The 124371-nt window shown below is 41.7% G+C and overlaps 2 protein-coding genes and 1 pseudogene across 4 annotated transcripts; all 3 read right to left on the bottom strand.

Annotated features, from left to right (window-relative positions):
• Positions 1-8575: 8575 nt before the first annotated feature.
• Positions 8576-11824, bottom strand: ZCCHC12 (zinc finger CCHC-type containing 12). Of its 2 annotated transcripts, XM_050776113.1 has the most exons (4): positions 11559-11824; positions 11159-11210; positions 10838-10961; positions 8576-10425 (listed from the first exon to the last, which is right to left on the bottom strand). In XM_050776113.1, exon 4 carries the CDS (start codon positions 10312-10314, stop codon positions 9106-9108), a length of 1209 nt encoding a protein of 402 aa, XP_050632070.1. In that variant the 5' UTR covers positions 10315-10425; positions 10838-10961; positions 11159-11210; positions 11559-11824; the 3' UTR covers positions 8576-9105. The 2 variants fall into 2 exon arrangements, with proteins under 2 accessions (XP_050632070.1, XP_050632071.1); XM_050776114.1 differs by lacking the exons at positions 11159-11210; positions 11559-11824 and having other exon boundaries at positions 10838-11094.
• A 27867-nt stretch (positions 11825-39691) lies between these two features.
• Positions 39692-106286, bottom strand: IL13RA1 (interleukin 13 receptor subunit alpha 1). Its single transcript, XM_050776106.1, has 11 exons — positions 105868-106286; positions 92741-92880; positions 86731-86869; positions 84488-84608; positions 75635-75822; positions 72597-72748; positions 67222-67269; positions 66823-66955; positions 59455-59551; positions 56870-56954; positions 39692-42469 (listed from the first exon to the last, which is right to left on the bottom strand). The coding sequence occupies exons 1-11, from the start codon at positions 105947-105949 to the stop codon at positions 42377-42379; spliced, it is 1278 nt and encodes a 425-aa protein (XP_050632063.1). The 5' UTR covers positions 105950-106286; the 3' UTR covers positions 39692-42376.
• On the bottom strand, positions 62445-66814 carry LOC126946109 (cell cycle control protein 50B-like; annotated as a pseudogene). The gene has a single exon (XR_007722585.1). The product of XR_007722585.1 is annotated as a cell cycle control protein 50B-like (transcript).
• Positions 106287-124371: the final 18085 nt, after the last annotated feature.

Below are 124371 nucleotides of genomic sequence, written 5' to 3'. Positions count from 1 at the left end.
CTTTGGAAGAGAATAGTAAACTGCAGGGAAATTGCAATAGGTGGTGAAAATGTTCATGAAAAGGAGTTGAAGTTAGGCACATTCAAGGAGACTTCACCAAATTCTACTCCCTCGGTTAAGCATAGTCTCTTGGAGATGTCTTATGTTAAAATTTATAGAGGAAGTTGGGACTACTAGCTATGATTTTCCTTAGCTTCCCTTCTTAACCTCTTCATACTTTCCCAAAACCCCAGTCAAATGATAAAATGGGCCGGTTGCAGTGGCTCACACTTGTAATCCTAGCACTTTGGGAGGCCGAGGTGGACAGATCACTTGAGTCCAGGAGTTTGAGACCAGCCAAGGCAACATGGTAAAACCGTGTCTCTACCCCAAAAATACAAAAATTAGTTGGGTGTGGTGGCACATGCCTGTGGTCCCAGCTACTCTGGAGGCAAAGGTGGGAGAATCACCTGAGCCCGGGAAGTCAAGGCTGCAGTGAGCCATGATTGCGCCACTGCACTCCATCCTGGGCTCCAGAGTGAGACACTGTCTCCAGAAAAAAAAAAAAAAATGCCCTCCTGGTCAGTTACCATCCCCAAACCTGGGTACCTTCATATTTTTAAGGAATTTAGCCATTTCCTTGTCTTTCTCTCTTTAGTGGTTTTCCTTACTTAAAGCATGTGAACATATTCTAAAAATAAAGCACTAACAAAGAAATCCTTTTATAAAGACAAATAAGACATAGCCCCAGCACTCAAGGAGCCTGGATTCTAGGATAGAGAAAAGACATGCAAAAATGAATGTTGTGGATATTATACACATGAGTAAATAACAAAACAAACATGTTTTTGTGACAGGTTTTTTTGTTTTGTTTTGTTTTGTTTTGAGATGGAGTTTCACTCTTGTTGCCCAGACTGAAATGCAATGGCGCGATCTCAGCTCACGGCAACCTCCACCTCCCGGGTTCAAGCGATTCTCCTTCCTCAGCCTCCCGAGTAGCTGGGATTACAGGCACCCACTACCATGCCCAGCTGATATTTTGTATTTTTAGTAGAGACGGGGTTTCACCATGTTGGCCAGGCTGGTCTTGAACTCCTGACCTCAGGTGATCCACCCACCTCGGCCTCCCAAAGTGCTGGGATTACAGGCATGAGCCACTGCGCCCAGCCTTTGTGACAGTTTTATATGTATTATGGTGAAAGTCTACATAGGAGCAGAAAAGGAAGGACTGGGCAACTTTCCAGGAAATGGGGATTAATAAAGGAAGTATCATGCTTGAATTGACCCCGCGGTTGTCTTTAGCTATATTAACCTGTCTCTGATCTCCCCATATTTCATGAGTTGGGTAAAGAAAAACATAAATTTAATGTCTCCACTTCCCTCTTTTTCATTCCTCAAACTCGTGCCTATAGGCATTCATATTTATTAAATGATAATGGCTTATGGTAGTTAACATTTATAGAGCTTTTGCCTGTTTCCAGGCATTGTAATATGTGTTTCACATATAGTAACTTGTTTATTTCTTACAACTACTCTCTAAGATAGGTACTGTTATTGTCCCCATTTTAGAGACAGGCAACTGAAGTACAGAGAGGGTAAACACCTTGACTGGGATCACAACTAGTAAATGCTGGGACTGGGCTTCAGATCTGGGCAGTTTAGCTTCAGAACCTATGAGTTATTATCAGGCTTATATCCCCTGTGCTAGCACAATGTTGTTGGGGCATCTTGCAAATGCCCATGGGATTACAAAACAAATTCACATGGGATGACTGGGGATTTGAAACTTTTTTTTTTTTTTTTTTTTTTTTTTTTTTTGAGACGGAGTCGTACTCTGTCCAGGCTGGAGTACAGTGGTGCAATTTCATCTCACTGCAAGCTCCGCCTCCCGGGTTCACGCCATTCTCCTTCCTCAGCCTCCCGAGTAGCTGGGACTACAGGTGCCCGCCACACGCCTGACTAATTTTTTGTATGTTTAGTAGAGACGGGGTTTTATCGTGTTAGCCAGGATGGTCTCGATCTCCTGACCTCGTGATCCGCCCGCGTTGGCCTCCCGAAGTGCTGGGATTGCAGGCGTGAGTCACCAGGCCCGGCCTGGGGATTTGAAACTCTTAAACCCAAAGTTTGATGATGTGACATAGATGAAGCTACAAAGAAACCCATTCCCCACTTTCTGCCATGCTAGGAGTGAATGGTCCAACTAATAAGTGATACCCTGGGGGAAGTGAGAACCAAGTAATGGATATAGAATGTCTTCCAGGTTTCTGATTTCATCGGCTAGGTGGGTGGTGGCTCAGCAATGTGCACTATTCTCTCATTGACTATCTCCTCTCTGGCAGCACTTGTTCCAGGTAGGAGGCAGTAACAAAGGCTGGCATTCACTGAGTGCCTACTGTGTGCCAGGCACTTTGTTCATTCCACCCACAAATATTTATTGAGAATACGCTCTGTTCCAGGGAGTGTTCCAGGAGCTGGTGATGCTGCAGTTATCTAGAATGTCTGCTGTCGTTGAGTCTGGTGGGGAGAGACACCAATGTACAATATAAGTCAGTAAATTATGCAGTATACTAGAAGAAAGGCACGTGATGGAAAAATAGAGCAGGCAAGAGAGAATTTGGAGTGCTGATGATCAGATGTGCTGTTTTAAACAGGATGTTCAGGGTCAGCTTCAATAAGAAGATGGCATTTGAGCAAGTACGGGAACATGGGGAATGATTAAGGCACAGGGCTATTTGGAGGAACAATGAGAACAACCAGTGCAAACCGGTGAGGTGGGAGCGTGCCTGAAGTCTGTGTCAAGATGCCCCAACAACGTTGTACTAAGCTTAGGAGGATAAAAGCCTAGTGGAGAAGACAGCTAGTTATACAAGCAATTACAATAAAATGATAAATGCTACCTAAGATTCGGGGAATGAGTTTTAGCAGGGTCAGGGCAAGCTGGCCCAAGGGAGTGCCAGATAAGAGGATACTTGAAGTTTGACAAGGGTTTTGCCAGGTGAAAAGAGTTCCAGACGGATGGAGCAGCACACTGGGGGTCAGAGAGAACACAGATGGCCTGGTGTTTTAAGCCCATTCTTAGAGTGACCACATTTAATTTTTTCCCATTAGACTCAATGATCTGAAGGCACACTGAGAGCTGTAAATGCAGAGCATTGTCTTGCAAGTATGAAGCCTAATTTATTCACCCAAGTGTTACTTATGGTCTTTTAACTTGTTTCCTGTTTTCCACTATTACACAAAATAAACTAGGGTAAACATCTTTGTTCAAAAAAAGTTTTTACACTTGTTCAGCTATGTTCTCAGCATCAATTTCAGCAGATCATACTGTTGGATCCAGAGATTTTTATATTTCAGCCTTCGATGCATTTCCTGGTCAGCCTTCCAGCAAGAATGCCTCAATCCTCAGTCCTACCAGCAGTGTGGGAGAGAGACTGCTTGTCCACATCCTCATCAACAGTTTGTTATTTTTACTATCTTATCCCAGAAATTGTATATAAAAATAAATATGAAGAGAAGATGGTTACAGGCTCTAAGAAGGAGCTTTCCTAAACTGATCATTTTTTTTTTTCTGTCTTGTTTAATAAAAGAAATGAGACCGAGGCTATGCTACTGTGCAGGCTTTTGGTTGTGAGTATGGCAATTAGAAATTGGTTGCCAGGATGCAATCGATAGAATGATCAGATATATTGTACCCATTAGGAAGGACTTTATAGTATAACTGTAAAGACTTCTGGCTCTGGAGAGAGGCAGATCTGAAGTTCAATTCCAGCCCCAACCCTGACTATCCGTGTAATCTTAGGCAAGTGACAATAACTGTGTGTGCCTCAATGTCCTTGTCTGTAAAATGGAGATGGTGAACATGTTACATATCTGGAAGGAGAATTTGTGTGAGGCCAACCTAAGTTGTCATCTCTGGTCTGCAATGAGCTGCTGCAGCTAAGGATCCATACATATTTCCTGCTAGGATGATAACTCAAGACCCAGAGACAGTCTTGCTGCCTCCTTTTATCCTGCCCCTGAGAACCCTGGCAGTGGCAGGATTTCAGGGTTACCTGAATTGTAAAGGAATCCTCAGACCTGAGGCATGCCTCCTTCCTACCATGCATGGGGGAACCTCTGTGTCACTCTGAGATCAGCACCACTCATCCCTCGCTCCCATCTGTTGCTAAGGGGAATGGTTTTGGTGGAGGAAGACGTTGCTAGTCTTAAGCTATCTGAAAAGATAGCGGTGCCTCTGACTTGTGGGGGAAAGAGAAATTCCCTGGGAACATACAAACCATGTGTAGGGGATAGGGGTGAGCTACTGTCATTCCTGTCCAAGGAATCTACTTCAACATTCACTAAGTACTCCCTTATCGTCCTATTGCCATCATTATTAAACTCTTAGGCATTTCTGAATCCACTCTTGTGCCTGTCAGGGGCCAAGTTCAGTGTAGCTCCTGAAACCAGACTGTCACATCCTTAGATTAACACTGAATAAGCACTGTATGCATGGCATGGACAGCATTTAACTTTTCCTGCCCTTAGTTCAGTAGCAGAGTAATGCATTTCAGCAGAGGCCCAGTAGCTGCCATTTCTTGAATGGAAGTCTACAATGGACCAACCCTGTGTTAATCACTCATATAAAGGGCACACCTGGAAAGGCAGGCCTTATTATCCCGAATTTACAAACCTCAATTTTGTTACATGTCACATGCAGATAATAACACCTACATGATAGGGTGCTGTGAACATGAGAGACATGTAAGATGTACAGGCTTTGGGCCCGGTGCGTTGGCTCACGCCTGTAATCCCAGCGCTTTGGGAGGCTGAGGCAGGTGAATCATGAGATCAGGAGATCGAGACCATCCTGGCTAACATGGTGAAAACCCGTCTCTACTAAAAATACAAAAAAAAAAAAAATTAGCCGGGCATGGTGGCAGGCGCCTGTAGTCCCACCTGCTCAGGAGGCTGAGGCAGGAGAATGATGTAAACCTGGGAGTCGGAGCCTGCAGTGAGCCGAGATCGCCCCACTGTACTCCAGCCTGGGTGACAGAGCGAGACTCCATCTCAAAGAAAGAGAGAGAGAGAGAGAGAGAGAGAGAGAAAGAGAAAGAGAGAGAGAGAGAAAGAAAGAAAAAGAAAGAAAGAAAGAAAGAAAGAGGAAAAGAAAGAAAGAAAGAAAAAGAAAGAAAGAAAGAAAAAAAGAAAAGAAAGAAAGAAAGAAAGAAAGAAAGAAAGAAAGAAAGAAAGAAAGAAAGAAAGAAAGAAAGAAAGAAAGAAAGAAAGAAAGAGAAAAGAGAATTATAGGTTTTGGGGCCAGTCCCCAGGAATGTGACCTCTGGCTCTACCAAGAACTAGCTGCCTGACCCTAGGTGAGCTGCTTAATGTTCCAGCTTATTTCCTCATCTAAAATATGTAAAAATGGCAATACCAATATGAGGTTAAGATGAGGATTGAAGGAACCAACGCCTTCAAAGGGCCTGATACAGGATGTTTGGCACACAATAAGCTCTTAAAAATAGCAATTTTCCAGCTTGGAAAACATGGCAAAACCCTGTCTCTACTGAAAATTTAAAAATTAATCGGGCATGGTAGCATGCACCTGTGGTCCCAGCTATTCGGGAGATGGGAGAATTGCTTGAGCCGGGAAGGTCAAGGCTGCAGTGAGCCGTGATTACACCACTGCACTCCAGCTTGGGCAACAGAGCGAGACCCTGTCTCAAAAAAGTAAAAATGTTAATTATGTTTATTGTATCACTATTATGGAAGGATCAGGAAGAAGAAGAAGATTCAGCAAAGGAGACCGAGAAGTGGGCATCAAAAGGTCAGGAAACAGAAACTGTGAGAGAGGGATGTCATGGAAACGGAGGGACAAGATGCCAGGAAGCGGGGAGATTGTGTAAAAGGGCACTCAGAGACTGGTTTCTTCTGACAAGATGAAATAACAATTTCTCATCTCATAGCGACCAATGAGAATGAAGGCAGAAAGGAAGAAAATAAGCCCATATCTTTAAATGAAGGCTATCTGACACAAAATTATCTAACAGCCTTTTAGGGAACTCTATTCATCTGATCTGAATGCCCAGGTATCCAATTAGGAAGAATGCATATTTCTTGAATAAACTAAAAGCCAGTGTCACACAAAGTTAAAAAAAAAAAAAAAAAGGCGGGGGGAGGGTGAAACAGGATGAGTCACAAAACAGGTTTTCAAAGCAGTGAAAGCAGTGGTCTGTACTAAACATCCAAGCTCACTCCAGTGAAAGGGAAGGTAGTGGTATGGATAGGATTTATTCATTTTTCTTTTCATTTTTCTACTCCCCCTGGTAATAGAAAGAAATAGCAGCATAATCTGTGCCTTTGGACAAATCACTCAACAAGTGTTTATAGAGTAAAACCAAAAAATGTGAGCAGGAAATGGAACAATATTTGAATCTGGACTAGATGAGAAGGATAGATATCACCCAGGAGTAGATTTAGGGAGGAATTAAGGGTTAAACTCTATGCAAGCTGGAGAGTGTTGGGGGCTTCTTTGGCTTTGGGGGCCTAGGTGGAGCTGCCTCCTATCTGGGGGTGCACAAAGAGTCCCTCTTGGCTCTGGAGAGACTGAGATTGCTGCCAGGGGCCCAGAGATGCCCCAGAAGGATGCAAGGAGTGGCCCTCTTGATCTTTGCTCCTGACTCAGTTTTTGTTAAGCTAAAGGGTCAGAAGCTGAGGCCTGGCACGGTGGCTCACACCTGTAATCCCAGCACTTTGGGAGGCTGAGGCGGGCAGATCACCTGAAGTTAGGAGTTCAAGACCAGCCTGGCCAACATGGCGAAACCCCATCTCTACTAAAACTACAAAAATTAGCCAGGCACAATGGCGTTCGCCTATAATACCAGCTACTTGGAGGCTGAGGCAAAAGAATCGCTTGAACCCGGGAGGCGGAGGTTGTGATGAGCCCAGATCATGCCACTGCACTCCAGCCTGGGCTACAGAGTGAGACTCCGTCTCAAATAAAAAGGGTCAGAGGCAGAAGGGCCCTCCCAGTCTCCTTTTGGCCATGAGGGTAAAGGAGGCTGAGGCTTAAGGTAAACATTGAATGCTGTGGGGAGAAGGGAAGGGAGACTGGGCAGACCACAAGAGACTGAGCCTCCACATCCTCCCCCAGCAGCTGTATGTGGCTCCAGGAGGGCAGTGGGGGGGGGGTGGTTGTAAGGTCAAATGGTGGGGTCATGAGTGGAGCAGGGGCCATAAGCCAGGGAGTAGCTGAGAGCCTGTTACTGGAAAGAGAAGCACTTCACGCCAGGTTCTTGGCATGGCAGCCCAGGGAAGACTTCTTGTAGTGCCTGGCTACCACTCCTTCCTCGGGGCCTCAGCCTGAACCCCCTTTGTCCCCACTGAGTGGGCCATCAACTGCCAACATAATCAGAACCCCAACACCCCTCCATGGGACCTTCAACCTGAGCCAGTTCTGGTACAACACGGCCCAGAGACCGGTTTGAAACCCTAGGGTCTATGATATCTCCCAGGCTCCCTGTCCCAGTCAATGTAGTTGTGAATTGACTGGGCACAGCACTCTCTCCTCTCCCCTGCCTATCCAGCCCTGTGCTTCTCCCCGACACACCAGCACTCACTGCTGCATACTCTATCCTCTCAGCTCCGTGGAGCCCCTATTTCCGGCAGACCCTACTCCCTGAGGGTCCCAAATCTGCATATTCGTTTCACACTCGACCCCTGCCTTAAGTGCAACAATCTCCACCCCACTCCCCAGCCTCGTCCTGCTCGCAAAAATGGGGACCTAGGCACCTACAAGAAACATAGGGACCTTTGGGGCCTGAGGTCACACACAAGTCCTCTTTTATCACCCTCCAGGATGAGACAAGGAGGTGGTCCCTCTTTTCTCTCCCTCTCCCATGAATGCCCTTAGCTCTGCTCACATAGAGTGCGGAGATTCCTGGCTTTCCAATTCCCATGTTCCTTCACATGCCCCAGCAAATATATTGCTTTTCGTGCCTCCCAAGCTAACTTGCAGTCCGTGGGGTGCTGGTGTCCTCTAGCACATAGCTTCAGAGTTTACAGGGGGAGGTTCTGCACCCTCAGGAGCTGAGCCTGCTAATGCTGAGCTCCCGTGAGTGGCTGCTCTCTTTTCCTTAATTGGGGAGGGGGCAGAAGGTGGTGTCAGCCCACAGGAGAGATTCCTTCTTGTGACCAGGACGTTGTCCAGAGGCAGCAACAGCAACAATGATCTAAGGAATCTGCCCAGATGAAGAACTGTCCATCCCCAAAGTGAACAGAAATGAAGCCCCTGGAATCCCCATATTGGGCTATTACCCCAGCACCAGACTCCCCCGTCCCCCGTCAGACACCTGAGTATATCAGAGAAGAAAGCACTGGTGTTTTGTCAACAAGTGGGTGTCACAATTTGACTCTCTGAGCGAAGGGACAGGTTAGTTGTGGTAAGGGGACTCTGTCCTTTTACCTTTGGGAAATATTCTCAGCCCATTTCTTATTTTTTTTTTCATCTGCAAAATGCGGTTGATTAAAAACTCCACCTCAGAGTACAACTCCCTTTAGTTTACTATATATTTTTTTACTTCTTCCTAAAATAACAGCACAGACACAATAAGGTAGATGCTGATATATATATTTATTGACATAGAAAGCAGCTCACAACATATATTGTTTGGTGAAAAAATACAGAGTATAGAACAGCACTTATATTTCATCACTTTTATCTATACATATATCTATCTGGGTACATAGGTATAGGGAAATATCTAGAAGGGCACTCATCAAAGGGTTGACCATGATTACATAAGGGTGGAAAGATTTGGGTAATTTGTACTTCACTTTTTGTACTTTTTTATTGTTCAAAGATTTAACAATAAATTATACCACTTTCACAAAAAATAAAGCTGTCAAGGAAGTGAGCACACACAGAAAACAGACCCGTAGGCTGCAGGGAGAAGGAGCAAGGACAGAGGTCAGGCTATCTCCCTCCAATGTGCTGGTATCCAAGACCCTTTCTCCTCCACCCCAAAAGATAGCCACTTTGTGGATTAATTCATGCAGTTAGAAGCCCCGCCCCCACCCCAACCCAGTTTTCCCACTACTGGATGCTGAATATAGGTAAGGGTTCACTGAAATCTGGGAGCTGGTTCCTTAGAGTGGCTCAGAGAAGTCAATGTATTCGCCAAGGGCCCCTCTTGACCTCTCCATCTCGGTATGGGTCAGCTCCTGCAGGGTGATGATCAAATTCTCAAAAACCTGGACCTTGTCACTCTCGTTGTCACAGGCTTCTTTTGAGTGACCCTCGTCACCACAATAGGAACAGCGGACTGCGTGTTTTCGCTTCCTGGCTCTACGCATCTCCCCGGGACCATTATTCTTATAGCCAGAACCACCACTGGTGGAAGGAAACTGAGCCCTAGAATTGTGGGGGGAATCAATGACCAGCACTTCATCCTGAAGTCTGGCCCTGTCTCTGAGGGGAGGGGCACCCCAGGATGGAAGTGGAGGGTCCTGAGACTCCACCAGGATCACATCCTCATCGGAGTCGTCGAGGGTATCATCTATCTCTATTACATTGCAGTCAGCACTGCCGATCACTATCGGTGGGGAGCCCTGAAACGCCACAGGGCTGACTGCCCTCTCCACCATTGACTCAGACCTTTTTGGCCGCTTCCGTTTAATAAAAGCATCATCCCAATCCTCTTCCTCCCTTACCATTCTGATTAACTCCAGAAAATCGGGAAGCCGCTCCTGCTCATTTGCATACATCCTGAGAAAATCCTTAAGTCTGAGTCGGAGGTCCCTACTCAGCTCACCGCCTAAAAGGAGCTGCTGCAAGCGAGTCCGGTTTGCATCTTTCTCAGCTATGATGCCTGCCTGAATAGCGTTCTGGAGCTGCACCTCTAAACGGATCACGTAAAGGGAGGTTTTCTCCCCTTGAGCTTGTAAGGTGTTAAAAAATTTACCATGGGCAGTCACACTGCTTTCAGACTCCCCAAACACCAATTTCATGGCTCGCAAGAAATCTGCCACACTTAGGTTAGGGTTGGTCGCCTGAAGCACACGCATGACCTCGCGGGCAGGGCCCCTAAGGGTTTTCATCAAGCGCTTGAGCTTTTCCTCCTCAGACATACTCCAATCTGGCAGGACCCCATTGACTTGGGTCAGCCAGTTTTCAAAGGTTTCTTCCCCCTGGGCTGGCACCACCCTCCCCGAGAACAACTTCATGTTTCTGTCTGCCATGCTGGCCATTATAGGACCGAGACTTCTCCCCAGGGACCTCAGCATGGAATGGGCCCAAGGCGGCAAGGGTGCGTTCTGCCGCCGGCTGTTACTGACACGTGCAATGATGCTAGCCATGACTGACGACGATAGGGTATCTGAATATAAGATGCCTAGACTTTTTAGAGAAGCTTAATCTGCAGGCGGGAGAGGAGAGGGGGTGGCTCTGCGTTCCTATCTCAGCAGGGGCTGTAAAAAAGAAAGGGGAGCTGGTTAATAAGGGAGCAGGCTGCAGCTGCATTCTCTCCCTACCTGAATATCCTGCAGTACATTTTATATTTGCCCACTACCCTAAAAATAATCCTGTAGGAGACTGGCACTTACAACCTCCCAGAGCTACCCGATGGCTGCGTGCTAGCAAGGTGCTTTTTGCAGCCACATCCATCCCTCCCACCAGTCCTCCAACAGGGAGGGCAACTGTTGCTTCAAATTCTAGGTGTAGCAGTGTCTGGAGCTGATATTGGGCTCTCCAAATAGAGTACAATGATCGCAGATTTGTGGAAATAAAATCTCATTAACCTCATGGTCTCTGGTCTCAACCACACCCCCTTCTCAAAGTGCCCCCCACCCCCGTCTCCCTCTTTATTTCTCAGATTCTTACACGAACTCTGAAACAAGAGCGCGCCTTTATTTCATTTCCAGCCTCCGCAACCAGTGCCCTCCGTGGGAAAGCTCCTCTCCGGGTACGGTCAACCTCTGTCCACAGGGGGTCGCAGATCCGGGTCCTCGAGGTTTCAAGATTGCGCCACAGCGGAGAAGGCCAGAGAAGGGAAGGGTTAGTAGCAGCTTCACCCATCCTCCTGCTACCCACAACCTCCGCTGTTGCCAGGCGAAAAATTCTCTCTGCCCCCTCCTGACTATAAGCCAGAGACCAGCCCCCCACCCCCAGCATTACATCTCCCCCAGGAAGCCGTCGGCCTACCAGCTCTGCAATCAGCTGCACAGAATTGAAGTTCAGATGCGGCTTTGATGGCCTGCCACGGAGAAAGGGAATAGGAGTTGGACACACCCACCCACATATTCCTCCCAGAAAGAGATGAGTAGATGCAAAGGAGGTTCGAAGCAAACAGCTTGAGATTCCTACCCACCCCCCCGCCCCACCGCTACCCCTCGCCTCTGCCCCCCACCCCCAAATCCAGGCAAATCTTACCCAGTCCGCAGTATCCAGGTGAACCCCACCTCCTCCCTCAGCGCAGCCGGGCCAAGAGAGTACTCCTACCCCTGCCTCGCAGTCACCGATTCTCCAAGCGGGGCACCGCCCAGTACTGGTGGGTCTTCCCCCACCCCTCTCCCCGCCGGGCAATCGCACCCCCCTTCTTTACCTGTGCTCCGCTGGTCGGCAGCTGATGCTCCCGCGTCGCCAGCTGTAGATTCCGCCTTCTGGTCTCCTCCGCCCTGCAGGGGGCAAAGAATTGAAGCCTCCTTGGCCGCTAAGCGACCAGGGGCTGCCCGAAGGAGCTGCTTCGCACGGCCGCCCAACCAGGGGTAGCCGAGACGAGACAGCGCGGTTCCCAAGGCAGCCGCGGCGGCTTTTATCCTGGGCCAGCTGAGACAAAAGAGCGTGACGAGCGGGCCAGTGCGGCCAATCAGCGAAGTGCGGGGGCGGACGCCCGGCACAGCCTTGGGCAGAGGCGAGTTTTCGCCCGAGGGGGCGGGGGCGCAGCAGGCCCGCGGAGCGTCAAGTGCAGCTTGATTAGACCTATGGAGCCAATCTGCCTGTTACCCGGGAATTTGCGACTCTTTCTTCCTCCCCCAACCCTTCCCTTCTCCCTGGGCTCAACGCTACATCTTAGGCCAGGTGCATTAAACACGAACTGGGTCCAAAATCAAGTGAATAATAAAAGCTCTTCACCTTGGTATAGGAGAAAGAGGGGGAAGAGGGGCAGGGGCGGGAAGAGCATTAGCACGTGCATTGCGGAAACAGGCTTTCACAGACATCTCCTCTTTTATTGTGAAGGAAGTATCAGTATGTCCATTTAACAGAGCGGAGAGCTGGAGAACAAGGCTCTCAACCAATACCCATTCAAGTATGGGTGCAAGACATCAGAGTCATTTGGGGGAGCTTGTTAGAAATGCGTCTTCTGGCCCGGCGTGGTGGCTCACACCTGTAATCCCAGCACTTTGGGAGGCCGAGGCGGACGGATCACGAGGTCAAGAGATAGAGACCATCCTGGCCAACATGGTGAAACCCCGTCTCTACTAAAAATACAAAATATATATATATATATCAGCTGGGCATGTGGTGCGTGCCTGTAATCCCAGCTACTCGGGAGGCTGAGGCTAGAGAATCGCTCCAACCTGGGAGGCTGAAGTTGCAGTGAACCAAGATCGCACCTCTGCACTCCAGCCTGGCGACGGAGCAAGACTCCGTCTCAAAAAAAAAAAAAAAAAAGAAAAAGAAAAGAAAAGAAAAAAGAAAGAAAAAAAAGAAATATAGGCTCTGGGCCCCAATTCTGGTGAATTCAGATTTACTAGGACTAGGGGTTGGGGTGTGGTTTTATATTTAGTATTTTATTATTATTATTATTATTATACTTTAAGTTCTAAGGTACATGTGCACAACGTGCAGGTTTGTTACATATGTATACATGTACCATGTTGGTGTGCTGCACCCATGAACTCGTCATTTACATTAGGTATATCTCCTAATGCTATCCCTCCCCCCCCCAACAATAGGACCCGGTGTGTGATGATCCCCTTCCTGTGTCCAAGTGATCTCATTGTTCAATTCCCACCTGTGAGTGAGAACATGCGGTATTTGGTTTTCTGTTCTTGCCATAGCTTGCTGAGAATGATGGTTCCCAGCTGCATCCATGTCCTTACAAAGGACATGAACTCATTCTTTTTCATGGCTGCATAGTATTCCATGGTGTATATGTGCCACATTTTCTTAATCCAGTCTGTCACTGATGGACATTTGGGTTGATTTAGTATTTTTAACCAGCCCTACGGTTGGTTCTGAGGTGTAGCGAGGTTTGTGAACAAGTAAATGAGCCTGTCTCCAATATCTGTTGAAAGGTATCTGTGGTGAAATGCAACTCCAGAGCAGATGTGCCTACCTGGAATCCATGATCTTCCTGAAATTGTATGCAAAGATTTTGGACTCTGTGTGAAGCTAAATAATGGCCACCCAAATGTATCAAGTCCTAATCCCTGAAACCTGTCAATGTTACCTTATAAAGTAAAACGGTCTTTGCAGGTGTGATTAAGTTAAGGCTTTTCGACTTAATTTTCCGGGCAGACTGAAATCTAAATCGCAAGTGCCCTTATAAGAGAGGGAGAGTCGGTGCACCAAGAAGAGAAGGCAATGACCAGAGATTAGTAATGTGGCCATAAGCAAAGGAATACTAGCAGCCACCAGAAACTGGAAGAGGCAAGGAATAAAGCACAGTCCTACTGACACCTTGAATTCAGCCCAGATAAACAGATGTTAAGCTTCTGGCTTCTAGAACTGTGAGAAATTAAACTTCTCTTGTTTTAAGCCAAGTTTGTGATAATTTGTTACAGTGCTGTCTTAGTCTGTTTGGGGTGCTATAGCAAAATACCATAGACTGGGTGGTTTATAAACAACAGAAATGTATTGCTTATAGTTCTGAAGGTTGGGAAGTCCAACTTCAAGGTGCCAGCAAGGTTGGTTTCTCCTGAGGCTTCTCTCCTTGGCTTGCACATGGCTGCTCTCTTGCCGAATCTTTTCATGGCCATCCTCTCTTTGCATATGTGCCCCTGGGGTCTCTCAGTGTGTCCAAATTTCCTCTTCTGATAAGGACACAAGTCAGACTGGGGCCCACCCTAAGGGCCTCATTTTTACCTTAATTACCTCCTTAAAGGCCCTGTCTTTAAATACAGTCACACTCTAAGGTACTGAGGGTTAGGACTACAGTGAATTTGGGGAGAACATAATTCAGCCTGCAGCACTCCATTTTCCCTTACTTCTGGTTCTGGGGAAGCAAGCCTTCCTTCTCTCATGTAAAGTGTGGTTAAAAGACTCCTGTGGGAACTTTGCGGGGTCAAGGCCACGTGCACTTGGACTGCCCAAGTGCAAAGGAGTTGCTTGTTCTTGACTCCTGGTGTTTGGAAGTGAGTGAACAGTCTGATGCCTTTCAGCTGCTGTTAGGTTCAGCTTCAGCCTGCCAAGGTACTTTACCTGCTTCTTTCTGCCTTCTTATTTCCAACTCCAATACCTAGAACTCCTTGGAGTAAACAATCTACATTTTAAGACAAAGCACCTTCATCTCAGGGGCATGACCTTTCTCTTGTGGATGGAACACTGGAATGGCGGTGGTGGTGGGTGGAGAATTTTGGAGGTGCAGAGAAGGCAGGTTGCTTACTTCACACAGTCGGGGGTGATGCTGGTAATAGCTTAGGGGTTTTCTTCAGACTCTTGCTTCTGCTCCCCAATACTATGACATCTGACCCTGGCCTCTAAGCAGAATCTTGTTCTGCATTTAAATTGGCTTTATCGCCAAATCAGGTGTTCTTCAGTTGGACCTGGTGGCATCAGAAAGGACGAAGACTGTATCTCAGAGCTGTGCAAAAAATTTTGATTTTGTAAAGGTGCCTGGGTTGGGTCATCAGAACCAAGCAGAAGTCTCTTCATATAGGGCTTGGAGGACCATTTGCTAAACTGGCTCCAGTTGGATACAGAGCATACCTTATCTCTGGCCTCGTATAATAGGAGAGGGGTTGGGGGTAAGGGGGCTTCCAATTACAAGAATTCTAGCTCTGGTGGTTCTAAGGAGACCACATTTCATTTTCCAATTGCCAAAAAAAAAAAAACCACCAAAAAAAACCCCCTTCAAATCCTGAAGGTTCAGAGCCAATGCCTTCAGTTGAAAGAATAATAACTCCCTTTTGTTGCCTTCAACCTCTGTGCCAGGAATTTTCCATCCTTATCTCATATAAGTGCTTCATCAAACCTATTCAGATAGGCATTGTTATTCCACCAAGGTTTCTGAGAGCATATGGTCACTTCAAACTCGGGCTTTGGCTCACGGATATCAAAGACTGGATGGGGGTGCTTGTGGGAGATGCTGCACATATTAACCTGGCATTCTAAAGGCAGCATCACTCACAAAAGTTTTCAAAAAGAGGATAAAATAGTTATTTTTAGACAAACAAAACAGAGATTTTGTAACCAGCAAACCAAGCTAATGGAAATTCTTAAGTATGTTCTTCAGGAGGAACATGACCTTAAAAGAAATAAATACAGGGAGGAATGAAGAGCAAATAAAGTGGTAGTACGTGGGCAATGTAAGAGAACATTGGTAGAAGAAGAAATCAGAAAAACATCTATTCTCCTTTTTAAAAAATAAACTTAATGTATCATACAATCAGAAAAAAATGTCAGGAGGGGCTTAAATGGATTTCAACTTTTCTAAGGGGCTGGTATCATATTGGAAGTTATTTAGGTATTTATTAAATTTACATTCTGATAAGGTAATTATATATCTAGTAATTAATAGTATGTGGCTATTAAAATAATAGCAACAGGATGTAAATTTCCAAGCTATTGATAGTAGGGAGCGGAAAAAGTTGAATAATCAACACAAAATTTTCAATTTTTTTAAAATCAAAAAAGAAATATAAATGGGATGAATAAAAGCACAAAATAAAATTATAGCTTTAAACCCAAATATATGAATAATTTTATTAAATGTTTATGATCCACAACATCAAAAAACCCAAGTAATCCCATTTAAAAGTGAGCAAAGGATCTGAACAGACATTTCTCAAGCAAAGACATACAAATGGCCAAGAAATATATGAAAAAATGCTCAACTAATCATTAGGGAAATGCAAATCTAAACCACTGTGACCCCAGTTAGCATGGCTATTATCAAAAGACAAAAATTAAAAATTGTGGCAAGGATGCAGAGAAAAGAAAACTCTTATACACTGTTGCTGAGAATGTAAATTAGTACAGCCACTATGGAGAGCAGCTGGGAGGTTCCTCAGGAAACGAAAGATAGAGCTATCATACCATCCAGAAATCATATGATATATAGCCAAAGGAAATGAAATCAGCGTATTGAATGAATACCTGCACCCCCAGGTTTATTACAGCACTATTCACAATAGCCAAGATATGAAATCAACCTAAATATCCATCAGTGGATGAATGGATAAAGAAAATGGAGTGTATATACACAATGGAATACTATTCAGCCATAAAAAAGGAATAAAGTCCTATCATATGCAGCAACATGTATGGAACCGGAAGTCATTATGTTAACTGAAATAAGCCAGGCACAGAAAGATAAAAATTGCATGTTCTCATTCATCTGTGGGAGCTAAAAAAGTATATCTCACAGAGGTAGAGAGTAGAATGATTGTTACCAGAGGCTGGGAAGAGTGTGTGTGGTGGGGAGGGTTGAAGAGAGATCAGTTAATGGCTTAGATTAAAATAATATGTTATAGTGTTCAATAGCACAATAGGGTTACCATAGTTAAAAACAATATGTTATATATTTCAAAATAGCTAGAAGAGAAGATTTGAAATGTTCCCAACACAAAGAAATGACAAATGTTCAAGGTGATAGGTATCTTAATTATCCTGGATCATTAAATATTGTATTCATGTATGAAAAGATCACATGTATCCCATAAATACGTATAAATAGTATGTATCAATAAAAGGATTTTTTAAGTTACAAAACATAAAAGATTTTAAGAGCTAAATGCTCAAATTTAAAAATATTATCAAATGGGATTAATAAACACAACTAAATGCTGTTGAAAAGAGACAAATCCCGAATATAAGGGTACAGGTAGGTTGATAGTAAAAACATGGAGACAGATAAATCATGCAAATAATATATAACAGATAGAAAACTTGTATAGCTATATTCATAGCAGACACAATATACTTAAAAGCAAAAAGCATTATGAGAGATATAGAAGGTTATTTTATTATGATAAAAGTTTCAACTCACCAGGAAGTTTAGAAAATTTGAATGATTATGCACTGATAACAAAGCCTTGAAGTATATAAAGGAAAAATTAATTTGCCAAAGGAGAAATAAGCAAATATAACATTAGAATGGAAAGTGTTACCACACCTCTCTCAGTAGTTGATCAAGGAGACAAAAAAAGTCTCTAAGGATATAGAATTTTTGAACAATGTTATTAATAACGAACTAATAGTCAATGTATAGAATACTGCAGCCAACAACTACAGAATACACATACAATACACTTATAAAATTTGACCATATGTTAGGCCAGAAAGCAGTCCTCAACAAATTTCTAAGAATTAAAATCTGATTGCAATGCAAGTAAGTTACAAACCAATAATAAAAAGATAACTGGAAAATGTCAGTATGTTTGGAAACCAAGATACATACTCTAAAATAACTGATGAGTCAAAGAACAATGATAGTGAAATTAAAAATATTTTTTGCTGAACAATAATGGAAATACTTATATCAAAAATTGTGGGAGCTGGGTACAGTGCTGCATGCCTGTAGTCCCAGCTACTCAAGAGGCTGAGACAGGAAGATTGCACGAACCTGGGCAACATAGCCGGACCCTGTGTCTAAAACAAAACAGAACAAAAAAACCCACCCTTGTATCTGTAAACAATGATGAAAATCCATGAGTTAATGAGTTAATGAATTAATTGTCCATCTCAAGATGTAAGAAAGCAGAGAAAATAAGCCCAATAAAATTTAAAAATGATATGATAAATAGAAATTAGTTAAATAGAAAGCAATGTTATAACACGTCAAGAATGTCCTCTCTTGCCACTTCCATTCAACACTGTACTAGGGGTTCTAGCCTGGGAAATTAGATAAGATAAAAATGAAATAAATGACATCCAGATTGGAAAGGAAGAAATAAAAGCATCTGTATTCATAGATGACATCATTTTGTACATGGAAAATTCTAAGGACACCATTGAAAAACTATGAGAACTAACAGATGAGTTCAACAAGATTGTAAAATACAAGATTGTTATACAAAATTTAATTGTATTTCTATACACTAGCAATGAACAATCTAAAATGAAATTAAGGAAACAATTCCACAATAACATCAAAAATACTTATGAATAAATTTAACAAATAAAGTGTAAAGCTTACACTAAAAATCGCAAAACATTGTGGAGGGAAATTAAAGATATAAATAAATGAAAGATATTTGATCATCCTGGTTTGGAGGGCCAAATATTGATAAAATGGCAATCTACAGATTGATCTGTAGATTCAATGTTGCATCTAGCATAATTTCAGCTGGCTTCTTTGTAGAAACTGAGAAGCTGATCCTAAAATTCATACAGAAATGCAGGGAGCCCGGTGTGGTGACTCACACCTCTAATCCCAGCACTTTGGGAGGCCGAAGTGGGCGAATCACTTGAGCCCAGGAGTTTGAGACCAGCCTGGGTAACATGGTGAAACCCTGTCTCTATTAAAAATACAAAAACTAGCCAGGCATGGTGGTGCAAGCCTGAGCCTGTAGTCCCAGCTACACAGGAGGCTGAGATGGGAGGGTGGCTTGAACCCGAGAGGTGAAGGTTGTAGTGAGCAAAGATCACACCACTGCACTCCAGCCTGGGTGACAGAGTGAGACCTTATCTCAAAAAAAAGAAAGAAAGAGAGAGAGAGAGCGAGAAAGAAAGAGAGAGAGAGAGAAAAAGAAAGAAAGAAAGAAAGAAAGAAAGAAAGAAAGAAAGAAAGAGAGAGAGAGAGAGAAAGACAAGAAAGGAAGAAAGAAAAAGAAATGCAGGAGACCCAGAATAGTCAAAACAATCTTGAAAAGGAAGAACAGAGTTGGAGAACTGACACTTCCCAATTTTAAAATCTACTACAAAGCTGCAGCAATCAAAACTGTGTGGTCCTGGAATAAGGATAGATATATAGATCAGTGGAATAGAATTGAGAGTCCAGAAATAAACTCATACATTTATGGTCAGCTAATTTTTGACAAGGATGACAAGACCATTCAATGGGGAAACAAAAGTCCATTCAACAAATGGTGCAGGGACAAATGGATATCACATGGAAAGAATGAATTTGGATTACCACCTCACACCATGTATAAAAATTAACTCAAAATGGATCATAGACCTAAGAATAAAAGTTAAAATTATAAAAATTCTTAGAAGTCATAGAAGTAAATCTTTGTGTCTTTGAGTTAGGTAAAGCATTCTTAAATATGACACCAAAGCATAAGCAACAACAACAACAACAACAACAACAAAAACAGATAAACTGGACTTCATCAAAATTTAATTTTTTTTTTTTTTTTTGAGACAGAATCTCGCTCTGTCACCCAGGTTGGAGTGCAGTGGCACGATCTCAGCTCACAAAATTTAAAATTTTTGTGCATCAAAAGACACTGTCAGGGCCGGGCATGGTGACTCACACTTGTAATCCCAGCAATTTGGGAGGCCAAGGCTGGGGATTGCTTGAGCTCACGAGTTCAAGACCAGCCTGGCCAACATGGTGAAAGCCGTCTCTACAAAAAATACAAAAATTAGCCAGCATGGTGGCATGTGCTTGTAATCCCAGCTACTCAGGAGGCTGAGGTGGGAGGATGACTTGAACCTGAAAGGCAGAGGTTGCAGTGAGCCGAGATCACGCCACTGCACTCCAGCTTGGGAGACAAAGCCAGACCTTGTCTCCAAAAAAAAAAAAAAAAAAAAAAAAAAAAGACACTGTCAGGAAGGGGAAAAGGCAATCCACAGAAAACATATGGAAATTATATATCTGATGAAGGATCTTTATCTAGAATATATAAAGTAGTTTTACAACTCAACAATAAAAAGACAATTTTAAAATGGACAAAGGATCTGAGTAAACATTTCTCCAGGGAATACGTATGATATACAAACGGCCAATGAAAAGATTCTCAACATTATTTGGTCATCAGTGAAATGCAAATGAAAACCACAATTGGATACCATTTTATACTCACTAGGATGGCTATAATGAGAAAGACAGATAATAATAAGTGTTGGCAAAGATATGGAGAAATTGGAATCCTGAAATATTGCTCACAGGAATGTGAAATGGTGCAGTCACTTTGGAAAATAGTTTGGAAATTTCCTCAAAAGGTTAAATATAGAATTACCATATGACCCAGCAATTCTATTCCCAGGTGAATATCCAAAAGAAATCAAAAACCTATATCCATACAAAAACTTGTATACTAATATGCATAGTGTCATTATTAATAACCAAAAAGGGGAAGCCACTCAAACATCCATCAATTAATGAATGGATAAAAGGAAAGAAGTGCTGTTACACGCTACAACATGGGTGAATCTTGGAAATACTATGCTAAACGAAAGATGCTCACACAAAAGGCCACATATTGTATGATTCTATTTATATGAAATGTTCAGAAGAGACAAATCCACAGATATAGAAAGTAGATTAGAGGTTGCCAGGGGTTGGGGAGAGAAAGGAAAAGGGAGTGACTGCTAATAGGTACAGGGTTTCTTTCTGTGGTGATGATAATGTTCTAAAATTGATTGTGATGATGGTCATATAACTGAATATATTTAAAAACCATTGAATTGTACACTTTCAAAGGATGAATTTTAAAGATGCGCACTATATCACAATAAAGATTTTTTTTTTTTTAAATTTACGGGCCGGTCGCGGTGGCTCATGCCTGTAATCCCAGCACTTTGGGAGGCCGAGGTGGGCGGATCACGAGGTCAGGAGATCGAGACCATCCTGGCTAACACAGTGAAACCTCGTCTTTACTAAAACTACAAAAAATTAGCCGGGCATGGTGGCGGGTGCCTGTAGTCCCAGCTACTCGGGAGGCTGAGGCAGAAGAATGGCGTGAACCCAGGAGGCGGAGCTTGCAGTGAGCTGAGATTGCGCCACTGCACTCCAGCCTGGGCCACAAAGTGAGACTCTGTCTCAAAAAAAAAAAAAAAAAAAAAAAATTACTGTGTGGATCAATTTATATAAAGTTCAAACAAAGGTGAGACTAAACTATATTGCTTAAATATGCATACAGAGATTATCGAAAACTAAAAGAAAGTATAGTACTATTCCTATAAAAGTCAGACTAGTGGTTCCGCCTGGGGATGAGAGAAGAGCTTTGATTAAAAAGAGAACCACAGAGGGCTTCTGTGGCATCCTAGTGTTTTATTTCTGATTTTTCTTGGTGGTTACATGGGTATTTCTTTTCTAACGATTTGTTAAAATCTACATACATGTTTTATGCACATTTCTGTATATCTGTTTTATTTTCAATAAACTGTTAAAATTAAACTCATTCACCTGAGTGTATGTGGACTACACTGAATTGTTAAAATATTGGACTGAGCCAGGCTATCAATTCCAGATATTTCAACAAAAGGGTTCCTAAATTAAGTGTCCCTAAGATTAAAAGAGAGAATAGGAGTGGAGAGAGTGTTGGGTAGAGGAGAAGGAAGATTTGACTTTCCTAAAAGACGTACTTCTTTGGTTCCTGTGCAAAGCACTAAAGATAGGGAATTAGTGATAAAGCATGCAGGCTCTACAGCCAAACCAAAGAGGTTCTGCATCTACCACTTAATTTTTAGTTTCATAATCCTTCTGGGCCTCAGTTTCCATATCTGTAAGTGGAGATTATAATAGCATCTAGCTAAAATGTTACTGTGCATATTAAAGAAGATTATCCTTGTAATACCTTGTGAATTTTTTTTTTAGATAAGGGACCTCACTGTTGCCCAGGCTGAAGTGTAGTGGCCATTCACTGTACTCATCACAGCGCACTGTGGCCTCCAACTCCTGGCCTCAAGCGATCCTCTCACCTTAGCTTCCCGAGTAGCTGGAACTATAGGTGCCTACCACCACACCCAGCTGAGTATGTTTTTTGACATGTAAGTGCTCTATAACTGGCATCTGTTATTATTTCTTCCTAAAGCGCGTTATGAGATGCATTAATTCTGAGTCCCTGTTGTATGTCTGTTATTGTCCTATTTTCCATTTATTGTAGATACAGTACATGAAAATATTACAATTGCATTTTTTTTTTGAGACAGGGTCTCACTCTGTTGCCCAGACTGGAGTGCAGTGGCATGATCTCAGCTCACTGCAACCTCCGTCTCCCAGGCTCAAGCAATTCTCCTGCCTCAGTCTCCGGACTAGCTGGGATTACAGGCATGCACCACTACCACCTGGCTAATTTTTGTATTTTTAGTAGAGATGGGGTTTCACCATGTTGGCCAGGCTGGTCTTAAACTCCTGACCTCAAATGATCCACCCCCCTTGGCCTCCTAAAGTGCTAGGATTACAGGCATGGTATGTGTAATAGAAACACACTCAGAGAGGTTAAGTAAGAAGCCTAGAGTCACACAGCTTTAAGAGGTGGAATAATGTTTTGAAAACAGATCCATCTAATTCCAAAGCCTTTGCACTTTCCATGTTTTCTTGGAGTTGAATGTAACCATCGTTCAGTGGGGAAATCAAAGAGTTTTTAACCAAATACTGTTTTATTAAGCTATTTATATGACTTAATAGGAGAAAACATGTCCAAAAGCCTGAGTGCTTTGTGTACTGGGAAAGTTTATATAGTGCCAATGTACCATTTCAGAGCAGACCTAAATCTCTCGCATTCCCTAAATAACACCTGGTAAAGAGATGTTCCTAGAAGTTGCTTAAGTTGCAATGATCTGGCAGGTTTTAAAGTCTGGCCAAACCTAAGGAATATAGCAGTAGGATTTCCAGGTCACAGGAAGTGTATTACCAACAGGAGAGCACATGCCACCAAATCTGAGGGAGTGCAGAGTCAAACTCCTAATGGGGAACCTGGCATCCAAAACTGTTTTTTGTCAATTCCTCTAATTCTGCACCAGGTATCTGAACACAGGAGAGCGTCCTCCCAGAGCACCACCATAGAGGGGCTCAGCAAACAGTCCAACCAATTCTGCATAGCTGCAACACCTCAGAAAATGTAGTCCAGCCTGCTGGTCTGGATTGACTGAGATGACTGAGACCCAAGTAGCCCTTTGGGAAATCATGGTAAAATCATGGTGCTGGATGTTTCAGAAATCCTTGGTGACTGATCAACTGGACTGCTGTGGCAGAGACAAGATCTAGAGAAAGTGGGGGAGGAGGGTGGGGTCCAGAGGCAGAAGTCAGGCTGGAAAGCCCTGGGGGCCCACTGGCAAGAGGGAGACTGGCAAGAAGTAGATCAGGATGGTGGCCATTCTGAATGTGTGTGTGGTGAAGGGAGCACTAAACTACAGCCTGGGGGCCTGGGCTCTGTCACTCTTGAGCTAATTAATTAACCTCTGGATATATCCATTCCCCCACCCATAAAATGGAAATAATAATAGTACCTATCTCATTGGATTATCGTGAGGAACAGATGAAATCATTGACATGAAAGCACTGTGAAAACTCTCATGGTATATAGAAATATGAAGCTAAGTGTTTACTTGTTTTGTTTACTTGTGTAGCCCCAGCACCTGGGACAGTGTCTGTCATATAGCAAGCACTCAATAAACATTCATTGAATGAATAATATTGCACTAGAGTTCGAGTACTGACTGTTTAGCATACTAGATGATCATGACAAGCAAAACTATGAGATGGGCGAAAGTGAGTTCTTGGCCGGCTGCAGTGGCTCATGCCTGTAATCCCAACACTTTGGGAGGCCAAGGTGCCAGGGTTGTTTGAGTCCGGGAGATCAAGGCCAGCCTGAGAAACATAGGGAGATCCAATTTCTATAAATAATAAAAAATTAGCCAGGCATGGTGATGTAGACCTGTGGTCCCAGCTACTCGAGAGGCTGAGGTGGGAGGATCATTTGAGCCCAGGAAGTGGAGGCTGCAGTGAGCCGAGATCATATCACTGCTCTCCAGCCTGGACAACAGAGCAAGATCCCATCTCAAAAAAAAAAAAAAAGAAAAAAAAGAAAGTTCTTTCATTCTTCCATTTGGAGCCCTGTCCCCTGTCCCTTGACAGTGCCCTGGAGATATTAAATATCCAGCATCCTCAGCCGCCTCATTCTTCTTCACCCAGCCCACCTTGGTATCACTGATGAAAAGAATGATAGCTGCCATTTGTTGGAGGCATATTATGTTCTAAGTGTTAGGCTTCACATGCACATTCTCAGCTTGATCTTCAAATCCACCCCCACATTTAATGGCTATTTTTCTTGGGGAAAAAATACATGCTGATGACTCTAAAGAATTGGTTTTCTCATCTAGGTTGCAAGGCAAATCCTGTTACAGAAACTGGCATGATTCCTGTTGGAGTTTTTGTTCCCAGGACTCATCTGGGCTCAGCTGAGGCCCAGGCTTGAAATTGTGTGGCAACGGACCCAACTGCCATAGCCATGCCATCAGGCATAGCTGTGATCGATGGGGGACAAGGGTCTCAATCTGCATGAAGGCACCAAGGCTCTGCTATCCTCTTTCACAACTACATGGCTAGGAAACAGCAGCTGTCATTCAAGCCCAGGCAATCTCTCTTCAATACTTTGTGACATTTAAGGAAGCAGATGGAACGACTTGACAAATGGAACGGCTTGTCCAAAGCTGCTCACCTGGGCTTAGAAATCCTTCCCCTCCGCCAAGAGATTTTTCTTAAAGGAATGCTAATCTCTTTGGCACACTGCCCTTTGCACCCCTACAACCTTAAATGCTGGGGCCACTTAGTAGGTTTAGAACATTGTGGCAGGCTCTCTTATACCACCCCACCCTCCCTGATTCTTACTTCATAGCCCTATCAGAGTTAGAAATAATGCAATTACTTGTAGAATAATTTGATTACCTTTGGACTCCACCAAGTGCCCCTGAATTCCATGAGAGCCAGGTAGAATTGACTTTCTTCTCCACCACTTCCATAGTGCCCAGCTCTGGGCATAGTACAAAGCAAGTGCTCAATCAATATTTATCAAAGCATAAATGAATGAGTGAAGAGCAAACAAATGAGTGAGATAGAAAAGTAGAATAGAATAAATGTAATTGCTCTCAAACCTTTGAAGAGCTGTTCTATGAAAGAGAGAGGATTTTTATTATCTTTTCTCTCTCTTTTTTTTTTTTTTTTTTTTTTTGAGAAAGAGTCTCACTCTGTCGCTCAGGCTGGAGTGCAGTGGCACCATCTTGGCTCACTGAAACCTCTGCCTCCAGGGTTCAAGCGATTCTCCTGCCTCAGCCTCCCGAGTAGCTGGGACTACGGGTGTGCACCACCACACCTGGCTAATTTTTATATTTTTAGTAGAGATGGGGTTTAGCTGTGTTGGCCAGGCTGGTCTCAAACTCCTGGCCTCAAGTGATCCACCCGCCCCAGCCTCCCAAAGTACTGGGATTACAGGCGTGAGCCACCATGCCCAGCCCAAGATTTTTATTAACTTTTTATTTAGAAATAATTTAAAAATGGCCGGGCGCGGTGGCTCAAGGCTGTAATCCCAGCACTTTGGGAGGCCAAGACGGGCGGATCACGAGGTCAGGAGATCGAGACCATCCTGGCGAACACAGTGAAACCCCGTCTCTACTAAAAAATACAAAAAACTAGCCGGGCGAGGTGGCGGGCGCCTGTAGTCCCAGCTACTCGGGAGGCTGAGGGAGGAGAATGGCGTGAACCTGGGAGGCGGAGCTTGCAGTGAGCTGAGATCCGGCCACTGCACTCCAGCCTGGGTGGCAGAGCGAGACTCCGTCTCAAAAAAAAAAAAAAAAAAAAAAAAAACTAGCCGGGCGAGGTGGCGGGCGCCTGTAGTCCCAGCTACTCGGGAGGCTGAGGCAGGAGAATGGTGTAAACCCGGGAGGCGGAGCTTGCAGTGAGCTGAGATCCGGCCACTGCACTCCAGCCTGGGCGACAGAGCCAGACTCCGTCTCAAAAAAAAAAAAAAAAAAAAAAAAAAAAAAAAAAGAAATAATTTAAAAATTACAGAAGAGTTGTAAAAGCAGAACAAATAATTCCCATATACCATCTATGCAGATCCCACCAATTTTAAACATTTTGGCATTTGTTTTTATTAGTCTCTCTCATTACTTACATATTAATGTTCTTTTTTTGAGGAACTATTTGCAGGCAGGTCACAAGCATCATGCCACTTTACTCCCTAATGCTTCAATGCATATTTCCCAGGGACACGGACATTCTTATAGAAGACCATTACCAAAATTAGGACACTTAATAGTGATGCAATATTGTAATCTATGTCCTTACTCAATTTTGCCAATTTTGAGTGAGGATTTTGTTGTTGTTGTTGTTCTGTTTGGTTCTCCAGGGCAGAAGGAAGATTAATGGGAAGATACATGACAAAAATGATTTTTTACTCTGGAAGTTGAAGATAGATCCAGAAAATTAGAACTATCAATAAATAAAATGGCCTTTCTCCAAAAATAGGCACTCCCTGTTGCTGCAAGGATTTAGGCAGAGACTAGATGATTACCTGTTAGGAATGAGGGAGGGGAGATCTCTTCTGAATATGAACTACAGAATAAGCTTTTGTGTGTACTTCTGCAAGCCAGGTGAATTATATGCTATGTACTGGGCTTGATTCTCTTTTTTTTCACTTATCATTTCTCATGTCAGGGCCGGTCCTTGGGTAGCTGAAGTAACCAACCATGGCATGAGGTTGAAGCAACCTCAACGTTCCATCAGCCTGGAAATATTTTCCCCTGACATCTTCCACAAACAGGTCAGCCCTGGAATAATAATATTAACATGTATTATGCACTTACAATGGGCTGGGCAATGGTGTAAGTGCTTTGTAAGTGTCAACTCATTAAGTCTCCAAAAGCCATAAGATATAGCTATTACTATACTACAATACCTATTTTACCGATGAGGCGTCTGAAGCTCAGGTGGCTTTTTGGTACCTTGATTTGGTTCAGGTCTGATGTGTTAAAAGATTTAAGAAATTATGATCAAGTTGTTCAAATAAGTGTATATGGAGATTTTTACAAAGCAGTTAGGCTGGGCACAGCAGCTCACGCCTGTAATCCTAGCAATTTGGGAGCCTGAGGCAGGCAGATCACTTGACCCCAGGAGTTCAAGACCAGTCTGGACAACATGTTGAAATCCTGTATCTACTAAAAATACACACAAAAAAATTTAGTGGGTGTGGTGGTGAACACCTGTAGTCCCAGCTCCTCAGGAGGTTGAGGTGTGAGGATTGCTTCAGCCCAGGAATTGAAGGCTGCAGTGAGCTGTGATCGTGTCACTGCACCCTAGCCTGAGCAGCAGAGCAATATCGTGTCTCAAAAAATAAAAAATCGGTTCAATTATTTAAATGAAAAATAAAAAGGAAAGAAATAAACCAAATGATAGTATTTCAAGACTTCAAGAACATTAGTATTTCTTTGTTTATACCTATTCCTATTTTCATTAGGGCAGTCTAATTTGGAGGCGTTTTAGGGGGGTTTCTTTATTTCTACATTTCCTGATTTTCTAGTTGTTGTTGTCATTGATATTTTTAGACATGTTTTCACTGTAGTTGACATGCTAACTCAGAATGAAAGATTTTCCCAGAGACTGTCTTATGTAAAGCAATTGAATCTCCCTGCTGTATTGTCATTGTAGAAGACAGAGGAACAAGGAGGATGGCCCCTTTCCCAGCCTTATGGGTTTCATAGTTTTCAGAACAGTTAATTTCTGGCTAATTCCTACCAATCCTTAAAATTTCAGCTTAAATGTCACATCCTCAGAAAAGTTTTTGCTACCCTGCAAGGCTAGGTCAGAATCCCCTGTTACCTGTTCTCACAGCCTCATCAACCTTTTCTTCATCTCACCTCACTACATCTCACTGCATCATTGACCTTTCCTTCATAGCAATTATCACATTTAAAATGATTGTTTTCTGTCTTTACAGTTAGACTGTAATACAGGTTTCTGAGGGGCCCCATCTATTTTTGCTCCCTAATGTATCCTAGTACCTGACACACCATGGCCACTCAATAAATGTTTGCTGAATGAAAAATGAGTAAATGAAGATCCAGTTCCACTTAGGAAAAAGATGTTAGCAAAAGACAACATGGAAGAGTAAATTGTGCCCCTGGAGGCAAAAATGCAGTATTCTAGTATCAAAGATCAGAACCAGGCAGTGACGAAGTCAAAATGAGGGGATTTGGGAGATCCGGCAGAGGGTGGTTCAGGCAAGAACTTTGGTCAGTTGCTAGAGTACGGTAGCAGCAGCAGCATGGAGGATCTCAATTCAGTGCTAGGATGCTGTAGCTGACTGAAAGTAGTCTGCTTTCAGGGGTTCAGCCCTTCTGGAAATATGCTACAGAACATGTGCACCCATTGTTTCCTTCACTGGGGACAGAGAAGTAGAACTAGGCTGAAAAGAATTTAAGGAAGAACTATAAAAGGCTTTTGAGAGGAAGGGTCTTGGTGGTTCCAAAATAATGTCCTCTCTCACTAAGTGGCTTTCACAAGCTGCCATTACAATTTCTACACGCAGCCCCCAGATGGCAGCAGTGTGTTACTCTTGGGCTGCCAAGTTCCTGATGAAGGCTCCGCTTTGACATCTAACCCACCATCCCATGACTGCCCCCAGAGCTAGCTTAGATTTGGGTTGTCCTCACACTGTGCTGAGAGGGCTTGCAATGTGTCTTATTTTGGGAATGACCTCATTGGTCTTTCCCTGGCAGCTGGCTCCCATAACCCTGACTCTTGAAGCTGCGCTCCTCTCATTGCCATCCATGAGTGTCCCCAACCCTGTAGGAAATCATAACCTAATGGTTCCTTCTAGCATACTACAGTGAACATGTCCAAAATGAAATTCGTATTTCTCATCTACTCCCCATTCCCCACCCAAACTTCTGCTTCTCTATAACATTTTGAGCATCTCCCTCCCATTCATGGAGTCCTGGTGAGTCCACCTCTAAACTACTTCAAATCTGTGCCCTCCTCTCCTGTTTGCCAGGCACGGAGCAGATCCTCTCCACCTCTTGCCTAATCCCTAGGTCATCTGCTTATCTCTGTCATCTTTCTATCACAATCCATCCTTCCACTCTGCTCAAAGTCCTTCTGAGGACAGGGATGCCCCCTTTTGTTAATCTCTTCAGATCCTACTCTTGCTTTACTGTACAGACCAACTAGCACTGCCCTCAAAAAACTTTTCTGGGTATCCTCCCAACCCTGACACCCCCATCATTTTTTCCACTGCCTATATACAGCACTTTAGTTGGACCTCCTTTCATAATTCTAATTGCTAATATTCTGCCTTGTTAATAATCCATTATTTATATACATGAATATGTCACTCTAGCCCTTAGCCAAGGTGGCAACCATGTGGCACAAGTACATCAACACCCCCCCCCCAACCAGTACCCAACAAGAGACATCACTAATAGATCTTAGCCATCTTCCCACTGAGCCCAAACCCAATCTCAAAATCCTTCTGGAAACAGTATTCCAGAAGAACCGATCCACAAAATGAAACAAATTTGCCATGCCTGTGCTGGACTATCAGCAATAATAGGACAGAAAGTATGCACTGCACCTGTAGTCCCAGCTACTTGGCAGGCAAGAGGATCACTTGAGCCTAGGAGTTTGAGACTAGCCTGGGCAAAATAGTGAGACACCATCTCAATTTTTTAAAAAAGAAAAGAAAGCATGCCCTATTCTTCTTTGAATCTACTACAGCATCTTGTACAGGATCTACACTAATCAAAAGCCTTCTTGAATGAATTAATAAAAGCACAAAGTGGAATAGAGTCGACATTGATAATAGGAATGCTGCTCCCAGACTCCATGTTTCAATACTGCTGATATGAATATGGGTGTGTAAATATCCCAAGACCCTGCTTTTAATGCTTTTGCATAAATACCCAGAAGTGGGATTGCTGAGTCATATGGTAGATCTATTTCTTTTTCTTTTTCTTTTTTTTTTCTTTTTTTTGAGACGGAGTTTCATTCTTGTTGCCCAGGCTGGAGTGCAATGGCGCAATCTCAGCTCACCACAACCTCCACCTCCCAGGTTCAAGCGATTCTCCTGCCTCAGCCTCTCGAGTAGCTGGGATTACAGGCACCCGCCACCACGCCTGGCTAATTTTTGTATTTTTAGTAGAGACAGGGTTTCTCCATGTTGGTCAGGCTGGTCTAGAACTCCTGACTTCAGTTGATCCGCCCACCTTGGCCTCCCAAAGTGCTGGCACTACAGGCATGAGCCACTGCACATGGCCCAGGTAGATCTTTTTGAGGAACTACCATTCTGTTTTCCATGGCTGTTGCACCATTTCACAATCCCACAAATAGCACACAAGGATTCTCATTTCCCCACATCCCCACCAACACTTTTTATTTTATGGGTTTTTTTAATAGTGGCCATCCTAATGAGTGTGAGGTGATGTTCATTCACTTTTGTTGCTAAGTAGTATTCCACGATGTGACTATACCAAAAATTGTTCACTCATTCACCTACTCATTGATGGATATCTGAGTTTTTCTAGTTTTTGTAAATTATGAATAAAACCATTATAAACATTTCTGTAAAGGTTGTTGTGTGAACATACGTTTTTATTTTTCTGGGATAGATGCCCAAAAGTACAATTGCTGGGCCATGTGATAGCTGCATGCTTTGTTTTTAAACAAACTGCCACTCTTTCTCAGAGTAGCAGTTTAAGAAATATATGAGTGATACAATTTCTTTGCATCCTTACTATTATTGAGGTGTTGTCATTATTTTTATTTTAGACATTCTGAGAGGTCTGTAGTAATGTTACCAAAACATCAGGAGTTCCATCTAGGTCCTGTTTCTCACTGTGCAGAAAGGCAAACACTGAGACAATGAGTATTGCCAAGGAAGAAGGCTTTAATCAGGTGCAGCAGCCAAGGAGATGAGAGATCAGTCTCAAATCCATCTCCCCGACCAACTAAAATTAGGTGTTTGTATAGCAGGGAAGATGTGAAACCATGTGTGGGAAAACAGGAATTAGGGAGGGATAAGGAAGAAGAGTTGGTCAACAGGAAGCAGTTGGTTCATCAGCCAATCAAGATGGGTCAGGGATCTGGCTTCTCACTGTCCAGATGTGGTGATTTGGTGATTTTCAGATCCTTGATACTATCTGGGAGGCCTGATGGCGTATTTCCTGAGAAAGGAACTCAGATAAGACAAATGTAACATTCTCAAGTTTTAAGACTGGAAGGATCAATTTCTATGTTTATTCAAAGAGATCAGAAACATCAGCTCTGTGGGACAATTGGGTTGGTTTCATAGTCACATGGTTTGTATATTTCCCAGTGGTATTCAAGGCAGCAACTTATGGAAAACTGCATGATCAAGTGTAAACTCAGCAGATTTACAAAGCACACACTTGACCACAGCTAATTTTTCTCAACCTAACATTCAGACCCATAAGCCTATTTTTCCACCCTGCTTTAAAATTTTGAGTGCATTTTAAAATATCAAAAAAGGATTGCCCCATATTGGCCTTAATTAATCCATGCTGAAGTAATCTCTTTTAGTATCACATTTCCAATTTGTTTATATTGGTCCTTATCACGTGGGAAAAAATTATACAACACAGATATGCTCTGTACTACCATTTGCAAAAACATTCCATAGACATATTAGAAGTTGGCATTTGTGTGTGTGTGTGTGTATGCATAGCTGGTTTGTTTTTTTTTTTTTTTTTTCTATTTTAAGGAAGACTATGTCTTGGTTGTGTGAGAACTTCTAAGCTTCAAGGCCAAACTTGAGTTTTCACTTCTTTCACAGATGTCTGACTACACTTAATAAAGAATTTCCAGAATTCGCTGGACACCGTGGTTGACGCCTGTAGTCCCAGCATTTTGGGAGGCTGATGTGGGTAGATCACTTGAGGTCAGGAGTTCGAGACCAGCCTGGCTAACGTGGTGAAACCCCATCTCTACTAAAAATACAAAAATTAGCCAGGCATGGTGGTGGGCGCCTGTAATCCCAGCTACTTGAGAGGCTGAGGCAGGAGAATTGCTTGAACCCGGGAGGCAGAGGTTGCAGTGAGCTGAGATCACACTATTGCATTCCAGCCTGGGCAACAAGAGCAAAACTCCAAAAAAAAAAAAAGAAAGAAAAAAGAAAAGAAAAGAGAGAGGAAGGAAGGAAGGAAGGAAGGAAGGAAGGAAGGAAGGAAGGAAGGAAGGAAGGAAGGAAGGAAAAGAGAAAACAAGAAGAATTTCCAGAATCCAATGGGATGCTAAACAAATTTTTAGTCAAAGCAATCTGGAAGGGAAAAAGAGCTACTTTGTGGCAGCAGGGCTGTATTCATTCCTAAATGTCAATGTAGTATGATTTTAAAGGCCAAACAATCATTTGTTCCCAAATTCTCACCCCTGTGTATCACAAAGCATCATTATTTAAAAAACTACCACGAGCCTTATTGGATCCTGATTCAAGCAAATTGTAGGAAAAAAAAAAAGACTTATGAGACAATTGGGGAAATGTAAACACTGACTAGATAATTGAGAATATTAAGCAATTCTCATTTATTTTTAAAGTGTGATAATGGTATTGTAGTTTTTTAAAATAAAGAGGGTCCTTAGTTTGTAGAGATATATACTAAAGTATTTACCAATGAAATGATATGATGTCTGGGACTTGCTTAAAAATAATTCATTGTGTAGGAAGTAGGGAATGGGTGGTGGTATAGATGAAATAAGATTGACCATTTTGATAATTGTCGAAGCTAGTTGACGGGTATATGATCATTCACTGTAACAGATTCCTTACTTCTACATGTTTGAACTTTCCCATAATAAAATATTTTTTTAAATCCACCATAAAAATGGTAGCATGGTTTGGGGATATTGTAATATCCCCTTGTAATATTAATTTTATCCAGAAATAGTAACCCACAAACTTCTTAGCCCTCCTTGGCTACATTAGCAAAGATGAATTGATCAAACATCTTAGGAGGAGGCAGAGGCCACAAGGAACAGGAAATGAGGCAGGACAAGTCTGAAAAGAGTTAAGAAAAGCTTGGAACATGGACTCTTGCCAGAGTGGACAAGCTGTTGCCAACCACTGAACGAAAGGGTTTGGAAGTGTAGCAGCTGGAGAGAGGATGCTAAAAGAAAGTAGTAGATTTATTAGGGGGAAGGTGTCTTGTATATGCATGTTGGTGGGGGATAGTAGGGTGGAGCTTGAATGCTCAAGGCTGTAAAACAAACTCACCCCTTGATTAGAGCTATCTTTGCCTCCCTTTGGAAACATCATGAAAATAAGACATGTAGAACTGATTCTTAATCCAATTCTCAAGTCAAACAATAACTCAGAATAATTTTCTGATTTTTCCCCCATTTTCAAATCTGCAAGTCTTAGGTCAGCTGCTTTTCTATACCTGTTTCCATTATTTTCCCAAAACAATCAAAAGTTACCATTTTATTGATTGCGAATGTTAGACCTAAAGGAGCCCCTGTAGATCACTTACTCTTTTTTTTCCACAGGTGAGCAAACTGAAGCTCAGAGAAAGAAACTCGTCCTGCATCATACAGTATGTAGGTAGCACAGTGCTGGCACATGGTAGACACTCAATAAATATCTGTTGAATCCAGGGTTGATACATACCTACCAAGTAATTATAGCCAGCATCTGACCTGATTGGTTGGTGCCCATATCGCATAGCTTTAATATCGCCCCCAATTATACAGCTGAATGAACAAAAATAAAGTAGTAAAGCCAGATTGTTCTTGACTTGCAGACATTCTTTTTCTGTAATTCTAGTTCTAGTCTTCATGGGGCCCTAAGTGGGCAGGCAGGGCCACCTTTGGCTGCGAAGCTTAGAGCGAATTCAGGCCTCCTCTGGACTTGATGTTTGTTAATTATCCATTAGCCTCCTCAGTGCCCCCAGATACTAGCCAGCCTTATTTGGGGCCGCATGGCAGGCAGAGTGTATGGCAACCCTCACATGTTAAAGGTTTGATCTGCATTCTCATCCTGAGAAAGTAATTTGGGCTCCAAACTACCTATTTTACTGTCAGGGAGTGGATATCCAGCATTATTTTTCCATTTCTCATCTACCCCAGGGATGAGGGGAGAGTGGAAAGAAAGAAAAGAAAAAAGAAAAAAATACTTTTAAGTATTTGTAGAAGTATAAATAAGAGTTAATGTTGCTAACTGGATTTATACCATATAATTTTTTTCTAAAAGCAGTGTAATTGGAAAATGCCACGCCATTACAAATTCACTACAATGAAGGCAAATAGTATAGTATAATATGATATTGTAAACCAGGATTGTCACTTTCACATGAGAAGGGAGAAAAAATTGGTTCCAGAACAACAGTACGTGCAATCACAATTACCATTTATTAAAGTTCACTGTGCTAAGCATTTTATGTTTTATTTCATGGACACCTCACAACAACCCTATGTGGTAGGTCCTTTTATCAACATTTTACAGATGAGGACTGAGCCTCAGGTAGATCAAGTTAAGAAAATCTCCCAAAAAGCAGAACCAAAAGACAAATAGAGGGAACATGGGAGAAAAAAGATACGAAAATTACAGAATCAGTCCAGGATGTCCAATATACAACTAATAGGAATCCTAGAGATAAAGAAAATAGAAGAGAAGCTATTATGTGAGAAATAATAGAAAGCAATGTCTCAAAAATGAAGCATGAGATTTTATATTGAAAGGGCTCACAAAGTCCAGCCCAGTAAATGGAAGAAGATCCACAATATGGCATATTATTAAAATTTAAAACACCAAGAGAAAGAGGCCAAGAGAAAACCTTGCAGATAAAAGTTACATGTAGAAAATTAGAAATCAATCAGACATTTCTAAAGCAACACTAGAAGCAAGAACACATCGGAATAATGCTTTCAACATTCTCAGAGGAAATTGTTTCCAATTAGTAATTCTTCACCTAGTAAAAATTTTAAGCATATGTGAAGATTATATCTAGACAAAAAATGATTTTACTAAAATCACCTTGGCTGGGAGCAGTGGCTCATGCCTGTAATCCCAGCACTTTGGGAAGCCATAGTGGGAGGATCATTTGAGCCCAGGAGTTCAAGATCAGCTTGGGCAACATAGGGAGATCCCCATCTCTACAAAAAAATAAAAATTATAGCTGGGCATGGTGGCAAGTGCCTGTAGTCCCAGCTACTCGGAAGGCTGAGGTAGGAGAATCACTTGAACCTGGGAGGCGGAGGTTGCAGTGAGCCGAGATCACACTACTGCACTCCAGCCTGCGTGATAAAGCGAGACCCTGTCTCAAAAAAATAATAATATAAAATGAATAAAACTTAGCCGGGCATAGTGGTATGTGCCCAGAGTCCGAGCTAATTGGGAGGCTGAGGTGAGAGGATCACTTGAGCCCGGAAGGTCGAGGCTGCAGTGAGCCATGATCATGCCACTGCACTCTAGCCTGGGCAACAGAATGAGACCCTGTCTAAAAAAAATAAAATAAAATCACCTCCCGTGCAGCCTTTCTAAGGAATTTAGTAAACGGTGTGGTCCAGCAAAACCAGGGCATAATCCAAGAAGGGGGACAACTGGGAATGCAGGAAACAGAAGCTGGAAGCGGAGGGAATTCCCAGGATGGCAGCTGGGTGCTTGGCCTAGAGAACAACCATTTCAGGATGGATCAGGAGGGCAGCAAACTCTAAAGAGGGCTGTCTCCCCGCAAAAATACATGAAACTCATGGATTACCTAATATGTTTGATCATACTGAGTGAAGTGTTATGGTTCTTCAGAAAAGTTTGGGATTGAACTCATGACAGGTACATAAAAAAACAAATCAAAGAAAGGGAGACAATATGGAAAAAAAAACAAAGAAAATATAATTAATGGTACAGTGCATAAGTTAACCACAAGCAGTATTTACATAAATATAATGCAAATATTGACTATTTTAACCAAAATATTTATATTTTTGGAAGAGAAGTGTGAGTATGTGTGCACGTGTGTGTTAAGAGGCATAAGAGCAAGCTAATTCCTCATCTTCCACAGAAGGAAGTTAGATCATTTCTAAACCTAAATAAAGATAAGAAATTGCAATATTAGGGTATTATTGAAAAGTAAAGGGTTATACACCAAAAGAAACAGGTAAAACATGTTAAATGTAGTTTAAAATAACACAAATGTATTATATCACACTTCTGTAGGTCAGCAGTCCAGCACAGTGTGGCTGCTCTCTCTGCTGAGGGTCTCACAAAGCCCAAATTATGGTGTCTGCCAGCTTGTGCTCCTATATGGAGGCTCTGGGAGAAAATCTGCATCCAGGCCCATTCAAGTTACTGGTAGTCTCCAGTTCCTTCCCACACTTCCTACATGGCCCCTTACATCCTCAAGCCAGCAACAGCACTTTGAGCCCTTTTTGTGCTTTGACTCATTCTCCCTCTTCTGCTTTCAGCTAAAGCAGCCAATTTCTCTGCTTTTAAGGGCTTGATATTGGGCTCACCCAGACAATCCAGGAAAATCTATCTTAAGGCCTGAACCACAATTACATCTGCAAAGTTCCTTTTTCCATGCAAAGTTACATAGTCACAGGTCCCAGAATTAGGGTGTTGACATCTTTTCTAGGAGCAGGAATCAGGGGTAAGGAGGAGTGGGACAGGAGACTGCTTTTTTTAAGTGATAAGCCCTATAATACTCTTTGACTTTTAAAGTATCATACATGCATATTAATACATATTTGTTAGACACAATCATGGCTGGGCCCTTGTGAAAATCCTGATTTGGGTGGACCACAGGTTTCATCCAATGTATTAATTCCTTTGTTCTTCCCACTGCATTAAAGGGCCTGCTCCTCTGGTTATTTTTGGCAGTTTCGCTCCATCCTGTAGTGAAAGTAAGAGGCATTTTCTTGATTTGTAAAACAAAAATCATCTTAGCCTTTATTGGATGTCAAAATTAATAGAGCTAATCTAGTCCAACCTCCTCATTTTACAGATGAGAACACTGATGCCTAGAGATGCCCAGAGCCAGTGTTGATAGCAAAAATTCTCACTTTCAAATGAACTACACAACCTATGGTCACTGTTAGGAGTCATGGATGGGATTATACATCACTGTCTAACACCTTCATTTTACAGATAGGGAAACTGACCCAGACAGAGAAAGTTATCTGCCCACATTAATTTGGAACTCCTAAATGCTAATCCAGGTTTCTTTCCCCTATACAAAGTAGCCTTCCCTTAACTAACTACCTCATACTAAGCCAAATCTTATTCACTTCTAAATTACTATTACATAGCACATTGCCTAGCTCATAGATAAATGAATGCACAAATGAATCTCTTAAAAGACACTATAGGCCAGGCACAGTGGCTCACGCCTGTAATCCCAGCACTTTGGGAGGCCGAGGTGGGCGGATCACCTGAGGCTGGGAGTTCGAGACCAGCCTGACCAACATGGAGAAACCCCATCTCTACTAAAAATGCAAACATTAGCCGGGCGTGGTGGTGGTCACCTGTAGTCTCAGCTACTTGGGAGGCTGAGGCAGGAGAATCGCTTGAACCCGGGAGGCAGAGGTTGCGGTGAGCCGAGATCACACCACTGCACTCCAGCCTAGGCAACAAGAGCAAAACTCCATCTCAAAAAAAAAAAAAAAAAAAAAGACACTATAAAATGCTCACTTTGCAATTAATGATTTAAAATCAGAAATCTTCCAGTTGATAAGCAATTTGGCAAAAATGTGAAATAAGATTTTTTTTTCTTTAGGTAACTGCCTTTTGGGAACAAGTAAATATCCCACTGACTATATTATACAGGCTTTAAAGTCAGACTGACTTGTTTCCCAATTTTGTCTTAGTCTCTTACTAGATATGTGATCTTGCATACACAGCTAATCGTTCTATGTCTCAAGTTTCTTCCTCTGTAAAATGACGTTAACAACACAACCTATCTCATGTGACCAGCATAGAGATTATGTGAAATCACACATGTATCTTGGCGCATAGCAGCCACTCAGAAACTATTAATTTTCTCTTTTTGTATAATGGTCTACCCAATAAATGCTGAAAACCAGCAGTTAAATATTTTCCTGTTGCTAATGGTAAACTAAAAATGTGACCATTAGGAAAGATAGTGAAAGCCAAAGAACCTTCAGGAAGAAATCATCTTGGGGATTGATGTCAAAAATATCTAGCACATCCAAATGTCAGTAAAACTCCTCCCCTGCTTAAAGTAAAAGCATGCTAAGATTTAGCTACGGAATTTACAAGAAAAACTTTGCTTGACCCAACCATTAGGGTTTAAAACAGAGTCTCTGAAATAAATGTTCTTGTCCTCTGGCTTTTTTAAAAACTACTAATAAGCTAGTAGCATAATGTGCTTTTCATGTGAGCATAAGTTACACCTTTAAAAGAGCAAAAGTTCATGGAAACAAGGAAATGATAAATTACTCTGGAAAGCAAATGTGCTTAGATCATTCTGGCTCCTCTACCCCTGAGACAAAGTGATCATGTTTGTGGCTACAGGAATTTGTTTTCCATAGATATCATACAAATTTACGACCTCAAGGGGGTTCTCAATTTTAAATGTTTTCCATTATAACACTCAGTGATGATGTGTTAAAAATCAGAAAGAGGTTTCTTATTTTAAAACAACAAGAACAACAACAAAACAGCTATACTTACCTGGAAACAGATTTTCAGAATCTTCCTGGATAATTCTAGATAGTTAAAGAAGTAACTTGACCAAGATCAGCACCCTCACTCTTACCCTAGGGTTTGGATTCTATAAAGATACAGGGTAATTAGCAAATGTGATCTGATTGAAAACATATTCCTTGAGCTTAACACAAATGAGGGGAAGAAAACCTCCATGACATTAAAACCATTTTGCAGTAGTTATAGAAAATATGAAACAGTATCACCAGCATTTAAAAGGACAGCTATTGAAAACTGATTTTCTTTCTTTTTTTTTTTTTTTTTTTTGAGACGGAGTCTCGCTCTGTCGCCCAGGCTGGAGTGCAGTGGCGCCATCTTGGCTCACTGCAAGCTCCACCTCCTGGGTTCACGCCATTCTCCTGCCTCAGCCTCCCGAGTAACTGGGACTACAGTCACCCGCCACTACACCCAGCTAATTTTTTTGTATTTTTAGTAGAGATGGGGTTTCACTGTGTTAGCCAGGATGGTCTGGATCTCCTGACCTCGTGATCAGCCCGCCTCGGCCTTCCAAAGTGCTGGGATTACAGGCGTGAGCCACTGCGCCCGGCCAAAAACTGGTTTTCTTAGTCTCTAATCTAACCTGCTAATCTATTACCTTGTGACTAGAGGTCCACATCATGTATATGATTAATCATATTGCACTCCACTTTAGCTTAATATTAGAAAGGACCAACCCTCCATTTCCATTAATTATCATAACTATAATTTATTGAATACTTAAGTCCCTTTAGGTGCTGCTTACAAAGGCTAAATTAATATTAAACTAAGTGTATTCATGGCCTTATCAGAAAACACAGGCACACCAGAACAGCCAGAACATCAAAGAAGCTCATGATGAATGATTATAAGATAAAATAGCTGGCTTGGAATTTTTTCATAATGTTTCTTCTTTTAACTCCCATTTTCTCTACCTCTCAGCATTTCCCCAAAATAAGACCAAAGGAAAACATTTGGGTGACATACAAAAAGACAATATTTATTTTACTCAAGCTTTCCTATAAGACGTTAAACAGAAACAATCCCTGGTTGAAGACTACCAAAAATGTTAACATTGTTTCACATATCCCTTCAGTGCCCAGATGAAGGAAAAAACTTAACTGAATGAAAGAATAAGAATTACCATCCTGACAGTGGGTTTGCTTAGGTATGTTAGGAAAAAATCCACATAGGTTAGATCTAAAATAGTAAATGAGCCTACTAGTTTCCCACGGGGGATGGGAAATCCACTGATACAGAGGCCTCCAAGAGCTCCCAAGGCCTAGGGATCACTTTTTAGTGACTGTAAAACCACCACAAGTATTCCCATAACTTCCTTTTCCCTCCCTTTTCCCTCAGCTATTTTACTGCTAAAAGAGGAGGATAGGAACAAAAGATCACTTCCCCACTCCCAGACTGCATGACTGTCAGCATCAATGTTCGTTGGGAATTTCACAGCATCCTCTTCATGGCCATCTAAATAGGATAACAGTAAAAATGGCTAGGGGGAGGCATGGGTTTTGCTTCCCAGAATTACAAAATACCTGGAAAGGAATTAATCTCATTCCTATACAGGAAAACCAAATATTCTTTCTAGAGAACAGCAGAACAAAGTAGAGCATCTACAATGGCTGTCTCCCAGCCTCAACCTGACTTCACAAGGAGGAAACAACTTTACATCTGCCATTGTCATGAAGCCCAGCTTCCTCAGAGAAGCCAGGGCGCCATGCTTCTCCACGGCCATGGAAGCAGGCTGCCACTTGTACCCAAACCTGTAGAGAGTGAGGGTTTCTTATCTCCCCTCCCCTAGAAGCAGGAATTGCAAGTAGCATCATTGTATTAATATGATTGGTAAATGTTTGAACAGCTTGTGAAATAAAGTTCTCAAGTTCCTACCAGTAATATAAGTCTGTGTGTGAGGAGAGAAATAGAGTGGGGGAAATGCCTCTCATTTCCCATACTTCTTTAAATTTGGGGGAAGTAAGAGTAGAGGGGATATATACGGATATGTTGTGGGGATAAGTGAGAATGGAACCCAACATATGCCCCCAGAAAGCATAAACAGAGCCTTGGCTGGCTGGCTACCAATGTAAGACACAAAAGCTATTTAATTAATCATTTATGGCAGAGAAAAGAGGAATCCTGGACCCATCTTGTAAAGAAAGAGAAATAGGTTCAACTATTCTTTTTTTCTCAAGCGAATAGCAATGTTCTAAGTGAAGATACTACCTCATCTCTGTTTAGAAAATGCACAAATATCAATGCTGAAAACCCTCACATGGAAGTTACAAAATATGCAAGAATTAGTCACTGTTTCTCGGACTACTCATATTTAACCTGAGATGCTAATTATCCTCTGCTCCTCTGGGTCTCCTGAGCAGATTTACCTCCTAATTTCCAATGAAAATCAAAAGACTACAAGAAGGGAAGGGGGGAGAATGCAAAAGGGGAAATCAGTGTGGGAGTTGTGGAGTTAAAAGGTCTGAAAAATGACTGGTGGAGATTAACAAAAAAAGTGGCAAGAACTGAGGAGTCCCAAATAGACTGTAAACCCCTGAAAGGGGTCTGTGCTTCACACCTGGGGGCCTAGCACAAGCCAAAGACACAGTAAATGCTACTTGAGTAGCAGAGGTGAAGAAAATACATTGTTAGAGACTTCATGGTTGAAACTCTAATACCCAAGGAGTCATTCTACCTCCACTGCCTTTGAAAGGCTTTGAAAGGTCTCATCAAAGAAGCTGCCTCTGGTTTTTCTGTAGTTGTCATCATCATGGTCAACACTGATTTCTGGGGCTTTCAAAGCAGAGGAAAATGCTGTCGAAGGGAATGATGACTCCAGACTATTAAGAGTTTTTTTTGGTTTTGTTTGTTTGCTTTTGAGACAGAGTCTTGCTCTGTCACCCAGGCTGGAGTACAGTGGTGTGATCTCCGCTCACTGCAACCTCCACCTCCCAGGTTCAAGCAGTTCACCTGCCTCAGCCTCCTGAGTAGCTGGGATTAAAGGCGCATGCCACCCGGTTAAAATTTGTACTTTTAGTAGAGACGAGGTTTCACCATTTTGGTCAGACTGGTCTCAGACTCCTGATCTCAAGTGATCCACTCGCCTCGGCCTCCCAAAATGCTGGGATTACAGGCGTGAGCCACCGCACCCAGCCCAGACTGTTAAAAGAGTTTTAGTAGCCACAAACATGGTTCAATGGGATCCAAAATAATAGATATCAGATTTTATCAATTTTGTTTGCTACATGTTCTTTGTGACTCAAGTTTGACTTTAGCATTTGCACCCCAAATGAGTTCCCCTACAAATAAAATTTGTTCATGTTGACACAAAGAACACAAAGCAAGTATAGATCCCTTAGGAAGTTGTCACGACTCTTGATAAGATTAACTCTACTGCTATTATCACTTTTTGCTTTGTCCCCTAGTTTGAAGTCTGCTGACTTTTATAATTCAATGAGAATGACTCCACACTCTTCTCCAAAGCACCCATTATTTTTAGTTTTCCGGTGCGCGACTCAACATAAAGACCTGTGGCTCTTATGAGCTGCCTGTTTTTAAATGCTGCAGTAGTTTCAGTTTCCATTTAATAAGTCCCCAGATAACAAATGGAGAATGGGAAGAATCTTCACAAGGTCACATTGAAGGTAAAAATAAATTATCTCCATCACTGAGAGGCTTTCTTCAGGTTTTCTATCAGCACTACAGAGTCGGTTTCCTCCTTGGTTTGCTTCTCATAGATGTCATACTTCTTCCAGTGCTAGAAGGGAGGAAAAAACACACACAAAATGACATTTCTAAACAGTGTTCTTTCCCTGAGTACTTAGTGCCAATGCTTATTTTTAGGTTGGTGTGCATGGAACCATAAGTGTATGATTTCCTGTTTTTTTCTTTTTTGACCTAAGAATCTTTATCTATCTGAATGATTAATGAAACAGAACAATCAGGAATTAACATTAAATGGAGGTGGGAATCATGGGATAGTTACATGATGTACAATGACTATCTCCAGAAATAAACAAATTTGGACATTTCCAACATTGGAAATAAAATCCATTAAGAAGAATAAAACGATGTCATGCCCTTCTTACTCCAATTGTTTCGCTGAGAACTTTATTACCTTTACTTTCTTAATGTCATTGCTCCAGAGACATAACAGGTTCAAAAAGTCAAGTAGCATTGAGATGAATGGCAAAACATAAGATGTTCCAAAAGTCTTACTGCAACTGAAATTGTTGAAAGACCCTATATTAAGAGCTTCATCTAACATTATTTGCTAGAACAGGAAATTACACATAAAGCACACTTATCTTGAACCCAATTCAAGCATGTCTTTTATGGTAAAAGCCAATATCCTGGTCCTTGTCTTTTTTTTTACTTTTACTTGTAAATCAGAGGAAAGGGTGAAACATGAGCTCGGTCCTCTCATCTGTAAAATAAAGTTGTTAGACTAAACCAGGGGTTAGCCAACTATGATCCACAGGCCAAATCTGGCTGAATGCTTGTATTTGTTTCTATATTGCCTTTGCTTGCATTCATGTTGTAATGGTAGAGTTGTGACACAGACTGAATGGCCTGCAAAAACAAAATCATTTACTATCTGGCCCTTTACAGAAAAAAGTCTGCCAAACCCTGCATTAGATTATGTCTAAGCTCGTTTTCTGCACAGATGTTCTTAGGAAAAGAAATAGAAAGAAGGAAAACAGAAACAAGAACTGCCTCAGGTTGTGCAATTGAAGATGGACTGCGCAAGTTAAGAGATGAGGGGATAAGTTGGGAAACGCTGCTGAAAATATGCAAATTATTCTAAATAAATTACATAACCCTGACACACCTACTGGAATGGCTAAAATTAAAAATACCGACAATTCCAAGTGCTCATAAGAACGCAAAGAAACTGGATCTCTATGTATTGTTGGTGAAAATAAGACAGTGCAGTCATTATGGAAAACAGTCCGACACTTGGTTATAAAATAACACATACACTTACCACATGACCCAGAAATCCCACTCCCAGGTTATTTACCCAAGAGAAATGAAAACATGTCACACAAAGACTTCTACATGAATGTTTATAGCATTTTCACTAGTAATAGATAAAAACTAGATACAACTCTGATGTCCTTGAACAAGTGAATGGTTAAACTGTGTTACAACCATATTATAGAATACTGCTCAGCAATAAAAGGAAATGAACTACTGACACACACCACAATGTGGATGTCTCTTAAACGCATTATGCTGAGTAAAAGAAGCCAAACTCAAAAAGCTATGTACTGTGTGATTTCATTTATAGGTCATCTTGCAAGACTTTAGGGACAGAAAACTGATCAGTGTTTGCAAGGGTCTATGATTAACAGAGGGGGTTGACTGCAAAGGACCACAAGAGAACTTTTAGGAGATGATGGAAATATTCTATATTTTTATTGGAGCAGTGATTACAAAATTGCATATATTTGCTAACATTCTTCTAACTGAACACTCAAAAAAGAGTAACTTTTACTGTAAATTACACGTCAAACTTGATTTTAAAACGTGAAATATACAGATTTCTAATAAAAACAATCTGAAAAAAATTACATAACCTTGAAAAAATGGCTTATTTAATAAATGACACTAAGACAACTGGGTAATATAAGCATTTGAAAACAATGCTAAACCCTACCTCATAGCCTACATGAATAAATCCCTGATGGATTAAAGATCTCAATATAAAAAAACAAAATCAAATAAGTACTAGAAAAATATGTAGAGGAACAACTATATAAATCTAAGGTGGAAAGGGCTCTTTACACCTAAAACTACAGGAAGATTTGACTGCATAAAAAAAGAAAACCCTTTTGTACATCATTAATTACCCTAAATACAACACAAAGGAAAACATGGATAAGAAGCCAAAGGGTTAATATCTAATATGTAAAGAACTTTACAAACCACCAAAAGATGAATACAACAAGGAAAAATGGACATGGAACAAGAATTTCACAAAAGAATTAATTCAAGCCAATGAACCTAGGAAAAAGTACAAAACCTGACTATAAAATTAAGACGCTCTTTTCTCATTTATTAACTTGGCAAGAATTTTAAAATTAGATAACATCATATTGGCAAAAGTATGGTCAAACAACCAGTCGAACATACTGCTGGTAGGTACATGAACTGGCACAACTTAGTTGTAATCTATGCTTCTTATGAAAAAATTTAAGTTTGTGCATTTTAATGTCCCAGTTTCCTTAACACAAAGGAATCATACTCTCCATATGTAACCTGGGTGTTTCACCTAACAGTGTATGTTATATATTTTTATACATCAGTAAAATTATCTACCTCATTTTAACCTCTACGTAATATTTCATTGCATGAATGCACCGTAACTTATTTAGCCAGTTTCCTTAATGGGAATTTAATCTGTACAATCTTTCTGGAGGACAATTTGTCAATACAGGTAGAGCATCCCTTATCCAAAATGCTTGGGACCAGAAGTATTTCAGTTTTTGGAATATTTGCACTATATACTTACTGGCTGAACATCACTAATGCAAAAATCTGAAATTCAAAATGTTGCAATGAACATTTCCTTTGAATGTCACATTAGAAAGTTTCAGATTTGGAAGCATTTCGGATTTTAGATTTTCAGATTAGGAATACTCAGTCTGTATCAAAGAGTTTAAAATATATATGCCCTCTCCCTTGATCACACAATTTGGCTTGTAACAATGTATCCTAAGACAGTAATAAAATATTAATACATATGGTTATACTTAGCTGTGAAATGATGCCTATACAATGAAATTTAGGATTCATCCAAATGCCAATTGGAATTTTTTTAAGTACATTATAATACGTGCACACAATGGAATATTATTTAGCCACTAAAAACTATATTATAGGGGACCAGGGTTGACTAACGTTTCCTGAAAATGGCTAGATAAAAAGTATTTTTGGCTTCGGGGGCCATATAGTCTCTGTGCCTATAACGTGACTCTGCTGTTGAAGCATGAAAGCAGCCACAGACAATATATAAATGAATGGGCCTGGCCAACGAAACTGTATGACATTGAAATCTTAATTTCATGTGCCATGAAACAGTATTCTTAGATTTTTTTCCCAACTATTTAATAGCACAAAAACCATTCTTAGGTTAAAGACTGTACAAAAACAAGTGGCAAGCAGGATTTGCCCCTTGGTCTATAGTTTGCAGAAAAATTCTGCGAAGAAGATGGTGGTAGCGGCATAATTTTTGAATCTTCCCAAATATCACCATAAAAAAACACAAGTGGGAAATATAAATAGGAAAGTAAATCCAAAATCTACCAACACAAGATGAAATCTACAACAAAACAAGATGAAAATGATTCCCCCATGAACCTCAAAGTAAGAGTGAGCGTGGATAAATCAGAGAGAGCTACAGGACCAAAATGGTATCAGCTGTGGAAGAGTATATAAACGGACTCAACATGGTATCCTATAGATCTGAGAACTGTAAAACAACTCAACTCAAACTTCAGCAAGCAAATTTATGAGCAACTAATAAAGGGAAGGGTTGGCATCTTTTCAAACAGTGATTGAGTGCAAGGAGTTCATTGTCTAGACTGAAAGCAGCCTGGACCTCCAGAAACTCTCAAAACTAATCCTTGATCCCTTCCAGGGCAAAGCTGCACTCTGAGGAGAAACTGGTGGGACTGGATTACAAATTGGCCAGGACAGGGACAAGAGAGACATAAAAGAAAGCCTAGATTAAAGCAGAAAAGGTAGACAGAAAGGGCCAGGAGATTTCAGAATGTAATTCACTAGAGGATGGAGCTCTATAGCCATAAAATTAGGGGAAAAAAAAAACAACAACTTGTCTCAATGAAGCCTCCTTCTAAAAGTTCAGGAAACTGATTTCATACAAAAATGAACAACAGAAACCAGGCGTGGTTGTTCATGCCTATAATCCCAGCACTTTGGGAGGCCAAGGCAGGAGGATTGCTTGAGCCCAGGAGTTTGAGACCAGCCTGGGCAATACACATGTGAAACCCCACCTCTACAAAAAAAAAAAAATACAATTTTTTTTTTTGTTGTTGTTGTTGTTGTTTTTTTGAGACGGAGTCTCACACTGTTGCTCGGGCTGGAGTGCAGTGGCATGATCTTGGCTCACTGCAACCTCTGACTCCAGGTTCAAGCGATTCTCTTTGCCTCAGCCTCCCAAGTAGCTGGGATTACAGGCGCCTGCCACCAAGCCTGGCTAATCTTTTTGTATTTTTGGTACAGATGGGATTTTGCTACGTTGGCCAAGCTGGTCTTGAACTCCTGACCTTGTGATCCATCTGCCTCAACCTCCCAAAGTGACAATTTTTTAAAAAATAAAAAATGTTTAAAATTAAAGAATAAAATAAAAATGAGTCACAGAATAATATTTTTACAGAATTAAAACATAACAGAATGTATATCCACAAAACAGATGAAAACTATAATCTAATATTTCAAAACTAGCTGAGGTATATTAAAAAAGTTACATGATATGAAAAAAAGTAAACAATGTAGAAGAATATATTAAAAGTCAATATAAACAACTCAGAAATGGGATGACAAAACTCACAGGAGAATTAAAAGTAAAAGAAGGCCAGGCGCAGTGGCTCATGCTTGTAATCCCAGCACTTTGGGAGATCAAGGTGGATCACTTGAGGTCAGGAGTTCGAGACCAGCCTGGCCAACATAGTGAAATCCCATCTCTAATAAAAATACAAAATTAGCCAGGCGTGGTGGCACGTGTCTGTAATCCCAGCTACTTGGGAGGCTGAGGCAGAAGAATCACTTGAATCTGAGAGGTGGAGTTAGGAATGAGTCAAGATCGCACCACTGCACTCCAGCCTGGGCAATGGAGTGAGACTCCATCTCAAAAAATAAAATAAAATAAAAGTAAAAGAAAATAATCATTTCAAAATTGAAGACTAAGCTAGAAGAAACACAGGGCAAATAAACACAACATATCATCAGATAAGACCTTAAAGAAACAGATAAAAAGTAGGATTTTTTAACAAAAACGAAATGAAGGTGGATGAAAATTATTCAAGAGGATGTGAAAGGACTGAATGGGCTGGGTGCAGTGGCTCACACCTATAATCCCTCAACTCTGGAAGGCCCAGGTGGGGGAATAACTTGAATCCAGTAGTTCAAGACCAGATTGGGCAATATAGCAAGATCGCGTCTCTAAAAAAAATTTTAAAATTAGCCAGGCATGATGGCACACGCCTGTCCCAGCTATTCAGGAGGCTGAGTTGGGAGGATTACTTGAGCCCAGAAGTTGGAGACTGCAATGAGCTATTATGGTGCCACCATACTCCAGCCCAGGCAACAGAGCAACACCCTGTGCCAAAACAAAAAAGAAGATGTGAAAGGTCAAAGAAAACACGGGAACAGAATAACTAAAATCTATAAGTGAAGAAACTTTTACTAAAATTTTAAAAACCAGATCTAAAATTACATACTGAGAAAGCACACTATATACTGCAGAAAATCACAACACCAACACGTATTCTGGTAAAATTATTGGACTTTGAAGAAAAAAATCCTTTGACAACCAGACAAAAAGACCAAGTGTTTTAATACAGGAGGAAAATTATATTGTCTGCTGACTCTGACAAAAACATACTATGCCAGAAGAAAATGGATGACACATTTAAGATACGCAAGGCAGGACGTATGAGCCATGGATTTTATATCTTGCCAAAATGACTTTCAATGATAAAGGTAGCCAATTCCATCAATTGGTAAATAATTCAGGAAATGCTGGTCCCATGAATCCTTCCTGAGAAAACTTTCGAGCTTCAAACAACCCAAATGACTGGAGCAATGTTGACATAAAAAATGGTAGTGAGCATCAAGTGTATCTCCACACATTGAAGTAAGACTCAATGAGGGATCTATATGAGGACACCCACAATGGAGATGCTCAACAACTTCAAAAATGGAGAGCAAATGGGGAGAGTATATGGAAAAATAGCTTTTCAAACATCATTTAAAATTATTTTATAATATATCAAAAGTTCAGAAATTCTTTTAATTCTCATTTGTTATATTCAAATACAATTCAAGATGACAGTGTTGGCCGGGCGCGGTGGCTCAAGCCTGTAATCCCAGCACTTTGGGAGGCCGAGGCGGGCGGATCACGAGGTCAGGAGATCGAGACCATCCTGGCTAACACGGTGAAACCCCGTCTCTACTAAAAAATACAAAAAACTAGCCAGGCGAGGTGGCGGGCGCCTGTAGTCCCAGCTACTGGGGAGGCTGAGGCAGGAGAATTGCGTGAACCCGGGAGGCGGAGCCTGCAGTGAGCTGAGATCCGGCCACTGCACTCCAGCCTGGGCGGCAGAGCGAGACTCCGTCTCAAAAAAAAAAAAAAAAAAAAAAAAAAAAAAAAAAAAGATGACAGTGTTATTAAGACATATAGTAAAGGTTCCGTAAGTATGACCTATTGTTATTGTGGTTGCTATTACTCCATTTATTACTAAAGATATTTCAGTTTCCCTATGTTGTTCACATATCATTAAAGATAGTTTTATCTGGATGACAGGATTAAGAGTGATTTTGTTTTTCTCTCTTGATTATCTCTAGTTCTAATTTGTCTATACTAAATGTATATTGCTATATATATATATATATATATATATATTTTTTTTTTTTTTTTTTTTTTTTTTGAGATGGAGTCTCATTCTTGTTGCCCAGGCTGGAGTGCAGTGGCTCAATCTCGGTTCATTGCAACCTCTGCCTCCCGGGCTCAAGCAATTCTCCTGCCTCAGCCTCCCAAGTAGCTGGGACTACAGGCACGCATCACCGTGCCCGGCTAATTTTGTATTTTTAGTAGACGAGGTTTCGCCATGTTGGCCAGGTTGGTCTCGAACTCCTGACCTCAGGTGATTCGCTTGCCTCAGCCTCCCAAGTGATCAGGAAAAAAAAAAAAAAGTTAAAAAATGCATGAAAGTATAGTGGTGAAGTATATATATATATATGTGTGTGTGTGTGTGACATGGATTTTTCATAAATTAAAACTGTATAACTATTAAAAATGCACCCTGAAAATTACACTTTTGCTTCTGGGCATTAGACCCAACACTTGGCTGTGCTGAACAAGAAAAAAGCAATTTGTTTTAATGAGGTGAACACTACAACAGAAGGGGCTTTTCAGAATACATTAATCTTTCTGATTGCCTTTTTTCATCCCCAAAATTGGAATTACTCTCATTTCCACCCTTTATCAACACAGTGGCCTTTTCCTGAGTACTGCTTCTATGAATATGTCCATGTGAGGTAAAAGAAATAAATGCAATGGCTCTTTCCTGCTATTCAATTATGTGAATTATACACCTGTCTAATTTTAAAACCCTTTGAACCACTTGTAGGAAAAAATAAATCCACACAATTACCAGTCCAAAATTCAATCCTTACTGCCAATTTTAAAAACAAAGTAATCAACAACAGAGTAATGGCCAAAGATGAAAAACATCATAGATGAAGAAAATCAGTGATTAGGGGGCTTACACAACTGGTTTTCAGTTGGTAATTATCTGAGCCCAGAAAAACAGCATGTTATATAGGCTTTTACATTTTAAAGGCATAAATTTGGTAGTACAACGAAACATCAAGTCTCAATTTAAGATTACTTTCAAGATTTGGAAAAGATGTTTTCCAGAGTGGATTGCCTATAGAAGTGAAGACAGCTTCATGTACCTTAGCCCCATGCAAAAACACTGGCCTTGGTATACAAGTCTACCTATTTCATGCCCCAGTCTTTAGATTACCATTCAAAACAGAAAATTATACAAAATGAATTGTAGATCTCCACACCTTAAAATCATTGCAACTTGAAAAAGAACAAGTTGAGGCTCGGCATGGTAGCTCATGCCTGTAATCCCAGAACTTTGGGAGGCCAAGGCAGGCAGATCTTTTGAGCCCAGGAGTTTCAGACTAGCCTGGGAGACATGGCAAAACCCCATCTCTACAAAAAACAAACAAACAAACAAACAAAAAATAGCTGGCCGTGGTGGTGCACGCCTGTAGTCCCAGCTACTTGGGAGGCTGAGGTGAGAAGATCACTTCAGCCCAGGAGGTTGAGGCTGTAGTGAACCATGATCGCACCACTGCACTCCAGCCTGGGCAACACAGTGAGATCCTGTCTCAAAAAAAAAAAACAATAAAACAAGTTGAATGTGGTGGTATGGAGAGGAACAACTTGGTACTATCTGAGGTGTCTATTAATCTAACTCCTCACCTTAAAAATTGACAAAGGGAAATAATTAAATATGCATCTTGTCTTTTTAGTAGGAACTAAATTTCAGAACAACTAAAGAGCTCAGTTGATGACTGAAAGCAGCACTTTATAGATAAGTGCCAGCTGATAAGTGTAGAAATGGGCCAGGCATGGTGACTCATGCCTGTAGTCCCAGCACTTTGGGAGGCTGAGGAGGATCGCTTGAGCCTAGAAATTGGAGATCAGCTTGGGCAACATAGTGAGACCTCATCTCTACAAAAGAAATTTAAAAATTAGCTGAGTGTGGTGGCACATGACTATAGTCCCAGCTATTCAGGAGGCTGAGGCAGGAAAATTGCTTGAGCTCAGGAGGTTGAGGCTACAGTGAGCAGAGGTTGCATCACTGCCCTCCAGCCCCAGTGACAGAGCAAGATCCTGTCTCAAAACAAACAAACAAACAAAAGTAAATGTAGAAATGACAGAAAGAGAAAAATTGTAATATTCAACCCAACCCCTAAGGAAATTACTGATTCAAGCAATGATATCAACTGATGTAAAAAGCATTAGCCGAAGACTTGACAAGGTGCTAGCATAACACTACACAGATTATCTGTGTTGAAGCAACAGGGGAAATAAGTGCAGATGGCAGGAGGGGACATGCTATTATCACCTTAAATATAGTGGTCAATCTCAACCACTGTGTTAGTGGTCAGTGGTGAGACGACTGGATAATATCTGTCTCCTGACAATTTGGGCAGTTGGAAATACTTGAATATGGACTGAGTATTAGATGAAATTAAGGAATTAATAATTTTTAAAGTACAGTGATGCTATTTTGACTATGTAGGAAAGCATTCTTAGTTTTTAAAGATAAACACTGAGGCTGGGCATGGTGGCTCACGCCTGTAATCCCAGCACTTTGGGAGGCCAAGGCAGGCGGATCACCTGAGGTCAGGAGTTTGAGACTAGCCTGGCTAACATGGCAAAACCCCATTTCTACTAAAAATACAAAAATTAGCCAGGCATGGTGGCACCACCTGTAGTCCCAGCTACTCGGGAGGCTGAGGCAGGAGAATCACTTGAACCTGGGAGGCGAAGTCTGCAGTGAGCCGAGATCCTGCCACTGCACTCCAGCCTGGGTGACAGAATGAGACTCCATCTCCAAAAAGAAAAAAAGATACACACTGAAGTAAAAAAATAATAATCAGCAGTATTTGGATGTTATCCCCATGTTTTAAAAAGCTCCTTTCTGATCAGGAATATAAAAATGGCACAATGCTGAAAATAAGAATTGGTTTCCAAGAAGCAGGGGGAGAATAGTTTTTTTTTTATGGATAAAAGAAATGCAGATAGAGAGGAGAAGCAATTCCCTCTGCAACTCCCCTTACCTCCCCTCAATATGGCCAACAGCCCAATTAGTCATAAGGAAAAGGCAAATAGCAAAGCAACAGAAAGAAATGCTGTTGGCCAAAACGTTACTACAGTAATGAACAAAACATCATCAAAACACGAGTAACTTTAAGGAAAACTATACTGAAGATTTAATTTATTTATGGCCATAACTAAAAAGTTGTCCTATAAGAACAACTACTAATGGTGCAGTGTGGAAGAAAAGAGTGTTTAAAAAAGAACAAAGATTATTTATTTGGATTGGAAGTTGGTAACTTTGGGCTATATGGGTTCTAGTCCAGGTTTTGCAGTTGCCTCTCTATGTGACTGATAGAGTTTGGATATATGTCCCTGTCAAATTTCATACTGAATTGTAATCCCCACCGTTGGAAGTGTGGCCTGGTGGGAAGTGTTTGGGTGATAGGGATGGATCCCTCATGGCTTAGTGCTGTCATCACAGCAGTGAGTTCTCATGAGAGCTGTTTGTTTAAAAGTGTATGGCACCTCCCACCCCCTCTTGTTCCCACTCTCACCACGTGAGATGCCTGCTCCCCTTTCACTTTCCACCATGACTGTAAGCTTCCTGAGGTACTCACCAGAAGCAGATGCTGGCACCACAGTTCCTTTGAAGCCTGCAGAACCATGAGCTAATTAAACCTCTTTCATTTATAAATTACCCAGTTTCAGGTATGTCTTTATAGCAATACAAGATTGGCTTAAAACAGTGACAGTCCTTAAGAAACTTCTCTGTGGCTCCTAATGTCCCCATCTCGGGAGATGAGTGAGAATCTCGAGTTTTGAACATTTATAATTAAAGGGAAATAGTTAAACATGTCAACATCCACCTCATTAGATGACCTCTAGGGCTATGTTCATTCAATAATTCAATGATGCTAGAAGTAAAAGAATATGCAGCATATGCCATTTGGTTAAAAGCAGACATAAAAATTTGTTCTCTTACCCTTCCCCATCTCTGGAATTTTTATTATACTTTTAGTTTTAAAGAACTGATTTTGTTTAATGGTCTGCAATGGACAAAACAAAAATACCTTGTGCTTTTAATGGCCCATATTGTCAGTATACCTGCGTCACCAAATTACAGAATTATCTGACTCATCGGGACAGAAACAACATATTATCCTCTAGACAGCAAATTGAAAAAAGCAATTTTCCCATCTCTGAGAAAGATAATTGATCTGATTTTGCTGTCAGTGTTACCATCATTCACTCTATTACTCAGACTTGAAAACTTGAAATTATTTTTTACTCTCCCTACCTCTCATCACCCACACAGACTCACCAAATCATAATGAGTTGATTTCCTTTAATAATGTCTCTTACGTCAATCTCCTCTGCTACCTCCTAAGTTCAAGTCCCTATTATCTCTCAGACCTGGATGACTACAGTATTTTCTTTTTCCCTTAATGACTTGTACAGGGTTTCTTTTATTATAAAAGTAGTACATGCTCACTATAGGCAATCTGGAAATTTTAGAAAGGTAGAGAGAGAATAATATCAGTTACCCACAATCCCTTTGCCTAGAAATGATCATTCATTCAGACCCATTTCCTTCCCCTCATTCTATGTATATATTAAAGCATTTTTAATAAAAATTATGATTGTAATACACATGTTTATAGTCTGTTTCTTACTCCTGTATCTTGAGTATTTTGTTATAACATTAAATGCCTTGAAAACCTAATTTTAATTTTTTTAAACTAATTCTCAATTGTTATGTTTCACTGGCTTCTAATTTTTCATGTTAAAAGCAAATGCTGCATTGACCACTCTTGTGCCACTGTTGGATTATTTCCTCAAAATTGGTCCCAAAAGTATAATCATAGGCTCAAAGATTCCTGTTACATTTTACCAGTTTGCCCTCCAGAAAGGATATCTATCATTTTACAGGCCCACCAGCAGCAGTGCATGAAAAGTGCCATTAATACACACAAGACATGCCAATATCTTCCCATTTAAAGCTATTCATAATATAACCCCAAATCTTTTTCTCAGAAATCCCCTATCCCAACCCTCTACTTCTGTCATACAGACGTCTTAGAAGATGGTGAGGTTCTTCAGGACAGGCATTCTATCTTACAAGAGGCAATGCAGCCTAGTAGAAAGACCAAGAGAAGTCTAGCATAAGACAGCCCTGGGTCAAATTCTACCTTACCACCAACTAGCTGTGTGACTGCAACTAAATTGTTTAACCTCATTGGGGCTCCATTTCCTCATCTGTAAAATAATACCAACAGCATCTTCTCCACAGGGTGGTTATGAAGATTCAATAAGGTAATATAGGCAAAGCACTTAATACATAATAGTCTGACACATAGCAGACTTTCGATAGCTGGTTAAAGTTGTTAGAGTACAATTCCCAACCTCCAGCATCTATCACAGCTGGTGAAATGACGTAAGAGACAGGGGTAAATATCTTTATCAGTGATTTTCAAAGTGTGGTCTACAGACTCTCTTAGCGGGACATGGATCATCTGCGGGCTCCTGTTAAATATGCAGAGTCCTAGAACTCGTCCCTGACCTGCCAAATCAGGTCAGGTCAGGGGATTGGAAGTAGGGTCCAGAAATCTGTATTTCTTATAAGCACTCCAGTTGATTGTGACTCAACTAAAGTTGGAGAACCATAGTTATCATACTCGCTCCAGATACGGCATACAATGTCCTTATCAGGTACCTAACTTCTGGATCTACATGCCCTGACTCCCAGGGTCTGGCAGAGTTATCTACTGTCTGTGAAGATGACCTGGTGAAAAAGTGATCCAAATGAATCCTCCTCTGATAGCATATATGCCTCTCTGCCTTCCTTCCCTAACCAAATATCATCACTACCATTGAGAATTGCCCATTATTACAATAATTATTTGGGAATTAAAGATAAAAATAAATTATCATCAATAGTAATACTAATCACTAACACTTATTAAGCACTTACTATGTACCAGGTAGGCTAAGCAGTTTCCATTTAATCACCTGTTGGGTATTAAATTAATTTAATCCACATAACAACACTATGAGGCAGGTGCTATTGTTACCTCCGTTTTACTAATGAAAAAATTGAGTCACAGAGAAGCTAAGAAAATTATCCAAGGTCAAAAAGATGGTAAATGACACAGCAGGGATATGAATCCAGACAATCTGACTCCAGAAACCAGGCTATTATCTACTATGCAGTACTACTTCCCTAAATTAACTGCCCTATGCTTGTTATTATTCCTTTAAGATATACATAATGATAATAATATTTATTTCACTTAGTGTTTTTATTATTTCAGTAGGGTGGATGATAAAGTTGAAATCTAACTTTAGTTGGATTTATCACAGAAGCCTCAAACCCTTTTGTTCCCATAATGTCTTAAGTTTTCTAGCCACAAATTCTAGCATGAGAGTCTGCAGGAAACCAACTATAACAGTTGGGGTAGGGCTGCTCCATTTCTATGTCTCTGGAGTCTAGCCTTCCAAGAAACAACATGAACACAATGCATTTCAATTGCTTACCCTATGTTTATATATCCCCACATCAAGTTTTTTAAATTATCCAAGAGTCAGAAGGCCTGCTCATTAGGCTAGCTTTATAAAGGAGGCCCTCCCTCCTGCATGTTTTGATAAAATATGTCCCCTAACCAGAGAGAGAATGGAGTCCAGTCATATAAGATGAGCAAAGTATTCTGAAGACTTCTTCACTGGTATGCATGGCCTCAGATACTATATTTTAAATCAGCTCTTCTTCAAATTTCTAAAAATAAATTGTACTTTAGAAGAACCAATTTCAAAATGAAATTCTGATACATGCTACAACATGAATGAACCTTAAAAACATTATGGTAAATGAAATAAGCCAGACACAAAAGGACAAATATAGGAGGTATCTAGAATATTCAATTCATAGAGACAAAAAGTAGAATAGAGGCTACCAGGGGTGGGAGGAATGAGGGGATGGGGAATTATTGTTTAACAGGCACAGTTTCTATTTGGGATGACGAAAAAGTTCTGGAAAGAGATAGTGGTGATGGTTGCACAACTTACAAATGCATTTAATGACACTAAACTGTATACTCTTTTTTTTTTTTTTTTTTTTTTAAGAGAGTCTCGCTCTGTCACTCAGGCTGGAATGCAGTGGCATGATCATGGCTCACTGCAATCTTGAACTCCTGGGCTCAAGGGATCCTCCCACCTCAATCTCCTAAGTAGCTGGGACTACAGATGCATGCTGCTGCACCCGGCTAATTTTTATATATTTTGTAGAAACAGGATCTTGCAAAAAAATACAGAAATTAGCTGGGTGCAGTGGCATGCTGTCCAGGCTGGTCTCAAACTGCTGGCCTCAAGTGATCCTCCTGCCTCAGCCTCCCAAAGTGTTGGGATTACAGGCGTGAGCCACCATACCCAGCCTGTATACTTAAAAATGCTTAAAATAATAAATTTTATGTTATGGATACTTTACCACATTTTTTTAAAATCCCATAGCTTCCAAAACAAAACAAAACAAAACAAAACAATTTTAAGCCCCATGAAATCTGTTCTTACCAGAGTATCATCATTCTGGTCTCCAAACATTTCTTTAAAAATCTTGCCAGGATCAGGAATTGGAGGGAATATAATGATCTTGAGCCTTTAAGAAAACAGAGACATTTTGATTCAAACCTTCCAGTCCATAGCAGTGTCCCACATAAATACCACCATATTAAAAGAAGGCACAGACAAAAGACATGGTACACAAGTCATCTTTATTGACAAGGCAGTTGTGAAGAAATTTCTAAAATAGGGTACACAAAAATCAATGTTCTAAGGTCATTAAGTTCCACTCTTGCCCATAGGTGGAGCACAGGGGCCATCAGAATAAGTGAATTACTTATACCCTATCATCTAAATAATAATGCTGCTCTACTTTTAATAGACCAGATGGGCACTTGCTGTGTATAATTTTGAAAAAAAAAAATAATCTTCTGAGAACAGGATACATTCCTGTTTCTTTTTTCTTCCAACTTTTCTCCATTTTCCAATCTTATAGCACCCTTTAATGGGCTTGCCTCCATCTCCCAGTGAGTGTCCATGGATGTGCCCCCAGGATTCAGTCTTTTGTCTTCTTGTCTATCTCATTCACTTTATGAGCACTCCCTTCAGTCTTTGGGCTTTAAATCCATTCACATGCCGAGGATTCCCAAAATTAGATTTCCAGCCCAGGCCTCTCCCTTCAACTCCAGATTCATGCACACAATCGCTTATTTAACATCTTTATTTGGATATCTAATAAGCATCTCAAACTTAACATGTGCAAAACTGAAGTCCTTATCTTTCCTCAAACCCAGCTTTCCTCACAGTCTTCTCTGTCTCAGTAAATGGCACCAGCATTCACTCAGTTGCTCAAGCCAAAAATCTAAGAGGTATCTCTGAATCCTCAATTACCCTCATACCTCCACAGACAGGCAGCTATCAGCAAGTCTTATCAATTCTACTCTCAAAATATATACTATTTCTGACCACTTCTTGCTATCTCCATTGCTAACCCCATAGTATAGGTTATCCTCATCTTTCTGCCAAAACACTGCAATTCCTCTGAACTACTCCATCTGCCTCCACTTTTGCCCAAGTCAGTTCTTCACTCAGCAACTACAATGATCTTTATGACAGTAATTCAGATCATGTGCCAACTCTGCTCAAAACTCTCCAATGCTCCTCATCATGCTTAGAATAAAATCGCAGTTCCTTGCCATGGCCTGTGTGATCTGGTTGGCCAACCTCTGTCCTCACTCGCTGCTACTCTCCACCTTGCACTCTCCACTCCAGCCAAACAAACCAAGTGCATTTCAGCCTTGGGGACTTGGCATTTGCTGTTCCCATGGCCTGGAGTGCTCCTTCCTTGAATATCTGAATGACTCACTCCTTTACATTATTGGGAGTCTCTCCTCAAATGTCACTTCCTCAGAGAGGAGTCTTCTGGCCATCCTACGTAAAATGCACCTCCCTAGCCGTACCCCGGTACTGTCACTTATACTTCTATGTGAAATCATAGTATTTGTTATTTATTTTGTGTGTCTGTGTGTATGTGCGTGTGTGTATCTTTCCCTCTAGAATGCAAATGGGGACTTTGTCCTGTTTACTGCTGTAACTTTAGCACTTAGAACACTGCCTGGTTCACAATTAGGCACTCAAAAAATATATATATATGTTGAATCAATGTTGAAATAATGATAAAATATTGGTTCTGGATCTAGCTTAATAACCTTATTCCAACCTTAGTTATTTACTGCAAGAGCAAATAACAGTCCTATAATGAGATAGAGAAAATAATACCTTCTCAAGGAATGGATACCATACATTCATGACAACTTGATGAAGTTCTCTTTCCCACAATATTAAGTAGTAGCCTGCTTTGTATTAATACTAGACAGTCATTTTATTAGTAATGGTCTCCATTTCTAAAACTTCATTCCAAGAACTACTGACTAACTTGATAGATTAGGTATTTGAAAGAATATTAAGTGAACATAGGACCTATTCAACAATCCTAAACACATGCAAAGGGAGCCATGCTTGAGCAGGGAGCCCTGGAAAACTAATCCAACGCATTTTTCATTAGAAAGTGGGCATAGTGGCCAGGTGTAGTGGCTCATGCCTGTAATACCAGCACTTTGGGAGGCTGAGGAGGGTGGATCACTTGAGGTCAGAAATTTGAGACCAGTCTGGCCAACATGGTGAAACCCTGTCTACTAAAAACACAAAAAATTAGCCGGGCATGATGGTGGGCACCTCTAATCCCAGCTACTCGGGAGGCTGAGGCAGCAGAATTGCTTGAACCCAGGAGGCGGAGGCTGCAGTGAGCCAAGATCACACCACCGCACTGCACTCCAGCCTGGGCAACAGAGACTCCATCTCAGGAAAAAAAAAAAAAAAAAAAAAAAAGAAAAGAAAGAAGAGAAAAGAAAAGAAAAAAGAAAAGGAAAAGAAAGTGGGCACAGTAATACTTCCTTGTCATGTCATGCTCCCAAAAGCTACTTACAGGCAACATGCTTCTTATATACTGGGCAGACATAAAACACAAGCACTAAGAGTAATAACCATAGCAAACAGGCTATCAGAAACTGCAAAACCTGCCTGGGCAGCTACCTTACCTTTTTAGGTAAAGCAGAAGTACTATGATTGCACCTGCAACGATGACTGGAACAATGAGTAACATGGTTATGTAGAGTGTGGAATTGCGCTTCTTACCTGGAGAATGAAAAGCAAACAGAAGAAAGACTTGAGAAATAAAACTCTTTTAGTAATAAACCAAGCAGCAATTCCATTAGCTAGTAAGATCACAAATATTTCTGCTCCCTCCCCCAACCTATTTTCCCAAACTCTTCAATTATCTTATCTTCTGTTAAATTAATAGTTTAAAAAAAAAAAAAAAAAAGTCCTCCTCTGGTGCCTGAACTTCCCTGGGTGAACAAATACCTAAAAGATTACCTGAAATCAGGATATTTTTAAAAAGACAAATATAAGCTTTATTCTCTTTCAAAAACTCAGAGACTAGGGCCTGGAACCATATTGATTAATTTAATCTGAATCAGAATCCCTTAAAATTGATGGTCTCATTTAAACTTTTGTTTGTTTGTTTTGGTTTTTTTGAGACAGAGTCTCTCACTCTGTCACCCAGGCTGGAGTGCAGTGGCACAATCTCAGCTCACTGCAACCTTTGCCTCCACGGTTCAAGCGATTCTCCTGCCTCAGTCTCCCGAGTAGCTGGGACTACAGGTGCACACCACCACACCTAGTTAATTTTTGTATTTTTAGTAGAGATGGGGTTTCCCTATTTTGGCCAGGCTGGTCTCAAACTCTTGACCTCAAGTGATCTGCCCGCCTCGGCCTCACAAAGTGCTGGGATTACAGGTATGAGTTACTGTGCCCAGCCTCATTTAAAATTTTATAGAAATAGACTAACCATTCTAAAAATGACAAAATACATGTTGTTTTCAACTACATAGTAAAAAAATGTAGTAAACTCTCTTATTCAAAATAGAGGAGGGCTGGGCTAGTGAGCTCAAACATTCATAACAAATAAAAATTTCTCTATGTACATATAATAATGTTTTCATAGCCTAAAATCACTATTCAAAAACTGATAGTAAAATTATGTAGTGTTCAGAAGTTGGAAAGCCAACACATTGGAATTATCCAAGTTTTTTTTGGCATATGTAATAATGGCATAGAATGTCTTAAATCATGATTGTCCCAGAAGATCTGAGACAGATGTCAGTGACATGCACATTGTCCATTGTTCAGTAACTTTCAAAGAACTAGAACAGACTAAACTATGTAAACTATTCAATACAATTCGATATTTCTTTTTTTTTTTTTTTTTTTTTTTTTTTTTTTTTTTTTTTTTTTTTGAGACGGAGTCTCACGCTGTTGCCCAGGCTGGAGTGCAGTGGCGCGATCTCGGCTCACTGCAAGCTCCGCCTCCCGGGTTCCTGCCATTCTCCTGCCTCAGCCTCCTGAGTAGCTGGGACTACAGGCGCCCGCCACCGCGCCCGGCTTTTTTTTTTTTTTTTTTTTTTTTTGTATTTTTAGTAGAGACGGGGTTTCACTGTGGTCTCGATCTCCTGACCTTGTGATCCGCCCGCCTCGGCCTCCCAAAGTGCTGGGATTACAGGCTTGAGCCACCGCGCCCGGCCACAATTCGATATTTCTTAACTGATTAAAAAAAAAAAACAACTTCAAGATCTTGCACTGCTTTGAAGGAAGGAGTATAAACGAATTAGTAGTAACTGGAAAATAGTTATAATAGACAGCAGGCACTGAATAATTCTGTCTGACAAATACCAAATAACTGCTTTTAGCAAATAAACTGGTAACATATCACAAAGGGTTTTTTTAAAAGTTCTTTTAAGCTATTTTGCCATGAAAGATTTTTTTAAATAAAAATATTCCTTCTTAGAATAACTTTAAACATTGATATTAGTCAATTGATAAAATCAATGGAATGATTTTAGCTAAGACTTTTAACATTATCTCAAAGATTCAAATAATTTTAAGATTCTAGTTTACATATAAAACTATATATGCCTTAGTATTGATTCAAATATGATTACTACAAACGTATCTCATTGGAAAACATAAAAATTTTTTTCCAGATCCAAGAGAAAAGGTATGAATGAAGCCCTTTGTAAGTGCGCACATGCGCGCGTGCACACACCCAAACACACAAATTAAATGATGAAGAAGACTGAGCCAGGAGACACAGATGTGACTAGGGAAAGTACTTTCCCTCAGAGATCCCTTCCAGCTATCTGATTCTACAGTTCCCTCTGAAATGTACAAACTGGCCTCACATTTTCAAGTTTCTACACAGGATCTGGTAAAGTTTGCCTGTTTGCTTATACTAAAATATCAAATAAATCAACACAAACCCTGTCCTACAAATCTGTACACCAACTAGTTTTCCAGAGATAGTGATTTTTTTTAATTTAATTTTTTTGAGACACAGTCAGTCTCACTCTGTCTCCCAGGCTGGAGTGCAGGGGCGCAATCTCGGCTCACGGCAACTTCCGCCTCCCAGGTTCAAGCGATTCTCCTGCCTCAGCCTCCCGGGAGCTAGAACCACAGGCGTCTGCCACCATGCCCAGCTTATTTTTATATTTCAGTAGAGACAAGGTTTCACCATGTTGGTCAGAGTGGTCTTGAACTCCTGACCTCAAGTAATCCACCCACCTCAGCCTCCCAAAGTGATGGGATTACAGGCATGAGCCACAGCACCCAGCCCAGAGATAGTGATTTTTAAAAAATTCATTCCACAAGTCATTAGAGCGTACACAGGTCATTTAAGGCAGAGTGCCAGACCAAACCTGCAACATTATGGTGTCACTGTCCCTGGGAACAAATTACTATCTGAAAAACTGGACTCAGGTGACTGCTTCAGGCCCAACCTGGTTCAGGGTAGTGATTTCCAAATTTGAGAGAATACGAGAATCTCCAGAGGAGTTTGTTAAAACACAGTTTCAAGCATCTCACCCCAGCATTATTGTGTCAGAATCTCGGGTTGGTGACTCCTCATCTATCTGCATATTTAACAAATATGTTCTCCCACACCCCTCCATGCCTCTGCAGACAGTTTGTGGGTCTCTCTCCATCCCAACCCACCCACCCCACAAAGGAAAGAAAACCACTGTACTGTAGTGGGAAAAGCTTTAGCCTTAGCGTCAGGAACCACTTGCCAGCTGCCTGATCTTGACTGAGTTATTTCATGTTGCTAGGTCTCTCAATCTCTTCCTCTGGTAGGGGTTGAAAATGAGTCTCTATAGGGATCCTTTCCACTCTCTGACTTGGAGAACCTAACATGGCAACTCAGTATGATGAAGGAGGTGGGGAGAGTTTGCAAGGATGTTTCACTCTGCAGTCAACCCTCCACCACCAGGCAACAAGGTTTAGCAGCCCCCAAGAGTAAGCGGGTAATTCCCTCCTCTGGTACCCTCATTCACAAAGGGAGGAAAAGTGAGGAGAAGTTGGAATAGGATGAGGGGCAAAGGGGGGAGGCTGAAAGAAGCTTGCAACAGTTTTGGCAAGAAGCAGGAAGGGTCATTGGAAAGCTGGAATCACCCCTCCTCCCCATTGTCGTCATCGTTCTGGTTGGTCCTGGTAGCAAATGTAGATGATCAGCATGACAAAGCCGGTGAGGATGCAGAGGAAGCTGATGATCAGGTAGGCGATGCCCAGGAAGGGGTTCCTGCCACCCATCCACAAGATGCTGCTGAAGATGCGGAGCTTGTGGCCGCCAAATGCACGCATCAGGTAGTTAGTTGTAGGTGATGTTGACACAGTAGACACCCCGTAGTAGCCCAGCTGAGTAGTTGCCCTGGTGGATGTCCGCATACAGCTTGCGGAATGAGGGCAGCGCTGCTATGTGCATCCACACCACGAAGTCTTGGTTGATGAAGCCGGTGTTGTTGGGGATGGGGCTGAGCTCGTCGTAGACCAGCCGGTGCCAGTTGGGCGGGAGTGCCGTGCCATGCAAGGCCAGTGCCAGGCTGCCGTTGACCAGTGGCGGGTTGCAGAACTTGATGGGATAGTTGTTGGTCTACCAGGCGATGCAGGTGCAGTGCGGTAGTGCGGCACCTCCACGTAGGGCCCGCCGGCCGGCGCTGGTGTCACAGCGAGGAGGAGTCGTTGAAGAGGCTGTTGGTAATGATGGTGCAGGGTGCGCAATGGGCAGGCGGCGCGGTGGGTGCACTCATTGACCGGGTGGTGCAGCGTGCTGGGCAGCTTGCTCAGCTGCGCGTTGTCATGGACATTCCATACCACCGGTTGTTTTGGTAGAAGTTGGTCAGCACGTAGTAGGGGTACACGGGGCCCTGGAAGAGCTCAGGCAGTGAGAAGTACCAGGCGCATGAGCAGGTGGGCGGTGGCGCACAGCCCTGGCCAGCTGCAGTTCACACCGAGCAGTTGCTGGTGCCCGGGCTGCCAGTGTAGTTGTACTCCAGCTCCTTGATGCTGTTGGAGGAGTAATAGAAGGCCAGGCCCACGTAGAAGAGCTGCAGCGTAATGCTGGCCAACAGCAGCGGTTGCCAGGCGGGGAAGCGCTGCCGCGTGAATGTGGTGGTGTTGAGCTGGTGGGCACCCCCGGCTGTGATGCTCCAGGTCATGGCGGCTGCATGGGCTGACCAAGAGGGGCCCAGCCACGGGACGCTTCCCCTGTGCACTGGGCGAGCCCAGGGGATCCTCATGGGGCGGGTTTCCCCGCCCGCTCAGGTAAATCGGAAGATCTTAACTAGTTTTAAACACTATTAACAAAGATGCTATATTAAATATGTCATCTCATTAACAGTGACTACATATTTTACTGGTTACTTACCACTACTAAAATACCTAAAATAATCCTAACAACAACTACTATTATTCTTAAATAAGCACCTACCATACGTCTGATACCATACTGGGTGGTTTTGCATGCTTATCTCATATATATGCTATAATGATAGCATTATCTCCCATTTAAGCAGATGAGAAAGATAAGGCTCAGAGAGGTTTAGTAAGTCATCCAGAAGGATTTAGTAAATAATGGCATCAGGCCTCAAATTCCAGTTACACTGTGCAATTCCAAAGCCTGCCTTGCTACATCTAACATATAGACTGTCGTTTGTCTACATGCATATTCATTTTTCCCACTAGGTCATGAACATCTAGAAAGCATCATCAAGGCCTGGCACCATTGTTTTAGGTAGTCACTAAGATTTCTCCACATGATTCCTGCCTCCTGATATTCATACCCTGGTGTAATCTCCTCTCCTTGAGCGTGGGCTAGACGAATTGACTCACTTCTAAAAAACGGAACAGCAGCAGTAATGGGATGTCATTTCTAAGGTTAGATTATAAAAGACCATGGTTCCCATATTAGGTGTTCTCTCACACTGTTTCTTGCTTGGATTACTCACTTGGGAAAGCCAGTTTCCATGTCAGGAATTAGCTCTATGGGGAGGTCCAAGTGGCAAGGAACTAAGGGAAGCAAATTACCACAAATTGAATGGCTTAAAACAACAGAAATGTATTATCTCACAGTTTTGGAGGGCAGAAGTCCAAAATGAAGGTGTCAGCAGGGCTATGCTCCCTCTGAGGGCTCTAGAGAAGAATCCCTCCTTGCCTCTTCCTAGCTTCTGGTAGCTCCTGGGAATCCTTGGTGTTCCTTGGTTGTAGCTGCATCTCTGCAATCTCTGCCTCCATCTTCACATGGCTTTCTTCCCTGTGTGTCTGTGTGCCTCTGTGCTCTGTGTGGCTGCTCTTTTTATAAGGACACTAGGCATTAGATGAAGGGTCCACTTTAATCCAGCATGACCTCATCCTCACTTGATTATATCTGCAAAAATCCTATTTCCAAATAAGGTTACATTCACATTTACCAGGGGTTGAAACCTACGAATATATCTTTTTGGGAGATTCAATTTAACCTGCGACAGCCTCCATCCAGCAACCAGTGAGGTACTGAGGCTTTCCAACAACTGTATGAGTGAACTTGGAAATGGATTCTCTGTCCCCAGTCAAGCCTTCAGACAGATTTCAGTTCTCATTGCAGCCTGACTACAACCTCATGAGACCTCCAGCTAAGCTGTGGCTAGACTCCTGACTTCTGACTTACCGAAACTGTGAGATGGTAAATGTATGTTGGTTTAAGCCATTAAACTTTGGAGTAATTTGTTATGCAGCAATAAATAAACTAATACAACCATGCCTGGCACATAACTTGTTGAGCTTCTCAATTAATAGAGAATTGGCTACCTCAACAACCTGTTTGGCTCATATACAGCTGTTTAAAAAGTTCTTAAGTTGGTTCTGTGTTGCCCCTTGGAGACATAAAAAGTAAAGCCTATTCCTTCTTGTACCTGACAATACCTCCAATATTAGAAATCAGCAATCATGACTCCTCAAAGTTACTTTACCAATTGTTCCTTGCCAAGTTTTGAGATTCTTCAACATCCTGATTACCCTTTCAAAGATAGATTCTGGTCTGCCAAGGCAACTCCTTTAATGTGTTGCCTTGGAATGGAATACTGCACAATTCTGATGTGGCCATAGCTCTGTGCCCCAACCTGCAGCATTCCTTTCCGGGTGCTCCACTTATCACTCCTAAGATTATATTTGCCTTTTTGACACATTTAAGGTTACAATGTTGAGTCACATTGCACTTACAGTCAAATAAAGCCCTGTATCCCACCCCACCACACACACATCCATAAAGCACAGGTCTTTCCAGTCCAGTACTTGAGCCTAGCTTGCTCAGCCTTTCAATTAATAAATGATTTTTTTTTCAAACTTAGATACAGGTTTCTCTCTATTAAATGGCTCCACTCTTGTTTCTGCCAACCACTTGTAGGACAGTCTCTAGTACTGTACAATGTGCAGATTTGATTATGCCTGCCTTTTTTTTTTTTTTTTTTTTAATTGAGACAGGGTCTTACTCTGTCACCCAGGCTGGAGGGCAGTGGTACAATCTAGGCTCACTGCAACCTCCTCCTCCCAGGCTCAAGAGATCTTCCCATCTCAGCCTCTTGGGTAGCCAAGACCACAAGCGTGCACCACTATATCCGGTTAATTTTTGTATTTTTTGTGGAGATGGGGTTTCACCATGTTGCTCAGGCTGGTCTCCAACTCCTGGGCTCAAGCGATCCTCCTGCCTCAGCCTCTCAAAGTGCTGGGATCACAGGCGTGAGTCACTGTGTGCAGCCTATGCCTGCTTTCTATATTTTTGTTCAGTTTGTTAATAAAAATGGAAATGAGATAGAGAAGAACACAAAACCATTTGGATTATGGTTTTCTAAAAAACTGTATACGTAAATTAACCCTGCCTGGGTGATTTGAAAGTGATTAAAAAGAAAATAAATTTCAATTGTAAGTACTCTTTTCCTCACATCAAGAGAGCATGACAGCCCCTTTCCCCGGTCTATTTTCTGCTTCAGCTTAGTTTTTATGCATCAATGTTTTACATTTTAATAAAAATTCTGTTCTCTTACCTATACTCATTTCTTGGCTCCAATTACTCCAGAGTTTGTCATCCTCATAGCATAACTTATTTGTTTTGACTCTTATTCTGACTGTGTTCAAAGTATCAGGAAGAACACCAGGGACCATGAAACAAGATGTATTCTTAGGCATAAAATAAAAATACACAAGGAATATTACCAGCTTATTCTTTTTCACTGTTATTGAATCATAATATAATTATCTGCCAAATTCTGTCTATGATTAAGACTTGGATTGCAATTCAAATTATTTTTGACTCTTCAAAAAAATTGGCAATAACTCATGGAACAAAGTAATTTGTTTTTCTCAAAGCAGCTCATATTTATGCTATGCTCCACCCCCAACTGCTGTAAGTCTAAGCCCAAATAGTTAATGTTGAATTTACTGACCTCCACATTTCTCTCAAATTCTGGATTCTGACATTTAGCCTCTTGGACCTTGAAAATAAAAATAAATAAACAAACTAATGAGTTCTAAATGTTTAAAAACCCATTTTCCATCGCTTAGTCACTTCTAACAAGCTTTCCTTTTATCCTATTAAAAGATGATCAAGAACAGTGAAAAAAGGTTGGCCTTTAATAAATGGTGCTGGGTCAATTACATATGCATATGGAAAAACAAACGAATCTTGACCCCCTACCTCGCACTACTCACAAAATCAGTTCCTGATATACTGCAGATTTAAATGTGTAAGATAAAATAAATTAATAAATACATAACTATAGCAAGCTTTTAGATGAAAACATAGACTATCTTAATGACCTTGAAGAAGGGAAATATTTCTTAAACAAAACCAAAAAAACCTCCCATATTAACCATAAAGGGAATTTTTAAATAAAGTCATCTATATTAAAATTAAAAACTTTTGTTGATCAAATGACACCTTATTAGGGAAATAAACAGGCAGTGCATAGAGTGTGAGAACATATTTGCAATTTCTGACAAAGGACTTGCATATATATTTTTTCTTACCCTACTAACTAATAAGGCAAAGACAGAAAACCCAATTTAAAAAAATAACTGGCAAAAGACTTGAACAGGCACTTTACAAGAGGATAAGCAAGTTGTGAATAAACATCTGAAAAAGTGTTCAACATCACTGGTCATGAGAAAAATGCAAATTAAATCCACAAGATAACAATACACACACTTACCTGACAACAACAAGTGTTGTGAGAGGATATGAAGCATCTAGAACTCACAATTTCTGCTTAGTAGTGTAAACTGACACAACCATCTAGGAAAACTGTTATTATCTGTTAGAGACAATCATATGTAACCTTATGACCCATGTATGCCTATATAAATGCCCCACACAAATGTACGCACATGTGTACCAAGAGATAAGTATGTGAATGTTCATAAAAACTCCATTCATAAAACCAAATTGGAAACTATCCAAATGTCCATCAATGGGATAATAGATAAAGTATGGTATATTCACACAATGGAATGAATGTAATGAGAACATACCATCTACAGCTATAAGAAACAACATTGGTGAATCTCATAAACATAATGTTGAGTGAAAAAAAGGGCAAACACAAAAACGTACATTCTGGGCCAGACACAGTGGCTCATCCCTGTAATCCCAGCACTTTGGGAGGCTGAGGATGGTGGATCACATGAGGCCAGGAGTTCTAGAGCCAGGAGCCTGGCTAATATGGTGAAACCCCGTCTCTACTAAAAAATTAAAAAAAAAAAAAAATAGCCGGGCGTGGTGGCGCATGCCTGTAATCCCAGCTACTCCGGACACTAAGACAGAAGAATCGCTTGAACCCGGGAGGCGGAGGTTGCAGTGAGCTGAGATTGTGCCACCACACTGCACTCCAGCCTGGGTGACAGAGCAAGACTCTGTCTCGGAAAAAAAAAAAAAAGGAAAGAAAGTACGTTCTCTATAATTCCATTTATATAAAGTTTTAAAGTAGCAACAAAATCAATCTATGGGATTAGAAACCAGGATAGTAGCTGCTCTTCAGGAGGATAGCAACTGAAGGGGATTATGAGGGGGCTTCTGTGGTGCTGGTTACATAGGTGAAAAATCATTTGTGAAAAATCATTGAGCTATAGGTTATGATTTGTATAATTTTGATTGTGTATTGTACCTCAATAAAAACTTCTAAAAAAGAGACAGGGAGCGAGAAACCAGTGTCCCTTGTTGAGAGTATAAGATATAAAACGTGACTGGGTTGGAGAAAAGAAAGTGTAATGCAAAATTCTCCTCCACATAATAAAAGTCACTTGCTGTCTAATGTAAAGAGAATACTAATTTCCTTAAATGCAAGTATTTCCAAAATGGAGTAAAAAACACATGAAAATCTGTTTGCTTAAATAGTCAACTTCTATCAAAGAGATGTTTAAACTTGGAACCAAGACCAGAACACACAGCTATTATTTTTGACATTCAATGTCATTCACTAAATAGTTCCTACCAGCATGTGTGAAGAGCTGAGAGGCCAAGCAAATGATGAAGGGACATCCTTTCAATATTTCATACAGGGGTTGAGAAAAAAAAAAACCCACTCAGGGGGCTAGTATACCCTATTACTGGCCATTTAGAATAGTAGACCTGTTGGGGAATCACAAGCGTCAACTACCAGTTGAGGGATCAAGTTGCAAATTGATGTCCCTCCTCCCCTGGACCATCTCCCATATACAGAAATTGCAAACTTGGCGAATCAACCTATAGATTTAGGTCTCTAGGTTCTTGTTCAAATGTAAATCCCCCTGCATAGTTTACTGGCTATTCAGAGACCACTAAGAGAAGGAAAGTCAGGGCACCCAGAAGATAGTTTGCTGGGAAGGTTGAGGGGTGGGGGGTGGTCAGAGACAAGTTGTTCCTTACTTCATAATTCTGTCATGAGCTACCTCTAACCATAGCCCCCATGTGATAGTACCAGTTCATGTTCCCACTTACTTCCCCCTCTTAAGTGTAACACCAGACAAAATAATTCCTCCAAAAGGAAAAAAAAAATTCTAAGCAGCAGAGCTCAAAATCTGTGAGCACACAAAAAACTGATGACATTCTACATCTGCTAGGAGAGAGAACATTAAACTCAAGTGTACAGAGTTAATTCCAAATAGAAAATAGTTCTGATATAGGTAGATAACTTCCATAGTGTATGTGTTCTCTTCAGTTCAGAAGTTTGTAAAAAAAAAAAAAAAGTAACTCAATTCAATAATAATATATTAAATGATGATTATGCACATGATGTTATGCTAAGTATTCTTGGTCAAAGTTAAATACATGGAAACCAACCAAACTTTGAAGTGTTACTGAATTATTAGCTGTGTGGCTTGTAGCAAGTTACTTAACCTCTCTGAGCCTTAGTTTTTCAATAAAATATAGGTTAAAATAGTTTCTATTTCATGGGTTGCTATGAGCTACTGTATGAAGAAGCACATAGAAGTGCATCTTTGTAGCACTCCATAAACACTTAATGAATGACAGCTATTGCTGTTAAGAGGAAGTATTGAGGTGGTGTCTAGTGGTTAAGAATCTAAGTTTTAGAGTTACAACTTTGGTTAAATATTGATTCTACCACTTACTAGAAATGTGACCTTAGGAGTAACTAAGTTTTCTTATCTGTAAAATGGAGGCAAAATAACAGGACCTAGATCCTTAGGATTATTGTGAGGATTAAATGAAACAATTCAGATACAGTGCTTATTAAGATACCTAGCACATAGTAATCACTTAATACATGCTAGCTGCTATTTAGTAGCAGGAACAGCACAAAGTAGACAGCACTCGACTTTCCTACAGGAGTCTATATTTTCTTTCTTTTTTTTTTTTTTAAATACCAACTTTTAAATTCTGAGGTACATGTGCAGGGAGTGCAGGTTTGTGACATAAGTAAATGTGTGCCATGGTGATTTGCTGCACAGATCAACCCATCACCCAGGTATTAAGCCCAGTATCCATTAGTTGTTCTTCCTGATGCCAACCCATCACCCAGGTATTAAGCCCAGTATCCATTAGTTGTTCTTCCTGATGCTCTCCCTCCCCCGCCATACCCCCACAGGCCCCAGTACGTGTTGTTCCCCTCCATGTGTCCATGTGTTCTCATCATCCAGCTCCCACTTATAAGCGAGAACATGTGGCATTTGGTTTTCTGTAGTTTATATTTTCAGTGGAGAGAAAATGCATACATGTGATAGGTTAAACAGCAGAAAATAATTGAGTGGCAAAATGAATACTATCTCGGGATTTCAGACATGCATCTCAGGATTTCAGAAAGGAGAGAACAGTAAAGACTGGAGTAAACAAGTGTATTTCAGTTTTCTGATAACTGCTTTTGTTGTAAATTCAAGCACCAACCCCCTTCCACATGGAAGCCCTTAGTTTTTTCCCTTTGCTGTATTTCCTGGGGCACTTAATTTCTGGTACTAATAATGATTATTATATTTCAGCAGAAGGATTCATAATGCAAATGCCCAGAAGAGCATTTGCTGTTCTGTTCTGCTGTGGACTTGGTCACTCCCTCTGGAGTTGGAATTACAGCCTGTCAACACTGGCTTATTTTAGCAAGCATTTTGAAAGTTCCATGACAAGCTGAAACAACTGGACCAAGGAATTTACCCACGTGCGAGATGCTAGGCTCCTTTAAAAGCCACTATAAAACACTTCACTTCTAACCTCCAAAGCTCAAACACACAAAGGGTCCAGGCAGGTAGCACACAAGTGAGTGGTGTAGTCTTCATGGTCCTAAGGCGCCATCTTATGGACATACACTCTTAAGGTACTATGATTTAAAATCTGGGCAAAAAAATTCAAATCTAGTAAACAAAGAAACAAACAAATCACGACTTTGTGCTCCAAACAAAAAAAGTGTGAGGCCCTAGTTTGTGACCTTTACCCTAAAGCAGAACAACTGGACTGATGTCCTGAGATTATAGCACATTCTGGTCAGTGTCCTACAGGACCTCTAATTAGCATGTTCTGCATTTGATTCTGAATAGCATACAGGCACATAATCCAACAAATATTGACTATTCAAATCTGATTACTTTAGTTGCCACAAACTCCAAGAAAACAGAATGGTATTATCAGAGCCTCCAAAGTGTCCGCATGATCTGATGTCTGCCTATTGCTTAGACATCTCTTCCTGCTACATTTTGACCACACCACCCACCCTTCTTTCTGGTCTCTCACACATGCTAAGCTCATTCTTGCCTCGGAGTCTGTATCTGCTGACCCCCTACACCCAGATCTTCACATGGCTAGTGTCTGTTCATCATTCTGGTCTCATCTCAAATGTCATTACCTCAGATGATTTCCCTACCTAATATTCTCTCTGGTTCTCCCAGTCACTCTACTACATCAGCCCATTTTATTTTCTTCACAGCACTCATGCTCTGAAATTAGCTTGCTGATTTACATACGTTTTCTATTATGTAGGATTCATGAAGAAAAAAAACTTGTCAGGTGTCACGTTCACTGCCTTACCCCAGCACACAAAAGAGTGCTTGGCATATGGTGAACATTTAATAAGAACGTGTTGAGCACATGAATTACTGTTTAATAGGCCTTTTCAACAGGCTTACAGATGAATTAATAAATGGCTTGAAACTTGCAGCTGATACTATTATACCATAAATCTTCAAATCTTCCACCATGCCTTATTTTAGACAAGAAGTTTCATTACCATCATCATCATCATAAGTTGACAAATGTAAGAGCTATGTTTCATTGATATTTCAATGTAAGAAATTCAAGTAAAAGAAAAATAGCCAAATAAAAACAATAATTTTAAAATCTTACGGAGAAAACATTATGTGTCTCGGTTTGGCTGTTATTGACTTCTACTTCATAAAATAAGCATCTGCTAATAAAATTCTGTGGATTCTCCCATTGTACATGTAGGTCACCATTGTGGAAGGAGAGGTTTTTAATATGTGGAGGATCAGGTTTCACTGAAAAACAAAAATAAAACACAAGTAAGCTTCCAAAGTTTGATTATACACACACACAGTCTATGGATTCCACATTCATGAATTCAACCAACCATGAACTGAAAATATTTTTTAAAAAATATCATCTGTGCTGAACATGTATAGACTTTTTCCTTCTCATTTATTCCCTAGATAATATAACAACTATTTACATAGCATTTACATTGTATTAGGTATTATAAGTAATGTAGAGATGATTTAAAGTATATGAGAAAATGTGCATAGGTTGTATGCAAGTACTATGCTACTTTTTATCAGGGACTTGAGCATCCATGGATTTTGGTACCTTGGAAGTTCCTGGAAGCAATGCCCCACAAATACTGAGAGACAACTGCATATATATGTAGGGTTCATAAAGTTAAATCAAAACAGAGCTAATGCATTTAGTGGCCTTTCATGATCAGATATATAGTTTTAGAATTTCTGATTAGCCACAATTATGGAAGAAGTTTATTTAAAACTGCGTAGTAAAATGTATTTAAGGAACATATTTGGGATATCTAGCAGATGATATGAACTCTGACCTGCATCTGGTTAGAAAATGGCCAGGGTATAATCAGGACATCTAGATGCAACATAGAGAATAAAGAAGGGCTTGGATCCAGATGTACTTCCACCTGATGAGTAATAAGGCACCAGCTACAAGGGGCTTCCCTAGTTGTCACTTACTAACGCCAATCAAAGACCACCATTAAAACATTGGCTTAGTCTCTGACACACGCTGCAACATAAATGCACCTCAAGGAAATTATGCTAGGTAAAACAAACCAGTCACAAAAGACAAATACTATATAAATCCACTCCTATGAGATATCTTAAGTAGTCAAATTCATAGAAACAGCAAGTAGAAAGGTGGTTGCCAAGGGCGGGGGGGGGGGAGGGGAAATTAATGTCTAATGAACAGAGTTTCGGTTTTGCAAGATGAACAAGTTCTAAAGATCTGCTGCACAACAATGTGAATATACTTAACACTACTGAACTGTACACTTAAAATGTTTATGATGGTAATTTTAATGCTATGTGTTTATAACCACAATTAAGAATAAAACACTTTGGGAGGCCAAGGTGGGTAGATCGCTTGAGCTCAGGAGATTGAGACCAGCCTGGGAAACATGGCAAAACTCTGTCTCTACAAAAAATACAAAAATTAGCCTGGCGTGGTGGCACACGCCTATGGTCCCAGGTACTCGGGAGGCTGAGATGGGAGGATAGTTTGAGCCCGGGAGGTCAAGGCTGCAGTGAGCTGTGACCACACCACTGCATTCCAGCCTGGGCAACAGAGACCCTGTCTCAGAAAAAGAAAAAATAATTTATTTTTTAAAAAGCATTAGCCTGGTCAATTTACTTTTTCAGGAGTCAGTTATACTTAAGACCAAGCAATAGAAGATAATGGGTAATTAACAGAAAACAACTTGAAGATATCATCTTCTATTTAAGAAGGATCTTCCTTCTCCCTTTATATCACCATTAATATCCAGGGAGAAAAACAGCAAAATAAGCCTTAAAAGGTCATTTAAGATAACCTGCCAAACAAAGAAAAGGGCTCTGCTTCAGCTTACCCCACTGGGCAAAATACTCCAACCTCACTCTCTTGGCCTACAAAGTAAGCTGACTTTGGTACTCTATTAGAATTCACTTCTATGACTATCTTAGCCAGAATCTGAGCTCCCAGTTGGGATATTTCAACAAATAACCCATTATGCTTATGGAATTTGCTTTAGCAATTTACAAAATGTGTTAATACGCTTTATGTCATTTGGACCTTATGGCAATGTTTTTAGATAGAGATTATATATTCCATTTCACAGATAAGGAAATATTTGAAGGGGGTTTATATGCCTTGCCCAAAGTGGAGGAGTTAGAACCTAATCAGATATTTTGTGTTCAAGTTGAGGGTACTTTCTAACAGGCTGACATGCAGCTGGCACCCACAGTTATGGCTATACTGGTTTTTCTAACTGATCAGTTCCCATGCCATACAGAATGTTAAATATTTGGAATATCGCCCGATTACACTACCTTCAGTCTATGCCTTTTCTAAGAGACAGATTATTCAGGAACTATATATGATCATTATGAGCATCATCCTCTTTAAGTATCAAGAGACTAGATCTTAGAGTCAGACGGCCTGATTCCTGCTATGATTTGAATGTTTATCTTCTCCCAAACTCACGTTGAAACTTCATCCCCAATGTGGCAGTATGGAGAGGATGGGCCTTTAAGAGATAATTGGGTCATGAGGGTTCTGCCTTCATGGATTGATCTATTCACTGATTAATGGATTAATGAGTTATCATGGGAGTGGGACTGGTGGATGCATACGAAGAGGAAGAGAGACCTGAGCTAGCATGCTCAACTCCCTCACCATGTGATGCCCTGTGCAGCCTTGGGACTTTGCAGAAAGTCCCCACAAACAAGAAGGCACTCACCAGATTTGGCCCCTTGACCTTCCACTTCCCTGTCTCCAGAACTGTAAGAAATAAATTCCTTTTTTTTGATAAATTACCCGGTTTCTGGTATTCTGTTATAAACAACAGAATACCAGAAAATACGAAACAAACAATGAACTGAGACAATTCCAATGTTGATTCTACAACTAACTGTTCTAACTCTCAGTGTACTCATAAGTAAACAAGGATAAAGCATCTGGCACATGTGTTCAATAAAAAGAACTTCCAAGTTTGCTTCTTTAAAAAGGATCTATCAAAGAAAGTTATACATCAATATAGTCCCTTGTTTCAGAAGATCTTAAATCCAAAATCATCGTTTTCTATTATTTGTATTGATTGTGCAAAAGATATAACACACTTTTTATCCATATTGTTTTAGAGGACTTCTAAAACTTACCACGGGAAGTTAAAGGCACTATATTGAAGGATGGTTTAATTTTTCCTGCATAATCCTTGACCATTATTTGCACACTGTGTTGTTCAAAACTGGAATCCTTCACTTTGGTCAGATCAAAGGAACAACCAAAGTATTGGCCTTCTTTATAGATCTCTTCACATTGACGAATTTTTTCCAGGCTTCTGTGCCTACGAGAAAAAATGAGACAATCTTCTGCATTATATTCAACAAGGTATTCAAGAAATAAGAGCAGGCTGGGCGCAGTAGCTCACACCTATAATCCCAGCACTTTTGGAGGCCGAGGCAGGCGGACCACTTGAGGTCAGGAGTTGGAAACCAGCCTTGCCAACATGGTGAAACCCTGTCTCTACCAAAAATATAACAATTAGCCAGGTGTGGTGGCAGGCACCTGTAATCCCAGCTATTCAGGAGGCTGAGGAAGGAGAATCTCTTGAACCTGGGAGGCAGAGGTTGCAGTGAACTGAGATTGCACCACTGCACTCCAGCCTGGGTGACACAGTGAGACCCACAAAAAAAAAGGCAGAATTCTTTTTAATGACTAAAGATGTCCATGAAAAGCAATATTCGCAATAGGCAAGATAACTTTAAAAATAAACAACCCTATTTTACAATGTGACTCATTTCATATGCTAGGAAGAAAAGACTGTTTTCTGTTTTATTTATTTATTTATTTATTTATTTATTTATTTATTTATTTATGTATGTATTTATTGAGACAGAGTCTTACTCTGTCTGCCCAGGCTGGAGTGCAGTGGCACAATCTCAGCTGACTGCAGCCTCTGCCTCCGGAGTTCCAGTGATTCTCATGCCTCGGCCTCCTGAGTAGCTGGGATTACAGGCACGCACTGCTACGTCCGGCTAATTTTTTTATTTTTAGTGGAGACAGGGGTTCACCATGTTGGCCAGGCTGGTCTCAAACTCCTGACCTCAAGTGATCCACCGCTTTGGCCTCCCAAAGTGCTGGGATTACAGGCGTGAGCCCCTGCGCCCAGCCTAGATTGTTCCTTTTTGATGAACACTGGTACTATCAGCAGCTATGGAGACTACAGGAGGCCTATTTCTTCTGTATAAGAGAAGACATTCTAAGGCTGGGATTAGAAGTTTCATGCTTCCTGAAAATGCCTATCTGCTGAATTCTATGATTCCTCCTCTGGTCCCTCTGCCCTGCTCCTTCCTTATTTCTTGGCTTGTTCCACTCCCTCCTCCCTCTTCCAGCAGAGAGGGAGTAGGAGGACTACTCACATTCTTCTCTCTTTCTGACTCCCTCATTCACTCACCTCCAGTTTATCACTCTCCTATCCCTCGACTACAGTTTCTATGCTGGGAATTCCTAATCCTGACTACAGTTTCTATGCTGGGAATTCCTAATCCTGACATCTCACCTCAGAACTAATCTCAGATTTCCAACTGCTCCAATTTGAGTGTTCTACCGTTGCCTCAAATCCAGCGTCCAAAACACATCATGCACCCTCTTCCCCACCAAACTGTTTTTTCTTCCAACCTTCCCATTTCCATCAGTCAGAGCTCATTTTCTTTGGGCTCCTAGATTAGATAATTTAAATTAAAATCACCTTTCCCCCCACCTCTGTTCCCTGTATTTTATCACCAAATTCTGTTCTTTCTTCCTTTGCAAAGCTTCCTGGATCCTCGTCTTCTATGATACTCCCATTGCCCACACCCTGAGATTCACACCCTAATGACTACAGGCTCCATTGCTTCTTCAGATTGACCTCCCTGACCTTCATTATTCGTGCCCTCCAATCACTGCCAGGTCAATGTTCTAAAACACAATGGCTTTCTAAGTGTCTCACTCCACTGTGTGGCTTTAACTGTCTTCCATAAGCAGTATTGTAGATACCTTATTTACCATTTCTCCTCTACACATACCTTTCCCCAAAGATCATCAGCATCTAGCCCAGCACAGGCAGACAATGTGTTTATTACACTTTTTTTTTTTAATCTAGGCTATCAGAGAACTGTTTTATAGTAACTGGCAGAAGACAAGAGTCAAGTCTTACATCATCAGCCACAAAGGGAGTTGCACAAAGGTTTTGCAGAAAAGGAAGACGATTTTAAGAAAAATGAACTAAGAGTAAAGAGTCCCAAATCCCTAACCTGTTACTCAGAATCCTCTGTACTACTTTAAGATGCAGGTTCCTCAAACCTTCTCCCAGAGAGTCTGATTTAGAAGGTTTTGCCAGGACCTAGGAACCAGTATTTGAACAGCAATTCTCCAGGAGATTCTGCTGCAAGTCAGTTTAAAAAACAAAAAACAAAAAAACTCAGAGCTAATGTATTTATTCCTTCAAAGGCAGCACAAAGAAATGCTTCAATATAGAAAATGCTTTTTTCCTTCAAAAGGTAGTACATGAGCTTTTCCCCCTAGTTGCAGCTCCCTCTGGTTTATGAAGAAAACAGTGTTGTAAAAATGAAGTTGTTGTCATGACTAGTTTTTGGATCAGACAGTCCTGGAATGTTTCCCGCCCACGGCCAAAAACAGAAACTGAAGAAATTTAATGACATTTTTCTTACATAACTAAAGAAAGCCATGTGTAAAATTGTTTTTTAATGATGAAAGGAACTCCTCGAATGCACAATCTTCTTGATCCCTTTTTCATTTCTGCACCCTGAGTATTCTGCATATGCTCATGGATCTCAGATATGAAATTTTAAAACAATTTGGTTGTAATTTAGAAATAGTTATAGAAGGGAAAATACTGGTTCTGAATAGATAACATTTCTTGAATGCTTGTGAAACATTAACCTAAAACAGCAGGTGATTCCTGTTAAAATTTATATACTGAATTCATCTGCAGAGTCACACTGCAGCTATGAGAAGGAAACTGACAAATTAAAGACTATTTTCCCAACTCAGAAGATGATTAATGTGGTAAAAAACATTCCCTAAAATTCATTGGTATGACTAGTCTGCAGCTCTTCAGGCTAGGGTCTGTTCAATGCCAGACTGTCCCTGCAGGAACACAAGTCATTGCTCTAGGGCTGCAATGAATTATTTTGATTTCAAAAAATGACTCCAGGCCAGGCGTCACGGGTCACGCCTGTAATCCCAGCACTTTAGGAGGCCCAGGCGGGTGGATCACTTGAGGTCAGGAGTTCAAGACCAGCCTGGCCAACATGGTAAAACCCTGTCTCTAATGAAAATACAAAAATTAGCCAGGTGTGGTGGCACGCGCCTGTAATCCCAGCTACTCAGGAGAATCACTGGAACTCGGGAGGCGGAGGCTGCAGTGAGCCGAGATCGTACCACTGCACTCCAGCCTGGGCGATAAAATGAGACTCTGTCTCCAAAAAAAAAAAAAAAAAAAAAAAAAACCTACAAAGAGAGACTGTATATTTTCTGGTTGGGGGTTAGGGAAAACAGTTTCTGGCAGTTTGTTTGATGTGATTTATACTGGTCCCTGCATAAGCAACCATTTCTGGTGCTTGCTAATGGGCACTGTGTCTTGACTCCCTTTCTTTTGTGGTTTTGATTAGAAAGGATCTATCTAGAGGAGAGCAAGAAAGAAGGGAGTATGGGTTAGGTACCAATTCTGTGAGACAGGGGAAGAGGCCAGCACTGTGTACTGACTGCAACTGCAAGGGAGTGGAGATGAATAACAATAATAATTAGTTGTTGTTGTTGTTGTTGTTGTTGTTTTGAGATGGAGTCTTGCTCTGTCGCCCAGGCTGGAGTGCAGTGGCGCGATCTCGGCTCACTGCAAGCTCTGCCTCCCAGGTTCACGCCATTCTCCTGCCTCAGCCTCCTGAGTAGCTGAGACTACAGGTGCCCACCACCACACACCTGGCTAATTTTTTTTGTATTTTTAGTAGAGACAGGGTTTCACTATGTTAGCCAGGATAGTCTCAATCTCCTGAACTCGTGATCCACCCGCCTCGGCCTCCCAAAGTGCTGGGATTACAGGAGTGAGCCACCACGCCCAGCCAATGGTAATAAGAGCTATCATGGATTGAGTGCTTACTTTACATATGCTAGCAGCTAGTCATGGCTCTAAACACTGGCCCTCACAATAACCTTAAGAAGCAGGCACTATTATTACTATCTCCATTTCCCAGATTATAAAACTAAGGCTGAGAGAGAAGGGACTTACCCAAAATCACACTAAAGTAAGGAAGAGAGCCAGGATTTCAACCCAAGCAGTGTGGCCCAGAAAGAATAAGCTGTGAGGTGGTAAGGGGATAAGATACAGAACCTATACCAGCACCATCCAACAGAACTTTCTGGCATTATGGAAATGGTTGCTATCTGTGCTGTCCAATACAAGAGCCACTCATCACTTGTGAAAGTGGCTGGTGAGACTATGCAACTGAAGTTTTAATTTGATTCAATTTTAATTAATTTAAATTAAAACGTAACTAGCCACATGTAGCCAGTGGCTCCTATACTGGATGGCACAGAACTACACTTACAGAAAGAGCCGCTGCTGATGACCAGCTCTGGGACTGTGTATGACAAGAAGTAGGCCAGGTGCGGTGGCTCACGCCTGTAATCCCAGCACTTTGGGAGGCCGAGGCAGGCTTGAGCCCAGGAGTTTGAGAGCAATCTGGGCAACATGGCAAAACCCCATCTCTACAAAAAACACAAAAATTAGCTGGGTACAGTGGTACACACCTGTGATCCCAGCTACTCAGGAGGCTGACGTGGGGGAATGGCTTGGGCCTAGAAGGTTGAAGCTGCAGTGAGCAATGATCACACCAACTGTACTTCAGCCTGGGCAACAGAGCAAGACCCTATCACCAAAAAAAAAAAAAAGTAGGATCCTTGATACCTGCCTCCCTTGGATGCTAGTGACCCACCACTATCTTGGGATTGTGGCTTGAGCCACCTCCAGTGGCTATACAGATTGTTCCCTGCAAAAAGACATCAACTGAGGGCTGAAAGCCAGCCCAAGTACCATCTGCTCTCAGCTTTGGTGACAGCCTGCTTCAGCCCAGAGGAAGAGGAATGCTTTTTCAAATTGGTCAGTCGTTTTTTTTGTAATTCATTCACCCAGAGGAAACATTCTTTTAACAATTTGCATTGAGACTGTGTTTTCGCTACTATATTCCCAAGGCACTTCCCTATTTTTGTCTTAGAAGAACCCCAAGGACTAGGCCACCATCTGCCTCCAGTGGCACCCTGATTCTAATAGCTGGGATAATTTCCTACCCAGTCTGCCATGGAATGAGATACAGTTTTAAGACTTCTTCCCTTCTTTTCCAGCCCCTTATATAGACATAGATTCTTTAAAGGTTTTCCCTGTGGTTTTACCAATAATGACTCCAGGGAAAACAACAGGGGTTAATAGCATAATAAACACATGGATGCTACCAACTCACAAGACATCTTAAAAGCTTGTGTAACAGCTTTCCCTAAACTTTACTGCAACATCAATAGCCAGGCTACTCCTTCTTAGTAAGGTTTAGTTTTTTGGCCCCTTCTTAGCAATTCTTTAGGGATCTGGATCTACTCAATCCTTCTCTCTTTTTATTCATGAACGATAATACTCCTCAGTTGCTTATACCTCGTAAGTCATCACTGAAATCTTCTCTAGCTTGGGATCCTACCAAACATTCACAACTTGTTTATAGAATACCTACTAAATATCAGGCACCAGGAGAAACAAGACACAGCTCCTGCTCTCAAGAGAAACTGAAGCCTGGCAGGTTACCACCAAGTAACAGGAAATGACAACACAATGTGCTAGGTAGTATGACACAAGAAATTGCAAGGTGCCGTGGGACAAGAGGAAGGGGCACATGTCTAGACTTGAGAGGTCAAGGCAGGCTTTCTGGAGAGGAAATGGTGTCTGGGCTGAAATAAAGATAAAGACAAATAAGAAGCATCCAAGTGGAAAGGAAAGGCCTGGGCTACAAGAGGATGCAGAATGTTTCCACTATTCTGTGTGAATATTCTGTTTGAAATCTAGTGTTCTGTTTGAGTATTTGAAGAAAGCAGTCTGAGGAACTGAAAGAAGTTTGCTGTGGGCAAACGGTAGGCTGCAAGAGGGGTGGGGGTGCGTGGAGGCACATGCAACCGAGTCTGGAGAGGTTGACAGGGGCCAGGTCGGTCATAAAGCAATTTGTCTGTCATGCTGGAGAGTTTGGACTTTAACCTAAAGCCACCAGGGAGCCACTGAAGGGTTTTCAGTAAAGGAGAAACAACAGGTATCAAGAGTGAGCAGGTGAAACTACAAAACCTCAAATGAGATTTACATCAGGGGGAAAAAAAGAAACAGACTTCAGACACAACCACACAGAACTTCTGGCTCCACCTTCAGGACTTCCCAACTTTGCCAGGAGGATCCTTCCACCAGGGAGGAGTGCGGATGTGAATCCTGGGGCAACTTTGGAGGTTTTCATCCAAAAGTGTGTGTGTGTGTGTGTGTGTGTGTGTGTGTGTGTGTTTTGCATTCTATTCCATGGTATAGCCATGAGTGTTTTAATGTATCAAAAATGCTTTCCATCATGTCATCAGGCAAAGCAGACACTCTAGCATGAAAGGCCATGTCTATCCAGTAGCTTCACAAGTCTTGGACATGGCCCTCCACATCCCATTCTCTCAGAAGCAGTCTTAACAAATGACAGTCAGGGAACAAGGCCATGTGGAGGCAGACTGCCTATGCTAGGTCTCCCCTTCTCCACCCTGATATCACAATGATTAAATATCTCCATTTCTCAAAACGCTCTTCCTCAGAGGCCAGCCTCAGAGAAACTTCCCCATCTGGGCAGTCTGCCTCCTTCATCAAAGCCTCCCAGTCCCCTCTCCATCCACCCATCCACCTCCCCTCAACCACCAACCCAAGCTTCAACCTAACTTCCCACAGGAATCTATCCCTCTGCAACAGCCTTCAGTATACACTGTCTTCTTTAATTTAATGCAGGTCACTGTATCAGGCACTATCTTCTCTATAGTTTAAGCTTTAGGAGAGAAGAGATATGTTTCTTGTCTCTGTTGTGCATTCAGTGGTTTATCCACAAAGTGTTCTAAATAAAAGTTTACTGAATTAAATTGGATTAACCTGGTCTTTCTTCCTTGTTCTGTTGCTAATAATTCTAGGCTCTAAAGGGAATGATGGAAGACTAACTTAGAAATTTAAGAAACTTTGGAGTAGATACAGTCACAAATACCAAATACTGAAGTATCAAATATCAAAATATCAAAGTTATTTTGCAGGAAGCTAAACTACTTTTTGAGGCTGGGTGTGGTGGCTCACACCTGTAATCCCAGCACTTTGGGAGGCCGAGATGGGCAGATCACTTGAGGTCAGGGATTTGAGACCAGCCTGGCCAACATGTTGAAACCTTGTTTCTACTAAAAATACAAAAATTAGCCAGGCATGGTGGTGCATGCATGTAATTCCAGCTGCTTGGGAGGCTGAGGCAGGAGAATCACTTGAACCCAGGAGACAGAGGTGAGCTGAGATCGCACCACTGCACTCCAGCCTGGGTGACAGAGCAAGACTCTATCTCAAAAACATAAACAAACAAACAAACAAACTACTTTTTGACCCCAGACATGATATCACTTTCCTTTTTAAAAGTAGATATCAATAACTCATACATTGCTAGTGGAAATGTAAGGTGAACTAGCTTCTTCAGAAAATAGTTCGGCATTTTTTAAGAAAAACTAAATACACAATTACTACATGACCCAGCAATTGCACTCTTGGGCATTTATTCCAGAGAAATGAAAAGTTATGTTCATATAAAAATCTGTATGTGAATATTTACAGTAGCTTTATTCATAATAGCAAAACACTGGAAACAACTGAGATATCCTTTAATGAATGAATGGTTTAAAAAACTGGTACATCCATATCATGGAATACTACTGAGCTATAAAAAGGAGTGGCCTCTTGATATACAACTACTTGTACAGATCTCCAGGGTATTACGCTGAGTTTTTTTTTTTTTAAACCAGTCTTAAGTGGTTATGTACTATAGGATTCCATTTCAGTAACATTCTTGAAATAATAAAATTAAAGAGATGGAGAACAGATTAGTGGTTGCCAGAGGTTACAGGATTGGGGGAGAGGGGTGTACAAGGAGAGATGGTTTAAGATGGAGGTGAGGCTGGGCGCGGTGGCTCACTCCTGTAATCCCAGCACTTTGGGAGGCCGAGACGGGTGGATTACAAGGTCAAGAGATCGAGACCATCCTGGCTAACACGGTGAAACCCTGTCTCTACTAAAAATACAAAAAATTAGCCAGGCATGGTGGCGGGCGCCTGTAGTCCCAGCTACTTGGGAGGCTGAGGCAGAAGAATGGCATGAACCTGGGAGGCGGAGCTTGCAGTAAGCTGAGATCGTGCCACTGCACTACAGCCTGGGAGACAGAGCGAGACTCCGTCTCAATTAAAAAAAAAAAAAAAGATGAAGGTGAGTGTGGCTACAAAAGGGCAACTCCTCATGGTGATGGAACCATTGTATATCTTCACATGTGATAAAACTGCATACAACTATACATATACACACACACGAGTGCATGTAAAACTGTTGAAATAGGACGGAGGTTTTCGGATTGTACCAATGCCAACTTTCTGGTTTTGATAATGCACTATAGTTACACAAGATGTTACCACTGGGAGAAACTGAGTGAAGGGTATATGGGATCTCTCTGTACATTTTTTCTGGTAATATATAGGATCTATACTTGAAAATAGAAAGTTTATTTAAAAAGTAGACACCAAAGGCAGATGCATTTTTCATTGAAGCAAATTGTCCATCTTGTTGGGTTTGCAGAAAAAAATAGACCGTTCTTTTTTTTAACTAGGTTGGATCCAAAGGCTCCCAACACAATCAGTCTTCCGGTAATTGTACTGTACATACTCACCAATAGTAGAGAGTATAGTTAGTGTCGGGACTGGTATTCCTTCCAGGGAGCCAAGAACACTTCATGTAGCTCAGGTTGTGCCAAATGCATTGAAGCTCAGTCACAGCGGACTCAGGATCACCTACAATATCCAGGCCAAGAGTTTAAGACCCTTCTTTCCTTGTAATGCAAAGTAGCGAATCACTCTTTGGCATGGGGGATGATGAGAGTGCTTCATGCTGCTTCGTCAGAAAGCAAACTCTTCATCTTTCACCCCATTTTACCCAGAAGTCACCCAGGATGGAGGAAACCCAAATCTAATTTGTTCACAACCTTCTCTCTTACCTCCTGATACAAAGAAAACATCTTCCCTATCCCTGAGGGACCCTAAGTAATACCCGTAACTGGAGGGAGAGATAAAAGATCAAAAACTATTTCAATCATAGACAATATCCACACAATTCCTAAATGAATGTGGATATACAAACAACCCTTATGTCTACATCTGCCTTAAAAAAATTATTGAGGTACAATTTAACTTTCTGTCTTTTGGTCAATACTGACACTTTTTTTTTTTTTTAAAGAAACATTCAGCCAGGCAGGATGGCTCACGCCTGTATTCCCAGCATTTTGGAAGGCCAACAAGGGTGGATCATTTGAGGTCAGGAGTTCAACAGCCTGGCCAAATTGGCGAAACCCTGTCTCTACTAAAAATACAAAAAAATAGCCGGGTATGGTGGCACACACCTGTAGTCCCAGCTACTCGGGAGGCTGAGGCACAAGAATTGCTTAAACCGGGGGGGTGGAGGTTGCAGTGAGCCGAGATCTTGCCACTGCACTCCAGCCTGGGTGACAGAATGAGACTCTGTCTCTAAATAAATAAATAAACAAACATTCCTCTTAAAGCAATTCCGGGCAAAGGTAAGCCTAACTTAACTCTTAGTAGTTGCCTCTTACGTGTCATGACTTTAACAGCCCTAGTATCTTTCTGACCTAAAATCTCTATCTTTACAAAGCCATTTTAGTTAAGGTATAATGTCTTTAAATTAAACACCTCTGTTTAAAACGTAAATCTGTTATCCCTCATGATCCTTGAAGGGGTACTACGCTGAGCCATCATCAATCATTTTATGTCATAGCATAGTATAATAATTATTATTTTTTGAGACAGAGTCTTGTTCTGTCACCCAGACCGGAGTGGAGTCGTGCGATCTTGGCTCACTGGCTCACTTCAACCTCCACTTCCCGGGTTCAAGCAATTCTCCTGCCTCAGCCTCCTGAGTAGCTGGGACTATAAGTGTGCGCCACCACACCTGGCTAATTATTATTTTTTTCTCCATGTTGACTAGGCTGGTCTCAAACTCCTGATCTTAGGTGATTCGCCCGCCTTGGCCTCCCAAAGTGCTGGGATTACAGGCGTGAGCCACTGCATCCAGAGATACCATCATCATGCCCAGTTTACAGATGAGGAAACTAAGGTGCAGAGGGGCTAAGACATTTGCCCAAGGTTACACAGTTAATAGCTGGCAGAGCTGGGACTTAGACAGTTGGTTTCTGGTAGCCCTGCACTTAATCAGTATATGCTACTCCCTGTATGTAACATAAGAGCCAGAAGGACACTGGGTGAGGTGGGATTGGGGAACAATGATCATCCTCACTACTTGACAGCTTTTCCTAGGGTTGTCTTGTATTATCTTGTCTAGACTTGTATTGGAGCCAGGCCAGCATACTATTTTTCTCTTTAAACACCTTTTCCCAAATATATCCTGCATATCAAACTAATTATCACATATAATGGGTAAGACAGTATTTTGTTTTTCATTTTGAAAGCACTGGGACTGAAATGTGAAGACATATAGCAAGTCACTCAATTCCTTTCTTCCTCATAAAATGGATCAGGGTAATAATACATGCCTTACTCACTTCCCAAGATAAGCTTGTGAGTCTCGACCTAAGGGAGGTGTGTGTGTGCGCGCGCGCGTGCGCTCATGTGCACATGCATACACGTGCATGTGTATATCATTTTTTAAATTATTAAATTTTATATAACTATTAGGTATTGTTATTCAAGTTGTTTGTAAGCTTCTTCAAGACAGAGACATACTCATATTTTCATTGAGCTGCTAGCACCTAGTATAATGCCTGGCACTTATTAGACTCAGAAAATGTTTGAGAATTGAATGAATTAATGAACGATGCACAAAAGCATTGGAGTATTTGGATTTATTCTCTAAACACCAAGAGATAGTGCTTTCAGTTGTTACCTTCAGGGGGCGAGATGCATTTTTCAACCAAAATGCTAGGCTTCTCACTTTCATTGGTGCTACACTGGGACCCCACTTGCAGACAAATCTTCTCATTCAGGGGCACTTCTTTTGAACGACGAGTTTCTGGAGCTAGTTTCTAAGGTTAGAAAATTGTAAAAGGCATTGCTTCAGCAAACACACACTTAAATAATGAAACATTACATGTCCAAATGTGTTGGTTTTTGTTTGTTTTTTGTTTTTCTAATTAAAAAAGTCCTCAAATGGTATAGATCAGTGATTCTCCATTGGGGGCGATTTTGTTCTCCCTGCCACTCTCAGGGACATTTGGCAATATTGAACATTTTTTATTGTCCTAACTTGGGAGGGGGAGGTTACCGGCGTCTAGTAAGTAGAGGTCAAGGATGCTGCTAAACATCCTACAATGCACACGACAGCCCCCCTCCTCCTACAACAAACCCTTCACCAAATGTCAGTAGTGTCACCATTGAGAAACCCTGGTGTAGATAAAATAATTTCCCACATTTTAAAGGTATAAACATGAAATTTACCTATAAATCTACAATGCTAACATATCAACTCTCTAAAGACAATTCTAAAGGAAACACAGTATGATTATCAAAATTCACTTAGAAGTAGATGCACTGTACCATGAAAATTAAGGTAAAAAAGGAATGCTTTAAGAATCCAGGAATCATGCCAGGCTCAGTGGCTCACGCCTGTAATCCCAGTACTTTGGGAGGCTTAGGCAGGCAGATCGCTTAAGCCCAGGAGTTTGAGACCAGCCTGGACAACATGGCAAAACCCCATCTGTACAAAAAAAAATATTGGCCAGGCATGGTGGCTCATGCCTGTAGTCCCAGTTACTCATGGGGCTGAGGTGGGAGGATCACTTGAGCCCGGTGGGGGAGGCTGCAGTGAGCCAAGATTGCAGCATTGCACTCTAGCCTGGACAATGCAGTGAGACCCTGTCTCAAAAAATAAAAATCCAGTAATCATGGTTACTTCTGGGTAAGGAAGTAAAGGAGGGGGACCTGACGGCTGAAGAGAGACTTTTCATTAAACCTCTTTGTCTACTGTTTGACTATTTTGACTACCTCATATATATGTATAAATTTCAAACACTGCTATACGTGCTGAGTATATACATTCTCATTCTGAAAAGTAGATATGCTTTGTGGAACCATAGGAAGCCAATTTGTAGACATCATAGAGACATAAATCACCAGCCTGGTTACTATGACTTAGAATAATGAGATTAATGGGCTGTCTGGGAAACAAACATTTCCCAAATTGACAGAGTTGGAATAATTAAGAATGGAGCTGCTTTTAATCAGAGCTCCAAGGAGAGCATTTCCTGTTTTGCAATAGCTTCTGACTCAAGTCAGAGATACTATTTCATCTACATGTTGATGGCCATGAAGGGGAAAATTTGCTACAGTTAGTTCTATCTACTACCGTAAAGAGCTATTCTGCCATGTCACATGCCTGCTGCCAGCTGAGCATGAGGGCAACTGTGAGATACCCCCAAAACCAGGACATATGGATGGCCTCTGAGAAGTAACTAGCAAGTCAACAATGAATAAATCATAGCAAGGACACAAAAACAAAATCACTTTATAGAACCAGAATAGTTCTTAGGTCCAGTCAAGACAGCACTCTGAAAAGGGAGTTGGTCAGCCCTGGAAGAACAGAAAAAGAAATGTCTGTGAGCAAAATCCTGACAGGGAAGAAAAAGGGGGTGACACAGGAATGTGGACATTGAATTTTTCTGTCCCACTGGCAAAGCTGTTTACCCTCAGTAGGGCCTCCAGCTATTCTTAGACGAGTACGTTTTTACAACTAATTTCTGATTCCTCACCAAGAAATCTACTTAACATTTGGCCTCCTATATAGGCTCTGCTGACAGGGATGAAATGCACCAGTTATGCTGACAGAAATCTTCCTAGACTGCTTCACCATTATCATTACCATTTTCACAACAAAGTAAAAAATTAGCCCTTGAGAGATGCATGTGTGCTGAGGAAATGAGGTTTCCGAGTATGTGAAGCTGAAGACCTGCCTCCAGGATCATGGTAATGGTGGCAGGAAAGCTTCGAATACAAATTTTACCAACCTCACAATTTTACTAAGCGCAAGTCCTATATATCTCTGAAGAAGCCACCTTTATCCAAGGATCCATGGCAATTCTTGTTTGGAAGCTATATTTGCCCTTTGAAGACACCAGGGGAAAATGCACAGTCAAATGTCAAATTAGACTGTACAGTCAAATATAGTCAAATTAGAATCATCATGAAAATAATCCCAGTTTTCATATTATAATGGACACTGTTCCAGTTAGAGGGTTACAGAGTTTTAATACACAAAAATTATCACAACGGAATTTTTAATTTAAAAAATGCCTTAGTGGCCAGGCGTGGTGGGTCACACCTGTAATCCCAGCACTTTGGGAGGCCAAGGTCACCTGAGGTCAGGATCACCTAAGGTCAGGAGTTTGAGACCAGCCTGGCCAACACAGCAAAACCCTATCTCTACTAAAAATACAAAAACATTAGCTGGTCGTGGTGGCATGCACCTGTAGTTCCAGCTATATTTGGGAGGCTAAGGCACAAGAATTGCTTGAACTCTGGAGACAGAGGTTGCAGTGAGCTGAGATCACACCACTACACTCCAGCCTGGGCAACAGAGCAGACTCCATTTCAAAATAAAATAACATAAAAAATTTTAAAATGCCTTAGTATCTAAATCTGAACCTTATGCTTTAGGCATATGAATAATAACACAGAAAAGGGACAGTAGAGGGAAAATTTTTTCAAATAATAATTTTTTAAAATTTCTTTCAAAGTTCAAGGTAAACAATATTAAATTGGCACTAATATAGTAGGAACCCAGATTATTAACAACTGCCAAGTCAAGCATACCTCTCTGTATCACACAAGAAACTAAATTCCTAAATTCCTTCCATTAGATTTTTTTTTTTTTTTGAGACAGAGTCTTGCTCTGTTGCCCAGGCTAGAGTACAGTGGCATGATCTCGGCTCACTGTAACCACTGCCCCCTGGGTTCAAGCGATTCTCCTGCCTTGGCCTCCCAAGTAGTTGGGATTACAGGTGCACACCACCACGCCCGGCTAATTTTTGTATTTTTAGTAGAGAGGGGGTTTCACCATGTTGGCCAGGCTGGTCTTGAACTCCTGACCTCAGGTGATCCACCCAACTCGGCCTCCCAAAGTGCTGGGATTACAGGCATGAGCCACCACGCCCAGCCCTTCCATCGAATCTTGATGAGGTATGTGTGATGGCTCCCACGTGACTTTTGGCTTTGGTGAATCATTCCCACTGGTAGCTGCTGTATGACGTTATGCTCCACCGTGTAGGGAATCTGGTTCTCTTTTAAAATTTATCAAAAACCAAGGCAAGAGTCCTGAACTGATCTCCCCAGACCGATGTTCACTTGGCTGGACTGCACCTCTCTCAACTCCAGAATTCCTTTCTCAAAAAGAAAGGGAATTAGCTTCAGCATCTTCCTATTTGGATGCCTGGCCTTTTCATTTGCCTAATGGGACTTGCCCATTTCTTAGTGATGAAAGATATCTAAAATCTGATGCCAGATCCTCCTTCTACTTGCCAGCTGAGGAACTATTAGACATTACTTTAAAAATGGTGGAGGGCAGCCATTTACACTAATCTTTTCTTTTTCAAAGATCCTCTGCAAATCCCTGTCTCTCAACTTGATGAGCCTCCAATCTTAAGATTGAAAATGACCTCAAGAGTTTATCTCATTTAGCAACTTGGGACCTTTGAACACTTTCCTAAGCCCCCTAATGTACGAACTATCATAATGTCATCACTTCAATATGCCTCAGGGATAAATATACCTCAGTTTGGCCCCATGATGCTAATGCTGTACCCAAAGAACAGAAAGAGGAGAGGAAAATTACTTCTGCCATTCATTTTCAGCCTCAGGATGATAAACTTGAAAAAGGTCCAGACAGGATATCTCCTATCACTGATTGGAAGGAATAATCTGTGTTCATCACAACTGTAGGACTGATGGCCATCAATGCTGTCAAATGGCTAAAATAAATGAGCTGGCCTTAGGCAGAGGTCCCCCTTTTTGGTCTCTATCTGGTTTCTTCAGGGGTAAAATGGAAGAAACAAGATTAAATGATAATATTAGGCTGAACCAAATAATACTGACAACATTCAACCATTTTGATCCATAAAAGTGGTAATTTCACATGGCTCAACCTAACAACAGTAACAATAATAAAAGCTAACAATTACCTAGCACTAACTCTGCGTCAGGTGCATTACAAACCTCATCTCCTTTAACGCACATGCCATCCATATTCAGTAGGTACTATTATTACCCACCCTGCCCCCAACAACCCCATATTTTACAAACAAGAAAATGGGAGCTCAGAGAGGTTAAGTGATTTGCCCAAAATCAAACAGCTTGAAAGGGGAAGAGATAAAATTTCAAGCACAATTCTATCTGATTCTACTGTCTCCTAAAATTACATTTAACTCTAAATTTCTGTACATACACTAAGGAAATAGCCCGATTTCTAGGCTAGAATACCAGCCTGGCTACCTGATTGATCCTTGACAACTTAAGAAAAAGGGACCTGAAAAGCAACCTCTCCTCAGGGTTTCAGTTAGACACTTGGGTGATTATAGGGTTTACATCCAGAGGCGTTTAGGGTCTCTCTCTGAATTTCTCAAGGCTCAATTACCAAAAATCACCACTAAGACTCCAAATGCCTAAGGCCCTTCCTTAGGAGGAACAAGAGGAAGCCAACAGTATGTAAAGGTGAACTCCAGTCTCACTGCTGGTAGTATCATTGGCTTCCACATTTAGAAGACCTCTTTTAAAATGCAAATACTTCTGACAAGCCTCAATTCTTCATCAATTAACGCCTAAGCCATAAGTAATACCTCAGCAAGCCAAGGGAGAGGAAGGCAGATAGCAAATTTCCCTCCAGACGAAGAGCATGTTCCATCCTGACTATTAAACTTTTATATACATTATTTTCTGTGTTCCGGCAAGCCAGGGAAACGAGTAAAGCCATACTTTATACGTAAGGAAACAAAGGCTCAGAGAGGTTAAGCACTTTATCCCGGGCTATAGAGTCAGTTAAGAGTGACAGTGCCAACCAGAAGCTAGTTCTCCTGACTCTTCCTGCCACCAAAGCTGCCTGAACTTGGTGCTTCTACAATTCACCAACGCAAAGCACTGTTGCTAATAACTTCTCATTCTGCCTACTCAAAATCCCGGACAAACTCAACCCCAAACACCCAACCCCCTCGCCGTCGCCACCCTGCAACAAACACATACACACTGAAAGAAGGTATGAAAACATTAAAAAAAAAAAAAAAAAAACAGTTGAATAAGATTATCATAAAGAACCTGAAATTATCCAAACCTATTAACAAAAATTCACTTATATCAGTTGACTAGAAATCTTGAAATTCTTCCTCCTTTTTCCTCAGGCATTATGGAACCCTCTATTCAAACACACCTGCCACTGACATCTTACTTTTTCACTTTCCATATGGCCATTTACTTTTACGCCACATAGTGCTTTTATAGCTATTTGTCCATGTGATTAGCAAGATGGTACATGTAAAAATTCCCTGAAAAATTAAGTGTTATAGAGATACAAGGCGATATAGCTACAGACAGGAACACAGGAACAAATTTTAACAATAACGTAATTATTTATTCAGTACCTTAGAGAAAAAGATATCTAATATTTCCGGAGAAAAAGATATCTAATATTTCCTGTCAAAGCAATCTCAATTGCATTTAATTGTCAAACAATTAGGAAATATTTTTAAGTGTTCACTTGTGTCAATAGTTGCTTCTGTAATTTCTCCAACTGAAATTTAAACACACCCTAAAATATAATTTCCACTTTGATATAAGATTAGAATTTGGCTTATTCTTGGCTCCAATTCATAGTGTTCACTTTACCTCATCAATGTAACATGTTGCAGAAAACTTACCTTATCTTGTTTGTCGCCAAAATGACTAAAATACCATAGACTACAATTTGGGCTGGCTCCCTCGGGTGGATTCCATGTCCATATTACTGTGCAGAGGTTTTCAACAGAGACACTCAAATTTGTCACAGGTGGTTGAGTTTCTGTTCAAATCAAGGACAAAAAAAATGAATTTATCAACAGTATTTTTAATGGTTTGCTTAATAATTCTCCCAAGTTCTGGAGGGCAAGATAGTAATAGCTGAGTTAACAATATCTAACATATACTGGGCCAGGGACTATTCTAAATATTCTACACATATTAATCCATTTAATCCTCACAACAATCTTTGAGATAGGGACTAGTATTAGCCTCATGTTTTTTTGTTGTTGTTGTTGTTTGAGATAGAATCTTACTCTGTAACCCAGGCTGGAATGCAGTGGCACGATCTCAGCTCACTGCAGCCTCTGCCTCCTGGGGTGAAGTGATTCATCTAGCCTGTTACTGGTACTACAGGCACACGCCACCACGCCTGGCTAATTTTTGTAATTTTAGTAGAGATGGGTTTTCACCATGCTGGCTAGGCTGGTCTCGAACTCCTGAGCTCAAGTGATCCACCCGCCTCGGCCTCCCAAAGTGCTGGGATTACAGGTGTGAGCCACCACGCCCAGCCTACTGGCCTCATGTTAAAGATGAGGCAACTAAGGCAACAGGCACGTGAAGTCATTTGTTCCATATACCATGGTTACAGTAAATGAGGCAGAGCTGGGACTGTCACTTGAAAAGTGTGGCCCCAAGGTCACATTCTTAACCACTTTCATAGAAAAGAGTGATATTCTTAAATACTAATATTTCCAAGTTGTCCTCTTCCAGGAATTTGGGGTTCCCTAACCTTGGGATACACACCTCACTCAACACAGACTGTTCAGGCTGGGCACGGTGGCTCACACCTGTAATCCTGGCACTTTGGGAGACCAAGTGGCTTGAGCCCAGGAGTTTGAGACCAGCCCAGGCAACATAGCAAAATCCCGTCTATACAAAAAAAGTTACAAAAGTTAGCCAAGCATGCTGGTACATGCCTATAGTCCCAGGTACTGGGGGGCTGAAGCAAAAGAATGACTTGAGCCCGGGAGTTTGAGGCTGCAGTGAGCCAAGATCATGCCACTGCATTCTAGCCTGGGTGACAGAGCAAGACAGGGTCTCAAAAACAATGACAACAACAACAAAAAACAGATTGTTCAAAATCTCAGCAGTTCTATAAGTAAGTTTAAGAAGCTCATCTTTAATTCTGCTTGCTAACATGACCTGGTAATTGTTTTTTTATAGCTTTTTCCAAAGAAGTACTGAGAAAGAGACTTAGCAGCCCTTGTTCCCCTGAGGTCTGACACTAAACAGCTAGAGCTAGAGCTTTGACTAATCTGAAGAGGGAAGAGAAACAGGAGGAACTGTGAAACATAATTTTAAACTTTCCTGAGAACTTCTCCTGAGACCAAGACTATCAAAATCATCCCCCAGAAACTGGGTGATGGGTGTGCAGGAACCCTCTGTCCTACCTTTGCAACTTCTCTGTCCTACCTTTGCAACTTTTCTGTCAACCAAAAATTATTTCAACATAGAAGTTTATTAAAGTTATTTGAAAATAATTCCCCCAAATTTTCTAAAGTGATGAACGGAATCATTATTAATTACTTAAGGATTATAGTAATAGTAATTTACCAAATGATAAGAGTTAAATCTTGTACTCTATGCACTAATACTTTGGAGTGCATTGGGCCTGTTACATAATCAGCAATATTTATACTGTTACCTTCCTCTCTAACTGAGCAAAAAATTCCACTTGTCCCAAAACATCAAACTCACAGGCACTCTGTAGTTGAGTTTTCTCATAGCAGTGACTTGGTCAGCAGTCTACAAAGGCCCTTGACCCTCAACATTCATTCCCTGGTGATTATTTAAAAGTCAGAAAACAGATGTTGACGAGGCTGTAGAAAACAGGGAATGCTTATACCCTGTTGGTGGAAATGCAAACAGGTTCCACCACTGTGGAAAGCAGTTTAGAGATTTCTCAAAGAACTTAAAATAGGCCGGGCACGGTGGTTTACGCCTATAATCCCAGCACTTTGGGAGGCTGAGGCGGGCAGATCACTTGAGATCGTGAGCTCGGGACCAGCCTGGACAACATAACAAAACCCCACCTCTACTAAAAACACAAAAATTAGCCAGGCATGGTGGTGTACACCTGTAATACCAGAAACTCAGGGGGCTGTGGCATAAGAATCACTTGAACCCAGGAGGTGGAGGTTGCAGTGAGCCAAGATCGCACCACTGCATGCCAGCCTGAGCAACAGAGCAAGACTCTGTCTCAAAAAAAAAAAAAAAAAAAAGGACTTAAAATAGAACTACCATTCAGCCCAACAATTCCATTAGCTGATATATACCCAAAGGAAAATAACTCATTCTATCATAAAGACACATGCACCTGTATGTTCACTGCGGCACTATTCACAAAAGCAAGGACACGGAATTAACCTAAGGGCCCACCAACAGTGGATTGGATAAAGATAATGTGGCACATATACATCATGGAATACTATGCAGCCACAAAAAGAATGAAACCATGCCCTTTGCAGCAACATGGATGGAGCTGGAGGCCTTTATCCTAAGTGATTTAATGCAAGAATAGAAAACCAAATACCGCATGTTCTCACTTATAAGTGGGTGTTAAACACTGAATACACATGATCATAAAGATGGAAACAACAGACACTGGGGATCACTAGACAGGGGAGGGAGGGAGGTGGGTTTGGGGGCCAAAGAACCACCTGTTGGGTACTATGGTTACAGCCTGAGTGATCAGATAGTTGGGACCCCAAGTCTCAGCATCATGCAGTTTACCCATGTAGCAAATCTGCACATGTACTCTCTAATCTATAATAAAATTTGAAATTAAAAAAAAATCATTCCCTCTTCTAACTCTACTATCAACAGCTTTTCCCAAGGTCCAACTGTGAGAAGGAGCAGCCCACAGCAGGATAAGGCCTTGTGGAAGCAAAGAATTCCTATTGCACTGCATTAAAACTGAGCTAGTACCAGGAAGCACCAATGGCTCAGGCAACAGAGCTATAGTTAGGATGTTAAGTGATTAAAAGCATGTATGACTTTCCATTTTGGCCTTTCTAACACCATATCAATGATATTTTTGAAGACAAATCATTTGTCAGGTAGAGAGCCTCTAATAAAAACATTGTTCCTACTGGAGACCACTATTTACTGTAGGATTATCTGCCTTATTCTGCAGTTCCCAGACACACATCCAACATACCTAGTTTAGCACTTCCAGTGCTCTCCCTACCCGCCTACCTCCCACTCCCACACAAATATTAAAGCCCTGATAATAAAAATATACCTATTTGTGGTTCATTTCAATTGTACTCCAATTTTCAAGGTAATTTAAAACCTCTTAAAACCTACTTTAACCTCAGTTTTGAAATAAAACAATAGCCTGCCCTATATTCAACCTTTTAAATGGGATTAATATTTTCCCATCTGTTTTGAAGTGTCCTTTGGTCAGATCTTCTAACTAGTTTGCATTTTGGGCTTCTTGGAGCTATCTGCTATCCTTTTCTTTTTCTCTTCCGGTTCCCTCCATATCTTTTGATTTTTCTACTTCCTACACTTTAAACACACACACACATGGATTCTGGGAATATGGCAAGAGTAGGAAGTACCAGACATCTGTCTCCTCACCTAGATAACAATGGTAGTGGCAGAATCTGTTTGATGTAACAATTTTGGAAGACTGCAGAGTTATATTAGGAAACACTTATATTGAAGGCTTGCAATCTCCAAGGAAACGCTTGAACAACAAATTGCAATAAATTTCAATCAATGTCAGCTTTTACACAGTAGTAGCTGCCCATCCTTCATCCCCAACCCGATGGCAGGCAGCTGTGCACATGTTCCTGGAGCCCTCTGCCCACAGCTTGTGGGCTCTGTGGGCAAAAGTACTCTGTCCTCCAAATATCAGGGATTTGTATTCTGATTACTGATTGCTGCTTCTGATCACAGAGGTACAGACAAAGAGGCTGGCAGCCACTGTGGTTGCACCTATCCCCATTGTTGCAAGCCCTCCCTATCTAGCTAAAGTGATTTCCAGAAGATGTAAAAGAATGGCGCTCTTCCCTTGTCACCTCATTTTTCTCCTTTTCCACTTTTGGGAGCCAGGCATTAAAGATTAGAAATTCTAAAATGACGACAGAGGCTGGGCATGGTGACTCACGCCTATAATTCCAGCACTTTGGTAGGCCAAGGCAGGAGGATTACTTGAGGCCAGCAGTCAAAGACCAGCCCTGGCAACACTGCAAGATCCCATCTCTACCAAAACAATTTTTTGGTTTGTTTGTTTAAATTAGCTAGGTGTGGTGGCATGAATCTGTAGTTCCAGCTCCTCAGGAGACTGAAGTGGGAGGATCACTTGAGCCCAGGGATTCGAGGTTACAGTGAGCTATGATCACACCACTGCACTCTAGCCTGGGCAACAGAGCGAGACTAAGTCTCAGAAACAAAACAAAACAAAACAAAATGAAACAAAACTACATATACAGAGAAAAATAGAAAGTGACCACACATGCTCAGGGAAAGCCCAGAAAAAAACCTGAGAAGACTAAGTTTACACTTCAGGTTGATGCTCAACACACAGCCTACAATAATCAAAAAAATAAAAACAATACATAAAACAATAACAAAAAACAGCAAATCCTGGGGGAAGGGGGGAATCTGGTTTCCAGAGAAACCAGATTTAAATGTCCAGTTTTTAACAAAAAATCACAAGGCAGACAAAAAAACAAACACACAAACAAACAAACCAGGAAACTATGGCCCATTCAAAGAAAAAAAGTTAAACAACACCAAACCTGTCCCTGAAAAAGATCTGATGGCAAATACATTAAAGAAAGATTCTGAAACAAATATCTTCAGATGTTCACAGAACTAAAGGAAGATGTGGAGAGAGTCAAGAAAATGATATGTAAGCAAAATGAAAATACCAATAAAGAGACAGAAAACCTAAAAAGAGACCGAAAAGAAACTCTGGAGCAGAAAAGCACAACAACTGAAATGAAAAATTCACTAAAAAGAATCAAAGGTAGATTTGAGCAGGCAGAAGAAAGAATCAATAAACTTGAAATTAGGGCAATAAAAATTATTGAGTCCGAGGAACAGAAAGAAAAAAAGATTGAAGAAAAGTGAACAGAGTCTAAGAGACCTGTGGTATACTATCAGCAGACCAATGTACGCATTATGGCGGTTCCAGGAGAAGAAAGAGAAAAGGAAAGAAAGAATACTTGAAAAAATAATGAGCCAGGTGTGGTGGCTCATCCCAGCACTTGGGGAGGCCAAGGCAGGCAGATCGCCTGGGTCCAGGAGTTCAAAACCAGCCTAGCCTACATGGCAATACCCCAGTTCTACTAAGAATACAAAAATTAGCTGAGTGTGGTGGTGCACATCTGTAATCCCAGCTACTTGGGTGGCTGAGGCAGGAGAATTGCTTGAACCCGGGAGGCAGAGGTTGCAGTGAGCTGAGATCACACCACTGCACTCCAGCCTGGGTGACAGAGTGAGACTCTGTCTCAAAATTAAAAAAAAAAAAAAAAAAAAAAAAAAAAGAAGAAGAAAAAAGAAAAAGAAAGAAAGAAGAATGGATGATAACTTCCCAAATTTGATGAAAGGCGTAAATATAAACATTTAAAATTTAGATGATGCAGTGAAAGCAGTACTATTAGAAAAATTTTTAGCTATAAACACTTATATTAAGAAACAAGAAAGATCTCAAATCAGCAACCTTAACTTTACCACTTACGTAACTAGAAAAAGAACAAACTAATCTTTAACTATCATGAGGAAGGAAATAATGAAGATTAGACCAGAGATAAAAGAAAAAGGGAATAGAAAAATAGAGAAAATCAATGAAACTAAAAGTTTCTTGAAAAGATCAACAAAATGGACAAAGCTTTAGCTAGATGGACTAATAAGAAAGAAGACTGAAATTACTAAAATCAAAAATGAAAATGAGTATTTCTCTAGAATCATTACTATTGACTCTAGAGAAATATAAAGGATTATAAGAGAGTACCACGAACAATGGTACACTAACAGATTGGACAGCCTAGATGAAACAGACACATTTCCAGAAAGACAAAACCACCAATACTAAATCACAAAGAAATAGGAAATCTCAATAGACCTATAAGTAGTAAGGAGATTGAATCAGTAATAAAAAATCTCCCAACAAAGAAAAGCCCTAGACCTGATGGCTTCACAGATAAAATTCTACCAAACATCTAAAGAACTAATACCAAATCTTCTCAAACTTCCTAACTCATTCTACGAGGCCAGCATTACCTGATACCAAAGCCAAAGATGCTACAAGAAAAGAAAACTATAGACCTATATGCCTTATGAACACTGATGTACAAATTCTCAACAAAATAGCAGTAAAGTGAATATAGGGGCATATCAAAAGGATTATAGATCATGACCAAGTGGGATTTATTCCGGGAATACAAAGATGTTTTAACATACAAAACTCGATCAATGTAATATACCACATTAACAGAATAAAGGGGAAAAAAACTACCTGATCTTCTCAAATGATACAGAAAAAGCATTAGACAAAATTTACCTCTCATGATAAAAACACTCAACAAACTAGAAGTATAAGGAAATTGACTTAAAAGTTATATATGAAAAACCCACAGCAAACATCACCCTTAATGGTGAAAGACTGAAAGCTTTTCCTTTAGGGTCAGGAATGAAACAAAGATGCCCACTTTCACCACTCCTATTCAACATAGTACTCGAAATTCCATCCAGAGCAATTAGGCAAGAAAAAGAGATAAAAGACATCCAGTTAAAATAAGGTGTAAAATTATCTCTGTTTGTAGATGATATGGAAACACATCCCATGTTCATGTATTAGAACACTTAATATTGTTAAGATGTCAATACTATCCAAAGTGATACATGGATTCAATTCAATGCATATCAAAATCTTAACGGCATAGTTTTGCAGAAATAGAAAAATCCATCCTAAAATTCTTATGAAACCTCAAGGAACTCTGAATAGCCAAACAGTCTTGAAATAGAAAAACAAAGCTGTAGGACTTAGACCTCCTGATTTCAGAACGTACTACAAAGCTGCAATAATCAAAACGGTGTGTACTGGCATAAAGATAGACATACTAATCAATGTAATAGAATAGACAGTCCAGAAATAAACCATCACATGTATGGTCAAATGATTTTTGACAAGAGTGCCAAGACCACTCAATGCGGACAATCTTTTCAACAAATGATGCTGGGAAAACTGGATATCCATATGAAAAAGAATGAAATTGGACCCTTACTTAATACCAAGTAAAAAAATAAACTCAAAATGGATCAGAGACCTAAATTGTAAGACTAAAACTATAAAACTTTTAGAAGAAAACATAAGACAAAAGCTTCACACCATTGGATTCAGTGACAATTTCTTGGATATGACACCAACAATGTAGGTAACAAAATTAAAAATTGATGAATCGGATTTCATGGAAAAAATTAAATGTGTGCATCAAAATATTCACAGAAAAAAAAATGACTCACAGCATGGAAAAATATGTGAAAATCATATATCTAATAAGGGATTAATATCCAGAATATAGAGAGGAGTCCTAAAACTCAACAATAAAAAAAAACTCAATTCAAAAATAGGCAAAGGCTTAAATAGATTTTTCACCAACAAAGATATGCAAATAGCCAATAAGCACATGAAGGTGTTCATCATCACTAATATTTAGGAAAATGCAAACCAAAACCACAATGAGATTTCACCTCACCCCCATTAGAATGGCTACTATCAAAAAATAGAAAATAAATGTTGGCAAGGATATGGAAAAATTCGAACCCCAGTGCACAGTTGGTGGAAATGTAAAATTTCACTATGGACAACAGTATGGTGGTTCCTCAAAAAAGTTAAAGATAGAATTACCATATGATACAGTAATTCCATGTCTGGGTATATACCCAAAAGAAGTGAAAACAGGGTCTCAAAAAGATATTCTACACCTGAGTTCATAACAGTATTGTGAAATCGCTGAAACATGGAAGCAACCTACCTGTCCATCGACAGATAAATGGATAAGCAAAATGTGGTATATGCATACAATGGAATATTACTCAGCTTTTAAAAAGGAAAAATTCTGACATATGATACAACATGAACCATGAGGGCATTATGCTAACAGAAATAAGCCAGTCACAAAAAAGACAAATAGTATATCATTACATTCATATGAGATACTTAGAGTAGTCAAAATCATAGAGACAGAAAGTAGAATGGTGGTTGCCAGGGGTTAGGCGCAGGGGAAAATGGGGAGTAGTTGTTTAATGGGTGCAGAGTTTCAGTTTTGCAAGATAAAAAGAGTTATGGGGATGGATGGTGGTGATGGTTGCACAGCATTATGAATGTATTTAGTAACACTGAACTGTATACTTAAAAATGGTTAAGATGGTAAATTTTATGTTATGTGTATTTTATAGCAAAAAATTGAAAAAAATACAGGCACTGAAACTTTAAATATAATCTCCAAATGTTTAAATATATACAAATACATGTGAGCTGTGTGTGTGTACAACATGCCTAGACATATACACGAATAAGTGATGATTATACTACTCGTAAAGGTCTCTAACAGCTCTTCGTGGATAACTTCAACATAGTGTACTGTTTAAGAGCACAGACTCTGGAGCCTGACTGCCTGAGTTTATATCCCACCTCTACTACTTGCCAGCAGGCAAATTACTTAACCTCTCACTTTTCTTATCTCTAATATGAGGATAATAATAGTAACCTCTTGCAAAGGGTTATTATGAGGATTAAATGAGTTAATACAACCAATGTGCTTAGAACAGCGCCCACAGGCAGTAAGTGCTATGTGTTAGCTATCTGCTTTTTTTTTTTTTTTTTTTTTTTCTTGAGACGGAGTCTCGCTCTGTCACCCAGGCTGGAGTGCGCTGGTGTGATCTCAGATCACTACAAACTCTGCCTCCTGGGTTCAAGCGATTCTCCCACCTCAGCCTCCCGAGTAGCTGGGATTACAGGTGCGCACCACCATGCCTGGCTAATTTTTGTATTTTTAGTAGAGATAGGGTTTCGCCATGTTGGCCAGGCTGGTTTCGAACTCCTGACCTCAAGTGATCCACCCACCTCGGCCTCCCAAAGTGCTGGGATTACAGGCGTGAGCCACTGCGCCTGGCCAGGGTTGCTTTGGTTTTCTGTTGAATTTATATATGTCCCTGGCCTTTGAGACAGAACAAGTATCCCTTCTACCTGATAAGCTTCCCTTAGGCACCGAATTTCAACGATTTCTTGGGGATTGCACCACTGACTTCAGAAAAGGGAGTAGGAAAGGACCCAAGTATGTCTGTATCTAAACCTCAAATCCCAAGTCTGTACAGTCATGTAGCACAACATCCTATTTAAATTAAGAGTTAACACAATCTACTGTTTAATAAGAAGGCATTTTGCTTAGCTTATAGCTTTTGCTCTCGCCTGTCCAATCACAGCAGCTGGCAGAGGCATGCACATTTCGGGAAAAGTTAAGGAAATCACAAGAGTCATATATGAGTCATCTATCTCCTTCCCTTACATCCACTCAGGCATCAACTCCTGTTCGTTTTTTTTCTTGCAACATCTTTCTTAGTTACCCCAATCATGCAAATATACTCTGTTGTGCCCCACCAGGTGGGAAGATACCAGTAAGTCATGGTCCTGGACAGGAAGGGTTCACAGCACATTTTTCTAGTGGAGACCTGCAACCATAGATTCCTGTGTAGCTTCACACTCCAGGGGCTCCCCTACCCAGTCGTCTCCCTGCTTGCTTCCTCCTCCTGTGTTATTTTCCTCATGCTGTTCCGGACTCAGAGCTTTCAAGGGCAAATCAAGCTATTCTGCCTGGATTGACTTTACCAATGCACTCTCCTGCCAAGCCAGGCTCCTTCCTGACCACAAAGGAGCACCTTACCCTCATTTCTGGGTCTCTGCTCCTGCTATTCCCCCCACCTGGAATAAATTCTCCACCCACTCATCCAGAAGATTTAGCTCAAGTTTTACCTCTTCCATAAAACTACCAACCTTCAGCTTTTTCTCTTTTGAATGCCTATAGTACTAGTTGTTTGGACCACACAGCCCAGCCACTATAAAGCCAGTCTCCAATGTACTGTCATTCGCTTCTTTTTTTTGTTTTGAGACAGTCTTGCTCTGTCGCCCAGGCTGGAGTGCAGTGGCCTGATCTTCGCCCACTGCAACCTCTGCCTCCCAGGATCAAATGAGTCTCATGCTTCGGCCTCCTGAGTAGCTGGGATTACAGGGATGTAATCCCACACTCGGCTAATTTTTGTATTTTTAGTAGAGACAGGGTTTTGCCATGTTGGCCATGCTCAAACTCCTGGCCTCAAGTGATCCACCCACCTCAGTCTCCTAAAGTGCTGGGATTACAGGCATGAGCCACTGCACCTGGCCTAATATAGTATCATTAGCTTCTTAACAAATGGCTTGCACATACTTTCGTGGGTCCCAAGCAGTCCTGCCCTGCTACCCTGGGAGGTGTTCAGCTAAAGACTCGTGTCTTTTCTGCTGGGCAGAAGCACAGAGTACAGTGGTTAAGGGCGTGGCCTCTGGAATCAGGCTGCCAGGGTTGGAAACCTAGCTCTTCCACTTTGCCAGCTATGAGAATTTGGGCAAGGGTCTTGGTCGCACTGTGCCTCAACTTTTTCGTGTGCAAAATGGGACTAATAGCAGCACCTACAGGTTATATTATTGGTAAAGATTAAATGAAATGGTACAAGTAAAGCAGTTAGAAAACTGCTGGGCATACATGCCATATACATATAATTAAGACATGCCACAGTGTGGGCCATTGAGTGGGACAGGTTAAACTAAGCTAGTAATCTAATCACTTTTATAAACACTCTGAGGATTAGAGCTGGAGGAGCTCTTAGAAGTTATGCAGTTCAACCTCTTCATTTCACAGATGAGAAAACTAACTGCAGCACAACAGAGAGGAAATGACCAGCCCAGAACCACTAAAACTCGTCTCACTGGAAACATCTAATTTTTTCCCACCATATCTCAATGCAATTCTATCAATACTTTTAACGGGGAGAGAAGTTACTGTTTTCTAAAGAAGCAAGTTAACAACAAACCATTGTGACAAAACTGATGAAGTTGGGAGTTGCCACTATTGTCTAGATGGCCAGCTGTTGTTTCAGGTGTGTGTGGGAGTGAGTCTGTAGGAGGGAGGGTGCTGGAGTGGCACTGTGAAAATCAGGAGACTAATGAGATGGGTAACTTTAGACAAGTCCCTTCCCTTCTCTGGACTGCAATGTCCCCGTATGATTATGGAAATCAGGTGTCCCCAACTGAACTAGAGGCCCTTGTGGGGCAAGAATTTTGCTATACACTCTCAGGTTCTAAGTCAACCTAAAGAGCCTGGCTCAGTACTAAATAAGGCAGACACCTGAATAATTATTGACTGACAAGCTTCAAGTCTCCCTCAGGTCTCTACTCAAATGCCACCTTTCAGCAACAGGTTTTCTTCTCGATCCACCCTTTTTACAATGGCAAATCCCTTCCCAGCTGCTGTGTTTTTCTCTACTTAGCACCCTCCGACATATCATAGTTACCCCCACCCCCCCATATGTCTGAGGGCAGGGACCTGATCTGTTTTGCTCACTGCTGCATCCTCAGCCTCTAAAACACTGCCTGGCAGCATGTATTTTATTGACTGAATCCATAGAGGGCATCAAGGTTTCCTAATCAACATTTCAAGTTGGATTTCAAAGCACATTGGTAAAAACACACTAAGCATATGTAGGTGTTTGTGTCAATGTGATAATAAAACCTATACAGTTTGGGGCTTTCACTGTCACCAGAAACATACAGAAGGCCATTCCTTCCAGGAGCTGCTCCTAAGGAAGTCATTAACTCCCAAATTTTCACAACTGTCAGGTTGATTAGAAGTTACCTGGCCGGGCGCGGTGGCTCACGCCTGTAATCCCAGCACTTTGGGAGGCCGAGACGGGCGGATCACGAGGTCAGGAGATCGAGACCATCCTGGCTAACACGGTGAAACCCCGTCTCTACTAAAAAAATACAAAAAACTAGCCGGGCGAGGTGGCGGGCGCCTATAGTCCCAGCTACTCGGGAGGCTGAGGCAGGAGAATGGCGTGAACCCGGGAGGCGGAGCTTGCAGTGAGCTGAGATCCGGCCACCGCACTCCAGCCTGGGTGACAGAGCGAGACTCCGTCTCAAAAAAAAAAAAAAAAAGAAGTTACCAAACAGGGTGAGGGATACACAGGAACTCTCTGAACTATCTTTGCAACTTTTCCATAAATCTACAATTACTCTAAAATATAAGGTTTATTAAAGAGAGTGGGGCAGGGGGAGCATCTGGTGGGGGGATCATCTGCCGGGATGCTGTTCTGGGTTTCCCAAAGGATTTCTTCCACGCCAGAGGAGGTCATGATCGTCAGGTCCTTTTTCAACAAGGACTGAGATGTTTAGAGGTTCCCTTCAACTTCCACCCGCAAGAGCCACCCTTAGACAGTGAGGATTGGCGCGGCCTCCGGTAAAGAGCCCCAGCGCGTTCTCAGCTCGCCTGGACTTCGGTCGTGGTCCCCGCCTGCTCTGGCTCCTCATTTCCTCCGGGACTCACAGACGACATTCCGGGCGCTGACCCGCGGCCCTCTGACCCCGCGGGCATGTTTCGGGGCCCCCGCCCCTGCAAGCCTGGACGCCAGCCTCCTTGGCTCTTCCCGACGGCCCAAGGGAAGTGCGACGACAAGTCGCCGTCCTGCTACTTCGGTGCCGCCACCTCCGCCGCACCCGGAGTTCGGGAAAACCCCGCAGCTCCCAGGTCCCACCTCGAACCGGCCCCAGTACAGGGCCCCAGAGACCCCGCGCGGGAAGCCGCAGCCGCCAAGCGCGGGGCCTCGCGAGGGCAGCCCCCAGCACCCACCCCAGCTTCGGCCCTCCGCCCGGCGGTGACCTCCCGGGCCTTTCATTCGTGACCCTCACCGCCCTCAGCCCTCGGGCCCAGAGGGTCGCACTCACCCGTGGGCGCGGCGCCCCCGCCCCCGCCGCCGGCGCAGAGCAGCAGCGCCCACAGCCCGCAGAGCCGCGCCGGCCGCTCCATGCAGCCTCTCGCCTCGGAGCCCGGCGGGGCTGGAGCCTCGGCAGTCCCCGCCTCCTTCGCTCCCTCTTCCACTTCCCGGCTCCGCCGCCCTGGAGGCTGGGGGCCGGCGCAGACGGGAAGGGCCGCCCCGCCCACCGGCCTCAGGTAACCTGAGCTGGCGAGAGCAGCAGGACAAGGCGGGGCGGTGCGCCGGCGGCTCTGGCAGCTCCTATGGCTCCTAGGGCTCCCAAGGCTCGACACCTGGCTCACCCGCAGCTCCCGGGTCCGGTCTCTGACCGAACAAAACTTCCTCCACCACGTCGCCGCCCAGTCCGGGCGCTACCCGGGCCCCCTCCCTCCGCGCGGCGGAGCCGGCGTCGCCGCTGCCTGCACACTTGCCGGGCCTCGGAAGCGCTAGGGGCTGTGCCCTGCCGGACACCAGGACCGAGTCATCTGCGGAAAACAGCCTTGGCCTGGGAATCTGGAAACGTGGCTTCCAGCCCTTGACCTATGAGCCTTTGTTTGCTAGCGCTGACTCCAGGGTTAGTAATACCAGCCCTACTTCACTGGGTGGACTTGGGGACCCTGGCAGCACTGTGCTTTGTGAAAAGGACAAAGGGCATATTTGAAAGCTGGCAATACATATTGTTGATTTTAAAAGGAACATTCCAAACATGAGGGAGGGTACCATACGTGCGTTTTTTAAAGCACACGACCAGCTTTCTACATATTTTTCAAGGGGTTGGGAGGTCAGTCAGAAGAATACACATTGATACTTGGGCGCCTATGAGGGTCAGTGAGGCTAGGAGGAAGGAAAACAAGAGTCCTTAGGAATTTCCTGCTGCTGCTGTCACAAATGACCACAAATTTAGTTTTATTTTATTACAGTTCTGGAGGTCAGAAGTGACACTGAGCTGAAATCAAGGTGTGTGGCAGAGCTGTATTCCTTCGGGACATTCTAGGGGAGAATCTGTGTCTTCGACTTTTCCAGCTTCTAGAGGCTACCCACGTTCCTTGGCTTGTTGCGGAACCACTCAGACCTCTGCTTCCCTTGTCGTATCTGACTCTGACCCTCTTACTTCCCCTTTTCCCTTATAAAGACCCTTGTGATTAGATTAGGTCGACTAGATAATTCATAATAATCTCCCCATCTCAAAATCCTTGATTTAATCATAACTGAAAAGTCATTTTTGCTATGTGAGGTAACATATTCACAGGTGTTGGGGATCAGGATATGGAATCATGGGAGGGGGACATTATTCTATCACATTCTCCCAAAAAAGAGTCATGTCTAGATGGATGATGAGAACCATAATGAGGTGTATTTTGGCCGAATTAAGCCAATGCATATACCTGAAAACAGTTACAAAAAGTATACCAATAAAAATGCTGATAATATACCTAGTGTGGACCCCACCCAAAGGGCACAGGGATGTTTAACCTATTCAAAACAAAGGTTCCACTCTTGAAATAAAGGCCCTCAAATTCAATAAATATTTATGAAATCGTTCCAGGAACTGTAGAAGACACTCATCAAAAGCAAGCTCTGCTAACAGAAAGCTGCAGTCAGTTTGAGGGGCTGTGATAAGGGAAAGAACAAGGAATTGTGGGATACAAAAAGGGTGCCTTTTGGGAGGGAAGGAGCAAGGGAAGCTTCCAGGAGGAGGGCCTTACTGTGCTGAATCTCAGGATGTTGATTCTTGTGGCTAATGGTTCAGAATAAATTCCAGAATGCAGGCATGGTGGCATGCACCTGTAATCCGAGCTACTCTGGAGGCTGAGGTGGAAGGATCACCTGAGCCCAGGAGTTCAAAACCAGCCTAGGTTTGTAACAGTGAGACCCTGTTCTCAAAAAAAATAATAATAAATCCTGGCTTGCATATGTTATTGAACAAAATAATGTTTATGAAAACAGTTTGTAAAGTATCAAGGCCTGTAGAACTGAGAGATAGTGTCATTATTTCTAAATCCCTCCCACAGATAGGTCAGCCACTGTGTAACCCAAGGCCTTTCCTCCCCCACCACCACAAACATATACACTTGTCGACGTTTGCTATAAACATTATACGATAAGTTTATAATAACGTTTCCAAAATGGTTATGTCATCTGCCTTTTAAGGAGTCTTTAGTTGGAACAGGAGCCCCTGGGGACTGGCTGAGTCCCATCATGGGCACTGCTTGGCATAGATTGACCAAGTGCTTAGTAAAACAGTAATGGTAGCAAATGATTAGAAAAATAGGGATTGCAACTTATCATGAGCTTCCAGAAAAGCCCTGAGAATTTGAACATTGTGAGGAAAAAAACAAAGGGCAATGTGGAGAGGGGAGAGACCTGATTTCTTTTCACCAAGACAGTTCTGGCCTGCTGGACTTAAGACTATATCATTACTTTCCCTTCTTCCCAACCCTAAAGATCATGCAACGATTTTTCAAATTTTTGGAAGGGTGTGGAAAGAGTCAGGAATGCTGTTTCTTCAACATAAAACTTTTATTTGTAATCTCCACATACTGTGATTCAAAGAGCGTCTTGGACTGAATCAGACCACTGCCCTGGTCTGCAGGAAGAATGAAGACAGATAGAAGGCTTTCCAGGAACTGCAGTAGACAAGGAGCTTTCAGTTTGGCTTTGTGTAAATCAAAATCATGATGAGTCAACATCAAGTTTAACCCTTAGAGTCCTGATGACTTGGGTGTGAGACTACCAGTGGCCTTTCTTTCACTTTGGCCTGGGGTGGCCGGAGTTCTGTGCTGCCCTGTGTACCTAGGCCACTCCACTGAACTGTTCTGACCCTTGCCCTTCTCGCTAAGGCTTCATCCTTTTCTGTAACTGGAGGCTGAAAAGGGCATATGCAAGAAAATGTCTGGCAGGAAAGAATGATGTCCCTCTTTCCAAAGTCAGGTGTCCTTCCATCCAGTTAGAGACACCTTCCTGAGTCCAAAAAGGACACAGACACCAGCATATTCCAAGGGCTTAGCTAAAAGTGCTGGTCCCTTAGACAAAAATCTCACAAAGGGTCCTCTAAGCAAAACCTCACACCACTGCGAAACAAAGAAAAAGGAGAAGTTGAAAACAGGGAATTTCCCTCCTGATTTTGGATCAGTGGCTCCCAACCAGGGCAATTTTACATCCCAGGGGACATTCAGCAATATGGAGAGATATTTTTGGTTGTCAAGACTGGAGCAGGGACGGGGGATGCTGTTCTTAATACAATGCACAGGACTGCCCCCAAAACAAAAACTTTTTCTACTCAAGATGACAACAGTGCCAAAGGTGAGAGATCCTAAGCTAGAATACTCTTTGTTGTCTTTTGTATTTGCTCCCCACCCACCCACTGTCCCCCATGCCTGGCCAAAATTAGAGATGAACGCTAAAAGTACTTACTCTTGACAACTCCCTTTCCTGTATCTCATACCCCCAGTTCCCCATCCACTGTCTAGCCCTGCAGTCACTTATTAGATGGTAAAACATCTCAGATCTATTCCTCCCCGCACCAGCCAATTTCACCTCTATGGTTCTATTTCAGGCCTTTATCACCATTCCAGCAACAGTCTTCAAACTGGCCATGAGAATCTACTCTTTACAAGACAGATCTTCCCAATGAGCAAATCTGTCCATGTCATTCCTCAGCTTAAGCTTAAGTGACACCCCTCCCTTCATCAAATGCCACAAAAGGCAGTCTCAGCTCCTCTGCCTGCAGGCTTGCCTCTTCAGGATAGATTCCCCACACTCTTCCCAGCTTCACTTCCAGCCAGGCTTCCAGGTCCCAGGTGGCTGACTGGCCACCTTCAGGCTGAATCTCCCTTGTGAGCAATTGTGTTTGGTCCATATCATGTTGGAATTCATGGGAATCTAGATGCCAAAATTTTCTTTAAGACGAGATTTTGCCTAAGGCCCCAAATTTTCAGCTTCTCTTAAGAAATCAAAAGTCCTGGTAATGTTGGACCTGTTTCAGTGTGGAAACAGTCAGCAGATGTCAGATGGGCTGCCACCTTGTTAACAGGGCATGTACTTCCTGTCTGCACAGGCCCTAGGGCTCCCTATTGCTCCCTGGCCTAGTCAGTGTTTCCTCACTTACGACTTGCCCGGTTCTTGTTTGTCACCTGTGATATTTTCTCACTACAAACCTTTTCTCTTGCTGTTCCCTCTATCTAAAATGCTTTTCCATTTCTCAAGTGTCACATTTTTTAGTGGCTTCTCTAACTCCCAAATGCAAAATTCTTTGCTTCCTCCTGTGTGTGTGCTCATAGCACCAGACACCTCCCTCTATCAGATCAAATCACACAGAGGTTTGTGTGCATGACTATTTCTGCCACTGGATTCAAGCTCCTGGAGGCCAGACGGTCCAGGGTGACTCCAGGGTTTCTACCTAGGAGGAGCTTAGTGGTGGTAATCTGACTGAAAGGAACAATCCCCAGGGACCTTGTCTTGGAGCCATGTGTGTACAGCAAGAGCTCTACTCTGACTTAGATTCTGAGTGGATTGAGTCGGGGGAGCTTGGAGGAAGGCATCCTCCGGTACCACAGAGAATATAAAGATGAATGGAACATGGTTAGTGACTCATAACTCGTTCTCAGTGTTTGGGTTTAATTCAATTAAAGGTCCTTGCTCTTCAGCAAGTGGTTTTCTTCTACAGTTTTAGTGGAGTTCACTCAAGGGAGTGTTGCTTGCACAAGAGGCCACTGACAGGACCCTTTGGGTTTTGCCTGAGAGTAGGCATGCTTCTGGGTGACTGGGTCAGTGTCCTGAAACCCGTAGACCTGTGGGCTTCCAAACCTTACGGCAGTTTTTGTTGTTGTTGTTGTTTTGAGACGAAGTCTCGCTCTGTTTCCCATACAGGACTGCAGTGGTGCGATCTCAGCTCACTGCAACCTCCACCTCCTGGGTTCAAGAGATTCTCCTGCCTCAGCCTCCCAAGTAGCTGGGATTACAAGTGCCTGCCACCATGCCTGGCTAATTTTTGTATTTTTAGTAGAGATGGGGATTCGCCATGTTGGCCAGGCTGGTCTCGAACTCCTGACTTCAGGTGATCCACTTGCCGTGGCCTCCCAAAGTGCTGGGATTATAGGTGTGAGCCACTGCACCCAGCCTACAGCAGTTATTAAATTAACTCTTTAATTCAACACGGCACCCTCTTTACCCAGAACTCTCCTATGCTAAAGTCCTCAAGATGGCTTCCAAGGCCCTACCCTATCTGACCCCATTATCTCTCTAACCTTCTCTCCTACTGCTGTCCTTGGCTCCCTTACTCTCTTCCAGCAACACTGACCGCCTGGCTGTTCCTCACACAAGCTAAATGCACTCCTGTCCGAGGGTCTTTGCCTTGACTTTTTCTTTGGCTATTTGCTCTCTCCCCGTCAAGATATCCTCATGCCTCACTCCCTGGCTTCTGTCAGATCTCTCACTGAGGCCTGTCCTGGCCACCCCATTGAAAACTGCAAGCCCCATGGCCACTTCCTCTCTCTCCTCCCGCTTCCTGGGTCATTTGCTCTCTACACTGGAATGTAAGCTCCATCAGGACAAGAAGTTTTTTCTGATCGGTTCCCAGCGGGATCCCCAGCACTCAAAACTACATGTGGTACATAATACATGCTCAATAAATATATTTTAATTGAATAAATAAATTATACATTTTTCTAGGTACTGTGAAGAATACCAACCAACAAGCCAAAGGCCTGCTCCTAGGAGACTCCTGGTCTAAGTTGTGGAAAGGTATAGAGAGCAATTAGAGAAAATGCAAAACGCAAACAAAAATGGTACAAATGCTCTTCTGTGGTGCAGGTTCAAAGAAAGGTGACACAGGCCTGTGTGGTTGAAATTGCTTTTGAAGGTTTCTTACAGTAGGTGGGAGTTGAACTAGACCTTGAAGGATGACCAGAATGAGAGAAGGAGGTTAAGAGGAGAGAGAGAGAGAGAGAGAGAGAGAGAGCAGTCAGTTTATGGCTTGACCTCATAAGCAATAAGAAGTCACAGCAGACTTTTACAAACAAGATGCTGACATAATATGTGGTGGTTAGCTTTCTAAGATGAATTACCAAGACTTCATTAATTCTTGTCTGGAGGTAAGAAGGCCCAGGAAAGACTATTTGAGGTATTGGCAGCCCGGGACAGGGCCAGCCTCCAGGCAAACTACTGGCTCCCTCAGTCAGAGCCCAGGTTCCAGGAGGCTGATTCTTCCCTGGGCAAAACTACTTGGGGTGCTGCTCTACACGGGAGCATGTTCCTGGGGCCTGGAGCCCCTACCCTCTCTTGCTCCTCTTGAAAGCATTCATTATTTCTTTCAGAAGCTCCCTGGCCTCACTTCCTCCAGGCTGCCAACCCTTCCTCTCTGGAGTTGGCCTTACTCTGTTTTCCAACACTTCAGTCTCTGAAAGAGGAAGGGCCTCTGTGTCTTAGCATCCAGGGCCCCTCCTTTAGCTTCTGGCTGTGTTGCTGTCATCACTGCCACTACCACTACCACTACCCTGGCATCTCAGCCAGGATCCCCTACAATCTTTTCACTGTACTTTCCCCGCCCTGGATCTAAAACTCTACGTAGGGCCTGTCCCCTGTTCTGGTCCAGGCAGGACAGGTCCAATCCTTGCACATTTACCAGCCTTTACCAGCTCCGTTAGTGCTTCGCCACACAGTTCCCTGGCATTAGGATCTCTCCTCGGCCTTCGGGTTCCTCAGTTTAAACGTTCGCACTTTGGGAGGCTGGGGCAAGCTGATCACTTGAACACAGGAGTTCCAGACCAGCCTGGGCAACATGGCCAGACTCCATGTCTACAAAAAAAACAAAAAAACAAAACAAAACAAAAAAAATTAGCCAGGCACTGTGACATGCCTGTAGTCCCAGCTACTCTGGAGGCTGAGGCTGGAGGGTGGCTTGAGTCCAGGAAGTGATTGTAGTGAGCCGAGATCACGCCACTACACTCCAACCTGGGCGACAGAGTAAGACTGGCAAAAAAGAAAGAGAGAGAGAGAGAAAGAAGGAAAGAAGGAAGGAAGGAAGGTTGGTTGATTCATATGCTCCATTTGTGTGTCAGTCACCTGCACCTTCTTGCCTTGAAAGGTCTCCATTGTTTGCTTTGAAAGTGTAGGGTAATTAGTATTTTCATTTAAACAAAGAAGCCTCTAGTCCCTCTTGCCCCAATCCACAACGCCTCTCCAAGGAAGGGACCCTTTGCATGTCTGTGACTCTACCCCAGGAATGTATGCTCTCATTTGCATATCCCAATTGCATCCCCAGAGGTCACTCTGCATATTTAGCTATTGGACAGATACAAATGCAAGCACAGAATTGAGGCCTCATTTGTGGATTGGAAAATACCAGGCTTCTGGAGGAGCAGCAAAACCCACCCCAGTTTAGTCCCTGCCTAAACCCATCTTTCCCATAGTCGTTGACCTGGACTGCATATTCCGACCCTCATTCATAGAGCAAGTTGACTACAGTGTGACCTCATTGGCATCCCTGGTGCTATACTGCACCAGCCTTGCTACTTCTCAGCCACAGAAGCAAGGACCACTCCTTAACTTCTTCTCATTCCCAGTTTCCAGGATGGTACCAGTCTTTGCGAGTGTGATGAGGTTTGCTTTATGTCACAATATATAGTTTGTTTTTGCAAATGTTCCATGAGTGTTTGAGGAAGATGCATATTCTCCAATTACTGGGCCCAGTGTTCTATACGTTCCATTAAGTCAAGTTTGTGGATTGTGTTGGTCAAATCAACATACTTGCTGGTTTTATGCTCCATTGGACCTGCTAATTACTGAGAGATGGGTGTTACAATTCTCACTATGATATTATAATGGTGCGTTTGTCAAATTCTTCTTATAATTCTGTTAATTTTTGCTTTATATATTTTTTTCGAGGCTATTTCATCGAATATATGCAAATCTAGAATTGTTACAGTTTCTTCGTGAACCAAACCACTTATCACTATGAAGTACCTTTCATCAATGAAGTACTATTCTTTGTCTTAAAGTGTATTTTGACTAATTTATTATAACATCATTAACTTTCTTTTGGTTAGTATGTACCTGGTACATTTTCTTACATCCTTATTTTCCTTTCAGTGCAATTATGTTTTAGGTCTGATCTTGGGAACAGCATAAAGTGCAAATTTGTTTTTTTCTATACAATAGGCAATTGTTGTCTTTTAACTGTAGACTTTAGTTCACTTATATTTACTTCTTTCTTTTTTCTTAATTTGGTAGAGATGGGGGTCTCCCTGTGTGGCTCCCTATGTGGTCTTGAACTCCTGAGCTCAAGTGATCCTCCCACCTTGGTCTCCCAAAGTGCTGGGATTTCAGGCGTGAACCACCATGCCCAGCCAAACTTCTAATATATTTATACTTATATCTACCATCTGATTCTGTGCTTTCTATTTGTCCCATTTTTCTGTTTCTTTTTATCTTCTTCTTTCTAGAATTCTGCTAAATGTTGTGGGCATTTGTTTTTTTGGCCTTTTTTCATAACAAGAGCATGTTTTATCTTTTGTAAACTAGGCATAATGCTATAATAGTGCCTACCACAGGGTTTATTGTAAAGATTAAATGAGATGAAGAAACTGACATAAAATGTTTAGCCAGTGCCTAGCACATAGTAATCACTAATAAATGGGAACTATTATTAGAATTTCTAGTACTCTTTCATCTTTACAGTTCCCTTGTCTCTTGCGGTTCCGCTTCTGTTGTTCTCCTTTCTGCTGACATTGTCCCATTTGTTCTTAGTCCTTTTTCTTTCATTTCTCCTTTATTGCCACTCAATTTCCTGTTTCCTCTTACCCTTTCATCCCCAGGCAAGCTACATGCACAAGCTGCAATGATGAAGCCCTTTTTGGGGAAGAGAGTCAATGTAAAGGGTCTTGGTGGCACAGCAGGGACAGGGTCAGGGAGGAGTGCCTCGTCTACTGATCCCCACTCCACAAGCTGGCAAAGGTACACATAGTCAACGCTGGGTGCCATTCCTGGCTGGCCATGGTGAAATTAGATCAACTGGGATCACCGGTTTTTATGAATGAGTTTAAAGGCCATAGCGTTCACCAACTAGGATACAGTTGAATTCCTTAGCACCTTCACATATGAAGGATAGCCGGATCCTCACTCTCTACTCTCAAGAAAGAGCTCCGCTGTGCCACTGTGGGGGAGTGGGTCTCACCTCACTAGGAATTTGTGTATGCACAGGCCAGAGCCTGGAAAGAGGAACCATTTGTACTCAAACACATTGTGGTCAGAGGAAAATTTTGTCATCATTGTTGTGACAGAGCCACAACTAAATTTAACAAGCTGTGTATTTTTGTTTCCTTCATGATGCATGGAGAAAGCAAAACATTTTGTTTCCAAAAAAGCAAAAACTCTTCAAACAAAACAACAACAACAACAAAAAGCCTTCTTCTAATTTGGTATTTGATTGCTGTAGAGATTCCTTTCTCTAGTTGCTTTAGATTTTGCTTTTTCATGTCCTTTGTAGCATGACGTACTTTCAAGATTCATTGTGTCACTGGAGGAACATTGGCACTTGGTGGAGTTTTGGGTGCTTTTCTGTTTTCTGGTAGTTTCCACACTTGGATTGAAATAAACAGAGGTGCCGAACTTCCATATTTCAGTCGAGTCTCACGACAATTTGAGAGTCCAATATTTTGATGACAACAACTAAGCATATGCTATCATTCTTCACAGTAAAGTTTAAATAGACACTGTTGGTAATTTTTGAAATTTCTTTATTACAAAACTACAATGTCAACTTACAATGTAGATGAAATGCAATATATTCCTGATGAAATGCAATATATTTCTGACTGCTAGCATCTACAATAACAAAATGCCTCTATATTATTCAGAAGTTCTAAGAAACAAACTATATATAATCTATCATATCTATCTTTATCAAAGACAATGATACTGCGAGCATAGAAACAGGAGCAGTTTGGTTTCTTGCAATCCACAGAAAAGATTTGAGGAGCAGAAGATGAATGAACATACATGGGAGACCAACACACAGGGATGCAGAGTGAAACACATATAGGAGGTGGACTTTTAGGAAAGAGTGGGTAAAGGAAAGGAGACGAGAGAGACAGAGAGAGAGAAAGTAGGGAATGAGAGGGGGAGAGAGATGAACAGCAGAGAGGGTCTTCCACTATTAGTAGCCAGATAAATATTTGATTTGAAGTGACTCTGAGGGGGTTTTACCTCCCCTAGTATGCTGTAGACCAGTGGCTCTGAAATTTTTGATCTCGAGACCTCTTTAAAGTTTCAAAAATTATGGAAGACCTGATTCCTGCTTTCTTTTCCTCTCTCCCACAGGTATTCATCCCCAGAGCACTCCTTACTTAACCACCTGTCTCAGAGTTTTCTTCCTGGGGAACCTCAGCTGTGACAACTGTCCAGCACAATGCCTGCCATATTAATGCTTAAATGACTGCAGCAATTAGTTTCTTCACTCGCAAATGTACTGGACTTTAAACACTAAGTTAAACAATTTTTAGACACGTAAGGATTATTTATTTTGTAAACACATTTTTTTAATTTAATTTTTTTTTTTTTGAGACAGAGGCTCGCTCTGTCGCCCAGGCTGGAGTGTAGTGGCGTGATCTCGGCTCACTGCAAGCTCCGCCTCCCGGGTTCACGCCATTCTCCTGCCTCCACCTCCCAAGTAGCTGGGGCTACAGGCGCCCGCCACCACGGCTGGCTAATTTTTTGTATTTTTAGTAGAGACGGGTTTTCACTGTGTTAGCCAGGATGGTCTCGATCTCTTGACCTTGTGATCTGCCCCCCTCAGTCTCCCAAAGTGCTGGGATTAAAGCCGTGAGCCACTGCACCTGGCCGTAAATAAATTCTTGAATTCTCTCAAGGTATTTAATGGATAATATGATTTATTAAAAATAAAGTAAAACAGACCAAAAAACAAGGTATAATCATTAGGGAAATGCAAACCAAAACTACAATGAGATACCACATCGCACCATTAGGTTGGTTTGGCTATTATCAAAAAACAGAAGATAACAAGAGTCATACAGGATATAGAAATATTAGAATCTTTGTGCACTGCTGATGGGAATGTAAAATGGTGCAGCTACTATGGATAACAGTATGGAGGTTCCTCGAAAAATAAGAGAGAATTGTCATATGATCCAACGACTACATTTCTAAATATATAACCAAAAGAATTGAAAGCTGGAACTTGAACAGATATCTGTACACCCATGTTCATAGCAGCACTATTCACCATAGCCACACGATGAGAACAACCCAAATGCCCATCAGTGAATGAATGCATAAACAAAATGTGGTATCCACATACAATGGAGTATTATTCAGCCTTAAGGAGAGAAATTCTGACACATGCTACAATGTGAACTTTGCAGACATTATGCTAAGTGAAATAACCCAGTCACAAAAGGACAAATACCATATTATTCTTCTTAAATAAGGTACCTAGAATAGTCAGATACATAGACACAGAAAGTAGAATAGTGGTTACAAGGGGCTGTGAGAGGGGAAATGAGGAGTTATTTTTTAATGCATACAGAGTTTTCTTTTTCTTTTTTTGGAGACAGCGTCTCACTCTGTTGCCCAGGCTGGAGTGCAGTGGCACAACCGTAGGTCACTACAGGCTTGATCTCCTGGGCTCAATATTTCCTCCTACCTCAGTCTCCTACAGATGGGTGCTGCCACACCTGGCTAATTTTGTATTTTTTGTAGAGACGGGGTTTCACCATGTTGCCCAGGCCGGTCTCAAACTCCTGAGCTCAAGTGATCCTCCTGCGTCAGCCTCCCAAAAAGTGCTGGGGTTAGCAAGGCATGAGCCACCGGACTCAGCCACATGCAGAGTTTTCAATTTGGGATGATGAAAAAGTGCTGGAGACAGATGGTGGTGATGATTGCAGAACATATGAATGTACTTAATATCATGGAATTGTACACTTCAAAATTGTTAAAATGGTAAATTTTATGTGATGTGTGTTTTACCACAATAAAAATGTACAAAATAAAATGTATAAATATGTCTGAAATCTTGCAATACATTATAAATTGGCTGCGTTCCTTTTTCTTGCCAGTTAATAGTTCATTGTATGAATATACCACCCTGAAAACATCATGCTAAGTGAAAGAAGCCAGTCACAAAAGACCATATATTGTGATTTCATTTATATAAGATGTTCAGAAGGGGCAAGTCTATAGAGACAGAAAGTAATTTAGTAGTTGCCAGGGACTGGCGGGAAGACTGTTGGGGGAGGAATTAGGGAAGAGGAGTGACTGCCAATGGGCACATTAGCAAATGGGCACAAGTGTTTTTGGGGGGTTGATGAAAATGTCTTAAATTTCATTGAAATGTTCTAAAATTAATTGTGGTGATGGCTCTATAACTCAATGAATATACTAAAAACCAATGAATTCACTTTTTTTTTTTTTTTGAGATGGGGTCTCGCTCTGTCGCCCAGGCTGGAGCGCAGTGGCGCGATCTCAGCTCACTACAAGCTCTGCCTCCTGGGTTCACACCATTCTCCTGCCTCCGCCTCCTGAGTAGCTGGGACTACAGGCGCCCGCCACCACGCCCGGCTAATTTTTTATATTTTTTAGTAGAGACGGGGTTTCACTGTGTTAGCCAGGACGATCTTGATCTCCTGACCTCGTGATCTGCCCGCCTTGGCCTCCCAGAGTGTGAATTCACTTCAAATCACTGAATTATATCTCAACAAAAAAGTTAATGAAAACTGAAATAATAGAAAAAACTCTTGGGGACTATCTTTCTTGATTGACCAAGGAAATTAAACTTTTTGCCTCTGTGTGGAAAGGTAGGTGGGCTTTCTTGTGTTTCTCTTCAATTGTTCAGTAAGTATGTTACAGTAGATAGCTAGTCAGGTATGAGCAGGGCAGGAGAGGGCTCCCCCGACACACACACCAGCAGTGTCAGGCAACCATCCCGTGATGGTCAGGCAGTGAGTGGTTAACTGTCTTGCTAAAGTAATAATTGTGGCCAGCCATGGTGGCTTACACCTGTGATCCCAGCACTTTGGGAGGCCAAGATGGACGGATTACGTGAGGTCAGAAGTTTGAGACCAGCCTGGCCAACATGGTGAAACCCCGTCTCTACTAAAAATACAAAAAAAATTAGCCAGGCGTGATGGTGTGCACCTATAATCCCAGCTATTCAGGAAGCTGAGGCAGGATAATAGCTTGAATCCAGGAGGTGGAGGTTGCAGTGAGTCGAAATTGCGCCACTGCACTCCAGCCTGGGAGACGGAGGGACACTCTGTCTCAAAAAAAAAAAAAAAAAGAAAGAAAGAAAGAAAAAAAAAGTAATACTTGGTCACAGCCGGTGCCAGGGAAAGAATTCTCTAATTCTTTTCTCCTAATAGAAAACACCTGAAACTGGTGATCAGCAACTTCCCGATAAGGTCTCAGGAGGTGGGCGAGTGAGGAGAAGTAACACAAGACCCTAGAAGTACGCCAACCTATAAAACTCTAAGTCAAAGGTCAAACTGGGCACTTGTCTCTCAAGTTGCCCGCTTGGCCCTCTTCTGAGTGTACTTTCCTTCCTTTCATTCTTGCTGTAAAGCTTTTTAATGAACTTTCACTCCTGCTCTAAAACTTCCCTCAGTCTCTCCTTCTGCCTTATGCCCATCAGTCGAGTTCTTTCTTCTGAGGAGGCAAGAATTGAGGTTGCTGCTGAGCTGTATGGATACGTTCCACCGCTAACAAGCATTTATTGAAAACCTTCTCTAGGCAAATAACACTGTTGAAGGTAAATACCAGCCTACAAAAAGATATTGTCTTAAAAAAATGGTGTCTGCCTTTTATTTTATTATATTTTTTGAGACTGAGTCTTGCTCTGTCACCCAGGCTGGAGTGCAGTGGCACGATCTCGGCTTACTGCAGCCTCTGTCTCCTGGGCTCAAGCATTTCTCTGCCTCAGCCTCCCGAATAGCTGGGATTACAGGTGCCCACCACCATGCCCAGCTTTTTACTTTTTTTTTTTATTTTTAGTAGAGACGGGGTTTCACCATCTTGGCCAGGCTGGTCTTGAACTCCTGACCTCGTGATCCAACCGCCTCAGCCTCCCAAAGTGCTGGGATTACAGGCATGAGCCACCGTGCCTGGCGTTATTTTAGAGACGGAATCTCTGTCACTCAGGCTGGAGTGCAGAGGTACGATCTCAGCTCACTGCAACCTCCACTTCTTAGTTTCAAGTGATTCTCCTGCCTCAGCCTCCTGAGTAGCTGGGATTACAGGCATGTGCCACCATGTCTGGCTAATTTTTGTATTTTTGGTAGAGACGGAGTTTCACCATGTTGGCCAGGCTGGTCTCAAACTCCTGACCCCAGGTGACCACCCACCTTGGCCTCCCAAAGTGTTGGAATTACACGCATGAGCAACCATGCCCAGCTCCTGTCTGCCTTTTAGAAGCTTGCTCTCTGATTAAGGAGATAGGCCATACACACTACATGAAATGAGATCAATTTAGGCGATGCCATATTAGAATTCAAATCTCAACTCATGCTAATGATTCCACTTGCCACACAACAATAACCAAAAGTATTATTGCCATAAAATTAGTGATTCTGAAAATAAGATTTCACAGTAGTTAAGAGCAAGAGCTTTGGAGCCAGACTGCCTGATAGAAATCCTGGCCGCCCCCGCCCCCGAACCCGTTAGTAGCCATGTGACTTTTGCAAGTTACTTCTTTGTGCCTCAGCTTCCTTCTTTTGAAAATGGGGATGATAATGAAAACAGTGGCACCTACTTCAGAGGGTAGTTGTGAGAATTAAATGTGTCAATACATAATCCTAGCACTTTGAGAGGCCAAAGTGGGAAAATTAGTTTGAGTCCAGGAGTTCAAGACCAGCCTGGGCAACATATCAAGACCTCGTCTCTGCAAAAAAAAGTTAAAAAATTAGCCAAGCCTGGTGGCGCATGCCTATAATCCCAGCTCCCGACTGGGAGGCTGAAGCAGGAGGATCGCTTGAGCCCAGGAGTTTGAGGTTACAGTGAGCTATGATCGTGTCACTGCACTCCAACCTGGGCAACAGCAAGACCTTGTCTCGAAACAAGAAAAACAAACTGTGTTAATGCATGTAAAGCTCTCAGAATAGGGCCTGGCACATATCAAACACTTAATAAAAGTGTTGGTTATTGTTATTTCCAGAAAACAGTGGGCAGTCCCTTTGACAAATATTGACTATTAATTCAGTGAAAAATCTGAAACATACACTCTAAAGATACTTCCTTATGGAGCTGTGACCTTTTTGACAGATTTCGACAGTACCTATGGCAAGGTGTCATCCAGAAATGGCATAGTATTACTGGCTTGGGGTATCTTGAATGTCCAGTGTCCTGACTAGGCACAATGTAGTGGTTCAATAAGTACTAGAAATCGATGACACATTTTAGATCAAAATGTTAACATTTCTAAATGATGGGATTATGTAGTTCTTTGCTATTTTCTATTTTTTTCAAAATGACTGGATTACTTCTTTTATATTTTTACTGTTAATATTTCAAGTATACAGAAATGTGTAGAGACCAACGTATGAACACAGATATACCCCCTACTTGGTTTTAACCTTGTTGTTGCCTTTTAGAGTCGAGGTCTGGCTATGTAGCCCAGGCTGCAGTGCAGTGTCTATTCACAGGAACAAATATAGCTCACTATATAGCCTTGAACTCCTGGGCTCAAGCCATCTTCCCACCTCAGCCTCCCCAGTAGCTTGGACTACAGGTGCCCCACTGTGCCTGACTGTAGCTTTATCAAACTGTAACCCTATGCTATATTTCCCTGAGTTTCCTTTCTTTTTAAGAATGAAAATATAGAGTTGACACCCTTGCCAGAGTCTGTCCTACCCCATATCTCCCTAGATATTCATTATCTCAAATATTTTTATACTATTACTACAATGAGGGTGTCCATAAAGACTACAGGATTGTTACACATATTTTAAAATTATATACCAATGGTAATATGTACATATCATCTCCAAATTTGCCTTTTTCAGCATTTTGCTTGTGACACTCATCTATATTGATACATATTTCTAGTTCATTCATCTTCCTTGTAGAATAATCCAGAGTATGTATGTTGACTTATATACATTCTCCTGGTGGGGGGCATTTATATTGTTTCCTTTTTTTTTTTTTTTTTTGTTATTACAAATAGGGCTGCATTTTTTTTTTTTGAGATGGAGTCTCACTCTGTCACCCAGGCTGGAGTGCAATGGCGCAGTCTCAGCTGACTGCAACCTCCGCCTCCCAGGTTCAAGTGATTCTCCTGCCTCAGCCTCCTGAGTAGCTGAGATTACAGATGCCCACCACCACACCCGGCTGATTTTTTGTATTTTTAGTAGAGAGATTTTTACCATGTTGATGAGGCTGGTATCGAACTCCTAACTTCAGGTGATCCACCTGCCTTGGCCTCCCAAAGTGCTGGGATTACAGGGATTACAGGTGTGAGCTGCGGTATCCAGCCAAGGGCTGCATATTCTTGAGCACACATGCAAAACTTTCTCCAAGTATCCTTCTAGAAGTGAGTTGCCCAGGCTGGCCAACATAGTGAAACCCCGTTTCTACTAAAAATACAAAAATTAGCTGGGTGTGGTGGCACACATCTGCAGTCCCAGCTACTCGGGAGACTGAGGCAGGAGAACCTCTTGAACCCAGGAGACGGAGGTTGCAGTGAGCTGAGATGGCATCACTGCACTCTAGCCTGGGCAACAGGGCGAGACTCCATCTCAAAAAAAAAAAAAAAAAAAAAAAACAAAGTGAGTTGCATCTTTTTTTTTTTTTTTTTTTTTTTTTGAGACGGAGTCTAGCTCTGTTGCCCAGGCTGGAGTGCAATGGCCGGATCTCAGCTCACTGCAAGCCCCGCCTCCCGGGTTCACGCCATTCTCCTGCCTCAGCCTCCCGAGTAGCTGGGAGTACAGGCGCCCGCCACCTCGCCCGGCTAATTTTTTTTGTATTTTAGTAGAGACGGGGTTTCACCGTGTTAGCCAGGATGGTCTCGATCTCCTGAACTCGTGATCCGCCCGTCTCGGCCTCCCAAAGTGCTGGGATTACAGGCTTGAGCCACCGCGCCCGGCTGTGAGTTGCATCTTCAACTTCACTAGATATTGCCACATTGCCCTATAATTTGGTTGTACTCTCCCCAGCAGTGGCTGGAAGTTTCCATCGCTTCACAGCCTTGCCAAAATTGATTATTTGTTGTGCTTTAAAACGTTTTGCCAAAAAAAAAAAGAAAGAAAGAAGAAAGAAAGAAAAAGGAAAGAAAGAGAGATAAAACAACAACAAAAAGAGAAGGAACAAGCAAAAAAGAAAACAAAAAACAGTTTTGCCAATTTGATGGATGTAAATTGATATGTACGGCACTTACAGTGTTGCCTGATGTATAGTAGGGACTCAATAACGGCAGAGTTATCATTTTAATTAACATTTCCATACTCAGTATCGAGGTTGTGCACCTTTTAATTTGGTTGTTGGTCATTCAGGTTTCCTCCTCTGCAAAACTCCTCTTTATGTTCTTTCCCCATTCGTTTTTTTTTTTTTTTTAAACCAGATTGCCTGTCTTTTAACTTATTGAATTATGGGGTTCTTTATGTTTCCTTACACTAATCCCTTGTTGTTTATGTAGTCTGTGGCATTGTCTGTAACTTCATTTATGATGTCTTTTGTCATTCAGAAGTGTATTTTTCATTTTAATACACTCAGATTTATCTTCTCCCTCTTTGGGTGGTGCTTTTTATATCCTGCTTTTAAAAAAATATTCTCCATTAGGGATTATGGATTCTCTATTTTTCTGCCCAGAACTCAGGCCTAGGCAGGAAACCAATAGACATGATTTTTCTTTCTTTCTTTTTTTTCTTTTCCTTTCTTTCTTTCTTTTTTTTCTTTTCCTTTCTTTCTTTATTTTCTTTTTTTTTGAAACAGAGTCTCGCTCTGTTGCCCAGGCTGGAGTGCAGTGGCACAATCTCGGCTCACTGCAACTTCCGCCTCCTGAGTTCAAGCAATTCTCCTGCCTTGGCCTCCCAAGTAGCTGGGATTACAGGCGCCCGCCATCATGCCTGGCTACTCTTTGTATTTTTAATAGAGACAGGGTTTCACCATATTGGTCAGGCTAGTCTCAAACTCCTGACCTTAGGTGATCCACCCACCTCGGCCTCCCAAAGTGCTGGAATTACAGATGTGAGCCACCCCTCTGTCCCAAGTCTGACGTGATTTTTTTCTAATTCACCATTTCACTGAGGGAAAGGGTAATTGAAGATCCAGGCTTTATATGGGTTCTTGGTTCCAGGGCCTTGGCTTTTCTCTCTGTATATTCATCGTATTGGTTAGTATTAGGTTCAGCTGAGAGAAACAGAGCTCTAAAATAATAGTGGCATGAACAAGAGGAAAATTGATCTCTCATGAAGCAGTCTAGAGAACGGCAGTCCGAAGCCAGTGTGGACTGTTTGTCCTCATAATGCTCTCAGGC

The sequence above is a fragment of the Macaca thibetana genome, chromosome X, assembly GCF_024542745.1.
Source record: "Macaca thibetana thibetana isolate TM-01 chromosome X, ASM2454274v1, whole genome shotgun sequence".
Taxonomy (NCBI): domain Eukaryota; kingdom Metazoa; phylum Chordata; class Mammalia; order Primates; family Cercopithecidae; genus Macaca; species Macaca thibetana.
This window is presented reverse-complemented; position numbering and strand designations above follow the sequence as displayed.

Coding starts and splice junctions, on each gene's coding strand:
- IL13RA1 (XM_050776106.1), bottom strand. CDS start 105,949: ATGGAGCGGCCGGCGCGGCTCTGCGGGCTGTGGGCGCTGCTGCTCTGC. Junction 92,881..105,867: donor CGGGGGCGCCGCGCCCACGG/GTGAGTGCGACC, acceptor TGATTTGAACAG/AAACTCAACCACCTGTGACA. Junction 84,609..86,730: donor ATGCATCTCGCCCCCTGAAG/GTAACAACTGAA, acceptor TGGATATTGTAG/GTGATCCTGAGTCCGCTGTG.
- ZCCHC12 (XM_050776113.1), bottom strand. CDS start 10,314: ATGGCTAGCATCATTGCACGTGTCAGTAACAGCCGGCGGCAGAACGCA.